Source organism: Rattus norvegicus, chromosome 5 (genome assembly GCF_036323735.1).
Source record: "Rattus norvegicus strain BN/NHsdMcwi chromosome 5, GRCr8, whole genome shotgun sequence".
Lineage (NCBI taxonomy): Eukaryota > Metazoa > Chordata > Mammalia > Rodentia > Muridae > Rattus > Rattus norvegicus.
Window position 1 is genome coordinate 39,993,779 of NC_086023.1, and position 144,179 is coordinate 40,137,957.

General features: G+C 42.0%; 4 protein-coding genes and 2 long non-coding RNA genes across 17 annotated transcripts in view; 2 read left to right on the top strand and 4 right to left on the bottom strand.

Annotated features, from left to right (window-relative positions):
• Positions 1–23,828: 23,828 nt before the first annotated feature.
• Prdm13 (PR/SET domain 13) lies at positions 23,829–35,880 on the bottom strand. Its single transcript, NM_001191098.1, has 4 exons — positions 35,609–35,880; positions 33,939–34,070; positions 33,525–33,645; positions 23,829–30,172 (listed from the first exon to the last, which is right to left on the bottom strand). Exons 1-4 carry the CDS (start codon positions 35,750–35,752, stop codon positions 28,449–28,451), a joined length of 2,121 nt encoding a protein of 706 aa, NP_001178027.1. The 5' UTR covers positions 35,753–35,880; the 3' UTR covers positions 23,829–28,448.
• A 23,921-nt stretch (positions 35,881–59,801) lies between these two features.
• LOC120102842 (uncharacterized) lies at positions 59,802–69,819 on the bottom strand. 2 transcript variants are annotated; one of them, XR_010051725.1, is made up of 4 exons: positions 69,702–69,819; positions 68,594–68,716; positions 67,897–67,983; positions 59,802–61,819 (listed from the first exon to the last, which is right to left on the bottom strand). It is a non-coding gene; the product is annotated as an uncharacterized LOC120102842 (long non-coding RNA). The 2 variants fall into 2 exon arrangements; XR_005504673.2 differs by having other exon boundaries at positions 69,051–69,733.
• Ccnc (cyclin C) lies at positions 69,811–87,953 on the top strand. 5 transcript variants are annotated; one of them, XM_039109128.2, is made up of 13 exons: positions 69,811–70,047; positions 72,529–72,635; positions 73,590–73,674; positions 73,856–73,925; positions 76,904–76,955; positions 78,463–78,518; positions 79,629–79,664; positions 80,285–80,376; positions 80,717–80,784; positions 83,717–83,796; positions 84,024–84,142; positions 84,908–85,001; positions 85,555–87,953. In XM_039109128.2, exons 1-12 carry the CDS (start codon positions 70,016–70,018, stop codon positions 84,957–84,959), a joined length of 849 nt encoding a protein of 282 aa, XP_038965056.1. In that variant the 5' UTR covers positions 69,811–70,015; the 3' UTR covers positions 84,960–85,001; positions 85,555–87,953. The 5 variants fall into 5 exon arrangements, with proteins under 5 accessions (XP_038965056.1, XP_006237999.1, XP_063143131.1 ...); XM_006237937.5 differs by having other exon boundaries at positions 84,908–87,953; NM_001100472.1 differs by lacking the exon at positions 84,908–85,001 and having other exon boundaries at positions 69,905–70,047.
• A 9,706-nt stretch (positions 87,954–97,659) lies between these two features.
• On the bottom strand, positions 97,660–107,731 carry Tstd3 (thiosulfate sulfurtransferase like domain containing 3). 2 transcript variants are annotated; one of them, XM_063288207.1, is made up of 5 exons: positions 107,689–107,731; positions 106,952–107,149; positions 99,786–99,959; positions 99,534–99,693; positions 97,660–98,687 (listed from the first exon to the last, which is right to left on the bottom strand). In XM_063288207.1, the coding sequence occupies exons 2-5, from the start codon at positions 107,019–107,021 to the stop codon at positions 98,618–98,620; spliced, it is 474 nt and encodes a 157-aa protein (XP_063144277.1). In that variant the 5' UTR covers positions 107,022–107,149; positions 107,689–107,731; the 3' UTR covers positions 97,660–98,617. The 2 variants fall into 2 exon arrangements, with proteins under 2 accessions (XP_063144277.1, NP_001094267.1); NM_001100797.1 differs by lacking the exon at positions 107,689–107,731 and having other exon boundaries at positions 106,952–107,100.
• A 13,170-nt stretch (positions 107,732–120,901) lies between these two features.
• LOC134478949 (uncharacterized) lies at positions 120,902–126,050 on the bottom strand. The gene is made up of 2 exons (XR_010051727.1): positions 125,912–126,050; positions 120,902–122,264 (listed from the first exon to the last, which is right to left on the bottom strand). It is a non-coding gene; the product is annotated as an uncharacterized LOC134478949 (long non-coding RNA).
• Usp45 (ubiquitin specific peptidase 45) overlaps positions 121,616–144,179 on the top strand; it is a 73,468-nt gene continuing 50,904 nt past the window's right edge. Inside the window, exons 1-7 of one of the 6 annotated variants that reach the window (XM_006237941.5) lie at positions 121,616–121,687; positions 124,752–124,861; positions 127,561–127,733; positions 128,991–129,094; positions 130,778–130,878; positions 143,512–143,654; positions 144,026–144,121. In XM_006237941.5, coding sequence (XP_006238003.1) covers positions 124,762–124,861; positions 127,561–127,733; positions 128,991–129,094; positions 130,778–130,878; positions 143,512–143,654; positions 144,026–144,121 — 717 coding nt within the window. In that variant the 5' untranslated portion in view covers positions 121,616–121,687; positions 124,752–124,761. Of the gene's footprint in view, positions 121,761–124,751; positions 124,862–127,560; positions 127,734–128,990; positions 129,095–130,777; positions 130,879–143,511; positions 143,655–144,025; positions 144,122–144,179 lie in introns of those variants that run through there. The other 5 variants (XM_006237940.5, NM_001395561.1, XM_006237939.5 and 2 more) reach the window with 5 other exon arrangements.

A 144,179-nucleotide genomic window follows, 5' to 3' on the forward strand; every position in this document is an offset into this window, starting at 1 on the left:
ACCCAAGAAACAATTCACAGGCCATACAAAGCTCAAGAAAAAGGAAGATCAAAATATGAGTGCATCAGTCCTTAGAAAAGGGAACAAAATATTCATGGGAGGAAATACAGGGACAAAGAGTGGAGGAGGGACCTGAAGGAAAGGTCATCCAGAGACTGCCCCACCTGGGAATCCATCCCACATGCAGCCACCAAACCCAGTCACTATTGCTGACACCAAGAAGTACTTGCTGACAGAAGCCTGATATGGATGTCTCCTGAGAGGCTTTGCCAGAGCCCTATTGATACAGATGCTAACCTTCAGACTGAGCAGGGGAACCCCAGTGGAGGAGTTAGAGAAAGGACTGAAGGAGCTGTAGGGGTTTGAATCCCCATAGGAAGAACAACAATATCAACCAACCAGACCCCGCTCCCAGGGACTAAACCACCAACCGAAGAGTACACATGGGGGGACCCATGGCTCCAGCTGCACATGTAGCAGAGGATTGCCTTGTCTGGCATCAATAAGATGAAAAGTTCTTGGTCCTGTGAGGGCTCATTTCCCCAGTGTAGGGTAATGCCAAGGTGTTGAGGTGGGAGTGGGTGGGTGAGAGTGGGAGCATCTTCATAGAAGCAGGGGAAACGGGGTGTGGGAGAGGGGGAAAGGGGGACAACATTTGAAATGTATGTACATAAACTACCCAATAAAAATAATAAATAAATAAATAGAAAAGAAAATATTCCAACTTAATAAAAAATACTACCATGTAAGGTATCGCAATATACTTTTTCTAGTTTGGTTTCTGGTGCTGTGATTAAAAAAAAATGTCCAAAACCAGCTTGGGAGATGAAAGGGTTTATTTGACTTAAAAGTTAAAGACCCCTGTGGAGGAAAGGCAGGACAGGAACTCAAGACAGGAACTGAGACAGAGACCTCAGAGGAATGATACTTACCAGCTTGCTTCCAGGTTCACATTCAGTCACCTTTGTTATATAGGCCAAGCCTACCCCTACCCTAAGAAATGATACCTTCCTACATCAATTAGCCATCCAGAAAAGGCCACACAGTAATGTCCACAAGCCAATTTAATCCAGGCAATTCTTCAGTTGAGGTTTGACTCTTCCCTGCTGTTGTAAGTCCACAACAAAGATTAGCCATCACAATGCCGAATACAAAAGTTAGCTAGTTTGAAACTCTGACTATGAGTCTATGAAATCTATAAGAGGAGAAATAGCTGAAAGGTCTATACATGATCAATTTTTACTCTTGTTGTTGCATGTGTGGACAGCAAACATTCACCCACCTGGTCCCATCACTACGTAGGGAAAGAGGGCTCTGTTCGATTTTGTTATTTTCTGTTTCCTGCCTTGTTTCCAAAAGATGGTTCCTGGCAGGCAGTCTTGGCACACACCTTTAATCCCAGCACTTGGGAAGCAGAAACGGGTGGATCTCTGTGAATCTGAGGCCATCCTGATCTCCAGAGAAAGTCCCAGGACAGCCAGGGCTACACAGAAAGACCCAGTCTCTAAAAGCATACGAAAACAAAAACGAAAACAAAAAAAAATGGTCCCTAAGGATGAAGTAACCAATAAATCCAAAGTGAAAGGAAAAATAAGTATGTTTACACAGCATTTGTTATTATCTAGCAGTCGTTCATTAGAAACTGGTGGCTTAAAGAAGCCATGTTTTCATTAGGTGTTGCCATTCATGAGAAACTGGTGGCTTAAAGAAGCCATGTTTTCACTGAACTGAGAATAGGACCCCCGTTGAAGGAATCAGAGAAAGAACTGGAAGAGCTTGAAGGGGCTCGAGACCCCATATGAACAACAATGCCAAGCAACCAGAGCTTCCAGGGACTAAGCCACTACCTAAAGACTATACATGGACTGACCCTGGACTCTGACCTCATAGGTAGCAATGAATATCCTAGTAAGAGCACCAGTGGAAGGGGAAGCCCTGGGTCCTGCTAAGACTGAACCCCCAGAGAACGTGATTGTTGGGGGGAGGTCAGTAATGGGGGGAGGATGGGGAGGGGAACACCCACATAGAAGGGGAGGGGGGAGGGATTAGGGGGATGTTTGCCCGGAAACTGGGAAAGGGAATAACATTAGAAATGTAAATAAATACTCAAGTTAATAAAAATAAATAAATAAATAAATAAATAAATAAATAAATAAATAAAAAAGAAGCCATGTTTTCATTAGGAGTTGCCGTTCATGAGAAGCTGGTGGCTTAAAGAAGCCATGTTTTCCCATGAAGACCTGCTGCTCCTGGCCTGAGGAAGACCTGGAGACATGTCATAAACACTGCCTGCACCACCACCACCCCCCCGGATCAGCCAGAAATAAGCTGAGCAGAACAAAGCCTCGAATAAAAAATAAAAGATACAAAAATAAAGCCTCGACTTTTTCATGCAGGGACAAAAGGCGGTTATTAGGCATACCAGGAAGGTTCTTTCACAGACAGTAATTACATATAAATTGGGGACATATAATAAGAAACATCATTTCCCTCTTCACTTACTTAAAAATGTGATTTCTTGTAGTCATTATATAATTGCTGGTATTTTTCAGTAACATTATTAGGGATAAATGGGTGACTATTTCTAGAATTACCATAAAGATAAAAATAGTGAGTCCTCTTTATTAGGACTACGTGCTGGGTAGGTGGAAAGGGAAGACGGTCGCTGTCGGCAAAGCAATCTGAACATTCTTCTGTGGCAAAAGGGATCAATCTGTCCTTCTGCTTTTCCCCCCAAAGAGTGATCCTTCCTATTTCCCACATATCTTTACAACAGTCCATCCATCTGCGATAAAAAAAAAAAAAAAAAAAAAAAAAACTCTTCTAGGGATTGGAATGTCACTGTATAACTCACCAGGGCCAGCATACTGGTGAAGGAAATCAAAAGGAAACACACTCCTGTTCTTCTTCTCTATGCTAGTTTCAGGGCTTGTGCAGAGTTATTGTACTAGAAGGTTCTACACTACTGTAATGAAATGCCTGACGCAATTAGCTTACTAAGAAAAGAGGATTCAGCACTGAAAAGATAACTAAGAGGTAGAGCACTTGCTCAGCAAGCCTGAGGAGCTGAGTTTGATCCTTAGCTCCGTGTAAAATTCCAGGCATAACCATGCTCACCTATAAACTCAGCATTGTGGGGAAAGCAGACAGGATTGCTGGAGCTTGTGGGCCACCAACTAAGCTCCAGATTCCATGAGAAATCCTGTCCCAAGGGAATAAGGATGATAGAGCAAGACAGCTGACAGCCTCCCCTGACCTTCAGGTATACACTCACACATGTGCATGTACAAATGCCATCCGTACATTCACACACACATGCACACAAGCATACCATGCATACATTCACACACGTCTGGAGAAGACAATTTAACACATTGTCAGGGTGTTAAGGTGACACGACAAGCTACTTAAACCTCATAAGCCTAGAGTATGTTTGATTCGATTCAGAGTTTCCCTTTAACTAAAACTGAGCGGTTTCATAAGAGGTAATTTTCATGCCCCATTTACTATCTAAAAGTAGGACTTACACTGCTTATTTGCATATGTGTCGTCATTCTCCAGGTGCATCAGGGAGGGGTGTGGTCATGTAAACTTATAATTCCAGTGCTCAGGAGGTTCAAGGCTGTCTCAAGGACAAAAAAATGGAGGAGGATTGAGAAATAATTTTGTCAATGAAAATTAGCATATATATATATATAGAGAGAGAGAGAGAGAAAGATACTCATGATGACTATTCGTGGGTATCAACTTGACTACATCTGAAATGAACTATAATCCAGAAACAGAGGGCACATCTGTGATTCAGATCTTGAGGCTGGAAGGCACAGATTTCTGACCTGGATCTTGGCAAGGAGATCTTGAGACATAATGGCCATGAAAAGCTTGGGTCCAGGCAAGGTAGTACATGCCTTTAATCCCATAAGACTTATTCTTGGATCTACCTTTAGAACCTCAAAAACATTTAGCCAGATAGGGTGGAATTAGAGCAACAACTCTGACCAGGAAGCCTGAATTTCTACTCCAACTCTAATACTTAGGTACTGTGGCAAGTCACGGGTAATAAAGAATCCAGTTTGGAGGTATGAGTGTAATACTTCGCTGTGAAACAATGCAAGTTACATTCTGTTTAGTACTTTAATTAGTTATATTGATATCTCTGCATAAAAAAGAACACAACAAAACTACATTTATGAAGAAAAAAACAATGCTCACAGAGATGGCTCAGGAGGTAAAGTTAGTTCTTGCTGTTTGACATGTGTTTGAATACCCATAAGCCTCGGTGACGTACATCTGTAATCCAGTAATACCTTAGAGAGGTAGGAGATGAACACAGGCTATTCTCTATACATCCTCAAACCGGATTGTCTCACACACTCAGCAGTGAACAAGAGACCCTGTCTCAAGTAAGGTAAGAGTGAGGGCCAACACCTCAGGTTATCCTGACCTCATGCACTCACGCACACACGCACAGACACACACACACACACACACACACACACACACACTCAGGCACACACGCACACACACACACACACACAGGCACACACACAGGCGCACACACACACACACACACACACACACACACAATTACTACATTGAAAATGTAGCTGTCCATGGTCACACCTAACATGTTTGAGAACATGAGTTTCAGTATCTTAACAGTCCCAGGGAAGGGGGGACCTATCCTTGAATTAATTATCTCTGTAATTGAAACATAGTTTTCATCCTCCCTCCCAGGGTGAAATAGGAACTTGTTAGCCTAACTCATAGTTTCCTGTTCCCCAAATGAAACGCTAATCTAAATCATGCTCTAGTTCTAACTACCTACTTACAGAAAGTGTAACAGGCTGAAGAATGTGTTGAACACAGAACAAAACTTACAGAAATGTAGTAGTAGATCTCACTTAAATACCAAATTCAACTGTAAAAAGAATGGTTTATCATAACTGCAAAAATTTCATTCTGGACTGGGGAAGAGAGGCTGTTAGGGAGGATCTGTCACTTCAGCCAGGTCTAAAGCATCAACCCAGTGAACCGACACAAAGCTTGAAGCTTAAAATACTTAAACAGGAATAAATGAAACAAGATTAGTAAGGCATCAAGAGAGAAGTATTTTTACTTTTATTCTGCTCTCTAGTATCAGGGGGAATTCAGATTAAAATATGTTTTGTTTCTTTGTTACTGGTGACTTGCTTTCGTCTGGTTTGCTTTGCTCTTTTGCTTCATAAAGGTTACAGGATAGTCTTGACGATTTAATTAAGTAGTCACATCCTTCCGTGAAGATTTCTTTTTAAACGGCCTGACTTAATTCAAAAGGTCCAGCTAATTAAGAGAGACAGGGCTTTATGCAAACCACGGGGGAAAATGAGTCAGCAGCTCAGGGAGATGGTTAGGAGCCGTCACCAAGCAAGTGGGGAGCCCTGTGAGAAAACACAGGACCTGAACAACTGGGTTGACAAAGAGAACGTGGCAAAGTTCCTCACCCCAAGCACAAACCTACTGGCTGCTTTCCTGCTGCATGCAGCCAGCTGGCACCAAGGGTCTAAGAGCCTGTCCCCCTCCTTTCCTATCTCAGAGCCAGCTGCCCTCCTCCTTGAGCCTCTATAGAGGCCCAGGGGCCTGACGGCGAACCCTACCAAGCCAGCAGCCTGGTGGCTCCAGGGTCCTCCATGGAGCAGTAAACAACCCTGCCGAGCCGGGCAGTTTTATCAAGTTATCCATTGTTGGAAGGAAAACGCAAAATGTAACTGCGGCTTGTGTATTAGATGCTGTTAAGGAATTAAGTGTGTTTACTGGTGTACTACGCACGCCAAAATACTGAGGATTAACTTGCCATGAAAACAGTAACGTACTTTGAAGTCTGTTAGCGGTTACTAAATAAATGGAATAAATAAATAAATTAATTAATTAATAGATAAATAAATAATAAATAAATAATAAATAGTAAATAAATAAATAAAAATAAAATAAATAATAAATAAATAGATGGACAGCCGGAAGGCAGCAAGAACAATGAGAAGTATATACCCAGCAGAAATACTGCCAGTGGCTTGCATGTTATTTTCCCAGCTTCCTTTCTAACAAATATCCTCACGTAATTATAATAATAACGGGCAATCTTTGTGGGGGAAGGTGCATGGTTGTGCCAGTGTTCACCAATGTATCCATGCGTCCACAGGAGTGGATATTCTCACATGCGAGTATTTGTGTGACAGCCTTAGCTTATTTTTAGGTTTCTTACTAAACTGAGTTCGCTCATTCAGTTAGGTTGGCTGACCATGGAACTCTAGAGATCCACCTGTCTCTCCCTCCCCAGCACTGGGATCACAACATCTGGCTTTTGACATCATTGCCTAGAGTCCAAACCCAGGTCCTTGCACTTCCACAGCAAGCACTTTACCCACTGAATCACCTCTTAGCCCACAAGACAGTCTTCCTTAGTCATAGTTTCTCATTTAATGCTGCCCCACTGTTTTAAATGTTGTCAGCATCACATCACACTGCACTACAACGTTTAAATTATCCTAGATTGATTTTCATACTAGTGCTGCCTCTCACTCTTTCCTTTATTCTTTTTTATTCTTTTGTTCTTTTCTTTCACTTTATGATTCCTGCCTGCCTTCCCCAAGGTGCAATGCCTTGTCACTCTGATGCTCAAGTATAAGGCTCCTTGTTGTATCACGTTCTTCCACACAGTTACAAAGTTGCGTCCTAAAGAAAATGAGATCGAAGCCTCCCCCTTCCCATTCTGATCACTGCTGTCTCTGCCCTGAGAACTGCAGACAGAAGCTGCGTCCCAACTCATCTCCCTACCTCCAAATCCATACTCTTGTTGTAAGAACTTTCCCAGGCCAGGTTAAACCGCCCCAGCAACCTCTTTCTTTATGGGCCCTGCATAATTACTCAGATTCTCAGAACCAATCGGCCAAAATGCTTTTAAACATTTTGTAAAAGTGGATTTGATTCATCCTCACAAGAGGCTTCTGAACCAGGTCAACACTGTGTCCATTTTGCAGATGAGAAAAGTGAGGCATATAAATTTCCAATAACTTTTACAGGTTCTCACAACTTTGGAAGTTGCCCAACTAGAATGCAGACTTACTTTTGTCCTAATCTAAAGCACATGCCCACTATACCACACCTCAGTAGGTACCTCAGCTGTGAACAGTACTGCCTGCCTGTCTGCCCTTCCCTGCAAACCACACTGCAATGCTTGCACTTCCTAACATTCATTCATAACAGCTCCCCCACAGTCCCTTGCATGTGATGTCTCTTGAACTAAATATCCTTCCATGACCCTTCATCTTTGACCTAGATAACTTGCCTGTCTTTTAAGACAGATGGGATGTCATTTTATCTGTAAAACTTTTTTACCTGTGAATCCTGCCCTCATCCCCTTCCCTCTGAGTCAGGAGAACCCCTTCCGCAGCTTGACTACTACACTGACCACAGGGTATTTTTCAACTGACATCCCTGGCCCTGCCTCCTGGATTAGAACAGTGGCAGCAGCTCGCAGCGGTCTTAACCACACTAGCCAGTATGGAGATTGGTCAGGCCACCAGCGTTTCATCAACGTTCAGCAAAATGGAAACTTTCAGGAGCATCAGTTAATTCCCAAATACTTGTGGAATACCCCACATGTCTAAGAAACTTTTGTCTTTGTGTGTGCGTGCACATATCCATGTGTGTACCCTCTGTGGAGGGCAAAGGTCAACCTCTGGTGTCTTCCTCTTATTTGACAAGGGGTCTCTCACTGAAGCTTGAGCTCAGGGTGTTTTTGTTCGTACATCAGACAACTCCCCACATGCCTCTCCATACTAGGTGGTGTTTTACACCTACATTATTAATAAATAATTAATAAATAAAATAATCGGCCACATTATTTTGTCAAGTACATGTATTGGGCATAGACTGGCATTAACTTACAAAATACCTTAAGGGTTTGCCTTCTCCCGGGGACTGAGGAGGAATCCAGGGGGATTTAATAGTGGTGTTGAAAGATGGATACAGTTCAGAAAGCAAACTACACATCCATCATTTCAGTGTCTGAACAGACGTGTAGGTTAGGAGCACAGTTAGCAATAAATGGCCAAGCTAAGGAGTTGGTCTCCCTCCTCTTTGCCCTCACTCTATCAGAATGGGTCTTCCCTCAGCTGAGACCAAGGTGCCAGGTTTAAGTTTCATTTCAGGGATATCCAACGAGGAACTTCCCATTATACCTCTCGGGTCATTCCGAGAATAGAAACACCATGAGAAGTCATCTACAGAAATGAAAAACCTGGCGACTGTTTCGTCATGACCTACACGGGTGATGATGGAACTGCAGGAAGCATGAGCAGCCTCGCGCAGCGTGTTCAATTACTGTCCTAAGGTCATGGAGGTCTCCCTACGAAACACACCGAAGACTCATTTACAAGTGAATGTCATTTTCATCTTTGTTCCATGGCCAAGTACATCTCATTTGCATTCGTTTGTTTCCCTACTGGAGTGCTATTCTACAGCTGGTGGGGGTTGTGCACAGTACCTGCTACTTCCCACAGGCCCGTACTGCAGTCGTCCTGTTACAGGCCTGCATAATAATTCCAGTGGCATTTCACACGGTAAGTTCCAGTGGTTACATCAAAGGAAAATAACTCAATAGTAGTATTCGTGAGGTAGAACCTGAAAAGTTTAAATGCATGTGCATGCCAACAACGTTCCTTCTCCATATTAGAGAAGCATTGGAATTCCCATGTTGGCCAGATGAGGTGGCATGAACCCGTAATCCCAGAATTTGGAATTACAAACAGAGGCAGGAAGATCAGGAGTTCAAGGCTATCCTCAGTCACATAGTGAATCTGAGATCAGCCTACATACAACCAACCAGAGCTTCCAGGGACTAAGCTACTACCCAAAGACTATACATGGACTGACCCTGGACTCTGACCTCATAGGTAGCAATGAATAGCCTAGTAAGAGCACCAGTGGAAGGGGAAGCCCTTGGCCCTGCCAAGACTGAACCCCCAGTGAACGGGATTGGGTGGAGGATGGGGAGGGGAACACCCATAGAGAAGGGGAAGGGGAGGGATTGGGGGGATGTTGGTCGGAAACCCGGAAAGGGAATAACAATCAAAATGTAAATAAGAAATACCCAAGTTAATACAGATTAAAAAAAAAGAAACCCTGCATAAATAAATAAATATATATGCATACATACATGGTAAATATGTTTTTTAAAGTTGCCTGATCTAGTGAGGTCCAATTCCATAACCAAGAATTCTCACAGTTTCTTGGCAAATCCTGAAAGGAAAAGAAGAAAGAATGGAGGGGAGACTCCACTGCCTACTGGTAGGTAGGGCACATGTGTGCCCAAGAACTAAAGAGACTGCATCTTCCAATTGAAGAGAGAATGATAGAGTGAAACAGCGATCCCAGCATCCTCCTCCATGACGGGTTCATCTACTTCTGACACTGTCCTGATCAGCAGTATTCTCAGTGAGTCATCCTACTGCGATACTGACAATAATACCTTCTACAACACACCTGCAGCCTTTCTACAAAACTACTTAGCATTCATTATCCATTGAAACATTCCAACAAGCTGAATGTCCACCAATAGGAGAACTAGCTAAATGATCTTCGTACACCTACACAGCAAAAGAAAGAAAGAAAAGAGGACGTTCTCTTTATAACAAGGAGGGAAATGAAAGTATACAGTGTTGGTTGTCTGTACTTCAGAAACGAAGAGTAGGACAGGTACTACGGTCCAGTGAAGAAAGCACTCACCGTGCAAAGCCTGACTAGAGCCTGCTGTGGAAGGAAAGAATCAACTACTGAAATTTGTCATCTAACCTCCATGTGTATACAAGTGCGTGCCAACACTTTCTCACACCACACACACGGGCAAATAATAATAATAATAATAATAATAATAATAATAATAATAATAATAATAGCAGTGATAATAATAAAGTGAAATGAAAGCCTGGCATACATAAGAAATAATAATAAGGGCCAGGGAGATGGCTTGGTCATAATGTACTTGTTGGGCAGCCAAGATGGCTAAGTAGGTAATGATGATTCCTCCCAATAAAACCTGACGACCTGAGTTCAACCCCCAGAACCTATACCATGGAAGTAGAGAAGTGATTCCTTCGTGTTGTCTTCTGACCAACACACATGCACCACGACATACGTGTGCCTACACTCATACAGACACACACACACACACACACACACACACACACACAAATAAATAAAATGTAATAAAATAAAATTTAGAAAAAAAATAAAGTACTGGGGCTGGAGAAAATGTCCAGTGGCTAGGAACAGTGGCAGAGGACCTGAGCTCCTTCCCCAGCACCCACACATAGTGTCTGACAACTGTCTGCAACTCTAATTCCAGGGGATCTGACACCCTATTCTGACCTCCTCCAATACCAGGCACACACAATGTACACGTATGCAGACAAAATGCTCATGCGAATAATAAATCTTTTAAAACACTGATGATAAAGTGTTGATGTGACTCTGAACTCAGGTGCCTCCTCCCTGTCCCCAGAAGAAATGGCACCATCCCTGCTCCTGTACCCGAGAAGCTGCTGCTGATACCCAATGATGACTGCTATACATCAGCCAGTGCAGTACTGCCAGCTGGCCAACTTGGCCAAGACCATCTTTGTGCTCTTGCCAAGACGTACAGTTACCTAACCGTCAATCTCTCAAAGGAGGCTGTGTTCACCAAGTCTCTATCAGGAATTTTACTATCTCATGAAAATCCACACTCAGAGGTCCCAGGCTCCAGTTGTGGCTACCACATAGGATTTTTATATCACAAAAATAAGTCTGCTAATATAATTAATCAATTAATTAAGCTTGCTTTGCAAGCATAATGATCTGCCTTCCATTCCCCAATGTAAACCTGTGAGTACAACAGCCCGTGTCAGCATCAGGAAGACGGAGACAGAAGGATGCTTAGGACTTACTACACAGGCAGCAAAGCCCAGTTGGGTCTCCAGGATGAGTAAGAAATCTTGTTTCAAAAACTAAGATGGAAAGCATTTAAGGGAAACACACGACACCAACTTCCAGCCTCAACACCCATGCACACACATGCATACATACACATGAACATGTACATACATACATGCATGCATGCATACATAATCAAATGATAATAAGTTCTTTCAAAGTAGATATCCACGTGGTGTTAGTTCTGAAACTCGGAGAATTTGGGATTCCACTTTAAAAAATGAACACAGAATAATGTACACGCCTCCTAAAATCTTTTGACAGCAAGATACACAGCATGTGTAATTAGCTGTAGTAGTAAACCGTAGTAAACTGGTAATGGTCGTAAACAGAGTTGGGCAGCACCCCTCGAGCAAACTTGAGCCTCGGGACCACAGGTAAGACCAACTTGTCTGCTGCAAGAGAGCTGCCTGGTGAGATCGGGCAGAGTTCATCTAGGACCAGGCACGTCCGGTGTTTGCCGGAGGTCTCACGCCCGCGGATCCCGGGCCCACAGTACCTCTCTGCTCCCAGACCCTGTGGGAAAGACACCTCACCACCTGATCAGGTGGGCACTCCTGAGGCTGCAGAGCGGAAGAGACCACCAACACTGCCCACCCCTGCCCACATCCCTGGCCCAAGAGGAAACTGTATAAGGCCTCTGGGCTCCCGTGGGGGAGGGCCCAGGAGCGGCAGGACCCCTGCCTGAGACACCGCCAGAACCTGAGGGAAACAGAACGGATAAACAGTTCTCTGCACCCAAATCCCGTGGGAGGGAGAGCTGAACCTTCAGAGCGGCAGACGACAAGCCTGGGAAACCAGAAGAGACTGCTCTCTCTACATACATCTCGGACGCCAGAGGAAAACACCAAAGGCCATCTGGAAACCTGGTGCACTGAAGCTCCCGGAAGGGGCGGCACAGGTCTTCCTGGTTGCTGCCGCCGCAGAGAGCCCTTGGGCAGCACCCCGCGAGCAAACTTGAGCCTCGGGACCACAGGTAAGACCAACTTGTCTGCTGCAAGAAAGCTGCCTGGTGAACTCAAGACACAGGCCCACAGGAACAGCTGAAGACCTGTAGAGAGGAAAAACTACACGCCCGAAAGCAGAACACTCTGTCCCCATAACTGACTGAAAGAGAGGAAAACAGGTCTACAGCACTCCTGACACACAGGCTTATAGGACAGTCTAGCCACTGTCAGAAATAGCAGAACAAAGTAACACTAGAGATAATCTGATGGTGAGAGGCAAGCACAGGAACCCAAGCAACAGAAACCAAGACTACATGGCATCATCGGAGCCCAATTCTCCCACCAAAACAAACATGGAATATCCAAACACACCAGAAAAGCAAGATCTAGTTTCAAAATCATATTTGATCATGATGCTGGAGGACTTCAAGAAAGACATGAACACACTTAGGGAAACACAGGAAAATATTAATAAACAAGTAGAAGCCTACAGAGAGGAATCGCAAAAATCCCTGAAAGAATTCCAGGAAAACACAATCAAACAGTTGAAGGAATTAAAAATGGAAATAGAAGCAATCAAGAAAGAACACATGGAAACAACCCTGGATATAGAAAACCAAAAGAAGAGACAAGGAGCTGTAGATACAAGCCTCACCAACAGAATTCAAGAGATGGAAGAGAGAATCTCAGGAGCAGAAGATTCCATAGAAATCATTGACTCAACTGTCAAAGATAATGTAAAGCGGAAAAAGCTACTGGTCCAAAACATACAGGAAATCCAGGACTCAATGAGAAGATCAAACCTAAGGATAATAGGTATAGAAGAGAGTGAAGACTCCCAGCTCAAAGGACCAGTAAATATCTTCAACAAAATCATAGAAGAAAACTTCCCTAACCTAAAAAAAGAGATACCCATAGGCATACAAGATGCCTACAGAACTCCAAATAGATTGGACCAGAAAAGAAACACCTCCCGTCACATAATAGTCAAAACACCAAATGCACAAAATAAAGAAAGAATATTAAAAGCAGTAAGGGAAAAAGGTCAAGTAACATATAAAGGCAGACCTTTTATCAGAATCACACCAGACTTCTCGCCAGAAACTATGAAGGCCAGAAGATCCTGGACTGATGTCATACAGACCCTAAGAGAACACAAATGCCAGCCCAGGTTACTGTATCCTGCAAAACTCTCAATTAACATAGATGGAGAAACCAAGATATTCCATGACAAAACCAAATTTACACAATATCTTTCTACAAATCCAGCACTACAAAGGATAATAAATGGTAAAGCCCAACATAAGGAGGAAAGCTATACCCTAGAAGAAGCAAGAAACTAATCATCTTGGCAACAAAACAAAGAGAATGAAAGCACACAAACATAACCTCACATCCAAATATGAATATAACGGGAAGCAATAACCACTATTCCTTAATATCTCTCAACATCAATGACCTCAACTCCCCAAAAAAAAAGAAATAGATTAACAAACTGGATACGCAATAAGGACCCTGCATTCTGCTGCCTACAGGAAACACACCTCAGAGACAAAGACAGACACTACCTCAGAGTGAAAGGCTGGAAAACAACTTTCCAAGCAAATGGTCAGAAGAAGCAAGCTGGAGTAGCCATTCTAATATCAAATAAAATCAATTTTCAACTAAAAGTCATCAAAAAAGATAAGGAAGGACACTACATATTCATCAAAGGAAAAATCCACCAAGATGAACTCTCAATCCTAAATATCTATGCCCCAAATACAAGGGCACCTACATATGTAAAAGAAACCTTACTAAAGCTCAAAACACACATTGCACCTCACACAATAATAGTGGGAGATTTCAACACCCCACTCTCATCAATGGACAGATCATGGAAACAGAAATTAAACAGAGATGTAGACAGACTAAGAGAAGTCATGAGCCAAATGGACCTAACGGATATTTATAGAACATTCTATCCTAAAGCAAAAGGATATACCTTCTTCTCAGCTCCTCATGGTACTTTCTCCAAAATTGACCATATAATTGGTCAAAAAACGGGCCTCAACAGGTACAGAAAGATAGAAATAATCCCATGCGTGCTATCGGACCACCACGGCCTAAAACTGGTCTTCAATAACAATCAAGGAAGAATGTCCACATATACTTGGAAATTGAACAATGCTCTACTCAATGATAACCTGGTCAAGGAGGAAATAAAGAAAGAAATTAAAAACTTTTTAGAATTTAATGAAAATGAAGGTACAACATACGCAAACTTATGGGACACAATGAAAGCTGTGCTAAGAGGAAAACTCATAGCGCTGAGTGCCTGCAGAAAGAAACAGGAAAGAGCATATGTCAGCAGCTTGACAGCACACCTAAAAGCTCTAGAACAAAAAGAAGCAAATACACCCAGGAGGAGTAGAAGGCAGGAAATAATCAAACTCAGAGCTGAAATCAACCAAGTAGAAACAAAAAGGACCATAGAAAGAATCAACAGAACCAAAAGTTGGTTCTTTGAGAAAATCAACAAGATAGATAAACCCTTAGCCAGACTAACGAGAGGACACAGAGAGTGCGTCCAAATTAACAAAATCAGATGAAAAGGGAGACATAACAACAGATTTAGAGGAAATTCAAAAAATCATCAGATCTTACTACAAAAACCTATATTCAACAAAACTTGAAAATCTTCAGGAAATGGACAATTTCCTAGACAAATACCAGGTACCGAAGTTAATCAGGAACAGATAAACCAGTTAAACAACCCCATAACTCCTAAGGAAATAGAAGCAGTCATTAAAGATCTCCCAACCAAAAAGAGCCCAGGTCCAGACGGGTTTAGTGCAGAATTCTATCAAACCTTCATAGAAGACCTCATACCAATATTATCCAAACTATTCCACAAAATTGAAACAGATGGAGCACTACCGAATTTCTTCTACGAAGCCACAATTACTCTTATACCTAAACCACACAAAGACCCAACAAAGAAAGAGAACTTCAGACCAATTTCCCTTATGAATATCGACGCAAAAATACTCAACAAAATTCTGGCAAACCGAATCCAAGAGCACATCAAAACAATCATCCACCATGATCAAGTAGGCTTCATCCCAGGCATGCAGGGATGGTTTAATATACGGAAAACCATCAACGTGATCCATTATATAAACAAACTGAAAGAACAAAACCACATGATCATTTCATTAGATGCTGAGAAAGCATTTGACAAAATTCAACACCCCTTCATGATAAAAGTCCTGGAAAGAATAGGAATTCAAGGCCCATACCTGAACATGGTAAAAGCCATATACAGCAAACCAGTTGCTAACATTAAACTAAATGGAGAGAAACTTGAAGCAATCCCACTAAAATCAGGGACTAGACAAGGCTGCCCACTCTCTCCCTACTTATTCAATATAGTTCTTGAAGTTCTAGCCAGAGCAATCAGACAACAAAAGGATGTCAAGGGGATACAGATCGGAAAAGAAGAAGTCAAAATATCACTATTTGCAGATGATATGATAGTATATTTAAGTGATCCCAAAAGTTCCACCAGAGAACTACTAAAGCTGATAAACAACTTCAGCAAAGTGGCTGGGTATAAAATTAACTCAAATAAATAGGTTGCCTTCCTCTATACAAAAGAGAAACAAGCCGAGAAAGAAATTAGGGAAACGACACCCTTCATAATAGACCCAAATAATATAAAGTACCTCGGAGTGACTTTAACAAAGCAAGTAAAAGATCTGTACAATAAGAACTTCAAGACACTGAAGAAGGAAATTGAAGAAGACCTCAGAAGATGGAAAGATCTCCCATGCTCATGGATTGGCAGGATTAATATAGTAAAAATGGCCATTTTACCAAAAGCTATCTACAGATTCAATGCAATCCCCATCAAAATACCAATCCAATTCTTCAAAGAGTTAGACAGAACACTTTGCAAATTCATCTGGAATAACAAAAAACCCAGGATAGCTAAAGCTATCCTCAACAATGAAAGGACTTCAGGGGGAATCACTATCCCTGAACTCAAGCAGTATTACAGAGCAATAGTGATAAAAACTGCATGGTATTGGTACAGAGACAGACAGATAGACCAATGGAATAGAATTGAAGACCCAGAAATGAACCCACACACCTATGGTCACTTGATTTTTGACAAAGGAGCCAAAACCATCAAATGGAAAAAAGATAGCATTTTCAGCAAATGGTGCTGGTTCACCTGGAGGGCAACATGTAGAAGAATGCAGATCGATCCATGCTTATCACCCTGTACAAAGCTTAAGTCCAAGTGAATCAAGGACCTCCACATCAAACCAGACACACTCAAACTAATAGAAGAAAAACTAGGGAAGCATCTGGAACACATGGGCACTGGAAAAAATTTCCTGAACAAAACACCAATGGCTTATGCTCTAAGATCAAGAATTGACAAATGGGATCTCATAAAACTGCAAAGCTTCTGTAAGGCAAAGGACACTGTGGTTAGGACAAAACGGCAACCAACAGATTGGGAAAAGATCTTTACCAATCCTACAACAGATAGAGGCCTTATATCCAAAATATACAAAGAACTCAAGAAGTTAGACCACAGGGAAACAAATAACCCTATTAAAAAATGGGGTTCAGAGCTAAACAAAGAATTCACAGCTGAGGAATGCCGAATGGCGGAGAAACACCTAAAGAAATGTTCAACATCTTTAGTCATAAGGGAAATGCAAATCCAAACAACCCTGAGATTTCACCTCACACCAGTGAGAATGGCTAAGATCAAAAACTCAGGTGACAGCAGATGCTGGCGAGGATGTGGAGAAAGAGGAACACTCCTCCATTGTTGGTGGGATTGCAGACTGGTAAAACCATTCTGGAAATCAGTCTGGAGGTTCCTCAGAAAATTGGACATTGAACTGCCTGAGGATCCTGCTATACCTCTCTTGGGCATATACCCAAAAGATGCCCCAACATATAAAAAAGACACGTGCTCCACTATGTTCATTGCAGCCTTATTTATAATAGCCAGAAGCTGGAAAGAACCCAGATGCCCTTCAACAGAGGAATGGATACAGAAAATGTGGTACATCTACACAATGGAATATTACTCAGCTATCAAAAACAACGACTTTATGAAATTCGTAGGCAAATGGCTGGAACTGGAAAATATCATCCTGAGTGAGCTAACCCAAACACAGAAAGACATACATGGTATGCACTCACTGATAAGTGGCTATTAGCCCAAATGCTTGAATTACCCTAAATGCCTAGAACAAATGAAACTCAAGACAGATGATCAAAATGTGAATGGTTCACTCCTTCTTTAAAAGGGGAACAAGAATACCCTTGGCAGGGAAGAGAGAGGCAAAGATTAAAACAGAGACTGAAGGAACACCCATTCAGAGTCTGCCCCACATGTGGCCCATGCATATACAGCCATCCAATTAGACAAGATGGATGAAGCAAAGAAGTGCAGACCGACAGGAGCTGGATGTAGATCGCTCCTGAGAGACACAGCCAGAATACAGCAAATACAGAGGCGAATGCCAGCAGCAAACCACTGAACTGAGAATAGGTCCCCTATTGAAGGAATCAGAGAAAGAACTGGAAGAGCTTGAAGGGGCTCGAGACCCCAAAAGTACAACAATGTCAAGCAACCAGAGCTTCCAGGGACTAAGCCACTACCTAAAGACTATACATGGACTGACCCTGGACTCTGACCCCATAGGTAGCAATGAATATCCTAGTAAGAGCACCAGTGGAAGGGGAAGCCCTGGGTCCTGCTAAGACTGAACCCCCAGTGAACTAGACTATGGGGGGAGGGCGGCAATGGGGGGAGGGTTGGGAGGGGAACACCCATAAGGAAGGGGAGGTGGGAGGGGGATTTTGCCCGGAAACCGGGAAAGGGAATAACACTTGAAATGTATATAAGAAATACTCAAGTTAATTAAAAAAACAAAAACAAATACAAAAAAACAAAAACAAAAACAAAAAAAATAAAATAAAATAAAATGCTGTCTTTTACCCCCACTAGGTCTGTCACTGCAGTGCCCCAAGATATCTGCTGGATATCTTGCCAGAAGCACCCATTCCAATTCCGTGGCAGCCCAGACTAGCCACCACACACTCCCTTACACTTAAATCTGCACATGAAAGAACACACAACACAATAACCTTAGATCCAATTGATAAGATATAATTGCCCACCTAAACATACAAAGCCCAATACACATCCATCCCTTAAGAACATTCATAACGACCTGTAAAGGTACAGCGTGGATTCTTAACGTCAGCCTCCATATTGTCCTGCCACGACTTCTCTCCTTCCCCTCCTCTTCCAGTCCCGTCTCCTCCTCTTCCTTCAAACTTTTCTCCCGCCCATCCTTCCTTCACATTCAATGACAGGCCTCATTCTTGTACCTGCCTCACCTGTGACATCATCCCACAGGAAGAGATAGGAGAGAAGTCCAGAGGTCTGGGAGAATGAATAGAAATATTTAGCTGTGGGGTATGGGGAATAGGGGAAACCTCTAGAAAGTCCCAGAGACCAGGGATGTGAGAGACTCCCAGGACCCAAAGGGGAAGACATTAACCTAAGTATCCAACAGAGCAAAGATAGAACCTGAAAAGACCACCTCTAGCAGATAGGCATGGCCCTGGTCTCAAAATCTGTAACCCAGAATTGTTCCTGTCTGGAGAAAATGCAGGGACAAAAAAATAAAGCAGAGTGTGAAGGAAAGGCCATCCAGGGACTACCCCACCTTGGAATCCATCCCATCTGCATACACCAAATTCCAACACTACTGCTGATGCTAAGCAGAGCTTGGTGACAGGGGCCTGCTATGGCTGTCTCCTGAGAGGTTCTGCCAGCACCTGACTAATGCAAATGCAGATACTCATAGCCAACCATTGGACCAAGCCTGGGACCTCGATGGAAGAGTGAGAGGAAGGACTGAAAGAGCTGAAGGGGACTGCAACCCCATAGGAAGAACAGTATCAACTAACTGAGCCACTCAGAGTTCCCAGGAACTAAACCACCAACCAAAGAGTATACATGAGTGGGTCCATGGCTCCCACTACATGTGTTGCAGAGGACTGACTTATCTGGCATCAGTGAGAGGGGAGATGCTTTGTCATGCGCAGACTTTTTGCCCCAGAGAAAGGGGATGCTAGAGGGGTGAGGTGGGAGTGAGTGGATGGGTGGGGGAAGCACCCTCTTATAGGCAAAGGGGAGGAGAGATAAGGTGGAAGGTTTGCAGAGAGGAGACCCAGAAGGGGTGACAACGTTTGAAATGTAAATAAAATAATTACTAAAAAAAAAAAAAAAAAGAAATGTATATAAGAAATACTCAAGTTAATAATAAAAAAAAGAAAAAAAACTCCTATGTGTATACTTATTTATAGTTGGACCTCCAAAATATGATTAAACACTAAATTAACTTTTATATAAACCCTCGGAAAGATGGCTCAATGACCAAGAGCACTTGCTATTCCTGCAGAAGGACTAGGTTAAGAATCCAGCACTCACCTGAGGCTCAAAACTGCCTGTGCACCAAGTTCTAGGGAATCCAATACCCTCTTGTGTCTTCCAAAGGTGTCTGATGCATATAATCAGACACACACACATACACTAAAATTTTTTTAAATAATAACAATCCTTCTATCTGGGTCCAGCTATATAAGATCTCTCTCTCTCTCTCTCTCTCTCTCTCTCTCTCTCTCTCTCTCTCTCTCTCTCTCTCTCTCTCTCTCTCTCTCCCCATCACTTCTACCACATATCAATCTTCTGGTTCTAATGTGGCCCCATCCTGCACCGTTATCTACAAAGATTCTGCCTCTGCTGGGTTCTATCTCGATCTTAGTGTTCTATTTTAGTTGTCCCTGAGTTCTCCCCCTAAGGTCACCATCAGCCTTGCCATTAGCAAGGCTACTTCAGACCAACAAGCTCCACAGAGACACCTGCCTGGAACTTGGCTGCTACCTAAAGCATTTCAACGTTAAACCACTTCGCAGGTAAGCCTCAATCACAAAGGTCGGCAGGACAAGAGGAAATGGGCAGCTTTCTGTCCTGAAAATATTCTGAGCAGAAATGAGCTAGCATACATTTGCCAATCTAGACCCAACCCTGGACACATACCTCTGTGTTCAACAAGAGCAAATGAGGCTACACTGGACTGGAGAGAACACTATGGGGATATGCCAGAACTCAAATTCCAGGCCAAAGCTGATCTCTAATTTAAACTCTGCTGTGATGGTTTGCTCATGTGGCCCAGGGGGTGGCACTATTGGAAGGTGTGGCCTTATTGAAGGAACTGTGTCACTGTGGGGGTAGGCAGCTCCTCCTAGCTGCCTGAGGGTGCTCAGTCTGTTCCTGGCTTCCTTTGGGTCAAGATGTAGAACTCAGCTCCTCCTGCACCAGCCCTGCCTGGATGCTGCAATGCTGCCATGCTCCCAACCTTGATGATAATGGACTGAACCTCTGAACCTGTAAGCCAGCCCCAATTAAATGTTGTCCTTTATAAAACTTACATTGGTCATGGTGTCTGCTCACAGCAATAAGACACCTGCGTTCAGCTGTAAAGCCTAAGACCCACTCATCTGTCAGTGTACTTCTTCAGAAGTACTTACTGAGTCTAGACAAATGGAATTTCTGGTCACCTTTATCAGCTCGTAAAGTTTTATGGTATTTTATGTTTTCATTATTTTTACTTACATTCAACAAAGTTCATTTCATTGTGTCATTTTCAACATAAATATTAATATTTTTTGTTCTGAATCAGCCCCTCTTCATTCTCCTCTATGCACCAACTCTCTTTAGATGTCCCTTTTCCTCCCCCAAAAAATCCTCTCTCATGCTTGCATGTCATGAGTATTCAGTTACTCCCTTTTTTCTTCCTGCCATCCCCCTTAAGATTGGTTTCTTCAACTAGAAAATATCATCCTGAGTGAGGTAATCCAAACACAAAAACACACACATGGTATGCACTCACTGATAAGTGGATATTAGCTCAAAAGCTCAAATTACCCAAGATACAATCAATAAACCACATGAAGCTCAAGAAGAAGGACAACCAAAGGGTGGATGCTTCAGTCCTTCTTAGAAGGGGAAACAAAAATATTTACAGGAGGAAATATGGAGACAAAGTTTGGAGCAGAGACTGAAGGAAAGGCCATCCAGACCTGGGGATCCAGCCCATATACATACAGCCACCAAACCCAGACAATAATGCTGATGCCAAGAAGTGCAAGCTGACAGGACCCTGATATAGCTGTCTCCTGAGAGGCTTTGCCAGAGCCTGACAAACACAGAAGCAGACTCTAGCAGCCAACCATTGAACTGAACTCCTCCCAATGGAGGAGTTAGAGAAAGGATTGAAGGAACTGAAGGGGTTTGCAACACCATAAGAACAACAATACCAACCAACCAGAGCTCCCAGGGACTAAACCGCTATCCAAAGAGTACACATGGACAGACCATGGCTCCAGCTGCATATATAGCAAAGGATGTCCTTGTTGGGCATCAATGGGAGTAGAAGTCCTTAGTCCTGCCAAGACTAGATGCCCCAGTGTATAGGAATGTCAGGGTGGAGAGGTGGGAAGGGGTGGTGAGTGGATGGGGGAACACCCTCATAGAAACAGGGGGAGGAGAGATGAAATAGGGGGTTTATGGATGGGAAACCAGGAAAGGGGATAACATTTTGAATGTAGATTTTAAAAAAATCCAATAAAAAAAAAAAGACTTGTTCGTTCTCTTCTTTGGTTGTCTATTTTCAAGAACTACACACATGCATGTGTGTCCACATATACATGTAATTTTGAGTCTATACTCCATATGTGAGAGAAATCATGCAGTCTTTGTCTTTGAGTCTAGTTTATTTCACTCAGTGTAAAGGAGTCTGATTATATTCATTTTCCTGCAACTGTCATGATTTAATTCTTCCTCATTACTGAATAAAAAAAATCTATTCTGTATGAGTACCACACTTTCTTTAATCATCTGTTGATGAATATGTAGGCTGGCTTCATTTCTTAGTTATTATGCAAACAGATTAATAAACAAAGATATGTAAATATATTTCTGATATGTTGACTTAAAAGTTTTTAGGGGTTATATACCCAGAAGGGCTATACCTGGTTCAAATGATGGCTGGCTCTATTTTTAGTTTTCAAGGTACCTTCACACTGACTTCCATAATAATTGCATGAGCTTACATCACATCAGCACTGTGAAAGGCTCCCCCACAATCTCACCACCATTTGATGTCATTTGTTCTATTGATAAGAGTTTGTCTTACTTCAATGAGATTAATTTACAGTTCTCTGAAAGCTAAAGATGTTAAATACTTTTTTCAAATATTTATTGGACATTCATACAGTCAGAAACCATATGCAGTATATTAAGAGTAAGTCTGTGATACAGCAAATACGTAGGCGAATGTCAGCAGCAATCCACTGAACTGAGAACAGGACCCCTGTTGAAGGAATCAGAAAAAGGACTGGAAGAGCTTGAAGGGGCTTGAGACCCAATATGAACAACAATGCCAACCAACCAGAGCTTCCAGGGACTAAGCTACTACCCAAAGACTATACATGGACTGACCCTGGGCTCCAACCTCATAGGTAGCAATGAATAGCCTAGTAAGAGCACCAGTGGAAGGGGAAGCCCTTGGTCCTGCCAAGACTGAACCCCCAGTGAACGTGATTGTTGGGGGGAGGGTGGTAATGGGGAGGAGTTGGGGAGGGGAAGCCCCTATAGAAGGGGAGGGGGAGAGGCTAGGGGGATGTTGGCCCGGAAACCGGGAAGGGGAATAACAATCGAAATGTAAATAAGAAATATTCAAGTTAATAAAGATTAAAAAAAAAGGGGTAAGTCTGTGGATTCAATCAGAAAATGAATGAATCCTGGAACCATATGTCACTGGTTGTGAAACATGATTCATTTCCCTCATTTGAGAAATAAATTATTACAAAGATAAACTGAAATAATAAAGACTTAATAAAATAAATGCTTTCAAGGCAAAGCTAATTCTCTCTCTCTCTCATACACACACACATTTGTATGAAAACATTGGCCAACATAAAAATTATGGGGCCCCAAGTCACCAATTCAAACCTTTAGTACACAAATTGGCTTTCCAAACGGGGGAAATAATATGTATTCAAATAGCTCTAGATGCCAAAGCTATCACCCTAGGACCAGATTTCAGTTCGTTAGCCTTAAATAATTTAGAAAACCCATCCTATCAGCTCCCTGTGTATTTTCTTCTCTCTACATCATCTTGATTGCTGAGACATTTCTTTCTCCTGCTTTCTCAAAATCACAAATGAGCTTATAAAATGCGACAGCCCACATTGACTCACTTCTCATTGGAGTGACTGTTAGCATACCTGAAAGCATTTTATTGCTCACAGATGTGTTTTACTGTGGCCCCCATGCCCCCAAGTTAATTTGAATCTGACCTGGTCATGTCTCCATTTTCCTTATGGTAATAATACAAGAGTGAACTTCTCGGTGTCAAATATAGATTCTTATCTGCTTCTTTTTCAGTGAATTAAAAAATGATTTAAAGAAACCTTTGACCTTCGCTGTCTTATGTAAAGCCATCTGCGTTTGAATCTCTTCTCAATGTGTCTCCTGTCACATAAGTCATCTCCACCCACAGCTTTCTAGTCTATTTTTGAGTGCCTTCCGTTTGGATGCAACTTGTCATAAAACCTTGGATTTTAAACAACCCACTACTTAAGGTAACTTCAGAAACATTATTACCGAGTCTGTATTAAAAATAGGAAGTGTGCATTTGCATTCATGTCCTGTGTTAACGAACTATGAAAAGGTGTGTACGAATTTGGAAAGGGGGAAGACATATTTAGATAGCGAATATATTTCATTTTAGACGAACATTTAAATTTATTCACAGTAGGTGAAACGCTGGCCTTTACTTAACTCAAATAACCAATTTTACCTTTGATGATATGACTTTTACATTTTTCAATAAACTTGTCTTTTAAGTTTTTATCTATTTACGTAAAATGCTTGAATTTAAATAACATATTGTACTGAAAATGAAGTTTTTAAAGGGGCTATCCACCCAGTCTTGGTCCCTTCTGAAGGACCGTTGGTTTCCAAGTCGAAGGCATTAACAAGTCTGTCACACGTTTTCTCTAACTTGAATTAAGCTATAGTTGCAGATGGCAGAAGCTCTCTTTTCATCTTTTATAGGAAGGTCACCTAGTGAGCTAGCCGAGCGCTCCTTCAGGCTTGGGCTGCGCAGTCTTTTGAATCCTCCCTGTGCTGCTCACACCTGGGTGGTCAAGGGTCACATATAACCTCGACAGTGCGGGTGCCTCTGCCTTCTTCTCTTTGGGGAGGCGGCAGATGGCAAGGGCGCAGGGCTCTGGTGCGCAGATCCTTGCTGCAGCCGGGCAGGACACAGACCAGGAACACGCTGGGCTGAGACCCCTCGTCCAGCTGCGAGTCTCTGCGGCTTTTCAAGCACATTTTCTCCTGGGGCTCCAGGGCTGTGCTCCCAAAAGTGGTGAAATTCCCATTCCATTACCCAATTCGGAAACTCCTCTCTGAAACTTAAGCGAAGCTGGGTCGCTAAAGGACTCAGGTTGACAGCCGCTAGCACACGAAGCCCCAAGTCTGACGCCACCCAAGACCCAGGTGCTGCAACCTAATCTCCAGCACACTTTGAGTCTATCACCAATAGCAGCCTGGATGCAAAGGATGAGCCAATGGGGGCTCTAGGAATAACGACAATGACCGGCTCTGTTTGGCTCAGTTCCGGCCGGCCACAGCGCTAACCATTCATTTGTACTGAGCTTAGAGTAACGCCACTTTCCCCAGCACTGCCAGACCTTCCGCACTTCTTGAAGTCTTGTCTAAGACTAAGAGGAGTCTAAAGAAAGGAGGTGTGCACTTATTCGCCTCTCCCCTGTGCTTCTGTTTAAGCTCAACCCTCAGAGTCCAGCAAGCTTTTCAAAACTTAGTAACTGGAAACGAAAACAGCATTCTCTCCATGCCATGAGTCTCTGGAACTGGCTCCGGGACTTACAATGGAAACCGAGCAAGAGGTCTGAAGTTTCTCCAAGTGTCGAAAGCCTCTATTTACTGAAATTGATGTGACTTCACCAGGGGCTGGAAGAACAAAGCTGGTGTCCTGTGCAAGCTGCCAATGCGTATAAAACCCTGCATCAGCCCTTCTCCTTACAGTGGGGTCTTTTAAATGAAAGTAGATTCTTACTAGAGTAGGAGTGAGGGCTTTCAGTGCACCCTGCAGAATGCTTAGCCACTTACTAGTATCACCTCTTATTGTTCAAAACCACCCTGTTGCTTATTTGACCCTGTGTTACAAATGAAGACACTGTAGCAATAGACAGTCTGACCCCGAATGTGACCATTGTAACTCAGAGACAAAACTAAAATCCAGGTGCATCTGATGTACTTAAATTAGCAAAACTTTTCAATATCCAAATTAACTAAAACCAAGCAATCTGGAGGCTTTCGCTTCTAAAAGGCATGACCTGCCCTCCTTTTCTTTTAAGATTGATATTCTGTTAAAATCTTTAAAATATTCAGTGCCTTTGCTCTAAGAATGACCTACCATCTCCAAGGTAAAAGCTGTTGAGTAAATGGGAGTAAAAAGAAAGGGAGACTGAGGCAGGATTTCCCCGAGTTCAAGACCAGTCTAAGGTACATAGCAAAATCCTGTCTCAGGGGGACAGAGTGGGGGGGGGGGCTCATTTAGCTGACTGTGTTTTACTGATTTGACTATGACGTAGAGATAAACAATGACGGTAATTATCTATGTAGTTAGAATTCGAGCATGAACAAATGGGGGGTTGTCTTAGTCAACCTATAGAGAATTACAAACAAGCTGCAATTAAGAGCTTTGTAAATCTATGTTTAATTGTTCTATTTTTAATGTTGCAATCTAGTCTAATAGGAAGAAACAGGTGGCTGTGGTTTTGTTTTATGATATCATTTCAATTCTCCATGTATTTCATTTAACCAAACAATTCTTATCTTGGTTGTTTATTGTCTATTTTCCCACTAAACAAGAATTACAATTACAACTGAACTAGGGAAATAAGGTGCAGGAAATATAGTTCATATAATATTCCCTGTGTTTCATATCTGGGAGCCTGTCTCACTTTCCCTGAGCACTGACAAGATCTGACTTCAGAAGGAAAAAATCTTTTCAACCTTCTACCCAAGGATGAATCTGCTTTCAAGTGACAATTGTTACAAAAGACAAGACTACAAAGTACAAAAATACGATCTCCAAACTGGTAGTGAAAAACTGAATTATGGAAATGTAAGTTTAGCAAGCAAATGATAAATCTTGGGTATCAAGATCATCCTCTACCTGCTTCAAGGAGAGGAAATTTAAATTGGCTAATTTAAATACATTAGATGCACCTGAATTTTAGTTTTGTCTCTGATAGTTACAATTGTCACATTCTGGGTCAGACCCTCTGTTGTTACAGTGTCTTCATTTGTAACACAGGGTCAAATAAACAACAGGGTGGTTCTGAAAATGAAATGCAAAATGCAAGTAGTTCTTCAACAAATGTACATTTACCATTAGGTCCACTAGAGTTGTCTCTGCCTCTCTGTCTCTGTCTTTCTCTGTCTTTGTCTTTCTCTGTCTCTCTTTCTGTGTGTCTGTGTGTCTGTCTCCCCACACCCCTTTATGCTTTCTCTTACACTAGAAAACAATATCTAGCCAGCTTACACTAAAAGCCTATATGTTCCAGCACACATCTTCACATCTTCTCAGAGAAGAAATCTTTTTGAAGATCACCATTAATAGAAACCATATGTTCTTGGTTGTGATATGCCAAAAGAAAGAGTGAAAAGAAAAAGAAAGGAGGAAGAGAAAGAAGAAAAGAGAAAGGGGTGGGGGTGGGGGGGCTTTCCTGGCAACCACCTAGTGGCCACAGCAGTGTTTCCAATCAGGGATAGCAGTGGGGATTTGCAAAGCAGTCAGGATTCAGGACTCAAAGGACATGATTGGATGAACATGGTCATCAGAGTCCAGAGCTTCTAGTAAGCTAGCAAATTCTTTAAATCAACTCTTAAAATTGCTGCACACCTCTGCCCTCAGTGTAACTACCTTTAACTAAAAGCCTAATTCTTCCTTCTAAAAGGAGAGGGGGAAACATTCCTGGGATGTATATCCAGCCACACTTCTTGAACATAGTGAATGCAGTCACTGCTAACAATTTTGTTATTCTAGTTATTGTCCCATACACTGTGATCAAGTGACATTTTTTTCTTCTGTTAAATGGGACCAAAACTGACAGCACAAAGTTGTTGGAAGTACAAATGAGGGAGGGGACTTAAGCATCTTTAATAAAATAGGCCCTCCTTTAGTGTTTGTTGAATGAATACTAATGTGTATGACTTGTGATATGTCTTGAGCAAATTTCCTCTTATGTATCTCCATGGTAAAAATCTGTCAAAATGGCAAACAAGAAATACTGATTCTAGTTCCCCAATCATATGTAAAGGAGTGTGTGTGTGTGTGTGTGTGTGTGTGTGTATCTTGAAGTGAACATAAAAACACTTAGCATGGTTAACAATAGTTTTAGAAAACAGTGAGTTCTTTCCTGTTCTCCATACAACTCTGACTAACATTAATTCTGCAAATAATATAAATCTTCTGTGACTTATGTTGTTGTCAAGTCTCCTCAGAGGTTGTTTTCAAATTAAACTGTGTCTTTAAAGGGTCCTCTGAAGTAGCCAAGTAATAGAATGCTCATTTGCATCTTTATTATTCTTAACGATTGCACAAAACGGAAGCAAGGGCAAAGTACTATATTCACTGTACATCATTCATTATAAAACAACATAAACATTTGGATGCTACCAAATAGGGCATCTTTAAATTTATATATTGCGTGCTCTTATATTCATGCGTTATTTTACATTTATCACTATTCTCTCATAAATAATTGCAGCTTGACCAATTTATACATCCACTACCACAGTACACTCAATGTGGCAAGGAGTGCTCTCTGACAGGAGAACAGATATAAAACGGAAACAGGTGTGCGGGTGTCACATCTACTGTTTTGCTTGCTATGCAGTGAAATACTTAACATAAAATTCACGCAGAACATCTTTTCAAAAGGCACGATTTCCTCCACAGAAAAGAACGTTTTAAAATTGCGTGGCAGTAAAAATCATCACCTTTGACGGCACTGAGATACTTATATTGATGTGATCCTGAACCTCAACACCAGAATGCTTTCAGGATGAGAGACTATGCCAGAGTCTAGGGGCCTGCTTGATGGAGACCCAAGACCTATGTATGGGTTGTTTATTGGCTGTGTTTCTTTAACCCATCCTTAAACTCTGCTCCAGAACTGGAGAGCGGCTCCCTGTTCCTAATCCGACACCATCCCCAGAACTGGGACAATATCAACCAAGTCCTTCTTGTCACCACTTCACTCTACTCTGTCCAAGTCCCTGCTCCTTCCCTGGAAGGCGCATTAGGAGTCGTGCTCGCCACGGCCCCCAGCCTCAGGGTCGCTCTGGTCGTCAGTGAAGCAGACATCCACATCACTGTCCTCGCTCTTGGGATCCCCAGGCTCCAGAGCATAGCCGGGCTCCGCGCCCGAGCCGTCGCCCGCCTTGGCGATCAGGCTCTGGCCTGGGTGGCGGGACTTGACGTGACGTTCCAAGTCTCGGCGGCGCACCAGCACCTTGCCGCAGAACTCGCAGCGGTAGGGCGTATTGCCCTCCGCATGGAGTCGGATGTGCTTGTTGAGATTGCTGGGGTCGCCGAAGGGCCGCAGGCACACCTTGCACTTGAGCGGCTTGTAGCCCGTGTGCGTCCGCATGTGGATCTTGAGCCCGTACTTGCGCGAGTACAGCTTGCCACAGTAGAGGCACAAGTGGCCCGTCTTGGCCTTGCCTGCGGCGCCCCCGCCACCGCCGCCACCGCCGCCACCCCCGGGGCCTGCCGCCGCCACTACGGCTGGAGGCAGCGTCCCGGAGTCCAGGCGGGTACGACCCTTCCCGGCTGCCATCTCGGACAGCTGCTGCGTGTGCATGGCGATCTCGCGGTCGATACTGGCCAGGGAACCCAGCTCAGTCGGGCCGATCGCCGCCGCCGCCGCCGCCGCTGCCGCTGCTGCCGCCGCCGCCGCCGCGGGGCCGCTCAAATAGGAGATGGACTCCGGGTATTTGAGCAGCCCGCCCAAGTGCAGCTTGAGAGGGTAATAGGTGGCGGGCGGGCCGTAGAGCAGGTCTCCGCTGTACACCGTGAAGGCCGGCATGACGGCGGGAAGAGGGCTGCACTCGCCCCCGGGGTACGCCTTGAGGCTGCCGGCGTCGAGGGGCGGCAGCGCGCAGCGCTCCACGGGGAGCCCGGGAGCCGGGAGAGCGGCGTAGCGCGCGGCGGGCAGCGAGGCGGCCGTGGCCGCGGCAGGCGGAGCCCGCTCCACGTGCTTGAAGGCCGACGCCTCTTCCGGGTGGCCGGCGAGCAGGGGGAAGGCCCGCAGGGCCCCAGGACACGGCAGGCCGGCGGGCGGCGGCTCCCCGGCCAGCAGGCACTTGGGGTGGTGGTGGTGGTGGTGGTGAGCGTGGTGGTGATGGTGGTGGTGGCCCGCCGGGCTCTCCCCACTGCCCGGGCGCCCGGCCGCCCGGCCCCCGCCCAGCAGCCGGCCTAGCCCCAGCCCGGGCCCCTTGCCGCCGCCCTCTTCCCGGTAGGGGTCGCTCTGCGCAGCGGCCCGGGCCAGGCCGGCCGGCTTGAATGCGGAGCGCACGCCAGGGTAGAAGGGCAGGCCTGCGCTGCCGGCTGAGGAGCCGCCCACGATCCCCAGGAAGTGACTGTGAGCGCGGTCCGGCTGCTCCTTGCCCTTCTTCGGCGTCCCCCACTTGCCGGGAGGCGGGGAGGAGGCCAGGGGCGCCAGGGAAGCCTCCCGCTTGATGCTCTCCCTCGTCCCGCACGCCTGGGAGAGCTGAGCGGCCTGGGCTTGAGGCCGCAGAGCGGCTGCCTGGACGGGCGCCGTCAAGTCCGGGGCAGTGGGTTTCGGAGGGAGGCCGAGGCCTTCTGCCACCGGGGAAGCGCCCGGCCGGGCCGCGTGCTCCTGAGGCAGGAAGGCGCGGCCCCCGCCGCCGCTGAGCACGCAGTGGAAACGCAGGTGTGCCTTGAGGCTGTTCGGGTATCGAAAGGTCCTCCAGCAGTACCAGCAGATGTAGCGCTCCTCCCCTGAGCAAGAAAGGGGAGAGGAACAAGTGAGAAGCAAGGGAACCAGAAGGAAAGCACCAGCCCAGCAGGGACAGCCCCGGTTTGACCTGAGACGAGGCAGAAGCACGGGGGTGGGGGGTTGAGGGATGAAGGTCTTAAGACCAAGAATAAAGTTCGGCAACCCTATCAAGAACCCCCCAAAGCGTGTAAATGGTCAACCCTTGTCACCTCCATCCTCAGAGGCCTACTCAAAGAGCAAAGCAGGTGACCTGGACCTTTCCAGTGAAGACTTCCACCAAGCCCTCATAGTAAATCTCCTTTGGAAGAGCCCTGCTCAGGAAGGCTAGCCGGGAAGAGCAGAGAGCAGCTGTTGCCTTAAATCAAGTGTTGAGGCTGTGCTGTGCCTGTGCCCATCTGTTGGCGTTTACAGAATAGGTGGCGTATGTCAAGGAGTTTGGATAAACTGAACAAAGGCCAATCTAATAGTCGTGAGCGCCTCATTACCAGGCGAGACAATATCCTGTATGTATGGGCCATATGTAATCATTCCTTTTCATATAACAATGTCTTTTGTGTCCTCTCTCCGCCCTTTTACCCCCTCCCAGACTTAAACACTTGCTTGAGGTTTTCCTGGAGCGTGACCAAATGAATCCCCACATAAGGATGATGCTAGTCTTCAAAATTATTTGCACCCTTATTTTCTGGTTTAACTTTATATGATTGGATTGGAGGGGAAAACTACTACTTGCTGATATTTTAAGGATGGTGAAGCGTTGGCTTAACGGTTGTTTTACCTGGCGGTTAATTAACCCCTAGATAGTAGCACAGATAAAAGCTTAGAAAAGCACTTGAGCAAGATATATTTCACTTAATAAATATATACAAATGAGAAAAGTCCTCAGTTTTTTAAAGTGCAGATTCTCTACCGCAAATGCTGTGCTTGTGTGCCCTTGCAGCATCAATTCTTTGTGTCTCTTACATTATAACTGTTTTTGACTTGTTATGGTCTGTAAACACAATCCAGAGACAGGTATATAAGATAGCTATTAATCGGATGCTAGAAAATAACTTCTACATACTAGTGTGCATACAATGCAGTTTCTTTTTAAAGTGATTGATTGATAATACCAAAGATGTCTGTAAGAAAAGTTGATTGGGCCACGAGGAAATTCCAAAGTACATTGTAGGTCTCTTAAGATTTACTTGAAACATTACATTCTCCCTCTTTAGGTGCACTCTGCTCACACTTCTAAAACATTACTACAGAACCCATTAGGGTGGCACATGCCTTTAATTCTAGCACTTGGGAAGCAAAGGCAGGCAGATCTTTGTGAGTTCAGAGTTCTAGGCCAGCTTGATCTATATAGTGAGTTCCAGACCAGCCAGGACTACATAGCAAAATTGTCTAAAAGGAGGGGAGGAGTTTATTTCACAAGAGGTCAAAGGAGAAGTGGGGAGACAAAAGGATTTACCTATAATAGTCTATCCCAATTGTTTATTGAAGACTTGGACAAGACCATCTCAATATCCCTGCTGCCTGTGTTAAATGTCTGTGTAAAGCAGCTTTTGGAAAGAGGAGTGACCCCTGAGTTTTCTTTGGGTGTCTGAAATTCAGAAGCCCCTTTGCAGCAGCTCTACAGAAGAGTTTTCAGTTTGTTCCAGAATGACTTTGCCAATGCAAAGCCAAGCAAGCTTTGTTCTTACAAATGAAGGGACAGTAGCTTCATCTTTTTATGAAACGAAAACTGACTTACGCTAGCCAGTATTGTTAAAAAGAGGTGCTATTCCTACCTATTTCTTCCTCTTCTCAAAATGTAACACAAGTGTGTGCAGATGTGTGCAGGTGTGTGTACGTGTTGTTCCACACATTACTTTTCCAACTTAACTTCATCAACAGGTTTTGCAGACCCTAAGGTTCAACTCTTGACAAGTGAGTCAAACACTCTTCCTAAATGACTTTGCCCCTCTCCCTCGTGTCAGTTCAAAGATTTTAGGCATGCCCAGTCTAGAAATATCAGGTTCAAAATAGGCTATACCTTCCCTAACAGGGAAATGATAGATTTTTTTATATTATCAGTTGCCTTATGGCATTTATAAAACCAGGTGGCTGAAATAGAATACATGGTTAAACATGTTGCTTTTCTGTTTAGTCATCCCTATGTAAAAGTGTTCTGTGCTGGAACAATTTGTTGGAGAGTTCCGAGTCTGAGGGTTCCCCTGTACGGCAGTACTTATCATTGACAAAAGAATCTGATAATGTGCTTCAAGGGACAAACTATGTCAGTACAATTCTTACAAATATTGGACATACCAATCTATTTTAAAACAAATAGAACTGATTTACAGAAGACAGTGACACTTTGAAGCGAAATGACTCATTGCTCTGAATAATGTGTTCCACTCATGAATGGCATGCTAATTATCACACTTTTATCGAGATATATATATATGTATATATGTATATATATACCTGTTTCTAAATGGGAACAGTGGTGCGGCAGTTCCGGAGGAGAGTGTATTAAAAATACTTAGGAACATTTTTTGTTGTCTATAAATAGCTTCTTTAGAGAAATTGTGAACAAGCTAAAACAATTGTCAAGGGGTTAGGGATGAGGGCCAGGGGAATGCCTTGTGAAGGATGAGAACTGAGTTTCAAGAATTTAACTCTTTTTAGCACTTCCCAGCCTTCTTCCCGAAGGAAGTGTCCTTCAGTGCTGGGGTGGAGGGTTTGAAAATGTTTTTTCTCTTTATTTGCTGCACCTTAATTTGCATGGATTGGCTCTTGGTTTGAAAGGAATCAAATAAGTCTGAGAAGAAACTGGGAGGTATCCCAGAGTCTGCTTAAGTAAACTTAGTAGGGAAATGAATAAACTCCATTTTAGGTATGGACATTAGTACCTGCCAAGGGACCAGCTATAAGCACCACAATACTTCTAAATGCCATCAAATATACTGCTCTCCTGTAAGCCTTACAGAGAAAGAGCACCCTTGTGCCTTTTAAAAAGCATTCTGGGCTTAAGCTTTGGTCTCTAGAATTCAAGATGTCATCGTTGTAGCATATCAAGTCTTCTTTATTGTTTCTTCCCTGAGTAAATACTTGTTGTTCGGAATGAAATACAGAAGGAAGGACCCATGAAGTTCATAAGGAGTGTTCCTCTGTCCTTGGGGACCAGATTATTACTCACCTTTATTACCATTGGCTTGTGGTTTTAGGTTAGCAGTTCCCTCTCTCCCTTGTCAAGGGCATGAACTCGGTTTCCACAGAGCTGAACAGAATTCTTCAGATCTGTGATCACCTTCCCCAACCCGGGAGAACAGGTGGACTCTACTCTGCTCACCCTCAGTGTTGGGGCGACCTTCTCAGAGGCTGTACCTTTCTCATCATGAGTCGGAGTCGCAGTTGTAGGGATGTCAAACCACTGAGCCAAGGAGTTAGAATACCACACAGTTAGCTCTTCGCCTGGCTGGACATCTCGCAATGCCCGATAGAAGATCTAGAATACAAAAAAAAAAAAAAAATTAAAAAAAAATAAGGTTCTGTGTTATTTCCTGGATGGTTGGAAATTAAGATTCAAAGGCCGGCTTTGTGGTCCTGGAGAAGCTTCTGGATAGCTTGGAATCTCATCCTTCATCTTTGAAGTGAGAAAACAAACGTATCTCTCTTACAGGGTCATTAGGATGTTTGAAGAGAGAGTTCTTGCCTTTCAAAGTTCTTTGCTCATGAAGTACTTGGCTGCCTTGATTAGTTTGTAAATGGAACTGGAACAACAAGGGGCTCTCACAGTACCTGTCCTCCTGGTAGGTCTGCAATAGCTTCCAGAGTCTGTTCCTGGGGATTCCTGGCTGCCCGGATTAACCCTATCCACTCCAGGGGAGAGCCCCCTGACTCGTCCACCAGCTCCCCTCTCACCATGCGCACCTGCAACACAAGCAGTGGTCATTACCCAACCTGCTACAGCCAGGCTCACAACCCAGAGGAAAGTTTACCTTGCAGCTCACAGAACTGAGGAAAGTGATTGTGTTCTCTGACCCAATCTCCATGAGCTGCTGGGAGAATGATTCCTCAAGGCCCCAGCTTAAAGGGTGGAAAAATAAAGGACTCTGGGTAGTAGACAGTATCACCACCACCACCACACACAGACACAGACACACACACACACACACACACACACACACACACACACACACACACACACTTTGGAAAACACCAGCTGAAAAAGGCATCCTCTCAGATGCTCCGGGATTCATCTTATTGCAAAACTCACCACCTCCTCCCTAAGTGAGGTTCTGGGATCCTTAACAAGGAAATAGAAGTGGTTTCTAAGTTCAAGTGAGTCCTGAAGCCTGGTGCAGTACTCTTACCCCGTTTCTCAGCTTCCCAATTCTCCAGTACCACACTAGGCGCAAGTGGACTCAGCAGTGAAATGCTCAGAACAAAGCGAGCACGGAGAAATTTTGCCTGCAGCTAGCAAGCCATTTAAAAGCAATTAAATTGCGTTTAAAGAGAGAGGCGTGGTGAGCTTCAAAACCCGGTGTAGCATGGGATTAGAGACAAGGGACTTTCTAGCACCAGCAGAAAGGTGGCAGCCCAAAGATACTTCTTACAAGAAAGCTCTAAGAGGTTATTAAAACCCAAGGTCTTTCCTTTTTTAAACAAGCTTGCCACTTCATTCCCTGGTTGCTGTCTGCCAGTCCTTGGCTACTAAGGCGCCCCCCACCCTCTGTGGTCAAGAGTCTTTACTTTCCCTCTCTGGTAGGGATCACAACGGTGTGTGTTGCGGTTGGGGGGTCAAAGTAAGAGAGCTGTACCTGGCACCTCTCGGCTGGGATCTGTACTCTTAAGAGCAAGGTTTAACTGGGTGTCCCCTCGAGGGTGGGCTCCCCTACTCCTCAACAGGCATCAAAATTAATCACTTGGCTCATTCCCTCTGTTTCCTACCCAAACCTACAAGCAAAAGAGGTTGGGGTTGGGGTTGGGGTTGAGGATATATTCCAAGAACTAAGTCTCCCAAGGACTATCTCTTTGGTTAAATGGAATTAAATTGTTTAAAACAAACACATAACCCTTATATTAGTAAACAGAAGGGGAGAAAAGTACTCCCCACCCAATGACTCCAGCGAAAAGGGTATGTCTGCAAGGAAGGCAAGGACCGAGGTGGGAGTTAGGAGACTCTGTCACCTTGCTGAGGACACCCGAGCGCTGGGGAAACTAGTGGTTCCCAGAGGCCCCGGTACCTACAGACTCTAAGACACTAAGGTCTTTTCCAGCTCAGCTCTGCCCTCTCTTCAGCCTGCTGCAAGTCCATGCTATTACCAGACATGCTAAGGATAATCGGATAATTCTGTCCCGCAGATTTAGCAGGTATCGCTTTTTCCCCTGCTCCTCTCTACCCCTTTTCTGGATCAAGGCAATAGAAGATGAGAGGCAAGGGACGGGGATCCAGAATGGCCTAGTACCTTTTTCTTCGGCCCTGGTTCCCTGCGATCTGACAGGTACTTGCCCAGCTTGAAGGTGCCAGGCACCGGCCCAAGGCGCAAGCCAGCCGGGATGCAGCAGTCAGCGTTCACGCTGGTGGCCGAAGTGCGGGAAGTTCCGTGCATTGTTGCCACCGCCGCCAGGCAGACGCTGGGGCTCACGGGGTCCTCCACCGGGCGCAAGTGACAGAACCAGGAGCAGCCGCCTGCGAGGAGGAATCCGCAGCCCGACGTGCGTCTTCTGTCCGCTGAGTGACGCGGGCGGGCATGCACTGCGCCTTTTCAATCCGGGCGGGCGCCTTTTGGCACCGCGAACGCAAGGGCGCGGAGTTTGGTGAGAGAGTTGCACTGTGAAGCAGCTGCAGAGTCCCACCCGAGAGGGTCACATGGAGTGGTTCCCTCAGCCCCCTGCATAATCGAGGCCTCTGAATGGCTAGCACACAATGGTCCAGGCGACCTTCCCATTCCTAAAAATCCAATTTGTCAAGGGCGAAGAAAAGGCGCTGGTGAATCAAAGGTCCGGCGGGACCATTAATCCTCAGCATGGGGTATTGTCCCTGAGACAGTTACGATATTTTAAGTGACAAATCCACTGTATAATTTCTCCATAAATTTTACTTCCTTTTATTGTTCACCGACAAACCAGTTTTGGGAAATAAGTGACTACTTTAAGTCTACTTGGCTGATTCCTTTGAGCCTTGGTCTACTTCAAAGATTCTTAATTCTCTCCCCTTGGCTTTATTGTAAAGGAGATTAAACAAAGGGACGGGGACTGTTTGGAGGACTTGTTAACTTCTATTGATTTCTGGCGTGTGCCATACAGAAATTAGGCAGGTACTTGATGGGAAAACACCAGAAAATACCTACACTTTTTAAATAACGACCATAGTACCATTTCAGGGATTGGGTTCAGGCCAGTCCACAGTTTAGAACCACTTTAGTTCTTTCCTAGACCCCATCTGCTCCCAAATATGAAACCGCCGGACCTGTTTGCGAGGGTGAAAGCCGGCTGAGCATCGCATCTCCCTGCAGCACCCAGGGTCCACACTTTCTCTAAGGGTAGGAAGGGGCCACAAAGCCAAGAGCTTCGTAGGAGATCTGCTCTGTGGATGGAGCTGCAGCGTTGTTGAAGACGGGGAAGTTCTCCTGCGGGGTTATTAATCAAGTCTTCCCACCGGCAACCCATCAATTCTAACCTTGTTTTGCTTTTAAGTTGAAAACGGGGAGAAAGTCCTGACACTAACTTCTCCAGACCAAAAAAGGATGGATTTTTACTTATTTTTAAAGCAAATCACCACCATCAAAAACATCTCAGTCTCTCAACGGGGAAAGGAGTGCCACAGAGTGTGTTTAGGTCAACCTTGGTCACTTTTCCCCAAATCCCACCCTGCCATTACTGGAACCACCAAGAAACTCCTGCAGATGCTCCAGGGCTGCTGTGTCCTCACTCCCACCTTGTTCCCACCCCGCACCTGATCCGTGCTCACACAATGTAGAATGTCGCTCACTGCTTCCTCCCTGTGGCCTTGACCAAGAAGATGCAGTTATCCGGCTAGAATCTGGAGTGGCTCTGGCTAATGGATGTCGAGAAGCAAAGTAACATCTCTGCCACAGGTTCGAAGAGGGCCCTTAAAGTAGCTTATGAAGCTGCTCTCTGTTGGTAACCTGTGCTCACATCCATAGGCCGGACCAGAAAAAATGAACTCAAGACCCAAGACAGCTTTCATCAATTACCTGGAGCCTCGGTTTCCAGATCTGTAAAGTGCGACTGGTGGATGCAAACAGTCCCTTGCCTCCCTTTCTACTATCCACCCCAATTTGTTGGGAAGTGCAAGTACATAGCAGTGGCATTATGAAAGTCACAAGATTCGTTGTTTACAGCAATGGGAAAGGCAGGCCAGGTCATAGGTCTTAAGTCTAAACAAATCAAGACAAGACCATGCTGGGACTTGAAGAAGAGAGACCCAGTGTCCGCTCCATGTAGATATACCTGCGAAGGACAGGAGAGAACTTCTTGGTGGGCCTTGAATAACCGTGCCTTTGTGACTACACAGGGCCTTGCCCGAAACTAGTTTCTAAGAGAACAACCTTTAAGTTTCACGCTTAACCTTCCAACTGCTTCTCTGAGGGTGAAGAAGGCTATCCTCCACAGATAGAAGACAGCCTTTGATCCCGGGCCTATGAATGGCAAAACCCGGGGAGGGGAGTAGGAGCGGGGGTTGAGGAAGCCTTTCCGATGAGTCCAGGGCAATAAATTTAAGCCATGAACATGTCCCTCTAACCTCTGGCCTGGCAACTCCGGATGACACCTAGTTTAACTATCCCGCACTGAGAGCGAGAAAGGGGAGAGCACAGTGCCTGGGTTCTGGGCACCTCCCTAACCCTTCTTAACCAGTGAAAAAGCGTGAACGACACGCGAACAATTTTATCAATAGGACCATGTAAAGGCCGACTGTGAGGAAAGTTATTTATTAATATAGCCAATTGTGACTGGTTCCCAGCTCCGCGAGAAGAAAGAGACTGCGCCAGAGGCATTCACACCAGCTCGCCGAGTTTTATTCTGTCCTGTGGCTCAGAGTTGCAGTTCCCCAAGTGAAATAAATTGTCCACAAAGGAGAAAAGGAACACATTTTCTTTTATTTTTCCTCCCCTAAAAAGCAAGGGTGAAACCAATCTAATGTGCCCAGTGGAGCAAGATGGGCCGTGAAAGGCTGGGTGTTAAAAGTAAAAGCGGGCTGTGCAGCAAATGGGATGGAAAATTAAATGAAATTAAATAGCTTGAACGGCCGTATTGTCCCTTATTAAAAAGACACATTAATTACATGGTCTCAGCCTTATTCAAAGACAATGTTGAGACTCAATCAAAACATTCCACTCGGCTTTTTTATCGACTTAAAATGGGCGTCTAGAGGCCCTGTTAAAGCGAAATCCCTCCTACACGGGAGGTGCAAGGAGAGCGTGGTTTGGGGCGGGCCCGTAGCCTGCCCAGCGCGGACCGCACTTGGCTCCCGCGGCGGTAACAGGTTGCCCTGAGAAGCTCCAGCTCAGAGAGCAGCCGCGGTCGGGGAAGGCGAGCGGCGGGGGCCGGGGCCCACGCCGCCCTCGGAGCCTCGGCCCAGCCTGCAGCCCCCGCCCAGCCCCGGGCGCGTCCCGCTCCGGTGGCGGCGCGCGCGACCTGCGGGGCTCCGCCCGGGAGGAACGAGCCAGCCTAGGCCTTCCGGACCCAGCGCGGCGCTCAGTCTCCGCGCGCGCCCCTTGGGGCGACCAGTCTGAGCCGGGCCAAGGCCTCGGTCCTCCGGGTCTCCTGGCAAAGCCGAGCCGGCTACCCCGAGTAGGTCCGGGAGACATCGAAGAACGGCCAGGTCGCCTCTCTGGCGCCGCCCAGTCCCCACCCGAGATGGAGAGGCCAGGAGGCCGCGGACTGGAGGCCGGGTTCGGCGGCCGCCTCCGGGCCGGCGCTAGCCCAGGAAGCGCCCCCTGCGGGTGTCGGCGGCGGCCAGGTCAGAGCCGACCAGCTGCTCTGCCCCCGAGGCGCGGGTGGGACATTAAGGCCGGCTCTGAATAGAAAGGCTGAGACCGGGCTCTGGGAACGCCACCAGATGACGCGCCCGCGCCGGGGCCTTTTCCCCCTTAATTGCGTGGACGGTGGGTGCGCGGCGGCCGAGAGTCTTCAAACTTGTAGCCAAGGACGCAGCCCGGACGCCGCTGGTGGGTTTTGTGGTGCCTTTTGTTTTGTTTTTGTTTTGTTGGTTTGCTTTGGTCTTTTTTTTTTTTTTTTAAAGTCTAGCATTGGAAACGACTCAATAAAAGTATTCAGAGTCCCTCTCGAGTTGCCTTTTAACCGGAGTTCCCCAACTTATTTCTTGGTTCTTTCGGTTGACATGGTGCAAAGAAAAGTCAGCGAGCGTGCTGCTGAATTGCAATGTCTTGGGGCACCTCCACATTCACGCTTCTCTGCCGGCCTCTGCCCGAGGAGCCCGCGCTCAATTCGATTTTCCTTGCTATTGGGCACATTTAGGAGCGCCTCTATTTGTGAAGTTCATTTCTAGGCAAATGTATTCAAGAGCTGATGGGAATGAATAGGACCGTGTGTCAGCCGCCCCTAATTGGGATTAAAGCACTTAGGAGCATATGCAGAGACTGACAGAAATTCTCAGGTTGCATTGTCTTCAGACTTCCACCCGCTCGGACGCTCCTCCTCCAAGGGAGATTTATAAAGATTGCGGGGAGAAACTGAGGAAAGAAAGGCAGAGAGCCAGGCTAATAGCTCTGGATGGGGCTGCAGTTCAGCTAGTGAAGGTGGTGGCTTCCCAGAAAAGACGCTTCAGATAATTGAGCGCGGGGTGGGGGTGGTGGGGGGAGCGGATCCGAACTCTGAAAGACTGAGTTAAAAGGCGAAATAAAGATGTTGTTGAGGCTCCCAAACGCCCCCTTCCTTTTTTCTTTCCACTGAAGAACCTGCCTTTCTTTTTTATCTCTACTGCCATTTCTGCACCCCAAGGCACATCGCCTCTCTTAAGAGAAAAATGCACAGGTCGATACGTGAAACCGAGAGCAAGGAGTCACATAGGAAACAAAAATAACTTTTGTGTGTTGAAAGGGCCGTGATGAAATTATCCTGGAAAAGTTTCCCGATGAGCATGTTAAACATATGTATGCACAGTGAGTGGCCATGTGCATACAAATCATAGTTTTGAATAAATCCTCTACCTGGAAATCTCAATCCAGAATTGCCCACTGAGGCTTGGGGCTGCGGTGACAGAACCTTTGAAAAGCTGGGAACTGGCATGGAACAGAAGCTGAGATAGTTTTCTAAACAGAGAGGAATGGCAGCCTCTGAGGAACAGAGAAGCCTAAAAGATAAGGTAAACATTAAAAAGAGTGAAACTTTCCAGAGCTATCAAGATTTTCTTTCTTTCTTTTTTTTTTTTTTTTTTCTGGGTAGTTTGACTCCACCTGGAAGCCCTGCTTTTTGTTTGTTGCTGTTGCTTGTTTGTTTGTTTTTGTTTTTGTTTTTTAGAGGACTCTGAGACGAGACACTGAGGGCTCTGACAAGGTGTCAGAGCACAGAATAAAAGGCTTCTCACCACATCCTTTTGAGTGCAAGAAAAGGCAAGGGTAGGTGAGGCTGTAGAGAAAACAGTAACCAATCGCTTCTGTGATAAAATCCTATTCAAAATTCCCATTCGACCCCATTCCAGGGACCTCATTAACCACACAAAATCCAGGATCCCCGAGCCCTGAAGTGACTGTAGTAGGAAGCTGTGCTACTACTCACAGGAGTGAGTGGACATTTTCCCTTTTAGGATCCTCAGCAGAACTAAAAACCTTCCTTTCTCCCCAGAATCGTCCACCTCATGATTCCAGAACACAAGTTTGTATCCTGTAGAAAGTGGGTCTTTTTGAAATCAGGTTTTCTGTTTTCTTTATTGTTGTGGATGTGACTCCTTATTCCTTTAAAATGTTATTATATTTCACTCCTCCTAACATGGCTTCCCAGGACCAAAGTCAGGTTGTCAGGCTCATGGCATCTCCCAAGCCCCTTTTACATCTTTTAATTGTCATAATTTAATTGTACCGAGTAATGGATTTCATGGTGGAACTTTTATATATTCCTCAGGGCTCACTTTGATCATGTTCATCCTACTTATCACCCGTTTTTGTCTAACTTCTTGGGAAGGTGGTACGTAGTGGGAGGAAGCTGGCTGTACAGACATATTTCTAGGAGCTGAGGCAGACTATGAATTATGGAAGTTCATAATGCTCATTACAATAGAGATAGCAGAGCAACAGAAACCTCCAGCCAGGCCACTGCTGACAGCCCAACTCAGCTGTGTAAGCACCATCCCCAAGTAGCAATTAACAAGCTCGCGGCTAGGATCTAGCACCGGTACCCTGCTGCTCCCATGCTTGCCTCACACACTGCTCCATTCCTTGTGCTGTCTATGCTCGTCCTGAGAGCCAGAAGCAAGCGGCATCTTAGTTCCTGAAGGTGTGCTTGAATGTTATGTATTCATTACCGAGTAGTGGATCCCATCGGGGTTATCTTTCAGGTAGATGGAATCATGACTTAAAACTTAAATGAGATCACAAAAATCAATTTTAGGCAAATACACAGAAACGTGTTTTTCTTTCTAAATAGCTTTATGCAGATACAATGATTGGGGGCAAACTGGAAATCAAGCCTTGGGAGTCACATGTGCTCTACTAAAGAGCTAAACTTCTACCCCCTAAAATATAGTTCCCACATCATAAATTGACCCACTGAGATGAAGATTTTTAGTATGTCCACAGGCTTGTGCAACCATTGCAACTACCTGTTTTTAGAAAGTTTTTCTTTTTACTTCAAATTCCAAGAAAACTTACTCTAGGCAGCAATCTAGTATTTTCTATCACTAACGGTATGCGTTTCACGTATATGCACTTATACAATATGTGCTCTTTTATGATCACATATCATTTTAGCATCATATTCTTAGAGTTTCTTTTAGTCCACTTTCTGTTGCTGTAGCAGACTACTTAAGAGTGGCATCTTTATGAGAGGGAGAGAGGGAGAGAGGGAGAGAGAGAGAGAGAGAGAGAGAGAGAGAGAGAGAGAGAGAGGAGAGAGAGAGAGAGAAGAGAGAGAGAGGGGGGGAGAGGGAGAGAGAGAGAAGAGAGAGAGAGAGAGGGAGAGGGAGAGGGAGAGGGAGAGGGAGAGGGAGAGGGAGAGGGAGAGGGAGAGGGAGAGGGAGAGAGAGAGAGAGATTCTTTGGGGTTCAAAATCTGAAAGCAATGAAGTTCAGGGCTCTAAGTTCCAGTTCACTGTATCTGGCATAATGTGAGGGCTCTGCAGAATCTCAAAGAAGTTCAGGACATCACCTTGTGAAACAAAACAAGCTTGTCAGCCTGGGTCTCTGGGTCTCTTTCCTTCTTGCAAAGTTAGCAATTGTATTGTGAGGATCCTACACTCATGACCTCACCCAATTATTTGTATTGAAAATCCCATGAAGACATAAAATCAGAAGTTATAATATATAAGCAAAAAAATCTGTAAAGGAAAATAAAGTCCATTGAAAGCATTATAGAAAAAGAAAAAGAAAAAAAGCATCCAAAATCACTATCAGGTTTGGTTTTGGTGGAGCATCTACTGCTGGGCATGGGACCTGCCCTTAAGTGTGGTTTAAACAGCCAAGGAGACTACAGTGGAGACAAGTAGTTGTTCGTTTGTGATTGGTTTCTTTTGTGATGGCATCTGGATTAGGGATGGGGGTTTTTGTCATTTCCCTTTCTCAGGGCTGACTTGAACCTGCACAGGTCTTGTGTATGCTGCCATAGCCTCCCTGAGTTTATGTATATATCAGCCTTGCTGTATTGGGAAGACACTGTTTCATAGGAGACATTCATCCCCTGTGGTTCTTATAATCCTACCACTTCTTCTACTTAGATCCCTGAGCTTTGAGTGGATTTGATAGAGACATCCCATTTAATAATGAGCATTCCAAGGTCTCTCCCTCTCTGCACACTGTTCAGTTGTGGGTTTCTCTTTGTGTGTATGTGTTCCCATCTACCACAGAAGGTAGCTTCTCAAATGGTGACTGAGGAATAGCACCTATGAGTATAGCAGAATTTTGTTAGGAGTCATTTTTATTGCTATATTCCTTTAGTAGAACAGTAATGTTTGGTTTTCTCCTAGTCCCTAGCCTATCTAGTCTCACGGTTTGGACCACCTAAGCAGTGTTGGGCCTGGGTTCCATCTCATGGAGTGGGCCTTAAACCTTAAATCCAAACATATATTGGTTGATTACAGCCATAACTTCTGTGCTATTATTGCACTGGCATATCTTACAGGCAGGTCTCTAGTGTAGATCAAAGGGTTTGTAGCTGGTTTAGAGCTTACCTTTCTCCTCTGGTAGGGCCTCACCTAATCTTAAATATGTATGAAAAGCCTCATCTCCAAATATCATTAGCATATAACTTTGAGGATTGTTTCCAATGTGTGAACTTTAGGAGACACATTAAAACTAGAACAGAATCTGCCAAAGTTGCAGTATCATTTTTTTCTTATGCATGAGTAATACAATATTCCATTATGTAGATTCATCACATTTCACTCATCCATTCTTCAATTGACAAGCCTTTGAACTGTTTCTATTTCTTGATTATTTTGAATAATGTTGCCTTTAACATTTTTATACAATCCCGCGTGTGTTTGTGTGTTTTGGTGTGTTGTATGTGCATGTATTTATGTATGTTCATATATAGTTGCATGTGTATAGACCCAAAGTCAACATTGGATGCCTTCCTCAATCTCTCTCTACTTTATTTATTGAGGCAAGATTTCTCACTGAACCAGAACTCACCAATTCCAACTTGTCAGGCTATGTAACTTGGTCCTGGAATGCCCTGTCTCTGCCTCCTGAACGGTGAGATAACAGGAGGCTGCCTTGTCTACCTAGCTGGCTGTGATCTAAACACCAGTCATCACTCTTTCAGGGTGTTTTATTCAATGAGCCACCTCCGTGCATAAGTATTTTCACTTCTTTTGTTTGCATATTTAAGAGTAGAAATGCTGGACCATATAACAACTCTGTTTGTTTGTTTGTTTGTTTGTTTGTTTGTTTTAAGACTGGATTTCTCTATGCAGTCCTCGCTGTGCTGGAGCTTGCTATGTATCTAGCACAGGCTGGCCTCAAACTCACAGAGATTCTCCTGTCTCTGCCTCCCAAGCCATTTTACCTTCACAGCAGCAGCAGATGAAGGATCCAGTTTCTCTCTATCCTTTCTGACATCTTCTGTTGTCTGTCTTTTTCATTGCAGGCATCTAAGTAGGAATGAAGTGGCGTCTCATAGTAGTTTTGATTTCCTTCCCCATATGATTAAATGACCAATGCTCATCCTTTCGTACATTTTTGTATCTTTCTAACTGTGTATACCTTCTGGGTACAAATAAACTGTTCAAGTCCCTCCCCCATGTCTTCACTTGGGTTATTTGCTTTAATTATTATGCAAATACAGATTTTTTAACTTTAAAACTGTTCATTACAAAATAGGCTATTACACTTAATCGTAAAAATATGGTGAAATATATTTTATTCTCTAACCAATGGAAGATGTTCAGAGACGTTAAGCAACTTACTTAGATTCATTCAGTAAATAGAAGTTCCCTTCCATACTGTCCTGAATCCAAAGTCCAGGAAGATAACCCCAAAGTACTTTGCATTTAGGAAGTGTGATTGATGAGCATTGTCTGGGGAAACTGGTATGTCATTTGTGCTGGCTAGTTTTATGTCAACTTGACCATCAGATAGAATGGAGCCTAAGTTGAGAAAATACCTTGATAAGGCTGCAGGCAAGCATGTAGGACATTTTTTTTTTTTACATTAGTGGTTGACGTGGGAGGGACAAGCTTATTGTGGGAGGAGCCAGCCACTCTTGGGCTGATAGTCTTGGGTTCTACAACAAAGCAGGCTGAGCAAGCCATGGGGAGCAAGGTAGCAAACAGCCCTCCTACATGGTCTCTGCATCGACTTCTGCCTCCAGGTTCCTGCCCTGCTGGATTTCTTGCCCCCACTGCCTTTGGTGATGAAGTGCTATATGGAACTGTGAATGAGATAAACCCTTTCCTCTCCAAGTTGCCTTTGGTCATGTTATTTCATTAGAGTAACAGCAACCCTAACTAGGACATCACAGGCTGTTCCAGTGGGTGAGGAAGTGAGCTCTAGAATCTGTCTTGATAACAATAATCATATAGTCTTGATAAAGTCTGTTCTTCCATTTCTTCGTGTAAAATATAAAAAAAAAATAGAGACATACAAATATCTGTTCTGGAACTCAGGACATAGGATGTGCTCAAAAATGTTATTAACATTTTATGATGCTATATGCATTACAATGTCCTGGATCCTATGATAAGGTATCATTCTGTTAGGCTGGGAATTTTATGTGATAAGCTGAATGGAACAGAACTTCTGATGACAGTTGAACAGCCATGAGAGATACAGGAATATGTGTCTCAGGGTGAGAAATAGTTGACAGGTGGAAGATTTTCTTGATACAAGTCACATAGTAAACTAAGAAAGAATCTGAGAATAAGTCAGTTATCATGAATGATGGCTAGTGTCAGAAAGCAAACCAACTATATTATCTGTGTATCTGAGTAGAGGCATATAGCGCTGCCTTTGGGATAGTCTTGTTCAAGTAGGAAAGCAGGCAAACAAAGAAATTAATACAAAGAAGAAACAAACTAGGGAAACAAGTTCACTTGGACATTCAATTAAAAAAAACAAAAAAATTTTAATAAAAATTAAAATAAAATATGACACTATGAGTCTGTCCTGGCTAGGCTAGTATTGTGTCAACTTGACATAGGCTAGAGTCATCAGAGAGGAGGGAATCTCAACTGAGAAAATGCCTCCATAAGATCCAGCTGTAGGGTATTTTCTTAATTAGTAATTGTTGAAGGAGGTCCCAGCCCCTGTGGTTGGGACCATCCCTGGCCTGGTGGTCCCAGGTTCTAGAAGAAACCAGGATGAGAAAGCCATAAGGAGCAAGTCAGTAATCACCACCCTTCCATGGCCTCTGCATCAGTTCCTGCCTTCTTGTTCCTGCCCTGTTTGAGTTCCTTTCCTGGCTTTCTTCATTGTTGTACTACAATATGGAAGTCCAAGCCAAATAAACCTTTTCCTCCTCAACCTGATTTTGGTCAGGGTGTTTCCTCACAGCAATAGAAACTCCAACTAGGACATAGACCATATGCTGTACATGTGACTTGGCTAGTTTTCACAGATAAATTGCAAGGGCAAGGGGAACAGGTTTAGAGAAATCAATGATATAATGGGTTTAAAGTATATTCACTAACAATCCTCCACCTCAAAAGATCTTCCTAGAGGATATAGGGAGTTAAAAGTTAACTGGAAGACGGGGTTCATGATGCAGCCTCCATGAGGCCTTCATTCACACTAGACTAGGACTTTGCAAGAATACAGCTGTTTTGAAGCTCAAGAAGAAGGACGACAAAAATGTGTATGATTCAGTTCTTCTTAAAAGGGGGAATAAAAATATTCATAGGAGGGGATATGGAAGCAAAGTTTGGAGCAGAGACTGAAGGAATGGCCATTCAGAGCCTACCCCACATGGGTATACAGCCCATCTATATACATCCACTAAAACTAGATAAGATTGATGAAGCTAAGAAGTGCATGCTGACAGGAGCCTGATATAGCTGTCTCCTGAGAGACACAGCCAGAGCATGACAAATACAGAGGCAAATGCTAGTAGCCAACCACTGAACTGAGAATGGGGTCCCTATTGGAGGAATTAGAGAAAGAATTGAAAGAGCTGAAGGGGTTTGCAACCCCAGAAGAACAACAATACCAACCAACCAGAGCTCCCAGGGACTAAACCACTACCCAAAGAGTACACATGGACAGACCCACGGCTCCAGCTGCATATGTAGCAGAGGATGGCCTTGTTGGGCACCAATGGGAGGAGAAGCCCTTGGTCCTGCCAAGGCTGGACCCCCAGTGCAGGGGAATGTCAGGGGGTGGGAAGGAGGGTGGTTGGGGAGGGGAACACCCGTATAGAAGAAGGGGAGGAGGATGGGATGGGGGGCTTATGGTCAGGAAACTGGGAAAGAGAATAACATTTGAAATGTAAATAAAAATATCCAATAAAAAATACAGCTGTTTTAGGATCATTCATACCCTTATAAGTAACTCCTCTGCTGTATTCTGTAAGTAAGCCCAACAAACTCATTGGCTCATCCGATCGAACTTTGGTGGAATTGTATTTTAGTTTTTTTGTTAGTGCTTTACCTGGGATCAATAGACACTTCTCATGCCTCCCCCAAGAAAAGTTAACCCAACAGTGTTGGAACTTTTGAAAATTAAAATACTATTTAAAAATATATGTGTTTCCCCTGCATGTATGTTTGTGCTAGGAATCAAACCGGGTTCCTCTAGGAGATTAGTCAGTGCTTTTAACCACTGAGCCATCAGAATATTTCAAAGTAAGATTTAAAAAGGTAAAAACAGTAAAGAACAAGAGAGATGAGGTGTGGTGTGCCTGTGTGTGTGTCTGTGTCTGTGTGTGTTCCTGTGTGTGTCTGTGTCTGTGTGTGTTCCTGTGTGTGTCTGTGTCTGTGTGTGTGTCTGTGTCTGTGTGTGTCTGTGTGTCTGTGTGTGTCTGTGTGTCTGTGTCTGTGTGTCTGTCTCTGTGTGTGTGTGTCTGTGTGTGTCTGTGTCTGTGTGTGTGTCTGTGTCTGTGTGTGTCTGTGTGTCTGTGTCTGTGTGTCTGTGTGTCTGTCTCTGTGTGTGTGTCTGTGTGTGTGTCTGTGTCTGTGTGTCTGTGTCTGTGTGCATCTGTGTGTGTGTCTCTGTGTCTGTGTGTGTGTCTGTGTGTGTATCTGTGCCTGTGTGTGTGTCTGTGTCTGTGTGTGTCTGTGTGTCTGTGTGTGTGTCTGTGTCTGTGTGTGTATCTGTGTCTGTGTGTGTGTGTGTGTGTGTGTGTGTGTTTTGACAATAGCAGGCTCTGGCTCTTTGGTTTCACAGACTTTTAAGAAGCCAAACAAGTGATGAACCAAAAAGAATGTGCTGAGTTATAGAGCCCATAAGCAAAATAGATTATGCCAAATATACACAACCATAAAGGTACTTACCACAGGCATGATGTCCAAAACCAGACAGCTTTCTTCATGACTCTGAATAAAACTCTCCATTCCTTTTGCTGTTGGAATAAGAACCACCAAAGATACTTAAGAAAATTAAGTCAATTTTAAGTAGCCTACATTAATTTTTTTGTATAATAGTGAAAAAGTCTATAACATTATTCTATACATATTAATAATATTTGCATTTTGGAGTCTTGTTTAGAAGCCTACAATTATGTCCCTGAAAGTTCGTATGTTGAAATACTTATTCATTAGTAGCTTAGACTATGGCCTTATTTGAAAATAAGATCATTTTTAAAGATCCAAGCTAGAGTGATGTGATTGGGGAAGGCTGTAATAAAAAAAGACCGGTGTCCTCACAAGAAAGAAAACCCGGTACACAAGTACACTGCAGAGAGAATGAGGTTACGCCTCAGAACAGCTCCACTGGCTACGGACCCTACTAATTTCTAATTTTTCCACTAACTACAAGCATGGATGCCTGAGGAGTTTGTCCTTTTTGTGGCCGCCCTCACCAAAAAAAAAAAAAAAAAAAAAAAAAAAAAAAAAAAAAAAAAAAAAAAAAAAACGGATCCACACACCGCCTGCTTTTTAACACTGCTTCCAAATCAAAGTCAAGACTGGGTTCATCTAGCTTACTGCCTACACCATATTACAGGGTTCTAGATACAAAACAACAACTTATAAAACCCAAACAACAACAAAAAGAAAGCCAGGAGCTCGGTAAGGTTGAAACTGGCCACTTGGAAAAACACAGCTGTTTGTAGTTGTCTACCCTGTAAATAACCACCCATTAAACTCATTTCCCTCATCCAGATAAACTTGTATGTGTTGTTTTTTGGATTGCTGGCACCACCCCTGCTTGGAGAAAAATATTAAGTTTACATCCCCTCAAAAAGATCACCTAAAAGGAGAGCTCTGGGAAACGCTAAATTACCCCAGGGCCCAGTAAGTGAGTCTTGATTACCTTAAGTCAGAAATGACAGTTCTTTTCATCTTGTTCATGAGTACAGTAGTCCCTGTCTGGCCCTAAAACCAGGAGAACAAGCATTTGGGAATAGGTCCAGTGAGTGTTTCCCCTTATTTTTGAAAAGGAGACCCAGGAGATACTCTGTATTTAAAGAAAGATAATCTTCCCAGACAGAGGAGAACCAAATGTTCTCCAAAAGGGTACATAAGTAGCTCTGCTCCCTGCTAGAACCATCAGACAAGCTTTCAAAGAGCTACCCATTATTTTCTTCCTTTGAATGTTCTATGAAAAGATGATTTTGAAATAGCATCAATCATCATAAAGGATGAATATCAACATGTTGAAGTGGCCAAATATTTGTGATTGGACCATTCTGAACCATTGAATTAACCAATCCTACAGCAGATTCACCTTTAAGAAGCAGTATTTCAAATGGTAGCTTTGGTTGTTTGGTTGGATGGTTTTCTTCTTTTGTTGGGGACAGTTTAATACAGGGTCTCACTGTGCTGCGCTGACTGTCCGGAACTCACCATGTCTGGCCTAGAACTCATGGAATTCTGCCTGCCTCTACCTCCTAGTGCTGTTATTAAAGGCATTCACCAACGTGTGTGAGCTCCTTCAAGTAATAAGGCCCTAAGAAGCAGAATAAAGCATGGTCAATACTGAGGAAGGTGGGTTTTATATGGAATAATTTTAAAAGTCCTCTGACATGTGATATACAACTAGAAAGAAGTGAGGGAGACAGTTATATAAAATGGGTTTGTGTACATGAATTGTGCCGGATAGTTTCATGACAAGCTAGTCATTTGAAAAGAGATAGCATCCATTAAGAGAATACCTCTCTAAGAGTGGGTTGTATACATGCCTGTAATATAAGGCATTTTCTTAGTTAGTGATTGATGGAGGAGGGCCCAGCCCATTGTGGGTGGTGCCACCCCCAGGCTAGTGGTCTTGGGTTCTATAAGAAAGCAGGTGGAGTAAGCAATATTCCTTCATGGACTCTGCATCAGCTTTGCCTCCAGATTCCTGCTGTGTTTGATTTCCTGTCCTGACTCCCTCAAAGATGATCAGCAAATAGGAAGTGTAAGCCAAATGAAGTCCTCCCCGACTTGCTTTTGGTCTTGATGTTTTGTCACAGCAACAGAAACCCTAACTGAGGCATGCCCTGAGATAGAAGTACACCAAGGAGGACAAAGTGTGTGAACAGAGAATTGAGGTGGGGGCGAAGGACAAGAGATGATAGCAGAGAGGAAACAATGAGATGTACTTGTGGAGGTTCATTTGAATTATATTAAAGACTCAGATCTTCTTCTGATGGAAATCATCTGGATTTGAACAGAGGTGTGGTAATTTTGTGTGAGAAAGCTTGTGTTGGCTACAGTATAGATAATAAGATAATGAGGACAAGTATGGAGGCACATTTGCTGGAAATCTACAATAATATCCAAAAGGGACACAACATGGTGGTGGTGGTGGTGGTGGTGGTGGTGGTGGTGGTGGTGGTGGTGGTGGTGATGGTGGTGGTGATGGTGGTGGTGATGGTGGTGGTGATGATGGTGGTGAAAAGAGAAAGATTTATGGGCTGGAGAGATGGCTTAGTGGTTAAGAGCACTGGCTGCTCTTCCAGAAGTCCTGAGTTCAATTCCCAGCAACCACATGGTGGCTCACAACCATCTGTAATGGGATGAGGCCCTCTTCTGGTGCGTCTGAAGATAGTTACAGTGTACTCATATACATAAAATAAATAATTCTGGAAAAGAAGAGGAAATAGTTTTTAAAAAAGAAAGATTTATAAAACTGTTTCTAAAATAGACACTCCAAGATGTCCTAGTGGATGGAGCTCAGATGTAAGAGGACTCAAAAATGACAACTGGATTTTTGGCATTAGCAAATTGTTAAACATGACTTTTCAGTAGACGAAGATGAAAAAGGTTGATAAAGCAGAAAATTCTAGATGGAAAGCAAAAGTTCGTATTATATTTGAGAACTATTTAGATATTCAAATGGAGAAAAGGTTAGAAGATTGAAATATACACATTTAAATATTTACATTTGAACGTGCAAATTCAAAATTCTAGAAATTAGGCTAGAAATACAAATTACCAATTCATAATTATAAATTATTATTGAACCCCATTATAGCAAATGATAAAATTAAAGAAATAAGACTATTTGAGATGGATGATCCAAGGCATAATGCCTTGGTGACTTCAAATCTTAGAAATCAAAGAGGTGAGAGGAATCAGGAAAGAGGACGGAAAGAGAACCCAGTAAGGTACAACAACAACTACTATCCTACAATATGTAGATAAATGAAGTTTCTAGAAAGTGTAAGAAAAAAATCTGAAGCACCACTGAAAGGCCATGCATGGATGCTTAGAGGTTGACCTCACAGAAGTAACTTGGTATTCATCTGTCTCGTTGGTCCAGTTTCTCACAGGAGTGTTGGGTATGACAAACAGGAGACAGTGACTCTTGATTATCTTTAATATGAGATTTCTCTGTAAAGGGAACTGAGAAAATAAGGTGATAACTAGAAAGTGACATAAGATCAAAGGATTTCAGGGCTGGAGAGATGGCTTGGTAGTTAAGAGCACTGACTGCTCTCCCAGAGGTCCTGAGTTCAATTCCCAGCAACTACATGGTGGCTCACAACCATCTGCAATGGGATCTAATGCCCTCTTCTGGTGTGTCTGAGGACAGCGACAGTGTACTCATATACATAAAATAAATAAATCTTTAAGAAAAGATCAAAGGATTTCAAATTTGGTGATGGCAGGACGTTTGGTGATAGCTATAATTCACAAAAGGCTAAAGAAATGGGTGCTAAAGATTTCAAACAATCAAACCCTAGTGTATTCTTCCTTATCATCACCAAATCACCAAAGAGGGCCCTAAAGATCAGCCTTGTTCTTGTTGTTTTGTAAGAAATTGAATCACAGAAAAGCTGCACTTGTCCAAAGCCATAAAACAAGCTTCCCCTTTTGTACCTCACCATGTTTTCCTAATGTCATTTTTATTAAATATTTTATTTAATAATTATACATATATATGTTTTTATATACACATACACACACAGTGTTTGGATCAAACCCTTCACTATCCTCTCTTTAATGTAGTCCATTCTCCCGGTTTTTAATTACTTATCACTTCGATCACGGTTAAGTATAGCATTAAATACATTCAGACCATTGTACAAGCAGCACTACATATTCCCCGAGCACAAACTTCGTATTTGTCAAATAACAATTCCATAGCCACCCACTCGCCTTGCATTTTCTGTGATTCTCCACAAATTTTATCATACCACATCACACACACATACAATCATACAAAGGTTGTCCTTTTTTGTCTGGACTATTTCATCTGGCTCAGTGCTTTCAAGATGGGCATCATAAAAAGTACAATCTGTACGATAAAAAGTACAGATTTCACATGTGAAACCCTTAAGATTAAATAACTGTAACCAAGTGGCAGAGGTGTCCCCAGTAATATGCACAAAGCAAGCCCCTTTGGCTGGCATCATTTCTTAGTATAGTCTTTTAGAGGGAAGAGGAGAGAAGCGATGTTAGCTTTTCATCCTGGTACTCTCACGCCTCCTGTTGGAAAGCAGAGGAATTGACTCTCTCCCTAACCACTAGGTAAGAGCAAGAAGTGATTCAATTCAAGCGTCTCAGAACCCAGGATGCACCTCAAGGTGAAACTTTCCATAGTTATCTGAAACTCAAATGGCTTTGGCAAGGGATGTGCACCACTTAGAAGGTGGGCAGGAGCATTACGTGAGACTAGAAAGCTGACACTGTTGTGCTGTATTCACCAGAAATGTCTCCTTGGACATAGGTGTCAGCCAGTAGGAAGTCTTTATTAGCTGGTTGGTGACTGCACGGAGTGTTTAGGATCCCAGTGTTGCCCAGAACTTTTCTCAGGGTGACTTTTTAAGCACAAAATTTATAACCTGAGTCGAAATTATTCCAGAACAATTATTTAAAAGGAGAACTACAGAAGCAGAAAAGCAAGAAGTATATTTAAAGACTTTCCTAGAACGATAGACTATGATGGCTTAGCTCTTTGGTTTAATTTTGGCAGATGGTACTAGCTATATGTTTCATGGCCCAGATGCTATTTCCACCATGGTATCAGTTCTGCTAAGGTCTGGGTGTTTTACATTCCCCACTGGGTCTTTGGGTATGAATCAAATGATGGATTCATCTGGGGGGGGAGGGGTTGTTGTCTTTTTAGCATTAGTAGCTTAACAGAGTTTATTCACTGCGCTACATAGATAAGTAGGCAGTTGAGCAAGCAGAGTCCTATAGTGAGAGCTAGAAATAAGAGGATTGATGGCCCAGTCATGGCCTTACGTGCAGTAGCTAACCAGGGGGGCAGAGTGGTACCAATTTTTAAATTTCTGACATCTCTTTTTTTCTTTTCAGAAGATTATTTTTAATTATGGCTGTTTTTAAAGATTATTCCCTGACTGGTTGGCATAGAAGCAACAAGTTTCCCCAGGGCCATATGAAGAACACCTTGTGTCATAAAGAGGAGAACCAGTCTCTTCAATTCTGAATGACGACCTCAGCTAAGACATCTAACTGGACTTCCAAACGGGAAGCAGAATTTTCTAGATGGCCCCGGTCTACATCTACTTGACTACTGAGGTTCCTCTAGTTTTTAATCCCCCATAACTAGGGCTGAATTTCAACTGTAGCAGAGTCTATAACACCTGCCCTCAATAGAGGAATAAACAGGGTGATGGCTCATCTCACACAGGAAAGCCCAGGATCTAGACCCTGCCTCTTTTTCATTCTTAGATGAACACCTGTGGTACAACATGCATAAACTTACAAAGGACTGGGGTCTCCTGCACAGTAAACTATTCAGAAGATGCACCGTTAGTTAAGCTATTACTGCTTGCAAATAAGTTAGACTTTGGGGCCAGGGAATACATTCTCTTGCCATTTCTGGAATCAACCAGCTGTGCATGGCTACAAGATTATGCATGGAGGAACTGTCTTGGGGTTCTCTTGGTGTCATTAAGCAGGTACACTTCCCTAGGAGGTCCTTGTGCTGGCTAGTCTTATGTCAGCTTGCCACGCAAACTAGATGTCTGAAAAGAGAGAACCCCAGTTGACAAAATGCTTCCATAAGATCTGACTGTAGTGCATTTTCTTAATCAGTGATGGACGGTGGAGGGTGCAGTCCATTGTGCATGGTTTTATCTCTAGGTTAGTGGTCTTGGGTCTATAAGAAAGCAGGCTGGGCAAGCCAGGGAAAGCAAGCCAGTAGGCAGCACCCTTCCATGGCCTCTGCATCACTTCCTGTCTTTAAGCCCCTGCCTTGTTTGAGTTCTTGTCCTGACTTTCTTCGATAATGAACAGCGATGTGGATGTGTAATCTAAATAAACCCTTTCCTCCCCAACTTGCATTTCAGTCATGGTCTTTCATTGCAGCAACAGAAACCCTAACAGTCCTCCAGGGTGAGCTTATGTTGGTCCCATTTACAATTGTGAGGGCTGGGAGTAGAGCTTGTTGTTTGAGTAGTTCCAATCCCAGCATAATGTGGGGGTTTGAGGTCCAGGCACAATCAGCATTCCTGATCTATATGGTTAAGGAACAGATACATTCTTTCTGTCATCCCAGACACTGAGGGGCTGGGTTCCGCTGCCTCCTGAACCCTTATCTGAGGTTGCCAAAGAAATTCCTGGAGAAATTGGAGTTTGGGGACTGTCTTGAAGATCTCTTATTCTGGAGTTATCAAGATGGGTTGTTTTGGGCCAATAACTCTGGTGCAGGTTTCTTTTATGTAGTGAATTAACTGCCTGGATCTGGACCATTTAGGTATAACCTGACTCCTCAGGTTCTACTGGTTGTGTAATAAGGAATGTTGGCTTCCTGCCAGGGCCTAACCTATTGCCATTGCCAGCATTCACAGGCAAATACTAAGAAGGGATCAGTATGCCCCAGTTGGATTAGGTTTGGTAACCCTTTGGAGCCCAATGGTATTTGCCTGATTTCTGGCAGCTCAAGGAGACGTCAGCAGAGAAGGTATAGTACTGGATAGATCAGAGCCTCTTCGCCTGTGAACCCACAGCTCCCAGGGCATGGATCCCCCCCATCCCCCAGGAGTGAACATCCATCCTCCAGTAGTCCCAGAATGAAATATTTTACAGAAATCTAAGTGAAGGGTGGGTGGGGTCTCAGTGAATAGAGTGGCTATGAGCTCCCTGGTTCCCATCCTTCTTAATTCTCATACCCAAGATCCTAGATTATGGAGTCACATAGGCAGACAAAATAAAGAAGGCAAAATCCATAATTATAGAGCATATGCCACTCTTTTCTCTAGGGGGCCGGAGAACCCGTGACAAATCATGTCATTATCTTCTGTTGCCTTCTTCAGCTGAGTGTGGTGGGTGGGTCCACCAAGTGACATCAGTGAGCTTCATTGCTGTTTCAGGTTAGAACTCTCTTTACCCATATAAGGTCACCAGGCTCCAACCGAGGCAACGATGCAGCCCCTCAGACCTTCTGATGAGCAGCCATCTGGGTCTGTTGTGGGCCTGCATGAACTTGAGGAGAGAATGGTTAACGATTTTTCGTCTTATCAAATTTTCAATATATGGTGCATTTGGCCCTTAGGAAGGCGGAAAGCAGAAGGTTGGCTCAATTTTTGCTAGTCTGAAGGACATGTTTTCAGGATGTTTGTGGGCTCCCCACCACCAACCCCCTTCTTACATTCTGTCCTGAGCATCATGGTCTACAGGTACAACGTCCTTGTTATTCATAATTTAGGATCATTGTCAGATTTAGGCAAACTTGGGTTGTTGAAGTCTGGGTCATTGTCAGACCCCAGAGAGAGAAACAACCCAGATCTAGAAATAATATCTGGGTTTGAGTAAGTCAGCAGCTTTATGTGTCCTCAGACGGAGTGCAATAGCCATCGGTCTTCTGATAATGCTAGGATGTCCTCTTGTCTGGCAAGAACGTCACACATGTGTCTCCTGTTTGGCGTCTTTCCTCTCTGTTCACATGGTTTCTTTATGTAGATTGGGATCTGGAACAATTCAGGTCCAGGTAGGGTAACCAAGACCTGGAGAGACCTGGTTCTAGGAATGCCTTCTGGGTAGCCTAGTCTACCCGTTCCATTAGGCCTCTGGGGATTCACATTTTTAATTCCTTTCTGGCTGAGGTGAGGAGCCCTCCCTCTCTCTATAGAGGACCCCATAGGCATGGGCCAGGACAAATGCATACCACGTCTACACTAATGGCTTTCCCTCAGTCGAGCACCTAGGTTAACTCCCTCTGTGTTGAAGGTAACAACTGAGGCCCCAGCATAACTCGTTTAATTTTGAACAAAACTGTCTCCTTTTCCTGTACGTTAGATTAGTTCTGATGGACTGGACCGTGTCGGTTATTTTAAAGCAAAGCAGGGATCTGACGTGCGGACAGAGGCTGGAGGATGCAGGCCCTGAAGCCGAGCAGAGCTAAGGATGCAGCAGCCACAGCTGTAGGGGCGGCAGCAGCCAGGGTGGGGCCCTGTGGGAGCTGAGTCCATCTTCCTAATTTTTTCTAATATCCGAGGCCAGCTGTGTAACAAAAGCAGTACCATTTAAGCAGCTGTTTTAAATCCTTTTTTTAAAGGAATAAAATGTAGCAAAGCTGGTAAAATTGTTTAACATCTCCTTACCTTGGTCAGTATTAGACAAAAGGGGAAATCTGCTCCATGCAGGCTATGCTGTCTGTCAGTGATTCCCCTGCCTGACTCTGGGGGTGATTTCTCTACTATACTCAAAGAATAGTCCTGAGTTTTCCCATTATACAGATCATTAGTTGAAAGGAAGACATATGCTATGAAAAAAAAAGGACAAGGACTGGGGGAACTTTCCCCCTCCCCTAGAATACAACAACAGGCCGCTTAAAGCGGGGCAGGTGGGGGAATTAGGAAGCACACAGCTTAGGGAACTATCTCTCTCTCCTTTACTGCAGTCTGCTTAGGTGGCATGTGGCCTCCAGAGGAAAGCCCAGGTCCCTCCGAGTCTCCACAGGGAACTGACCCTAAGCAGAGAGTCAAGTGACCAAACAATCAAACACTCAGGAAGTGGGGAGGGAGAAGGCCAATTTCCACTAGTCCGACTGAGAGAATAGGTTTTGGATTTCTCTGGGAGACCGGGCAGAGCCAAAAGGATCCTTAACCTCAACAAGAAAACATATGTCTCAAGACAGGGTGGGTCTTGTACCAGAGACAGTCACTACAGGGAACTGGCTGTGTTGGCAGAGGTTTCATGTTCCAGACAGCCTGAACCATCACTGGGCACCGGACTCCAAAAGAGGGCCAATTGATTTCACAGAGGGTCTGGAATTTCCCTGTGTGGAAAAGAGACATCATATTCATCCTCATCAGAAAAACACTGCTCTGGGTCAAGGCAGGTCCCGCTCAACATTACCCTCAACATCATGTCACCATAGCAACAGCAGCAGCCACCAGCTGCAGCCCCAGTTATGCCAGAGGGAGGCACAGTGCCCTGCTGCCTGTGAGTCTAGAGGAAGGAGTCTCAGAGGCAGCAGTGGGTGGCTGCAGTCCCAGGATGGCTCACCCACGTTTCATTCTAGGTTTGTTTCTGCACTCAACTGCGGAACTAACAAAAACAGAAAGGCACTCAGTAAAGACAACCAGCACATATTCATACACCTGAACAGACGAGTCAATGATCTCTCACATAGATCCCCAACACTGGATCAGAGGACAAGACTGACCTCTCCTAAACAAAAGATACCTTAAACAGACTTACCTCCAGAGGTGACAGACCAGAGAACTTTCTAGTTTGTTCCCTTTGGGGGTGGAGGTGTTGGACTACTCCCAAGCAGGAGGCAATAAGGAATTCCTGGGGCCCTGGAACTAACTTTCCAGGTTGCACATCCCCTAGGAGCCCCTTGACCACTGAACGCTTCCTCACCAAAGACTCCAAAACTCCCACTGTCTTGAGGTCCAGCCTCTAGGAATGTCAGTGGAACCTCCAGAAATTTTGTAGGGTATCCAACAGAGGAGACTACTTGGGATACGGGTTTAAGCCAGTAGAAAGTCCTCATTAGCTGGCTGGAAACTATAATGGGATTCTAATGTAGCCTCAAGCCTCTCTCAGGGTGAACTTTAAGTATTTTTGCTCAGATGGAAGGGTATCCTGGGACTCAGAAACCCAGGAGCCATGCAGCTCTGAAGGGAAAAGGTATCCCAATGGAAGGGCATTCTGAGACATGAAAGCCCAGGAACTACACAGCTCTAAGAGGAAGCCTCCTCAGCGGAGACATTGCAGCTCCCTGGGGAAGGAATCCCCAGCTGAGCTGAGGAACTCAGGTGCCTCAGCCTTGCTCCATTTCTCTGTTTTTCTCTTCTTCTCTTCATTGCCTCTTCTCTTTCTGGCCTCTTTTGACAAGAGAGTCACACCAGGCAGCAAATATCACAAAAGAGATTTGTTGGAGGGTTCAAGATGTGGAGGGACGAATCCATGGATGGCTGCCTCTTCTCTCTGAAGCAGACAGCAGGGAATTGGACAAAGGGCAGAGCTTATATAGGATTTCTTAAGGGGGTGGAGTTTTTCAGGGCAGAGATTTCCAGATTGAGGATTGGTGGAATTTCAAGTCCTGAGCTTGAAGAGTTCCGGGATTGATGAGTTTTTCCATTCAGGGATTAGTATGGGGGTTGTGGGAAGCTCTGAGACTGGTAGGTTTTCCCTGCTCAAGGATTAGTGGTTTTTTCACCCCCTTTTCCCTGCATTGGGCTCATGGGTTAGGATAGGAAGTCCTTGCTGGTCACAAGCTTTGGCTGAGGCGCCATCTCTATAGACTGCTCACAGAGGCTGGAGAGGAGGAGATGCCACTGTGGACAACTCCTGTGGGACAACTGTGCAGTGTATTTCACCAAGGCTACAGCTGAGACAGGAAAAAAGTTATGGACAGCTCCTCATGACAGCAGGAAAGATGTTGCCACCGTGGACAGCTCCTGAGGAGCCGCTCGCTCTGAGGAGGTTAAGGAGATGCTCCGGCCACCTTGGACAGCTCCTATGACAGCTGCGGGCTGAGGTGATGTCAAGTGGGGCCATTTTTGACAGATCCTACTAGGAAGTCTCACTGAGGCCCTAGGGCTGAGGTGGAAATGAGAAGCCAGCACCACCTGACTGATTTTGCACGCCAGTTGGGTACTACAGAACTTTTAAGCACAAAAACATATTCTGGGTTGGCGTACTTCAATTAACAAGAATATTAGGAACAATTAGCCAGATGTGGAATCATAGAAGCAAAAAAGCAGGGTTAGTACATTTATACTACGGAGTAGGTCTTTGTTTTTATTTTGGCAAGTGGTGCTGAGTTTTATGGTCTAAGTGGTTCTTTTTTCATGGTGTCAGTTGTGCTAAGGTCTGGAAGCCTGTTTCAAGACCAGTAACGTGAAATACAATGAAATCCTATCTCATGTTAGAGATATAAAAGGAAACCCTAGCTCATGCTGGAGATAAAACTCAGTTGTAGAATGCTTGTCTAGCATGAACAAAATTAGACCTGGAACACCATAAAAATAATATTATTTTATTTAAACAAATATGTGCAATATGTAAAACAAATACAGTCAACAAAACTCTTTACAGCTCCTCAATTAAATCCTGAAGAACATTGTAGTGTAGTGTTAATAACAGAACAGATGAACATTTGAAAACTCTCATTTTTGTTCTCTCTCTCTCTCTCTTTTTTTTTTTTTTTTTGGTTTGTCTAGTTTTATTTAAACTACCTTCTCTATATCTTATAATACCAGACAGGACAAACTTCCCCATTACTATAAAAGAATGTTGTTGAAATGAGGGAAACAACAGACAGTGACTTTAAAGTTCAAAGAACAAGAATGAGCTCAGGGCAGTTTGTTTGTAATAACAGTCTTCTGTAGAAATGACCTGTGGGAAGACTCGAAGAGCAAAGTAATTAATGAACTTTACATGAATGCAAGGAAATGTTCAAAGGGTTCTAAAAGTTAAAAATGTGCAGTTATTAATCAAACAACATATATGGATTACATGTTTTAGTATTTGCTCCATTGTATGAAACCATAGCTTTTTGGCCAAGGACGGATTATCCAGATAACCAATTAAGCAATTTAAATTTTTTGATACTTAAATTCTGGATAGCATTGCCCTCAAAAACCTTAATTTTCATTTTAAATGGTGGCCTTGGAGAATTAATTAGACTCTATGCACTGTTTGTGAAGAAAATATAGTAAATATTATATAGGTTGACCACTGCACTCTTTTCATGCTGTCTGTGACTGGAAAATACATTTTACACTTCCTACTATTAGAATGGAAAGACAAAAAATAATGTAAGAAAAGAAAGCTAAAATTTTTTTATGTTGAGAAAAATTTTATACCCAAGTTGTAAACACTCTATGAACTAACAATGGTTATGATTTACTCAAAGCTCTAGCATTCAGCTTCTTTCTCATTTTAGTGCAACAGGTCATGGAGGTTAAAATTAAGAGTGCTCCAATTTTCATATCACTAAGTGAATGTAAGATTAAAAATCTTTAGATCTGTCGAGTGGATTTCTTTCAGAATAAAGTATTTGCATAAAAATGGTGCTAGTCTGACAGAAAAGGAAGTCCTCTGCTCTCAGCACCATGATATATTCTTTTCTAAACATTCCAAATCAGGCACTACCTCCTGCCTTATTAGAATTGTTTCATCAAAGGTGACCAACATTTAGCTTCAGTATATTCCAGCATTTCAACTGTCCCCATTTCCCGGCCTGTGGAATGTTTCTGTCCTGTTTTTCAAGTCTTGGCAGTCAGATCCTCACCAAGAATAAATAGGTGGTGTGTGTTTTAGTAACTTGACAACAGCTTTTGTAACTGAGAATGTGGGAATTTAAGCAAATTCCTATTGCACAGCGGGGACTAGGCTGAAGGGTGGAAATTGCTAAAAGAGTTTTAACTATTTCAGTGTTGTCTGGTCTTCTAAACACTGTGACAGCAAAAGCTATGTTCTAGGTTTAAATTTGGGTGCATAAGATGTCTATATAATAGACCTCCTCTAACCTCTTAGGTCCCATTTGCCCAAGGACAGATAACTTTGTGGAATGCTGGCCTGTTGTCCATGTGATAATAAGCCATGTATTTTTACTTCTGTAAACAAGTGTGGTTGCCCTAGATGAACAGGAAGTATTTCAGGGTGTATGCTTGCCCCTGTTTGGACTAAGGTGGGAAGTACGTAGCTTTGTGGGTCTTGCCTTTTTTAGCTTCTGTTTCATGTAATTCAGGGTCATATTCTGGGAATTACAGGTATGGACCTGACCAGTGTCCATGATCCTGGCCAGTATTGAATAAAGCTTGCTTCAAATTTGGCTCAAAAACTATGGTAGTGGCTTTATTCTCGCCCAATGGGATTAACAAAACCTGTAACATTACAACTCTACCCCATTTTCAGAAATTAAATGAGAATTTATTCTGGAGATTCAGATGTTACAATGAATTCTGAGGTCTCTAAAAATGTGCCTTCCCGGAACAATACAGTGAATGGTGTTTTCCAGTGAATGAATGGGTCATCTGTGACAAAGAAAAAAAGAGGATCTCTCTGAGCAAGAGCGTTTACTTCCTTCCCGCAAAGTGATGTTCAGTTTTACAGTGCTCCACAGTGCCTTAGAACACCAAAGTGAGAAAGGAAGGACGTGAGACTCCATCCGTTCTTCCATTTGGTTCCTGGTCTCCATTCCAAATTGTCCGACATGGAGAAAATCACTCAGAATTTTGAGGGCCTGATAGATACTGGTATTCTACCCTCAAAGACCTCTTGCCTAGGAGTCAGGTTCCAAAGACATCTGGAACAAGTTTCACTCAGTACCTGTGACTCCTCCTAGTACTTCTGCACCCTTCCCTAAGCCTCTCCAACCCCAGGACTGGGCCTTCCTTCCCCTAGCTTTGGATTCCTATATAACTCAATTATTTGGCTAAACACTTACTTAGTTTCCATGCACTCCCTTGGCCATTTGGCTCCTCATTTGGTTCCTGATCCCCTCTCTTGCCCCTCTTCCCTCTTTCTCACACACTCCCCATCCCCTTCTCTCATGACCAGGTTCAGTCTGGACCCTTCCAGATGCCTCTGTCTATCCTCTTCCTCATATCTACAATAAAACTCTTCTCCTCAACCATATTTAGAAGTGATCATATCCTCACACAATTCTTACAATAGAAATCATTTAATTGGGGCTGGTTTACAGTTTCAGAGGTTTAGTCCATTATTTTCACTGTGGAAACATGGCAGCATACAGGCAAACATGGTTGCTTCTGGAGAAGGAGCTGAGAGTTCTACATCTTGATCTGCAGGCAGCAGAAGGAGACTGCCCCAGTAGGCCTAGGTTGAGTATATAAGACCTCAAAACCCACTTCCTAGTGACACACTTCAAAAAGGCCATACCTCCTAATAGTGCCATTTCCTGTAGGTCAAGCATTCAAACTCATGAGTTCATGAGTCAGGGAGGGGGACATGCCTATTCAAACCACCACAACTAGGTACTTCAGTGGCAGCATGCTGGACCCAGAGTGCCCAGAATGCCCAGAGAGCCCACACGTTGGCTCTGTGGGATGGAACTCAGGTGTAGATATGGCAGGTCTGAGACCCAAGCCAACCCTAGTGGAGGAAGAGTCACAGAGAATCCCAACATCCTACACTGCCTGGTCTGGTTTGAGAAGTCTGGCTTCTGTGACACCATTAATATTGGATCTTTATTTGGACTCCTCTCAGCAAGTTATTCTATAATTGCCCTGTGTCATAAAGATCCACATTCAGAACGGCAGGAGTGGCCCTTTCACATGTCCCAATCATTTGCAGATGATCTAGATCTCGGGGTGGACCATCTCAGGATCTGGACCTGGGTGATAGCAGACCTGGTCAATCTATTGGGTCTCCCTTATCCACACCACTAGGGCTCTCTAGCATTGCTCTGGCTAGAGTGCCCAATGCTACCATCAGCAGGAGGTAGGGTAAGCTCTCCTACTCTCATGCCATCAGAGCTGGCTTATTTGCACCCATGCCTCCAGAGCCAGCTCCACTGGGCTAAAAGTCACGGTGTGGAGGTCCATTCTCCCAAGTGCTGTGAGGGGCTGTGTCAGCTCTCCTCATGCTTGGCTCATCCATGCCTTTGCCATTAGGGCCAGCTCCACTGTGTCGCCCAGGTAAGGTGTAGACCTGGCTCTACTAAGCACTATAGCCAGTGAAGGGTGGGGCTATCTCTCCCGATCTCATGCCCCTAGGGCTAGCTCTCACAGGGGGGTGAGGAATGAAGAGGAAGAGAGCATCACCCTCAAACCCACAAACCCATATATCTTCATGACAGGAGATCCTGGCCCAGCTCTTCATCTTGCTCTCAGTACTGGTCTCTGCATGTTGCATTCTTGGACTTTCTGCATTATAATTCATCTGATTTTTTCCCCAAGAAAATTATGTCTGAGTCTTTTTAGGAAAGTCCTAAACTTACTAGCCCTTCTGCTTTTAGGCCCTATTTGGAAATCTTCCTTATGCCCTGGAGATCGCAATGAGGACGGACAAGCACAAAGATGCTAGGAATTTCTATAAACTCAGCTAGTCTAACTGGAACAGGGTGATTTTAGAGATAGTTGGTAAACTCTGATTAGCCAGGAGGGCTTCTGAGACTCCCAGTGTTTTGCAATGTGTGAATGACATGAGATCATAACTGCTCCAAGTTATGACTGGGGAGAAGATTGTTATTGTATATGAGGAAGAATACATCCAGAGACACCTGGAGTCCAAAGCAGGAAGAGAAAGTAGTTCATTGAAAATGCCCAGCAAATTCAGCTGGGCCATGAGAGAAGAGAGATGGGAAAAGAGTCGATGGAAGAGAAGGAAGAAGAGAAAGAATGCAGAGATCAGCAGAAGCTTAGAAGGTAAGAAAACTAACCAGGGCCTCAGAAATCCCTTTGACCAATTGCTGTCTAATGCTTTGGAGGAGTCTGACAACTCCACCATAAAGGGAAACAAATTGTCACATTTCCTGGTTTGTCACCTTCAGAGGTAAGTCTGGTTAAGATGTGTTGTGGTAAAATTAAAACATGCTTTCTTTTAACCTACACTAGATCCAGCACCGTAGTGCCCCATGACATCTGTTTGATATTTTCAACTCAGTCAGCAAAGCATCTCACCCACTTTGCTCCATCCCATATCACACTGCAGATGGCTACTCTCTGAGCCTGGCAACAATCTCTTTACCCATCTAGTTCCTAAGGCAGGTTGCCACCATGCCAGACATACACATCCCAATTCCGTGGCGGCCCAGTGTCTCCAGCCACCACCCACTCTCTTGTATTCAATTAAGTCACCACATGAAAGAACACAATACAATAACTTCTGGTCCAATTGATAAGATATATTGCCCACTTAAATAAGATATAATTTGCTCATCTAGACATACAAAGCCCTGTACATATCCATCCCTTAAGAATAATCATAACAACCTATAGACGTGCAGAGAGGAATCTTAACATCCGCTGCCATGTTCTCTGGGCTGCTCTCCTCCTTTGCTTCTATCTCCTCTCCATCTCTAAAACTTTTCTCCTGCCCATCCTTCCTTCTCACCTAATGACAGGCCTCATTCTATCCTATACCTTCCCTCACCTGCATAATGACATCATCTTACAAAGATGCCGTGTTAATTTGCATGCGCTTGGCACATGGAAAGTGGCACTATGATATGTGGTCTTATGGGAAGAGGTGTGGCCATTTCAGAGGAAGTGTGTCTGTCAGTTTGGAGGTGGGACTTTGAGGTCTCATATATATGCTCAAGTCTTGCCAGTGTGACAAAGTCTTCTCCTGGATACATTTGGATCAAGATGTAGAACTCTTGGCTTCTCCAGCACCAAGTCTGCCTGCATGATGCCGTGGTTCTCACCATGATAACGGACTGAACTTCTGAAGCTGTGAGCCAGCCCCAATTACATGCTTTCCTTTAGAAGAGTTGCCTTGATCATGTTGTACCCTCACAACAATGGAAAACCTAACTAAGACAGGAGCCTTCTGTTTAGGACACAAAAGAGAGGCTGTACGTGGCCACCGATCCAATGTATAGGTTCATGTGAGACTTCACCAACCCCAGTTCCCCACCAGATTTTTCTTTCAAGAACACAATTATATGATAGACACCCCTAGTTGTCTTCACTGTGTGTCTGTTTGTCCTTCTTTGTGTTTCTGTCAGTTTTGAATCTCTATATTGAATGCTGGCTTTATCTAGTATGAGACAACCCCCATGCACCCCTCACCTCAGCTTAACAACTATGGCTTCTTGCTGGGGACCCAAAATCTTTTGGCTCTACGAGGTCACCCAAAAAAAATTCTCTGACTGTCCTATGCATGTCTCTTTACTACCATTCAAGATCTCAATAGGTTCCAGTTTCTATGTGGAGGTGGGAAGGGGATGGGCCTCTCATCCAAGGCCCACTACCATCTCAGAGAAATGCATGAGACAGAGAGAAATAGTTCCCCAAGATAGTGAGCATTCTCTCTCTCCGCTCCCCTACCTGATCTAAGTAACCTCAGGAAGGGAAAGGAGGAAATCCTACCACATCCTCTTTCATTGATTTATGTCTTCTTTTCAACCCTGTTTCATATAGCTGGAAAACTGGAAACCTACCACTGTCAGAAAAAAGTACAAAAAGCATTCCACAGATATAGGTGCTTCTCCCAGGGTGGGGTAGGGTGTTTCCTGGATTCTTTCCCTCTACCTGCCTACTGAGAGTATCTCTTGTGGTTCCTATTATAAATTGAACTCTATCTAAACCATGAGCTAGGGATGATGGGATGTTGTATGAGTGCTCAGATTACAGATGAGCACCATTAATTATATATGTATATATATACACATATTACATATATATACATGTATATATACATAATTATATATACATAATTATATATGTGTATGTATATACATATATATAAATGATCATATGTACATTTTACATATACATGTACAAACATATTAGATTATCAGGCTTAACCAAAAATGCTTTTACACACTGAGGCATCTTGCAGATCAAAACTGCATTCTTACTTTGTTTTGTTCTTTTGAGACAGAGTTTCACTATGTAGCTATGAGTGTTCTGACTCATCTATGACTTTGTAGGTATCTACTATGTATATGTGTACTATCTACGTTTTTGACTATGCAGATTAGGCTGGCCTTGAACACACAGCAATCTGACACTTCATTCTCCTGCAAGCTGGGCTTAAAGGAGTGTGCCACCCTGCCTGGCAAGGCTGAGGCTTGTTGGTTTGGTTTTTTTATACAGTGTTTCTCTGTGTTAGTTACCTTGGCTATCTGAGAACTCAATCTATTGACCAAGCTTGTCTCAAACTCAGAGATCTGCCTGCCTCAGCCTACCAAATGCTGGGATAAAAGCATGCACCACCATCCGCAGCTAAAACTGAATTCTTTCTTTCTTTTTTTTTTTTTAATATATATATGTGAGTACTCTGTCACTATTTTCAGACACACCAGAAGAGGGCATCAGATCCCTATTACAGATGGCTGCGAGCCACCATGTGGTTGTTGGGAATTCAACTCAGGACCTCTGGAAGAGCAGTCAGTGTTCTTAACCACTGAGCCATCTCTCCAGCCCTAAAACTGAATTCTTAACTACTACACTTTACAATAACTTTGATTAAAAAAAAGAATTAATGATTAGGTATAGGGAAGGATACACACACACACACACACACACACACACACACACACACATATATCAAATGCTATCAGTTTCAAAGCAGAATAGTGAAGATAATACTTTAATTAAATTATAATATGACCCCTAATAATAGAAGTTGAGATGGCAAGAGGACAAAGTTGCACACCACACATAAAATGATGTGTCTAGAAAAATTTAGTCACTGTCCTGGTTAGTTTTTTGTCAACTTGACACAAACTAGGGTCATTTGGAAAGAGGGCACCTGTTTGCAATGTTTGCCATGCTTGGGCCTACTAGATCTCATCCAAAGCACAAGATCAGGGGGTACAAAGTCATTATTGTCTATACAGCCTGTTCAAAGCCAACCTGGGCTACATGAAACTTTGTTTAAAACAAAACAAAACAAACAGCAACAAAAAAAACCTGACAGAGAACGTAAACTAAAAGACAGTATTGGCTTATTTCCTGAAACTTCTGTAAGTTTTAATGTGTCCCCCAAGGACTGAAATAAACAAATTACAAATAAGAAGGAAAGGAAATGATATGACTGTTCCAAGGTGGAGGAGAGAATTTATTGTAGATAAAAGGGAGAGCACAGTCAAAGGCAGACACGTCACGGGGAGTCCAGAGTGGTCCCGGTCCTGAGTCATATGAGGAGAGGGAGAATGGGAGGGGAGCGAGTACAAGGGAATTGGGTGCAGCAGGCAGGAAGCCAGTGGTAGAAAAGAGGTGGGGGTGGGGAAAAATGCCTGGACTTCATAGTTAAGAGCCTGTGGGGGAAGGGCAGCCCAGCCCCTCAGCTTGAGAGTTCAGGATGGAGGGTGGAGTATATCAGCCAAATCGTGTAACAGGTAGGGGCTAAGGGAGGCTGAGAACCTGGTAAATAGGCACCTTGGCCATTTGTCTGAGGTTTGAGACTTAACACCTACCTACATGCTTTTGGTGGTCTGTCTTTCTCTTCTCTTCTCTTCTCTTCTCTTCTCTTCTCTTCTCTTCTCTTCTCTTCTCTATCTAGGCTTTTAAAAGGCCTTTGTAAATCACTCTGTTCCAACATAGGTGTCCTTAACTAAAATTTGCTTAACTGGGCATGTTGTTCCCACTCAAACCACATTCTAAATACTTATGTTCACACCTGTAGATCAGTGCTGCTCTCAGCACTGGCCCATTATGCAGTGGACAGAGGTTACCACAGAGACATAATTAAATGGCCGAAGTTCAGAGAAGGTGTTGTTGAATACTCAGCCTTAAATACGACATCTACGACATCTACAGTTCCCCTTCCTGAATGAGAAAATGAAAGGAGGACATGACACTCCTCACTATGGTCCAGGGAAGGTTCATTGTAGCTGTGAGGGAGAGCATAAGTAGAGGCATCTGGGAAAATCCAGAGTGAACATGGCTGGCAGGCTGAATGGAGTATGTGGGAGAGGAGAGAGAAGAGCCAGAAGCCAAGAGGCCAGGAGATTGGGAACCAAGAGACCACAGTAGCCAAAACCTGGCTGAGTTACAAAGAGATCAGAGGCTAGGGGGAGGGACTCTCAGTCCAATCTCTGGGCTGGAGAGTTAAGGACAGGAGTCAGGGCACACCAGCCAGGATGATCCCAAAACTGAGGCTGAAATTCTCACCTAGTCTAGGCTTGCCGGAAACAATGTAGCTGTACTGGCTGGTTTTGTGTGTCAACTTGACACAAGCTGAAGTTATCACAGAGAAAGGAGCCTCCCTTGAGGAAATGCCTCCATGAGATCCACCTGTAAGGCATTTTCTCAATTAGTGATCAAGGGGTGGGGGAGGACCCAGCCCCTTGTAGAACCCTGGCTGATAGTCTTGGGTTCTATGAAAGAGCAAGCTGAGCAAACCAGGGGAAGCAAGCCCGTAAATAGCGTCCCTCTATGGCCTCTGCATCAACTCCTGCTTCCTGACCTGCTTGAGTTCCAGTCCCGACTTTCTTTGGTGATGAACAGCAATGTGGAAAGTATAAGCTGAATAAACCCTTTCCTCCCCAACTTGCTTTTTGGTCATGATGTTTTATGCAGGAACAGAAACACTGACTAAGATAGTAGCTGAGGGTGTGAATACTCTTACCTTGCAGGTGTATATAGTGCTGAGTATCACCCAGAGCTTCTGGGGCACTTTACCGATTGTGCTTTACCCCTTCCCCCTCATCCCATAGACAGGGTCTCAGCAGGAAGCAAGGACTGGCCGGAAACTCATAATGTTCCAGTCTCAGCCACCAAAGTACAGTACTAAATGCAATGTTACAATGATAACAGAAACATTTAAGTATTATTTCATTTTATAAAATCAAATTATTGCATTTCTGCAGCATATCAATTTGCTGAGCGTAAGTGTAGCTAGATTATGTTCATATGCTCATGTTTTTAGATATACAAGTAGCAGGCTCTAACATAAAAAAGATTGCTACTCTAAAAAGGCTACACTTGTCACACTAAAATTCGCTAACTCGTTAGACTTAACACCAACAAGAACTTCACTAAGAGTACTTAGATCTTAAAGCCAAAATGCCTTTCATTTATTTCTTCTTTCAATCCTAGGAAAAGAGCAGTTATATAATGCCATGCTTTCTTTCAACGCCGGTGTGCTATTTTGGAAGGCCTTCAAGGTGGATTAACAAGATCCCTAAATGGACCCAAAAGAAAACCGCACTAAACCAGAAAACCATACTGAGGATGCTCTAGAAATTAACTAGCAGGAAACCTCCTCAGAGCCTCTCACCACCACGAGCCTCTGTCCGTGTTTACTCAACTTCCGGGGACCCGCCTCAACACGCCCATTGGCAGTCTGGTGTTTGCTTGCTTCCTCCGCTACTAGGGCGGGCCGGAACTTTTGTCGGCCGGAACCGGTGTATGCTGCTCAGTGTTGTCGGCCGGCGTCAAGGCGACGGTGTTGTTCTCTTCCTCTGACTGCGGTTGCTGTTCAGTTCAATCCAGCCGGTCTGGTTGAGTAACACAGTCCAGGGACTGTGTCTATGGTTGCTCCGCGGGCCGCTTTGCCGGCTGGTGCTTTTGTATCAGGGCAAGCAGTATTCCATGGCAGGGAACTTCTGGCAGAGCTCCCACTAGTAAGTGAGCTTCCATTTTCTCGCGTGGGACCGGGTCTGGGGCACGGGAGGATTGGGCCTGCTATTCCCTCGGGACTTCCATCCTGGCTGCTGGGGGTGAGTCCCCACCCCCACCTCCCCCGTAGAAGCCGGGGGTCCGAAAAGCAGCACCATTTTGCGGATTTCCCCTCTTCGCCCAGCGGGATTTCGGGGGCTGAGGGGAAGTGAACTCGAAGGATAGGTAAGGGGTCCGGTCTCCGGGAAGGGAGACAGAGGCGGTTTCATTTAAAATTTGGGGGTTTGGTTGGTGGGATGATGTGGGCAAGGGGAAGTGACCCATTGTAGCTCTGTGAGATCGCCTGTTTCGGACAGACATGGTTTGCTTTATTTACTTAGAGGAGAGGAGTGAGTCGTGCTTGTTTCTACCTTCTGCTTCGTGGCTCAGTTTTATGCCTAGATTGGTTAGACGCGCGCGCGCGCGCGCACACACACACACACACACACACACACACACACACACACACCCTCACCTTTATCCCCCCACCCTCACCTTTATCCGCCACCCCCGGAGGCAGGGTTTCCCTGGGTTAAGCGGTGGCTGTTCTAGAACTCACGCTATAAGCCAGGTTGGACTCGAGTTTACTGAGACCCGCCTGCCTCTGCCTCTGAGTGCTGTAATTAAAGATATGAGCCACTTACTGGCTCCTAGGTTGACTTTTATGCCCCTAGAATTTGAGAGCACAGGGGCTCTTAAAATATATCTATTTCTTTTTTTTTTTTTTTTCCGGAGCTGAGGACCGAACCCAGGGCCGTGCGCTTGCTAGGCAAGCAGTCTACCACTGAGCTAAATCCCCAACCCCGAATATATCTATTTTCATTCATTAGCCGGTGTCTTATATTTTGCTTTAAAGGTGTGTATTTTCCAGATTTTTGTCCTCTTCCTTTAACCATTTAAATGACTAAATTTTAGTGTCTTTCGGTGACCATATGACCATAGAAGGGCTAAAGTAATGTTAAAGACATTTGTCTCTAAATACATTTGGTTAAACATACAGGACCCGTTGTGCGATTGGGCTAAGCATTGAGCAGGCTTTCCATTAAGTACATTAAAAACTGAGCAGGATTGAATTTTAGTCTGAAGACAACAACAAATTCTATGAATTGGGTTGGATGTTTTTTCCTCTTTGCCTGAGAACAAAGAAGAAGGAGAAAAGGAGAAGGAGAAGGAGGAGAAGAAGAAAGGAAACTGAATTTGGAGACTTGTTTCTGGAAAGCATGTCTTCTCTTGCTACAAAGTGTTTCTGGGATGATGAAATGCTAGTGAAGGGTTACTGTGGGATTTTACTCACTGAGGTGTTTCAGTTAAAAAAAAAAATGAAATACAGAAGGGGATGACCCAAAAAGGTGGTATTAAGCTTGGACCTGTACTTAATCTTGGTACTCAGATAATGCCTTGATTGTCTGCCTCAGTGATGTAATCCTAAAACAGGCAGTAGCAAGTCTTTGCATATAGCAAGAGTTTATCTTTGAGAATGGGCCTTATTCTAGAGGGTCTGAGAACCTGTGTGCTGGTGCTTTGTCCACAGGACACTATGAAGGAAATGGAGAAAAAGAGGTAGAGAATCTTTGAAACCATCAAGAGTTTCTTTAGCTTCAAGTTTCCCTGTTTCTTCATCAAATGGTCTTGCTGAGGCTGCCAGTGAACTGCTGAAAAGCTAGAGAAATCTGATGAATAACTTACCTGAGAGTTTAGAATGGCATCCACAGCATCCTTGTTTATTGACCAGACAGAATGGGAATCAAACTGATTGGCATAGAATTATTTGAAGATAGTCAGCAAAGCAGTCACAAATAGCATCCAAAAACCAAAGGGATTCCATTGGTCCAACAAAACTGAGAAACATTGGGGTGATAGTGAAAACACTGATTGGAAAAGATTAAATTAGAAAAATGTAAAATTTGCTCCAAGGCTGAATTTACTTGAAATGGGTGAGCATGTATTGAAGAACTCAAGTATTTCATTGTTGAACATAATTTACTCAGTATTTTAGAGACCCGTTTTGAAGAGTTAATTAAGTTTCAGAAGTAGACTGGCGCTCTGTCTAGCCAGACACTGTCCTTTATCAATGTTCTAAAGATATACCCAAAACAAAAAAAGCTGGATGCAGTGCTGCATGAAGCTTGGTGGTGATGGGATCTCTGCCAGACTGAGGCTAGTCGGCTCTACAGAAGGAGTTCCAGGATAACCAGGGCTAAACAGAAAGAAAGAGAGGGGGGAGAAGGGAAGGAGGGAAGGAAAAGAGATATACCACTTAGAATATGACCAGCTTATTAAATCTTAGTGTTTTAGGTGCTTTTGATTGTTGGCCTTTTAAAATTAGTTTATTCACTTTACATCCCAATATCAGCCCTCTCTTCTCCCAGTACCCCAGCTCAAGCAACCCCCCCCACCTCCACTTGTTGGCTTTTTATACCACTTTTTGACATCTTTACTTTTTCTAGTTTGCAGTGGATTTTGGATAAACAAGATCTGTTGAAAGAGCGCCAGAAGGACCTAAAGTTTCTCTCAGAAGAGGAGTATTGGAAATTACAAATATTTTTTACAAATGGTAAACTTTTACATTGGTTGAAGTAGTATAGTATAGCTGGTCACTATTTTGTATGGTAATTTCAATGAATTGTTACATTACAGTCTATAGTTAATGAATGCTTTTATTTATACATTTATCATTTCAGTGTTCAGGGCAACTCTTTTTTGCACCTTATGTATCATAAGCACAGTGTTGTATAATTTCAGGCATTTCTAGTGACACCCATTTTTAAGGTTGGCCTAAGCAAAATACTTTAATAAATGATCCTTTAAATTAGCATCCTATTGTTGTCATTTTGCCTTATAACTTTGCATTAGCAAGAAGGAGATTTAATCAAGAGCCCTTTACTGTGTCTGGGATAGCTTTGCTGCCTGTTCTTTTGTTTGTTTGTGTTGTTTGTTTATTGTATTTATCTTATGTGATTTGCACTTTGCCGGTATCTGGGCAGTTATCTGCTGTGCCTGATGCTGAGGAAGTTAGGATCTCCTGACGGAGTTACAGAGGACTATGAGCCACCATGTAGGTGTTAAGAATGGAACCCAGGTCTTATGCTCTTGACTCCTGAGCCATCTCCCCATCCTGTCACCTAGCTTTAATTCCGTTATTCTCTGCAATCCTACCTTGTCCTTATATCAAAGATTAACTATGGATTTCTTGGTAAATAACAATATCTGTCTTAATTTTTAAGCTACTCTATAGCTATTATGAAAAGCATTAAAATATGTAGTAAAGAAAGAATATTTGATACTCAGCCTGCTTATATTGCAAGGATAAATTGCAGGCAGTTTCTCTTATTGTTTATGAATATTGCTGCATTTGTAAGTCTTAGACTACTGGAGTTCAGAGGGTGTCAGAGTGTGCCTAGATGTGAAATGGTCATGATTGCAACGTAGAAATCACTAATAAAACTTAAGGTTATTAGTGTTGGTATACTGATGACAGATGGTACATTTAAACGTATTCTTTTTTTAGTTATCCAAGCATTAGGGGAACATCTTAAATTAAGACAACAAGTTATTGCTACTGCTACAGTCTATTTCAAGAGATTCTATGCCAGGTATGGTTGTTTTATTTATTATTTTTAATGCCTGGTTGGAATTCTTTTCTAATTTCCATGTACAATATATAAAATAAGTAAATCACTTGTTTACTGTAGAATTATGATTCCCAAAGTCCACCCCCACCCCAGTGTGTTTTCTAAATAGTCATCATTTAACTCTTGTCTAATCATATTTTAGGTATTCTCTGAAAAGTATAGATCCTGTATTAATGGCTCCTACATGTGTGTTTCTGGCATCCAAAGTAGAGGTATAAAACAATTTTCTGTTCTTCATGAAAATATTGATATGTCTGGTTTATCATAGATAGATAGATAGATAGATAGATAGATAAATAGATAGATAAATAGATAGATAGATAGATATTGCTTTTGTATGGTTAATCATAGTTATCCTATGATAGTTTATAGGAACTAATATGCACATCTTGAAAATGTTTTTATTTTTTTAATAAATATTTTATGTATCAGATGATTTAATGAGCCCTTTGCAAGTTCTTTTTTTTTCTTTTTTTTTTCATCTTTATTAACTTGGGTATTTCTTATTTACATCTCTATTCCTTTGCAAGTTCTAATTCAATCCTGTAACTCTGGAGTATATGGCAGTAGTATCCATGTGGGGTCAAAGGACCAAAGACCCTGACCCTGGTTTGACCCTGAGATCAGGGCCAGGGAAAGAACACCTTGACTTGAGCCCAAGCAAGAAACCAAGGCCAAGAAAAAGAATCCTTCCAGTCCCTGAGTTTGCCCCAAGATCAGGCCCATGCTACCCTGGAAAACAATCCTGCCCCCCACCCTCAAATACAGCCTACCTTCTTAGGTTTCTGCTGCTTCTCCTCCTTACCCAAGCAGGGTTGCAAACACCTTCTCTTGTCATTCCCAATAAGTCTTTATGTGAACTTTGTTGTGCAGTGTGACTTTGTGGTATTCCTTGGCTCCTGACTGGGAAGATGCCTTTCCTTCAGAGATGCAACACTGGGGAAAGGAATCCCCTCAGAACTGTAGCATTTACAATTGTCATTTTAGAAATGAGGAAACTAGGGCATAGAGAGAGCAGTGTTCGTATACTGGGTCAGTGGTTCCAATAGTCTAGATCTTCATCCTGTAACTTAATTGCTTGCTGTCTTTAAAAGACTATTTATCTGAGTGTGGTGGTGCATGCCTTTAATCCCAGCACCTGGGAGGCAGAGGCAGGTGGATCTCTATGTATTCAAGGCCAGCTTGAACCACAGTGAATTCTAAGTTCCAAGATAGCCAGAGGTTTGTAGTAAGACCCAGTCTTAAAACAACCAAAAAAAAAAAAAAAAAAAAAAAAAAAAAAGAAAAGAAAAAAGAAAAAGAAAGAAAGAAAACAAAGGAGGTAGCACAGCTTATCTACTATGGCCTGAGAATGTCTCTGCTCCTCACCCACATGCTTTTTGTTTACACCTGACTTCTCTGGTAACAAGCCACTGTGGGAGAGCAAAAAGGTAGAAAAGACTTTATAGACTCCAGCAAGGAAGTGTGGATAGTGAGAGCAGAAAAGGTAAGTAAGAGAAGACAGAGAAGGACTTGGACTGGGAACTGCATTTCTGCTCAACTTACTGTTTGCAATATTATTGAGAAAGTGTAACTACCCCCTAAAGCCCAAATAGTAGCAGATTCTGAGAACTGGCTTTTTTCTTAGCTAATCCACACAATTCCTAGTCTATTGTTTCTGTTCTTAGGTAATGTCTTTAGGATAATTGTATCCATGTGAATTGAATGACTTTAACCAGTAAGTTTGTTTCTTTTGTGTTCATTTTATCTTAGAAACATTCATGACATCTTGATTATCTCTTAAGTATGCAGAATTGAATATATTAGAATACTAAAACCCTTTCTAGGAACCTAAGTTAACTCTGTCCATGAGAGAGATAAAGTTTGAATAAATCTAGTTATAAGTCAGTCTATAAACAAGTCAGTTATAGTGTTTACCTAGTTCCCATGAGGCCTGGTTTCAGTCCTGAGGACCAGATGTGTATCGAATGTCTTTTTGAATAAAGAGGTCTTGTAGATGAGGTGTATTTTTAGTTGTGGTTGTTGAGTTACTTTTTCTTAAAGTTTTTTTTTATACAATGTATTTTGACCATGTTTTCTCCCCTACCCTAGCTTCTCGCAGATCCTTTTCCCTACTCACCCAGCTTAGTGTTCATTTTCTGTGTCTCAAACAAAGCAAAAACTAAAACAAAAAACATAAGACAAATATCGAAACAAAGCCAGTAAGAAACAAAAAAGCCTTCAAAAAAAAAAAAAAATCAAGCAACCAAGGACAAAAGCCATGTAGTTAATTTTGTGTTGTCCAACTATTCCTGGGCCTGGGGACTGCTTTAGAGTGTGTTGATTTGACTAGGGTCACTCCATTGGACCTTTGCCAGTAGGTATCAATTCCAGGTAGCATTTTCATTTACCCTCTCAGTATGTTGCATTACATTTTAACTCTAACCAAATCTTTCTGTTTTGTCTAATTGATTAGAAATTGTGGGCAAAATCATGTTTAACATACTATCTTCAGTTTTGAGTTTTTAGTTTTAATTATTGGGTTTTGAAGGTTAAATATAAATATATGTGCGCACATAAAGTTATAGATTACGTTTTTGTTTTTTTTTTTTTTTTTTTTTGGTTCTTTTTTTCAGAGCTGGGGACCGAACCCAGGGCCTTGCGCTTCCTAGGCAAGCGCTCTACCACTGAGCTAAATCCCCAACCCCAGATTACATATTTTTAATAGAAGATATTTGGATAGTTTTAATTTGCTAAATAAGAGACCAGTTCTTGCTTGTTCTACTTTGAAAGGAAGTAAAATGGTTTAGAAAGCTTAAGTGATTTATCTGAAATTAAATGAGAGTATATTTAAATTACATTATATGATACATTCCAGTAGTAGGTTGAAAGGAAAGTGATAACTTACCTAAGGAGCCTTATATTCTGTTATAACTGTTTCATTCTTTCAGGAAGGTTGGTGTCTATGTGGTCTTTGAGTAATATGAGTGTTTGTTTATTGATTGATTGGTTGGCTGATTGATTGTGCTAAGGATTGAACATGGGGCCTTGTACATTCATTGAGCAATATTGCCAACCCAAATTGAAAATTTAAGATGAGGTAATAGACTGTAGACATGAGAAGAACTTGGAAATATGTTTGGAATAGATCTCAGATATCGTTAATGTTTTTTGGATTACTAAGTACTTGATCTCATTCACTTTTCTCTAGGAATTTGGTGTCGTCTCAAATACAAGATTGATTGCTGCTACTACTTCTGTATGTAAGTGCAAAAAGTTTTTTCTACTTTAAGGATGAAATCTAAGGAGAGCTGTGTAATGTACAGATTTGTTGTTTTGTTTTTAATGAACCACATATAGGTGAATTTATTACAGCTCCAAAGGATACTCTTATCATTAGCATATTTCACAGGAAAAAAATGTTTGAGAAGAAGTTGTTTTTACTGATGTAGTGGCTCCTATAATGTCAGTGTTTGGGAAGTGGAGGTAAAGGAATAGGAGTTCCAGGCAAGCCATACCTACATTGTAAGTTATTATGAAACAGCTGTTGGAGCTAGCAGTTGATATCCTGGTTGACTTAAGTATTGTGACCTAATGACCTAAATACGGTTTTCTCAGTAGTACTTACTGTATGTAACTATGTAACTTATGACTTCTTGAGATAGAAAACAATGGCTTCTCACTTGTACTTTATTAGTGAGTACAAATAGTAACTATGTAGTATAAGAAAATCACATAAAGACTTTGACACTTTTATTAAAATGTTTTGGTAAGATGTGGTTCTGCACACCTTTAATACCAGCACAAGGCAGAGGCCAGCAGTTCTCTATGAGATCAGCCTGGCCTGTATAGTAGGTTCCCAGCCAGCCAAGGCTAATAATGAGACCTTGTCTCCAAAAACTAAAAATAAGTAAATAAATTTATTTTGTTTGTTTGTTTATGTCTTTTGGAAAAGAAATACTGATAAGTTCTGAAAGTATTGTTAGTTAAAACAAACTTTCTTGAGTCTCAGATGAATACTGCCAACATTTTAGTATATCAACTTTTCTCCCCCACCCTTTTCGTTATAAGTTGATGTGCATGTGTTTTGTATTCATTCTAACCTAAATTACATTCAAACAGAAAAATACTAGAGTTGAAAATATTTTAGGAATGATAGAATCTAGTAATTTTTTTTCAGTGTTTTAATTTTTTAAAAAGCAGCAGAAGCCTTTTCCTTCTTTTCCCTCCTCAACCTTACCTCTTCATTTCCTTCATCTCCAAATTCTTGCCTATACTCACAGGTGCTGGGTGTGCTGGTACGTGGCACCATTCTAACATGAACAAGCCCCTCCTCCTCCCCCCCTCCTCCTCATCCTCCTTCCCTCTTCCTCCATTAACGTTGTTGTTGTTGTTGTTGTTGTTGTTGTTGTTGTTGTTGTTGTTGTTTTTAGATAGGGTTTCTCTGTGAAGCTCAAACTCACAGAGATCCACCTGCCTCTGCCTCCTGAGTGCTGGAATTAAAGGCATATGCCACCACACCTGACCAACATGAACCTTTTTGTTTGAGGGGTGGGGTATAAAATGTATGCTGTTCAATTGTATAGGCAAGGATGCTTCCCACCACTCAATTTCTGTCCTCCCTAGAAACAACGCTTTAAATATTTCTGAGAGCACCTACTGAGGATAGCATAGCACACCTTCTAATATTTGGAGCTATGTTACAGGAATTTTGGATAAATTCATGCTGGCATTTTCATAGTTTTAATTGTTTTGTTTTGTTTCTTATAGTAAAAACTAGATTTTCATATGCCTTTCCAAAGGAATTTCCTTACAGGATGAATCATGTAAGTATATTATATAAAACTCTGTATTAACTAACTCCATTTTATACTAGAATAAGCTTCAGAATCTCTTAGAAATGGGAGTTTCAAGTAATATATATATAGATAGATAGATATAGATAGATATATGTACATATATGTATAATTTTTTATCAAGTCTCAGCAGCTTCTCTATAGTTTTCTGGCAATATTTAACAGTAGTCATTATTAATCTTGGATCCCAGTTAAAGCACCTTAGGAAGCTTTTTAATAATATTGAAGTTGGGACTTCTACAAATTAAAGCAGAATTTTCAGCCTTGGAGTGGCAGTGGTCTTGCATCAGTGTTTCCAGGTTACACCAATGTGTCTCCTTTGGAACAATTTGAAAACTGTTCTTGAAAAATTACCTGTTAGGCTTCTGTTAATATTTTAATAGATCACCTTTTCTCACCTTACAAGGAATTTGTTTATTCCATTAAGTATAGATAGTTGCATTGTACATTTGTCAAATAAAAAGTAAATAGAAAAATTTGAAGTTTCTTTTTGGTTTGGTTTGTTTTTTTCAAGAAAAGAATTCTCTGTTTAGCTCTAATTGTCATGGAACTCTCAAACTTGCTCTGTAGACCAGGCTGACCTCACACTCAGACATAAAAAATCATGTGCCACCGTGCCTGCCTTAAATTTGAAGTTTCTAACATAACTTTTTACATATTTTTTAAGGAATTCTGGTTATAGCTCAATAGCAAAATAAGTGCTTAGCATATTTGAGACTTTGGGTTTAATTCCACCTAAAAAAAGATATGATACTGTCTTTTCCTTATAAGAATTTAAAATGTATTATCTAATAGTGAAAAGCAATTTTTCCAGGCATAATGGCACAAGCCTTTACTCCCAATCCTCAGGAGGCAGAGGTGGGAGGAGCTCTGTGACTATAGGCAGGCCTGGTCTCATCAGACCCTGTCTCAAAAAACAAACAAAATTAGCGATTTTTATTGTAAATGTAATGTTAAATAGACTGTTTATTTTTTGATTTAGAAATTTTATATAATATTGATTAATTTATCTGTATCTATAAGTTGTTATTTAGAGTATGTAATTATGCTTACTTTTACTGTGATTTTTTTTTAAAACAGATACTAGAATGTGAATTTTACCTCTTAGAATTAATGGTATGTATATTTTTCAATAATACAGCAAAAATTTAATGGGTGGTACAGAAAGAAGGTTAAAATGTAATATATCCAAATGATATACTATGGCAACGTCATAGAAATATGTGAGCATCATCACCTATTTCCTTTCTGAAGGCTGTAAAATAATTTATCTTCCTTTGCAAAAAATTTTTTTTTAATTTTCTTGAAACTTTAGTAAGGATTACAAGCAAATAATCCAGGGCCATTGTAAATTCTACGCACAATTTATGCATGTGTGTAGAGTTAAAGATAGATTATGTCTTTGGCAGAATCCTGCTCCTTCGGATCAGAATTAAGGATTTATAGGCTAATAAGAGACTCTAGTGTGTTGCAGATGCGACACTTTGAGTCTCTAAGGAAAAAATGGATGCTGACTGGGTACCATCTGATTTACTAAGGTATATTCCAGAGAGAGCACTGCCTTCGCTGTCACAGCATAGCTTAGAGTCATATTTGAGTAGAGAAGAAAAAGAAAAAGAAAGCAAATGTGAGGTAGAGAAATTAATTTGAAACACAGAACAAGTTGTTGGAAAATGGTATTTATGTTGTAATAAATCTGTTTTTACACATACATATTTTTAAACTGTTTTTTTTAGGACTGTTGCTTGATAGTGTATCATCCTTATAGACCTTTGCTCCAGTATGTGCAGGACATGGGCCAAGAAGACGTGTTGCTTCCCCTTGCATGGTAACTAGAACAGAGGTTACTCATATGTTACTAGACAGGAGGATTGACGACTAACTAAATACATGGCTTACTATATTAAAATGTACCAAGACATTTGATATTTAGCAAGATATCTGCTTGTTAAATTTGAAATACTATAGTGATATAAGTTATAAAAGTCATACTTACCTTGAATTACCTATTTGATAAGGATATCTGTTAATGTTTTATATGAAAAACAGACTTAATACTTTTTGATTCAATACAAACCCATTTTAAATCTGGTTCTCTTTGGAATAAAGATAAATAAAGTTCATGAAGTAGTTGTGCTTCTAATAATGATAAGATTTGCGTTCTACAGGAGGATAGTGAATGACACCTACAGGACGGATCTTTGTCTTCTGTATCCTCCTTTCATGATAGCTTTAGGTATGTAAATTTGGTGTGCCTTTATTGGTTAACTGGTTTTGCCTATTTAGGTCATTCTAGAATAAATCTCACCTGATTTTATGTTTTTGTAGTAGTAAACTAATCTTGAATGTGAGCTTTCAATAATAGACACTACAATTATCCCAGATTAGCATTATTTTCCCCTTTCCACTTTTGTTAGTAAGGTCCCCCCACCCCTAATTCATTTAAAATAATTTTAACTAGTATCTAAGCAAAGTTTTTATTAGTTTGGGGGGGGGAAATTCAGGAGTAAATCTGCTAATACTAGTTGTCTTATAAATAACTGGTTCTCTTTTCCATTTCTGGATCCAGTTAAATGCTCAAGACCTTAAGGAAAGAAGCATCCTTGCTTCTGTTGCTAAGGAGAACTTAACTGGCATCCCTCAGTGTGTAGGAAGCGTACAGTGATGGGCTAGCCTTGTCTTGGGAGTTAAGTAGACCAGATTTAAACATTGCTTCCTTTACAGTTGTAAAAACAATTATCTATTTTTCTGAGTTTGTAACAATTGTGAGAGGGACAATAACTTTATAAATAGTTGTTTCAATAGGTAAGTGATATATCCTGTGGAACAACAGGTGTCTATGATGTCCAGAGACTTAATAGGTTCTGCACCTTTTTCTCTCCTCCTGTTGATTTTTATGACCTTTCTAAAAACCCTTCTCTTTCTTCTTCGTTGTCATTTTCCTGCTCCTCTTCCTCTTCCCTCTCCTCCTCTTCTTTTTCTTCCTCTTCTCCTTCGTTCTCTCTTTTTTTAATAATGTATTTTTAAATTTTTCTTTTAGATTATTTTGTTTTATATGTCTGCATATTTTTACCTGCATGTACATATATGTGACACACACATGCCGGGAGCCCATGGAGGCCAGAAGAGGGTACTAGATCCCCTGGAATTAGAGGTAGTTGTAAGCCACCATGTGGGTGCTAGGAATTGAACCCAGGTCTTCTGCGAGAGCAATAAGTACTCCAAATAGCTGAGCCATCTCTCTACCCCTTCTCAGTTACATCATAAACATTGCTGGTTTTCAACCTTATTCTAGAGGTATACTCGATATAAGTTAAACTTAACACTTCTGCAGCATTGGTACCTTTTTTAAAAATGATTTGTTTATTTGTATTTCAAATCTTTGGGTTTTTTTGCCTGCCTGCATGTATGTATGAATGAGGGAGATGGATCTCCTGGAAGTGGAATTACAGGTAGTTGTGATCTGCCATGTGTGTGCTGGGAATTGAATCCAGGTCCTCTGGAAGAACAGCTAATGCTCTTAACCTCTGAGCTATCTCTCTAGCCCCTCACTGGTGACTCTGGTAAATTGCTGGACTTGGTGGGACTCTAAAGTAAAATCTATGTTCAGTGAGAAAAGATGCTGGGTTTTTATAGATATGAGGAAATAGCAGGGTGTATGGCATGGTTTTGTGTGTGGTCTGTGCTCCTCTCAGGTAGTCTTACTGAGATCAGTTGCTTTTATATATAGTCTTTTATGTGTTGAAACATTAGTGTGTATGTGTGTGTGTGTGTGTGTGTGTGTGTGTGTGTGTGTGTGTGTGTGTGTCGTATGAATATTAGCAAGTTCATATGAAGGCAGGGTACACATGATAGAGGCTAGAGGTCAACCCTTGTCATTTTGCAGGAGCCATCTACCTTTCTGAAAGAGAAAGGTCTACATACTGAGACCTCATTTATTAGACAAGGCTGACTGACCAGCGAATCCCAGAGATTACCAGTGTGTACTATCATGCCCAAGATTTTTCTCTTACATGTATGAATATTTTGCTTGTGTGTATGTCTGTGCACTATGTGCATGTATTGCTGTAGAAGCCAGAAGAGTGCATTGGATAACCATTACTGCAGTACCAGTTGGTTCAGTCATCATATGGGTGCTGAGAATTGAACCTGAATACTAGAAGACAACCATTACTCTTAGCCTATTAAACCATCTCTCGCTCTTCTCTTGTTCCTTGCTCCCTTGCTCTTGCCTTCTTCCCCTCTTCCCCTTTGTCCCTTCTCTCCCCATTCCCCTCCCCCTTCCCTCCATGTGCTCATGGCTGGCCTTTACTCTTCTCTTCTACTCTTCTCTCATTAAACCTTTCCACGTGGGGGAAAAAAAAATCTCTCCAGCCCTCTTCCCAGCTTTGTTTTGGTTTTTTAATGTGGGTGGGAATTGAACCCAGACCACACCGGACAGTCTTAAAAACTTGTCTAACTAAATGTAACTATAGTACATAAACACCTAAGTGAAAATTAACTTTTAAAATTTAGATTATATCCCCTAAGGATGGGTTCTGTTAACTGGGAGCTAAAGATAAAGATCCAGGGAGGGAGAACCTGGGATGGACATTCTGGGGGATCTGCCTGAATGAGGTCTTCCTCTACGGTTAGCAAAAAGTCATTAAGTCATTAAGAATATCCACTCCCAGCTTTCTAGATGGAATGCAAGAATTTTATTTCCTCCTTTGAGGAGACATCCTGTATGATTAACATTCCTGGTTGCCCTGGTGATCTGCGAATGCAAGGACTTTTGTGCCCTCAACAAACATTTTAAGATTTAGCAGTGCATTGGTTAGGTAGGACTTTGTTTTCTGTCACTGACTTCTGACTGTGATTTGACTACTTTGCACCCATATGCATAGGTGATTTTTCCTGTCCTAATTTCTTGGTTGGAGTTGTTTCTCTTGTCACAAATTTGCCATCAAGGCACCCTCACTATGACCAATACACAGTGAAGACAGGGTGTCAAGACCATTCTGTAGCTAGAGGGGTTTTGTTTATAATATAGTCTGTGTCTGTGTTTGTATGTCTGTGAATATTGTTGCTACACTTTTTAAAAATAGTATTGGAAAATAAGACAATCTTTATGAAAATCTTTAGTTCTAAGACTATGTTTAAACAGTTGTCTCTAATTTTCTTTCTAGCTTGCCTACATGTAGCCTGTGTTGTACAACAGAAAGACGCTAGACAATGGTTTGCAGAACTTTCTGTGGATATGGAGAAGGTACTCTTTTCTTTTTTGGAAGACATGGTCTCCCTGTATAGCCCTCTCTTGCCTGAAGCTTGCCGTGTAGAACATGATGGTCTCCAATGCATAGAAATCCACCTGCCTCTTCCTCCCAAGTGCTGGGATTGCAGCCTGTGCCCCTCACCCTACATGATGTGTGTTCTTTACGTACTATTATGTTGCTAGTTTTTGCTACTGAGAACTTTTCAAATATTTTCTTCTAGATTTTGGAAATAATCAGGGTTATTTTAAAACTGTATGAGCAGTGGAAGAATTTTGATGAGAGAAAAGAGATGGCGACTATTCTTAGTAAGATGCCGAAACCAAAACCACCTCCGAACAGGTACATTTCACACTTAGCTGCTGATTTAATTTTACTGTATAATGATTATCAGATTTTCTTTAGATTGTGGTATATTTTACCTTTTTCTAAATCTTATACTAAAGTTGCTTTATTTCTGTTTAATTTCTGTCTTGATAAATTGCTAATGTCTCAGTTTTAAGATAAGTTCTTCTGTCTAGTAACTTTCTAATGCAATGGAGGTCTATTACAGGTATCCCTCAACATATAGCCATGTTCTGTACCTAAGCTGAACTGAATGAGACAAACATTTGAAATTCAGAGATAAAAACTTGAAATAGTTTCCATTTGCCTCCCTGTCAATTCCTCTCCCTGAAGGAATAATTGTTCTCCTATTTCATACATTTCAGTAAGCATTTTGAAAATTTTTGGTGACCTGATGTGCTAAAGATTATAAATGTTGGCTTCTGAGTGATCCTCTGACCCCATAGCACACAGTTCACAACTTCACCAGAGAGGAACCTCCTGCGCGAAGGTGTTTTTGTTGTTGTAAATGAATCTGCACTCAGTTGAGTGGCTCTCTGCCCTCTCTGTGTATCAGATCATTCAAAGCAAGAACGCTGAGAAGGGGAGTAAATGCTTTATGCTTAGTTGTTACTTAGAGAGGTTATATAGCAATAAGATACATTTTTAGACTGCTGCTGGTTACAGTGACGTTACAGTTGAGAAGAAAATGATGATTAACTGTTACTAGGAGCTGCTTAAGGCAGTCATTGAAACAGCTACCTTTGGATGCATTTTTTACAGAAGCTCCCTGAGTGATTCTCCACTAATGGCAGGGCCTGAAGCTGCAAGATGATGGTGGACAAGATAATGCAATCTCCTATTGTCACAGTTACTGGTATTTTCAGCTTTAGTTATTTTTATTTTAATATTCGGCATTTTTCCAAGAAATCACCATATTTTTGATGTATAAAGATTTGTTATCATTTCCATATGATTTTATGCCATTGGACAACAGTTTTTTTTCTTTTTTCTTTCTTTTTTTTTTTTGAAAGACATTTTGGATTTTCCTAAAGAGTAGAAATAGAATTTTATATGTCAGATTTAATTTTGTAGGAAATTCGTTCAGAAGAAGTTGTAATCTCTATGTTGAGTGATACCTGTAATAATGTGAAACCCTAAACTCTAACTTAAATCTTTGAATGTATATGGACACTAACTTCTGGACTGCTTGTTATGTATGAGGGCCTCAAGTTACAGAAGAATAAAAACATAAAACCAACTCTTAGTTTTCTGTATTTTAATTTTTCTGCATTTGTGTTTTATAATCAGAATGTCTGTCTTATAGAATTGCTCCACAGAATAATGAACTTCAGAAATTAATAGTACTATCAGTATTGAAAATGAATCTTTTAATTGGCATAAAATTTCTTTCTTCCCCATTTGAACAGTGAAGGAGAGCAGGGTCCAAATGGAAGTCAGAACTCTAGCTACAGCCAATCTTAAAACACCCTGAAGAATCCCGTAGTGGACCACTTGGAAGGAAAGCATTGGAGAGTTTGAGTAATGTCTTCATTGGAAAGCAGATGCAAATGAATAGCTTGTTTCTGTCGAGCATATTGGGAATTGACTTAATTTCCACAAAATAAGTTTCATTTCCTAACTTGATTCTAGTGTATAATTTATTAAATCTTAATTACAAAATTTAGTGAGACTCTTAAGGAACCTATAGCCATATACAAACATTTCAGGGTTAACTTCTCTTTTACATACTCATGCACATAGACACATACTAGTACTGGTTTTTTATTAGGAAATTGAAGGGTTTATTATCTTTTTTGTATTAAGTCAGGAAGCATGAAATGTCATTTGTTCACATTTTTCTTTGGGCATTGAGGGACCAAAAAGGACATAAAAAGTCAATAAAACTCCCCCCGACCCAATTAAATTTTAAAACTAGATTTAAGAAGTTAAATCTTAGAAAATCCTAGGTTTTAGAAATGATAATTACAATTTGAAGGAGATTAATCAAGAGCTTACTGATTTTAAAATATATTGTATTCAATACTTTTTGTATCATCACAGAAGATACTGGCCCAGCCTATCAAAAAAGTGCAATATATATATATATATATATAGCATACCTTGACAATGTAAAGGTTGTATTGACTTACTAGCTGTATTGAAATGCTGGGAAACCTGAAAGAAAAGGCTATTTACAACTAATTTATAGTTATTAAGCATTTTAAAAGTTTAATTTGATTAAATGCTTAAGTTAAAATTTGGTGAAATTTTAATGTTTAATTTGTCCTGAAATTTTTTATGAGACATATATACCCGATTTAATTTTAGTGTTTTAGTGTAAGCTAACAGATGTACAGAAGGCATTCTGAGTTGGGAAGGAACCTGGTCAGGTTTTAGGCCAGTAAGATTCTTAATTCTCATGGGTATAGACTTCAGGATAAATGTTACATTTGTGAGACTTCATAAATTAACTCATTTTCTTCAGACTCAAAGGAAGAAGTATAAATAAAACTTGGAGTAATGAGATATTATTGTGTAGTTTTGCACTTTTTAAAAAATCATGAAAAAATTACTCAGTGTTGACTTCCTGGTTAAAATTGGAAGAATAAAAGTTAAGTTTTTCAGCTATATTCACTAATGTCTTGAATTCCTGTTGCTAAGTTTGACTTAGGGTTTCTGAGACTCTTTGTGCATGTTAAATTAGAACCCTAAACTTTGTAAAGGGGTGATTTTGCCTGGTTTATGAATAGAGGAATATGAGGAAAGTTCTGCTTCTGTGTGGAGAGTATCAGATGCAGATGCACTGGAAAGGGAACAAATATGGGCTCTGCTAAGGTCGTACAGGGATAAGAAACCAACCAACAGGCTCTCCCAGGCCTGAAGGGTTAATCCAAGCTTAGCTTGGATGTTAGTGATTGCTTCTCACAGCCATTAACTGCAGTTTTATATTTAGGCTTTTTTAAATCCAGTTTCTTTTTTCAGATTTATCTTTGTGCTTCATAGTTTTTTTGCAAATGCTATTGTGGAAAATTAAGATTTTGCAAGAGCAGACAAAGCAGTGAAGTAAACCTCCATGTGTGTATGATGTAGCCTCAGCTATTACTGATTCGTAGCCAGTTTCACCTTATTTAAACTTCCACACCAGTCTCCAGTTTGTATATTATTTTGAAGAAAATTCTAGATATATCATTTTATCCATAAATATTTCATACTCATAATAGGTAAAATAATTATTTAATATTATATTAAAATTCTCAATTCCCTGAGCGTTGCAGAGCATTCTTTGAATTCATTTATAAATCCTTTTAGTTTTAGATTCATGGATTCTTCCTCCATTCTATAACATGCCCTGCTTTCATTTGTTCATATATTAAGCTCCCGTAGCCTATGTGTTACTGTGAGCATTTTTAGCATGCCATTTAGTGAGGGTTTTTCTCCTTTGTATTTCCGTAAACTGATAATTGCCTTTGAAGGCTGACCACATTGAGATTCTTTTTGGTTTGGCTAGACTACTGTAGGGTGGTGTCTCTTGCATTAGTCAACACATAGTGGCTGTTGCTGAATTGTCCTCACTTATGACAAGTACTGTTTCAGATTCAGTCATAGGCACACTGTCCAGTCTCAGCCACCAGCCACTTACAGATGAACAGTTACTATGTGGCTTGTCTGAATGCAGATATGCGTAAATGTGCAAACATGTTGGAATTCAGGTACTTACTAATACAACACAAAATAATGTTAAAAATCTCAATTTGTTTATAACCATTATGTGTTTTAAATGATAATATTTTGGATACATAGAATTAAATAAAACATTGTTAAAATATTTCTTGTTTCTTTTTAATTTTTTAAATATAGGAACATTTAAAATCACAGAGTGGCTTGCATTGGACAGTGCTGCTGCCAGATAATAATGAAAATATTAGATTTCTGTCTCACTCATCTACCTGCATTTGCATTTCCTGCTTTTCCTTTTTTAACTGTCATTTGTCTGCTATTTACTTCAACATTTCCAGTTAGCACACTCTTAATATTACTATTAATTAATTAATTAATTACTGTATGCCAGATGTGTGCCGTGTGCTGTCGGAATTTGAGCTAGGCTTACTGAAGAGATGAGAACTCATCTCTCAGATGATGTAAGTGACAGCTTAGATGCATGCTCTAACTGATAAAACCAGGGCATCTGAACTCCAAACACTACAAATATTGCCTCTTCTGCTCACCCCTCCCCTTTTTATGTTCAGCTATAAATATTACCCTACTTTGGAAGATGGGAGATCTTGCTTTCTCACACATCTTCTCCTTCAGCCCCACAATGGGACTTCTATCATTTAATTACACAGTTTGAGCAGGCCTACAGTTATGTAGCCTCACAATACGGACAGTTTGAGGCCAGCCTGAACTACATTAGACAGTTTCTCTAAATAGCAACAAATTGTACACAGTGTTTTTAAAATTCATATTTAGTATATATAGATAATAGGCTATAGCCCAATAACTTCTTTAAAATATTTTGTCTTTATAATTGACAGTTAACCTTAGTTATAATTTGCTTAAATTGCTTTGTGTTTTTTTGTTAAGTCATCTAAGAATTGTTATTTGTTTTCTAAAAGTCAGACTTAGGGAGACTTAGCTGAGTCCACCCTACTGGCTGGAAGGCCAAGTATCACTGCTGTTCTAGAACAGAGTAGATTGGTGTTCCCTTTCAGCTTCTCTTACGTAGTTAACTAAAGAAGGGGGTTCAAGCCTTTTAAGTGCCACCTTACTCTTTTGAGAGTCCAGGTTATTTCTTTCTTAGGGTATTAGGCTTGTTGGTTGTTTTAAAGTGATTTTGTTTCTTGTTGTTGGGTTTTGATTTTGTTTTTTAATTGAAGATGTGAGCCACCACCTCTGGCTCTTCCATTTTAACAGTTTCCTTCGTGTCCTTTTCCATTTGGCTTGGTCATACTGTTTCAGGTTAGGGTCTTGCCATAATTTAGAGGATTCTATATATTTGAGAAGACAGAGAACACTAATTTGAAAGACTGTTAAAATAAGCATAGCATAGACTCAAAGATTAAACAGCTGCCAACAGGGTTAACAGCATTTGTTCTTGAAAAGGACCCAGGTCCAATCCCAGCACACACAGGCTTACCACTTCCTCAGGCACAGGCATGCTTGTGGTGCACAGACATACATGCAGAGCACTCAGATGGATAAAATGAGTCCAAAAAGTTTAAAATAACAATCATCAAATGTAGTCTTCAAAGAAAATGTGAAATAGGAATTTATGAGCACACTTAGATACACTCAGTGGGATTCTACCAAGTGGACACCTGGAAGTTTCTCTTTCCCCTCTCTCCATACTGAAATCTCTTTCCTTTTCTCTTTCCCCCTTTCCTTGGTGCTGGAATTTTTGCTGGAGGTGTAGGAATTGTTCAGTCTTTCATTTGAATTGATTGGTTGAATTAGAGCCTCCTTACACTGCCCAGTCTGACCTCAAACCACTGATGCTTTGGCCCGAGTCTCTATAAAGTTAGGATTGAAGGTATGAGCCACCAAGCTTGGCTGCTTTAAGAATATGTCATTTGGGCTGAAGAGAACTCAGCAGTTAAGAGCACTAGCTGCTAGGTTGAATTCTCAGCACCTACATGATCGCTGTGTTATTCCAGTTCCAGGTGACCTTAGCCCTTCTGATCTCTGTAGGGATTAGTCACACAAGTGACGCACAGATGTACATGCATCCATGCAGGCAAAATACCCACACACATAGAAATAATAACTAAAAGGTATTTTAAAGCTGGGTGTGGTAGCACGGGTCTTTAAACCCAGCACTTGGGAGGCAGAGACAGGTGGATCTCTGAATTCCGCGCCAGTCTGGTCTACAAATCGAGTTCCAGGACATCCAGGGCTGTCTCACAAAAACAACAGCAACAAGAAATAATAATAATAAAAACATAATTTTTTTTCAAAAATACGATATTTAGGGTTAGAGTGATGGCTAGGGAATTTAAGAGTATTTGTGACTCTTACAGAGGACCTGGGGTTTAGTTGGCAGCACCCACATGGCAGCTGACAACCATCTAACAAAAATTACAGGATATTTAACTCCTTTTTCTGTTATCTATGGGTCCTACATGCATGTGGTGAACTACCAAGTGCAGAAGAAACAGGCTCAAAAATATACAAATATTTTTTAAAAACTACAAAACCTCCAATAGATTAGGTACTGAATCTATCTGTATTAAGTGTTACAATACATAGTAAAAAATCAAGATACATCCTCACAGAATTGAAGAGGCCTCGTGGAGATCATGAGGTAGGTGGAGAAGCCGAGAATGAAGGTAAGCTGAGATGTTTGATTTGGAATTTTGCCTACTGTTGGCACATTTTTCTTCTACCTCTGTTCCCTGCAATCTACTCTATCAAAGTGATCTTCTCCCACAATAGGGACAAAACAGCTGCCCTAAAAATAAGGTGTTTTATGTCACTTTGAGGCCTCTGACACTGTGTTGGAAATGTATTTAATATCAGGATGATTTACATTTTGAGGCCTCTGACTATGTTAGCAATGTTTTTAATATCTGGATGAAAATGGTAGGCCTTTTAGCACTTTGGGGGGGTGGGGGGGACTGGGGTAAAAGGATCTTGATTTCAAGGGCACCTAAGACCATGGGTGGAGAAACATGTAGGGACTGCATCATAGAAAACAAGAGTATCAGACTCTCAAAGGTTAGGAAGACGGGAGGGAAGGAGGGAGGGAAGGGGGGGCATGACTGCTTCTAAGTGTGTGTAGGGGATGGGGGACGTTTATTATAGATATGTGGGAGACCACAATCACAAGTAGCAGACACATTTGGTAAAGTCTGGAGTGGTCGTGACCCTGGAAGTAGATGGAGGGGACACACACCTAGTACAGTGGCCAAAAGGCTAAAAGTACAAAAGAAGAGCAGATAACCAAAATGTCTGGACTATATAGGGAAGAGCCTCTAAGGGAAGGTCCTGGACCCTGGGCTGGAGAGTTCAGGGTAGGGTGGGGTGTGCCAGCCTTGTCCTGTGACAGGTAGGGATTGAGGGGTGCTGGGAGAACCAGGTCTACTTTGATATGTTACATAGGCACCTCAGCTGTACTGCTGACTGTAGTGGGCCAGTTTCAGGTGTTGCCAAAGATAAAAGCTGAACCTTGTCCTGAATAGAAATGGACACTGGGTGAAAAGAGAAGAAGGGTTATTCCAACTGCCAGGGCTATCTCCTGGGAATGCAAGGAGAAGAAACGGGTAAGATTTGCAGGATTAAATGGAAAAAGAAGAAAGAGGGCTTGTGAGCTGGGGTTGAGCTTCTGAGCAGAGACCCCGAGGGCCTTGACTAGTCCACTGCAAGGCACCACAGTCCTGGCAGTGGAGAGCCTTGTTTCCCTTGCCAGAGATATGGAAAATGGCTTCCTTGTTAGCATGTGGGAACTTGTCTTCAAGTCTCCTAGGGAATGGGACTTTTGTTTAAATGGCAGTCCTTGGGGAAAGGACTTCTTGGGAGACCAGATAAGGACCACCCCTGCTCCCCCCCCATAACTGGCCTATAATTAAAAGATAATATAATTGAGGGTCCCTGAGGCAGGTTTTTTCATTCAGGTTGCTGAGAAATGAACTCAGGACCTCGAAGAGCAGACAGTGCTGGTAACTGCTGAGCCCTTGCTCCAGCCCAAAGTAGGTTTTGTTTGTTTACTTGTATTGCCATGACCCAGGGGATATGAGAGCAATGCCACCTAATAAAAGAAAACCAGTTTTTGTTTGAGTCTCTGACGGTCTAATTCTACTCTATTTAAGAAGGCAGCTGAGTAGAGAAGTCAGAAAACCTTGGCATCTGACCCATCTGCAATGAGGAGAAAGACCTCAGAGAAGTCTCAGACTAGGGTTGCCACTTCCCTACCTTCCCTAGGCCACTGGGGATGGGTCCTATTTCCAACCTGCTAACAGTGTGGCATTATCTGTCCCACCTAACATGGCTTAGTTCCCTGCCATTTCTCATTTTCCTCCTTTTGACAGAGCCATGTCAGCCGTGTGGCTACCTTCCCAGATCTGTTTGTATGTAAGATAACTTGGTGCTACCATTTCTCAACACACTTGATTTGCCGTCTGTTTCCTTGCAAGAAAGGGTTTACAAAAACCTATCAGTAATGGAGTGGATCCTCAGTGGGGAGAGACCATGCCTGGTGGGGTGGGGGAGTTATCTGGGAGAAAAAAGAAAGTGACCATAGTCCCAAGGACCATCAGGATAGAAGAGTCCTTGGTGAGCCAGGTGTGGTTGTCTGGTCTACAGAGTGAGTTCCAGGACAGCCTAAGCTATACAGAGAGACCCTGTCCCAAAAAGCAAGCAAACAAACAAAAAAAGCAGACAAGATTAGAAGGGCCCATAGTACAATCCATGGACATCTGCAAGAATACAACGGCCACTAAGATGACGGGCAGCATCTTCTAACCTCTAGATATTCTTTGGCAGTAGCAACCAAGGCAAGGGCAGACTATGAAGAATTAGCTTTGGAAAGTATTGGTAAGTAGTCCTGCCACCCTCTACACACAGTGGAAAAAGAATGGGTTAAGGACAGAATATTATGAACTTGTTACTGATGGATTTTTTTTTTTAAAGATTGATGTTTGTCCCTTTCTCCTCAAGGAGTACCTACACTCCCACTCTTCCTAAGATGCCAGACACAGGCCAGCCGAAGGGTATTGAGAAGAGTATGCCTTAGGACCATGAAGGACTTCACTGCTATCCTTTTTCATTTTAAAGGCTGCTGCTTTGTTGCTGTGAAAAACCGCTGACTAGAGAGACGAAAGGGTTTATTTTGGTTTACACTTATACTTCACAGTGCATCATTGAGGAAAATTAGAACAGGAGCTCAAAGCAGGAACCTGGAGACAAGAACTGGAGCAGTCTGGAGGAACACCACTTACTGACTTGCTCCCTAGGGCTTGCCTAGCCTGCTTTTTAAAAAAAGATTTATTATTTTATGTATATGAGTACACTGTAGCTGGCCTCAGATGCAACAAAAGAGGGCATTGGATCCCATTACAGATGGTTGTGAGCCACCATGTAGTTGCTGGAAATTGAACCCAGGACCTCTAGGAGAGCAGTTAGTGCTCAACCTCTGAGCCACCTCTCCAGCCCAAGCCTGCTTTCTTACATTATGCAGGACCACCTGTTCAGGTGTGGGGCTGCCCACAGAAAGGGGAGCGCTCCTACATCAATGAAGAAAATGCCTCACAGACGTCTCCAGAGGACAGTCTGATGGAGGCAGTTCGTCAGTTGAGATTTCCTTTTCCCAGACATGTCTAGGTTTTTGTCAATATGGTAAAAAGCAGCACAGTACCCTACCACAGATGTTTTCCATTGACCTGGCATCTTCTAAAAACATGACACAAGAAGCTAGTCTTGTAAGGCTTCCCTTGAAGGACCAACCCCATGTAACTATAGGAAGGGTATCAGAGTATACTAGTGTGGGGTGAGGAAATGTTAGAGCAGAGGCATGATCTTCCCCATAGTCCTTCCCCAGGATAGCCCCCATATGCTCATATATTTGAATGCTTAATCAGGGAGTGCTACATTTGGAAAGCATTAGATGTGGCCTTGTTGGAGGAAATGTGTCACTGAAGTGGATTTTTTGAGGTTACAAAAGCCCAAGCCCATCAGTCATTCTCTCTCTCTCTCTGTCATTCTCTCTGTCTCTGTCTCTCTCTCTCTCTGTGTCTCTGTCTCTCTCTCTCTCTTTCCCTCTCCTCCCTCCCTTCATCCCTCCCTCTTCCTCTCTCCTTTCTCCCCCCTCTCTTATCTCTCCTCTCTCATCCCTTTCCTGTCTCCTCCTTCCTGATGCCTGCAGATCCAGATGTAAAATCAAGCTCCTCCTCCAGCACCATGTCTGCCTGTATGCCACCATACTCCTGCCGTTCTGATAATGGACTACATACCTCTAAACTGTAAGCAAGCCCCAGTGCTTTCTCTATAAGATTTGCTGTGGTCAAGCTGACTCCACGGCAATGGATACCCTAACTAAGACACAGGCATACAGCCAGCCCAACCAGTACTGGGACAAAGAGTAACACCAGATGTGGTAAACAAGAAACCTGCCCTCTTTTACCTTACCTCCACAGCAAGATGGCTGCCACATCTCTACTCAAGCAAACAAACAGCTCCCTTTGGGATGGGAGGTACCCAAGTGCTGGGAGTTTGCTGAATGAACTCTGGATTGGGCATTTCATAGGCCCTCTAGAGCATCTCCTTTCCCCTGTTGGTCCTATTTAGATACCCAGCCCCATGCCTTCCTGGCCATTTCCTACAATGTTTTCTGGGAACAAGAAACCTTCCTAAGGAGCCCATTCCCACTTTTCTTCTCTGTATGTACCTCTAACTCAACAATAGTCCCTATTCCCCACACAGAGAAGGTGGCTATAAGTAACAGTCACTAAATACACTGTAAGCAATGGTGTTAATACCTGTGTCTTTCTCTTCTCTCAATGGAAATCATTCTGAAATTGACATCACTTCCATAGCTATGTTAAAATGATTAATAAATGATGTTATTTCATGGTTTAAACTAGACTACTGAGCTGGAGAGGTGGTTCAGTGGTTAAGGACACCCATTGCTTTTCCAGAGGTCCTGAGTTCAATTCCCAGCAATCACATGGTGGCTCACAACCATCTGTAATGGGATCTGATACCTTCTTCTGGAGTGTTTGAAGATATCAACAATGTACTCACATACATAAATAAAACTTTAAAAGAAAGACCTAGACTAAATAGTATGTTTCTGTAATTTGAATATGTAAACCTCTAATTTTTCATTGATATTAATCTTATCTGAGTCTAATCTGTGTTAAAACTGTTTAACATCTGTTGGGTGTTTGCTATTTTTTGTTATATTTGGTGACCAGGAATCAAACCCGGACCTTGTTTGTCCTAGCTAAATGTGCTATCACTAAGCTACATACCTACCCATTTTTAGTTTTTGAGACAGGTTCTCATTAATTTGCCTAGGTTGCCTTTGAACTCAATTTTTCTGCCCCAGCCTCATTACAGGCATGCTCCAATGAGCCTGGCCTAGTTACTAGAATCTCTCTCTTTTTTTAAGATTTTATTTATTTTATATAAGTGAGTACCCTGTCACTCTCTTCAGACACACCAGAAGAGGGAATCAGATTGTGTTGCAGATGGTTATGAACCACCATTTGGTTGCTGGGAATTGAACTCAGAATCTCTGGAAGAGCAGTCAGTGCTCTTAACCGCTGAGCCATCTCTCCAGCCCCCAGAATCTCTTTTTGATACTTTCTGTCTTTTGATATAGTTCGCCTTCCTTAAGTCATCAAATTATTGAATGTATTTTAGTTACTTCTTTTAGTTAAAGTTACTAAGGTGATTCGAATAGGAGTGGCCTTCATAGACTCATGTGTTTGAAAACTTGACCCATAGGGAGTGGCACTATTAGGAGGTGTGACCTTGTTGGGGTAGGTGTAGCCTTGTTGGAGGAAGTGTGTCACTGTGGAGATAGGCTTTAAGGTCTCAGAAGCTAGTGCACAGGCTCTGTGGCTCACAGTCTTTTCCTGTTGGGATCAAGATGTAGAACTCCCATGGCAATATCCAGGCAGATGTGGGGCTGAAAGAGCTGAGAGTTCCACCTTTTGTTCCAAAGGGAGCTAGGAGAAGACTGTCTTCCAGGCAGCTAGGATGAGGGTGTTAAAGCCCATGACCACGATGGCATACTTCCTCCAACAAAGCCACACCCACTCCAACAAGACCACACCTCCAAAATCCCACTCCCTGAGACAAGCATATTCAAACTATTGTCTTCAGATCAAGTTGTAGAACTCTCAGCTTTTTATCCAGCACCATGTCTGCCTGCCTGCCACCATGTTTCCTGCCATGACAATAATGGACTGACCCTCTGAACCCTAAGCCAGCCCCAGTTAAATGTTTTCCTTTATAAGAATTGTGGGGGCTAAAGAGATGGCTTAGCAGTTAAGAGCCCTGACTGCTCTTCCAGGGTCCTGAGTTCAATTCCCAGCAACTATATGGTGGCTCACAACCATCTGTGATAGGCATCCAATGTCCTCTTCTGAAGACAGTAGCAGTGTACCCACATATGTGAAATGAATCTTTAAAAAAAAAAAAAAGCAAAGTCATGTTCAAAAACAACAAAAAAAGAATTGTTGTAGTCATGGTGTCCTTCACAGCAATAGAAAACCAAAGGAAGACAGTTACTTTAATCCTTGTGTCTGAAAGTCCAATATGTAAATCCCCTATGGTTTCATTTCTATTCTTTTTTTTCCCCCTCTGAGGCAGGGCCTCATTCAGCTCAAGCTGGCCTTGTACTCTCTGTGTGGCTGAGGACTTTTAATCCTGCTGCCTCCACCTCTTAAGTATTGGGGATATAAGCATATACCACCACACCCAGATCTTTTATTTCCTGATACTTTTCAACTATAAGATAGTATTTACTGCTGGTAGCCCACATCCTGGATCCCACCATTTGGAAAGTGAGGCAGGCAATCTCTACAAGTTCAAGGTGAGCCTGGTCTTCATATTGAGTTCCAGGACAGCTAGACATACACAGTGAGGCAGTGTCTCAAAACAAAAACAAACCAAAAAAAAAAAAATCCTGACTACTGCTGTGCCTAGCAAGTTTTGATAAAAGTCTGAACATTATATATGAAAACTTGAGATAGCCTTTGGTTTTCATTCAGACAACCACAGACGGTGTCCTATGGGCAAAATCTGGTTTGTTACTTGGTCTGGCCTTAAGGTAAGAATGTTTGCTGTATTTCTAATTACCCGAAAGAACATTGGCTGACACATGAAACATAAAATTCATACTTTGGTGTCCATATGAAACTTTACTGGAATGTAGTCAAATTTATATATTCATCTATCAGAGGATCAGGAAGACACCTGCATTTGGGGTTTAGTTGACATTTAGTTCTTGAGGGGACTGGTCAATTTGTGGTTTATCTGTGCTATTAGTTATAACTAAAAGTACTATTGCCCAAGCTGTTAGTTGTTGGGCCCAGCACTACAAGTTGGGTTCATCCTCTCTACATCTTTCTGCTTAAGAGCATAGATCTTCCAAAGCCGCCTTGCTGCTTCAGTAATGCCTTTAAGTGGACTAACCTGTGCCTATGCCTCTCTCTCTCTCTCTCTCTCTCTCTCTCTCTCTGTGTGTGTGTGTGTGTGTGTGTGTGTGTGTGTGTGTGTGTGTGTTGTAGCATTCCTAGTCCTAGTAGGAGGAACAATCAAGAAATCAGACTGCCATTGAGGAGATAGGTGTTCAAGTGTTTGTATTTCCACATTTTTCAATGGCTTCCCCTTATTTTGGACAAGGAAGTACCTGGAGAGCTTTGCTAGGTAGGTGCTACATGATCTAAATAACTACACAAATGAGAGTAAAACAAAATGGTCAGAAGACCCTGGTAGGAAAATGCAAGTTTACCTTGTTACTTCTATGCCAGCACAGTAACAAGGCTACAACTTAACATTTTAAAGAAATAAATGCATGCTAGAGGGAGTCACACTGGGACAATATTTTATTAGTTTTGAAATGAGGTCTATGACTTGTAAAGACACATTTTTATGTTTGCCTTGATAAGTTTTTGACACACACTCTTGACACTTCTGTCATGCCACAGAACATCTCTAGTATCCCACAAAATTTCCTGGCCTCTTCCAGGTTACTTTGCTCTCTACAATCAAAACCTGTTGGGATATTTATTCTCACATTAGTTATACTTTTTAAAATGAGTTACATTGTTACTATTCTGGCCACACATTGCCATGAGTTTTCAGATGCTGTGAATGGGTTTCCTGAGTAGAGTTGACTTCTCCAGACCCCAGATTCTTTTCTTTTGAAACAGGGTCTCTCTAGCCCCAGCTGGACTCAAACTCACGGAAGTCTTCTTGCCTCCATCTTTCAAGTATTGGACCTACAAGTATGAGGCTAAAACTGGAAGCTAAGTTATTGTTTAAAATTGGGACTGCTTGTTAACACACTGTTTTTGCTCACAACCATGATCACACATGATTAGGTAATACAAGCTATCTGATCTTTTTGGAATGCCAAACTACTTAAAAATTAACTGTAGAGGGAGGGAAAACTGAGGTGTGGGATGTAATGTATAAGAGAAGAATTTTAAAAAATGAACAGAGGGGTTGGGGATTTAGCTCAGTGGTAGAGCGCTTGCCTAGCAAGTGCAAGGCCCTGGGTTCGGTCCCCAGCTCCAAAAAAAAAAAGAAAGAAAAGGAAAAAAAATGAACAGTAGAATCTATTTCAATGGTGATTCATATTATCTTAGTGTGCAGTAGTCTTTGAAAATGTTCAGGGGAACAGTACCCTCAGTTCTCAGATGAGAAAAACAGTCACCAAGTAGTTATACAGAATCTATTAGCCTTTGGTACCAAGGTTGGGTTTTTCTTTTGCTTAATCCACCATCCTTGTCTATATGAACACAGAGTCTGTTATTCCAAAAGTCAACTTTGTTTCTTCTCTGAAATTTCATAGGTTACCCATTCCGTCCATCCTCCAATATAATGTTGAGCACTGAAAAGACACATCAATTAGTGTTACTTCATAACAGAAGAGCTTTGCAATAGCCACCCATCATATTATTTAGGTTCTACATCTGCTAAATAAAATTTTAAGTAGGCTGGAAAGACACATGCCCTTGGTCCCCACATTACATTTGTTTGTTTGTTTGTTTGTTTAGCTTTTCAAGACAGGGTTTCTCAGTATAGTCCTGGCTGTCCTGGAACTCTGTTGACCAGACTGGTCTCAAACTCACAGAGATCTGCCTATCTCTGCTTCCCGAGCATTGGGATTACAGCCATACACCACCACTGCCTGGTTATACTGCTTGTATTAACAGTAATTTTTTTTTCTTTTGCCCCTGTAGTGGTAGAGCTTAAATCCAGGAACATGGTTTACCACTGAATTATATCACCAGCCCCAAGAAACTTTTTTTGAGACAAAATATCGATGTAGTACTGACTGTTAATTTTTGTTATATATGTGTATAGGTGTTTTGTTTGTATGTGTGCACCACATGCATACATGCCCAAAAAGGCCAGAAGAGGGCATCAGATCTCCTGGAAGTGGAGTTACAGACACCTATGAGGTGCCACATAGGTGCTGGGGATTGGGTTCTCTAGAGTTGCAGACAGTGCTCTTAACCATTGTGCAATTTCTCCAATCCTGCCCCTTCCTCAAGACACTCAATAAATAAAATAAGACATTTTTATTTTTATTTTTGACATGCTGGGGACTGAATCCAGGGCTTTTCACATATTAAGCAATTACACTACCATCGAGCTAGAGCCCCAGCCTCCCAAATGTCGTTATCATATTGCAATACCCAGTGCTCAATCTAGTTTTTTGTCATCCACGCACCTGTTAAAGCCCAGTGATATTGCTGTGTCCATAGCCTTCTTACTTCTCACTCCAGCTAGACAAGAAAACACTAGACGGTCGGACTTGGATGGCTTCTCTTCACCATACTTCTCCTTGAACTCCCTTGGGTTCATCTGTAGTGCTTCACCTACCTCATCCACTGGGACAAAATGTTAAAGCATTCAATTAGGTTTTGGAGATAATCAGTTATTAGGCATACAAATGAATAATTTAAAAACACACATCGCTTACATGGTATGTTGACTGATCCAGGTATTTTTCCATGCTCAAGAATTTCCCATGTATTTCTAACATCAATTAACATAATGTCTTTGGAGTTCAATAGGTTTTTAAGTTCCCTATAAGTCACATCCTTAGAGAGAGTAGAACAAAAATGTTGGCTGCTTCCCCATCTTGACTTCAAACCTGAAAGAAATGAGTTTAGACAACTTTAGACACTGGTATTCACAGCTATAAGTGGGTTACAGTTAGATGATATAGCTGAGTTTACCTTTTTATTTTAATAAAGTCTGGATACATACTCTGCTCCTGGTTCCTGACTCCTGACAGAAGTACATAGAGTTTCTGAGGGTGATACATGACTTCTGTGTCTGAATGAGATTGACTTTGACCTAGACAACTTGAGGGTTGCACTGACTGCCTGGAAAACTAAGCTGTTTGCGGTTTATTTGATCACACTCTGAGACCGTATACTGGAAAAACCTCTCTTTAGTTGGGGGTGTGTCTCAGCCCCAGCACACACCTTTAATCTGAGAGCTTTCAGTTTATTGTAAAAAATATGTCAAGAGGCAGAGCAACCAACCAATTGACAGGGGAATGAACATAGAGAAAAAAAATCAGAGAAAGTGAGAGGAAGTGAGGACGACAGATAAAGAGATGCACAGGAAGTAGAAGGGAGGGGCATTCAGTTGGAAGGGTTTTTAAGACAGTGTGGAGAACTATTTTGGTGGTGTTGTTTGGGATCTTTCCCCCCCTTTTGGGGTTGAAGGGGAAGGTCAGCTGGGTGTTTTCTTTGCCTTTCTGAACTAGCAGGCTTTCACCACAGCATCTGGCTCCTGGGTCTTCATTTGGTGAAATCCAATGTCTGGGCTTTTGTTTAAAAAAAACAAAACAAAACGAAACAAAACACCAAGCCAAGAATAGAAAGTGGAACTTTCAGGCTTGATCTTCTGTGTAGTGGAACAAGGCTGGAAGGTTGGATTAGCAATAAACAGCGCTTATATTATGACGCTTCCATTAAACTCTTTTATCTATGGAATTGGAGATCTGCTGGGTAAACGCATCCATGTGTCAGGAACATGGCACACCCCAGCTCCAGGCATGTAAGGCTCCTCTAGATCCCATACCATGACTTCCTCTACAGAACATACCATGACTTCTTCTGCAGGTTATTCACTTGTATTCCTTAATAATTTAAAATAACCTAATCAAGATGCTTACCCGAGTTGTTAGCAAATTAATGAACCTGAGGAAGGAGCCATGGCATCTTTAATTTATAGTCAGCTGGTCAGAAGTAAGAGAATTCTGGGCTTGGGTTTGGTGTCTATAGTAGGAGCCATCTTGTTAGAAAGTCTTTGGGTGTTTTAAGTAACTCTGGTTAGTTGGCTCAGAATTAAAATTTAAGACTCAAATTATTAGAGAAATTAGCTTGGTGTAGGAAAACTACACATCTGGTGTCAGAAGCTATATGGGGAGATAGGTCAGCAGTGAAGTGCTTCCTTTTAATATGTGAGGCCCCTGACTCCATCCTATATAACTGAAAAGAAAAAAAGTGGCATGAGCAGATCACAAAGTCTTTCCCAATATGCACACATTCTGACTGAACAACAGGATGCAGCCTGTCATTTAAATGCTTGACAGCTGGCTTTCCTCCAGCTCCATATCCTCTCCAGACTCTTTAGTTAGCAAGAGATTAGAAACATATCAAACATTTAATAATTTAGCTATATGCATAATTCATTAAGACCACCCTAACTCAAGTGACAGTATGAGGAAAATTTTAACTTCATTTCCCTTTGCAATTAAAGATAGTACCTGTACGTCTTAGAGCATCTGTTGCTGTGATGCACATGACCAAAAGTGGATTGGTAAGAAAGGGTTTATTTTGCTTCATAGCTCATAAGTCCGTCAGTGATGGAAGCAAGAGACAGGAATTCAGCATAGAAACTGATGCAGAGAACAGGGACAATTGCTGCATATTTGCTAGTTCTCCATGGCTTCTCACACATCCCAGGATCACTTGTGCAGGGGTCACACACCTACAGTGGGTTGACCCCTCTCGCGTAAGTCTTTAGTCAAGGAAATGCCCCCAGACACGCCCACTGGCCAGTCTGCTGTGATTCGCTGAGAAGAGCACACATGTTTGTTAGTACCCATGCCAAAGGTGCATCTAGACTCTGTCAAAAAGAAGCCTGCATACAGCAATGTCTCAAATTAGTTGGGAAAGATGTTCAATAAAATGTTTAGTCAACTAATTAGAAGAATGTGAGCAGGCTCTTGATTCCTGATTCTTAAACAAATTCTAAATACAAAGCTAATATCTTAAGGATATTAACATAATAATTGAAATTTGGTGCCATGGTTTGTATATGCATGGCCCAGGGAGTAGGATTATTTGGAAATGTGGCCTTGTTGGAGTAGGTGTGGCCTTGTTGGAGTAGGTGTGGCCTTGTTGGAGTAGGTGTGGCCTTGTTGGAGTAGGTGTGTCACTGTGGGCGTGGGCTTTAAGACCCTCATTCTAGTTGCCTGGAAATCAGTATTCTGCTGGCAGCCTTCAGATGAAGAGGTAAAACTCAGCTCCTCCTGCACCATGTCTGTCTGGATGCTGCCATGCTCCTACTTTGATGATAATGGACTGAACTTCTGAACCTGTAAGCCAGCCCCAATTAAATGTTGTCCTTATAAGAGTTGCCTTGGTCATGTCTGTTCACACCAGTAAAATCCTAAGACATTTGGGGACAAAAGTCATAAAAGGTTTGTTCTTAAAGTTTAATAAGTTCGGGGTTGGGGATTTAGCTCAGTGGTAGAGTGCTTGCCTAGCAAGCGCAAGGTCCTGGGTTCGGTCCCCAGCTCCGAAAAACAAAAACAGAAACAAAGTTTAATAAGTTCTTAAATATGAGAAATGCACCATGAACAATTTGACACTGAGTGGCAGGCAAGAAGGCATATGTAGATGAAGATTGGAGGTAACATTACAAAAACAGAGCTCATAGGAATACCAGGATAAGGCCAAGATCCCACGTGAACAGTGGTGAAAATACACAAACAGAAAGCTGACAGGCAAAATGAAAATGAGCAATAAAATGAGAAAAGTGGCCCAATCTCACTACAATTAAAAAATATGAGTGTTAGCCCTGTCTCAAAAACAAAACAAAACAAAAAAAACAAGAAACAAAACACAAGAAGAGATACAAGAGTTAAAACTTTGTTTCAGACCTGTAAAGCTTAAAATTATTGATAATGCTTGTGGTGGTTTAAATATGCTCGGCCCAGGGAATGGCACTATTAGGAGGTGTGGCCTTGGTGGGGTAGGTGTGGCCTTGTTGGAGGAAGTGGGAGTGGCTTTGAAGCCCCGCCCAGTGCAGAATAATCAGTTTTCTCCTGGATTCAGTCAATGCAGAACTCTCAACTCATCCTGCACCATGCCTTCCTGGATATTGCCATGCTCCCGCATTGATAGTAATGGATTGAAATTCTTAACCTGTAAGCAAGCACTAATTAAATGTCTTTTATAAGAGCTGCCTTGGTCATGGTGTCTGTTCACAGCAGTAAAACCCAAATTAAGACAATGCCAAATTAGTGAAAGCATGGGGAGGCATGGGGAAATGGATTCTCTCAGACATTGTCATTAAGAACTCTTAAAGAGGGACTAGAAAGATAGCTTGGTGGTTAAAGCTACTTACTGCCCTTCCAGTGGACCTGGGTTTGATTACATTTTGTGATCATTCACCAAAAAAAAAAAAGAAAAAAAAAAAAAGAAAAATCTATTCAAATTAAAGACTGGGGGTTGGGGATTTAGCTCAGTGGTAGAGCGCTTGCCCAGCAAGCTCAAGGCCCTGGGTTCGGTCCCCAGCTCCGAAAAAAAGAAAAAAAGAAAAAAAAAAAAAAAGACTGCAGGCTGAATTCCCACTTTTTCTATGTGGCATGGTTAGAAACTGGAAAACTATATAATTTCATAAATTTTGTTAAGCCTGATTCTAGTGCTGTTTACCAATCCTGGAAAATATAACCACAACACCAACTCTTGAAACTGGATCCAAGACTCTTTCTTCTCCTTGCAGTCGTCAGACTGACTTTTAATAATTCAGCTTTACTTGCGTGTGAGATAGTAGGTGTGAAGATGGGTTTTCTTGCCTTTTCCACTCAGTGATCAAAGCCTGAGGCAACCATGTATTTCCTTTGGTCTTCCCCTTACCCAAGATTCTCAATCTGGAGCCATATACATATTTAGCTTTTTTTAATTGCATATATTCCATAGTATGGATGTACTATAGTTTACTAACCAGTCACTTATAGAAAATTTCAGTTTTTTTTTTTTCTTTTTTTCTTTTTTTCTTTTTTTTTTTTTCGGAGCTGGGGACCGAACCCAGGGCCTTGCGCTTCCTAGGCAAGCGCTCTACCACTGAGCTAAATCCCCAACCAAAATTTCAGTTTTTTTGAAAAATTCTTTGAGTTCATTTTTAAATATTGCCTCTTCTTTCAAAGAAGTGACTGCAGTGGCCTAGCAAGCTAACCTCCCTCACTTGCTCCCTTTTAAACACCTTATGTTACTGAAGATGGGCTTTTCCTGTGCACTATTTATTTATTTGCACCAAGCTATAACCGTTCTGTATACTATATCCTTCTTGTAAATTGACCACTTGGGTCTGGTGTTCAACCAAAGAAACACTCATCAGTTCTTACACTGAAGAATAAAATGGCTAAGTATTATAGAATATATGTGTGAATAGACAGACACATATCAGGTATTATGTTATATGTAGGATGATGTCACAGGTGAGGCAGGTACAGGATAGAAGGAGGCCTGTCATTGGAGGAGAAGGAAGGATGGGCGGGAGAGCAGTTTGAAGGAAGAGGAGGAGACTGGAATGGAAAGGAAGAGACAGGAAGGAGAGAGAGAGAGAGAGAGAGAGAGAGAGAGAGAGAGAGGGAGAGAGAGAGAGAGAGAGAGAGAGAGAGAGAGAGAGGAGAAACCATGACAGGACGATGGAGGCTGACGTAAAGATCTCGTTCTGTATATTTACAGGTTGTTATTAATGTTCTCAAGGGATGGATGGTATTGGGCTTTGTATGTTTAAGTGGGCAATTATATCTTACCAATTGGGTCAAAGGTTATTATATTGTGTGTTCTTTTATGTGATGGTTTGAGTGTAGGAAAGTGTGTGGTGGCAAAAGACACTGGGCTGCCAAGGAGTTGGGATGTGTATCTAGCAGATATCTTGGGGCACCATGGTGCTAAACCTAGGGGGATAAAAGAACTAATACTTTTTTATTTTTTATATTTTTACAACAGTTATAGCACCAAGAAAACTAGTGAATGCATGTTTGGGTTAAAATAAAATTAATATGTATACAGTAGAATCAATAATTATTCCTGTTGTCATGAATTATAGCATACTGCCCCTTCTGAGGGAAATCTCTCTTCATTTCCACACAGGACACTGAACTCTCCTTTCGTATCTAATATTGCTTGCTACTTCTCTAACAATTCTAGCTCTAGGTATTCATTCTAACAAAAATAGTTGTTTATGGGCACAGGGTAGATTAGACGATGATTATCAAATAATTTTATAATAAAAACCTGGACTAAAATTTTCTATAAGTGACTGGTTAATAAACCATAGTACATTCTCAATATGGATTATATGCAATTTAAAAACAGCTAAATATGTATGTGACTCAAATATAGACATATATACATGATTCACACATATATAAGAACTTATTTATGGATAATGATAGAAAAGTTTAAGTGGTTTTTTTTCTTTTATAAAAATTGTTTATCAATTCTATTTTTGTATAAAACACAAAGGAGAGACCTGGCCAATCAACACATGACTGACCACAGGGAAAGGAATTTATCAAACTTCCAGTCTAAAAGCATACAAATGTGTCTTTTGTCTACAGTAATTATCTATGCTTTCCCACACACCGACTGGTACCCTCTGCCCAGTTACACACAGTGAGGAGAGCAGGTGGTTTAAGAGTCTTTACCATGGCTATCTGAGAAGAGTGGGGTGTAAGTTATTTAACAGAGATCTGGGGCTGTTTTTTGGTTTGTTTGGTTGGTTGGTTGGTTTTTGCTTTATTTCAGTGAAAATATAACCATGCAGTATCTGTGTAATTTTAAAAATACACAAAGGCACCTTCCTCTGGCATTTTGATCAATTCAAGATCTTTGGGTTTTCCATTGCGGTCATCCTGGATAGAGCTATGGACTTGTATCTGTCTCCTTCCCACCCATCCAGGCACAAATGGTGAACTAAATCTTTAGCAGCTGGTTGGGGATTTAGCTCAGTGGTAGAACGCTTGCCTAGGAAGCGCAAGGCCCTGGGTTCGGTCCCCAGCTCCGAAAAAAAAAAAAGAACCAAAAAAAAAAAAAAAAAAAAAAAAACCTTTAAAAAAAAAAAATCTTTAGCAGCAAGAGTTGTATCCCCTGCAGAAGGCCTGGAAGGCTGGTTGTCTAATAAACAATTGCTTCCGAAAGGTGAAAGAAAACAATTTGCCCAGAAAAAGTCCATCTTGAGTAACTTAAGGTGTTAAGAACGGAGCAAGGGAGGCTAGCTTGCTGGGCCCTGCAGCTGCTTCTTTGGAAGAAAATAGACGCGAAAGAAGAGACAATATTTAAAAATAAAACATAAGGAAGGCACTGATGACCGGGTTTGAGCTTTAGACCTAGCTAAATCCATAGCTTTTCACTTCTCTGCCTTCTGCTTCCGAACTTGCGAAACAAATGGGGGTGGGGGGTGATTTCCTAGTTCTAACGCGTTTTAATTCCGGTGGGTGGGGGTGGGGTGAGCTCTGTCCCTGGTGGATCCCAACAGTAAGTTTAAAAGGGCAGGTTTGTAGTTTAGCTTCTCCGGAGCCTTCTTGCTAGCTCCGGAGGGATGAATTGACCTTCATCACTCAAACTTGCACAATTCATTCCCATCATAAATAACCTTGGTGCCATATTTACTCTGTCGCAGTGTTCATTAGCGGATCTCCAGTCTACAAGAGCATGGAGTCCGGAGGAGCAAAAGGAGCAAAAACTGCAGGTGGGCACTACATACCTACGTGCGGATCCCAGCAGGATTCACTTTATTAATAACTAAAAGTCTAAAGAAGAGAGTATGGTCATCCCCTCCCCGGCACCCGAAATCAAGCGCCTTTCCCTCCCCAGGGGTTGCCAAGCTCACCGCCAAGCGCAGGCTCCACTGATCCTAGGACCGCCCTGCATGAGGTCCCAAGCACCAGCCTGGCCAGCATCACAATGGGCTCTCTGAGACCCCGGGGCTGCTGACCACTTCCTTTCCTCCGCTCCTTCCTGCTCGTCTTCCCACAGGCGCTGTCCAGGCTCTTGAGCGCCCCACAGCCAGCACCGGCAGAAAGGGGTACTGCCACACAGTTACAATTTTACTTTATTGGACAAGGTTCTTGGCAGGGTTAAACTTTAGAGTGTTAGCCTCCCATTGCTACATTAACAAATCACCACATATTTACTGGATTAAAACAACAGAAATTATTTACAATTTTGAAGTTATCACACTTAACCAAAATAAATGTGTCTGGAAAATAGGTGGGGTTTTTTTTGTTTGTTTTTGTTTTGTTTTGTTTTAAATTTCTGGGAAGATTTTATTTTTACTTGCCACATTCCTTGGCTCCTGGTCTTTATCTTCAAAGCCACTATCTAAGCATCTTCGAATCTCTCTGGCTGACCCTGGCATCTACCGTAAGCCCTTTCATTTGCCCTTCTCGCTTTTTCCTTTAAGGACCTTTATAAGATCACTGAAATAATCCAAGTCAATCTCCCCGCTTCCAGATATTTTATATGTGATTATATCTGCAAAGTCCCTTTGTGGTGGTTTGAATAAGAATGGTCGCCACAGTTGAAGGGGTTTGCAACCCCATAGGAAGAAAAACAATATCAACCAACCAGATCTCCAAGAGCTCCCAGGGACTAAACCACCAACCAGTGAGTACACGGGGAGTGACCCATGGCTCCAGCTGCATATGTAGCAGAGGATGGCATTGTTGGGCAACAATGGGAGGAAAACCCTTGGTCCTATGAAGACTTGATACCTCAGTGTAGGGGAATGCCAGGGCAGGGAGGCAGGAGAGAGTGTGTGGTTAGGTGGGTGGGGGAGTTCCCTCATAGAAGCAGGGGCAAGGGGCTGGGATGGGGGTTTCCGGAGGGAAAACCAGGAAAGGGGATAGCATTTGAAATGCAAATAAAGAAAATATACAATAAAAAATATCACATTGTCGATAAACAAGAATGATACTACTATTTTTTTGTTAATAATAACAAAAGTGTTGTGTCCCCTAAATTTAAGTTGAAAATGATATTAATAAAATGGAAAAAAGTCACTTATATTAACATTAAAAAACGAATGGTCCCCACATGCTCATATATTTGAATATGTAGGGAGAGGCAATAGGACTTGTGGCCTTGTTCAGAAAAGTGTGTAATAGAGCAGGCTTTGATGTTTCAAATTCTTAAGCCAGGTTCAGTGAGTCTCCCTTCTCCTGCTGCCTGCAGGATCTGATGTAGAACTCTACCTCTCCAATACCAGGTCTCCCTGCACACCACCATGCTTTCTGTCATAATAATGGACCAAACCTGAAACGGAAAGCCAGCGCCAACTAAATGTTTTCCTTCAGACGAGTTGCTGTGCTCATGGTGTCTCTTCATGGCAATAGAACATTGCTTAAGATACCAGATAAGAGAACACATTTCAGGTTTCAGGGATTTGGGCGTGTGTGGGGTTGAGAGTGTTGGGGCTCTCCCCTTCCATACAAAAAGTCTTTCATTCCCTTAACTTTCTCCTGAGTTTACTTCTCCAAACCTCATAAAAGTTGCATTGAACTGGACTTTAGTCCGTTAAAAACTAACATATTATGACCAAGGAATAATTCCATTAAATACACACTTTGAAATCAGGCTATTTTAATAAATGAGTATTTTTAATAGAAGTCAGGTGTGTGTAGTATGTTGTCTGTATGTGTATGTAGTATAAGTACTGGTTAGAGAGGTACATACGTGTGTATGGAGTCAGAAGTTGATACTGGGTGTCTTTTCTCAATCATACAACCTTTATTTTTTGAGACAGGGTCTCTTACTGGACCCGAATATGATCAAGTCAATAGAGAGATAACTTCATGGTTAAGAGTAAATATTGCTCCTGCAGGGGACGCAGGTTCAATCTCCAACATTATCTGGTGGTTCACAACAATCTATAGTTCCATACACAGGAAATCCAATTCTCTCTTCTGATCTTTGAGGGTACCAGACAAGCATGTGGTGCACAGGCACATATGAAAACAAAACACTCATATACATAAACTAAATAAATATAATTAAAAAAATAAGATGAAGAGCTCAGATAGGCTGTCTGGCCCCTGAGCTTCAAGGATCAGTCTGTCTCTGCACTCCCACCCAGGTCTCCCTCAGCACTGGAGTTATGGCACATCTTGTTCTGAGATTCTGAGTTCAAGTCCTCATGCTCGAGTAGCAAACACTTCAACTGAGTCATCTCCCTAAATCCAATAGCTCAGTATTTATTAAACCACATCAGATTTCTGTGCCAATGACATTATCAACTACTATGTTTTTCCTAATCGTTTATAATTTACTATTTAAATGTTGGTGTGTGTAGGAGGCACATGTATGCCACAGCATGTGTGCTGGAGCTCAATAGACAACTTTGCAGAGTCAGTTGTCCTCTTGTCTTAGAGTTTTACTGATGTGAAGAGACACCATGAACAAGGCAACTCGTATAAGGACAACATTTAATTGGGGCTGGCTTACAGGTTCAGAAGTTTAGTCCATTATCATCATGATAGGAAGCATGGCGGTGCCCAAATAAAGCTGGAGAAGGAGGTAAGAGCTCTGCATCTTGATCTGAAGAAAGCCAGAGAAGACTGCCTCACACTAAGCAGAGCTTGAACATAAATATTACCTCAAAGTCCTGTCTCCACAATGACACACCTTCCCTAGCAAGGCCACACCTCCTTGAATAAGTTCCACTTCCTATGGGCCAGGCATATTCAAACTACCACATTCTGTAATCCCCACATTCTACTCTGTAATCCCCATAGGCTTGTTCAAACATATGAGCCTATAAGGGCCATACTTAACCATAGCATAATACACAATATATCGAGTACAACTTCAAAAGTCCTATAGTCCACCGTTGTCTCAACAATATTTAAAAGTTCAAAGTCTCTTCTGAGACTCATGTAATCACTTAATTGTAATCTTCTATAGTATTAAAATCAAAGAGCAGATCACATACTTTCAACATATCATGGCACAGGATATAAATTACCACTCCAAAATTGTCACAGTGAGGAAATACTGAACTGAAGCAAGATTAAAAGCCAGCTGGGAAAACTCCAAACTCCGTATCTCCATGTCCAACGTCAAAGCAAGCACTCTTCAGATCTCCGACTACTTTCATTCTTGTTGACTGTGAAAAACGTCATTCTTTTGGGCTGGTTCTACTCCTTGTTAGCAGCTTTCCTCGGTAGGTATCCCACAGCTCTGGAATCTCTAACATCTTGGGGTATCCAAAGCAACTTCGGCTTCACAGTTTCTTGTTCCAAAGTTTGGTATTCACACATGATCTTCTGGGCTCCTCCAAGGGGCTTGGGTTACTTCTCTAGCTCTGCCCTCCATAGCACTCTAGGCTCTGGTTGACTTCACTCCATTGCTGCTGCTATTTTTGGTGGTCATCCCATGGTTCTGGCATTTGCAACTAGGTTTCACTGTCAAGTCTCACTTGTGTGCATGACTCCTTCAGTCCAAAGCCATTAATTCAACTGAGGCTACACCTTCATCAATGGCCTTTCGTGGCCTCTCACAGCACCAAGCCTCAGTTGCTCTCCATAACCCTGTCACATCTTTAAAACTAGTATGACCTAGGTGACTTTTAACATAATACCAAGTTCAGCTGCCAGCATAATATCTATCTCTGGAACACCGCTCCTTTGTGCTCTCAGAAAACACTTGCCAGAAAATTTCACCTCAATGATGATGGTCTCTTCTAATCCCCATTAATTTCTTAGTTCCAACTAGTAACTCTTTCTAGTCTTGACCCCAAAGCTAGAGCCACTGGGGCTGAAGATGTTGAGTTCTGTTATGTGCTGTAGCTGGAATATTCCCACCTTGTTCTATTAAATTATCACCAGCTTTCTATTCTCAGTGAATTCATTCTCTGTCTAAGCTTGTGTCTTAGGGTTTTACTACTGTGAACAGACAACATGACCAAGGTAACTCTTATAAGGACATCATTTAGTTGGGGCTGACTTACAGGTTCAGAGGTTCAGTCCATTATCGCCAAGGCAGGACCACTGCAGGTCCAGACAGGTATGGTGCAAGAATAGCTGAGAATTCTAAATCTTTATCTTATGGCTAATCTTACCTTTAGCTAAATACTGGCTTCCAGGCAGCTAGGATAAGGGTCCTAAAGACCACACCCACAATGACACACCTACTTCAACAAGGCCACACCTTCTAATAGTGCCATTCCCTAGGCCGAGCTTATACAAACCATCACACTTGGCTATCCTAAAATTTGCTCTGTAGATTGACTGTGAACTCAAAGATCTACAGACCTGTCTCCAGAGTACTGCTGAGTACTGGATTGGAGGCATGGTCCACTATGCCTGTACTTAAATTTTTCTCTACCAGGCTGACTGAATTTGAATTTTTTCCTTTCTAAGCTTGCTACACTTGATCGAAATGATCTTCATGAGTGTACACCAGAGGACAAAGTCTGTGCTGGGCTGTATTGAGACTTCCAAGGTCAATGCTATTACTCTGAATCTTTTCACCTTAGCCTCAGGCAAACCCTTCAGACAAGAGCTAAAAGCTTTCACATTCTCAACCAAAACATGATAATAATAATCTCCAGGCAACATATTAAAATTCCACTTCGGACCTGCGGATCCCGGCCCGCAGCAGCTCTCTGCTCCCAGACCCCGTGAGAGAGAGACCCAACCGCCTGGTCAGGTGGGCACTCCTGAGGCTGCAGAGCGGAAGAGACCACCAACACTGCCCACCCCTGCCCACATCCCTGGCCCAAGAGGAAACTGTATAAGGCCTCTGGGCTCCCGTGGGGGAGGGCCCAGGAGCGGCAGGACCCCTGCCTGAGACATCGCCGGAACCTGAAGGAAACAGACCGGATAAACAGTTCTCTGCACCCAAATCCCGTGGGAGGGAGAGCTAAACCTTCAGAGAGGCAGACAAGCCTGGGAAACCAGAAGAGACTGCTCTCTGTACATACATCTCGGACGCCAGAGGAAAACACCAAAGTCCATCTGGAACCCTGATGCACTGAAGCTCCCGGAAGGGGCAGCACAGGTCTTCCTGGTTGCTGCCGCCGCAGAGAGCCCGTGGGCAGCACCCCTCGAGCGAACTTGAGCCTCGGGACCACAGGTAAGACCAACTTTTCTGCTGCAAGAAAGCTGCCTGGTGAACTCAAGACACAGGCCCACAGGAACAGCTGAAGACCTGTAGAGAAGAAAAACTACATGCCCGAAAGCAGAACACTCTGTCCCCATAACTGACTGAAAGAGAGGAAATCAGATCTACAGCACTCCTGTCACACAGGCTTATAGGACACTCTAGCCACTGTCAGAAATAGCAGAACAAAGTAACACTAGAGATAATCTGATGGCGAGAGGCAAGCGCAGGAACCCAAGCAACAGAAACCAAGACTACATGGCACCATCGGAGCCCAATTCTCCCACCAAAACAAACATGGAATATCCAAACACACCAGAGAAGCAAGATCTAGTTTCAAAATCATATTTGATCATGATGCTGGAGGACTTCAAGAAAGACGTGAAGAACTCCCTTAGGGAAACACAGGAAAACATTAATAAACAAGTAGAAGCCTACAGAGAGGAATCGCAAAAATCCCTGAAAGAATCACAAAAATCCCTGAAAGAATTCCAGGAAAACACAATCAAACAGTTGAAGGAATTAAAAATGTAAATAGAAGCAATCAAGAAAGAACACATGGAAACAACCCTGGATATAGAAAAGCAAAAGAAGAGACAAGGAGCTGTAGATACAAGCTTCACCAACAGAATACAAAAGATGGAAGAGAGAATCTCAGGAGCAGAAGATTCCATAGAAATCATTGACTCAACTGTCAAAGATAATGTAAAGCAGATAAAGCTACTGGTCCAAAACATACAGGAAATCCAGGACTCAATGAGAAGATCAAACCTAAGGATAATAGGTATAGAAGAGAGTGAAGACTCCCAGCTCAAAGGAACAGTAAATATCTTCAACAAAATCATAGAAGAAAACTTCCCTAACCTAAAAAAAGAGATACCCATAGACATACAAGAAGCCTACAGACTCCAAATAGATTGGACCAGAAAAGAAACACCTCCCGTCACATAATTGTCAAAACACCAAACGCACAAAATAAAGAAAGAATATTAAAAGCAGTAAGGGAAAAAGGTCAAGTAACATATAAAGGCAGACCTATCAGAATCACACCAGACTTCTCGACAGAAACTATGAAGGCCAGAAGATCCTGGACTGATGTCATACAGACCCTAAGAGAACACAAATGCCAGCCCAGGTTACTGTATCCTGCAAAATTCTCAATTAACATAGATGGAGAAACCAAGATATTCCATGACAAAACCAAATTTACACAATATCTTTCTACAAATCCAGCACTACAAAGGATAATAAATGGTAAAGCCCAACAGAAGGAGGCAAGCTATACCCTAGAAGAAGCAAGAAACTAATCATCTTGGCAACAAAACAAAGAGAGTGAAAGCACACAAACATAACATCACATCCAAATATGAATATAACGGGAAGCAATAATCACTATTCCTTAATATCTCTCAACATCAATGGCCTCAACTCCCCAATAAAAAGAAATAGATTAACAAACTGGATACGCAACGAGGACCCTGCATTCTGCTGCCTACAGGAAACACACCTCAGAGACAAAGACAGACACTACCTCAGAGTGAAAGGCTGGAAAACAACTTCCCAAGCAAATGGTCAGAAGAAGCAAGCTGGAGTAGCCATTCTAATATCACATAAAATCAATTTTCAACTAAAAGTCATCAAAAAAGATAAGGAAAGACACTTCATATTCATCAAAGGAAAAATCCACCAAGATGAACTCTCAATCCTAAATATCTATGCCCCAAATACAAGGGCACCTACATACGTAAAAGAAACCTTACTAAAGCTCAAAACACACATTGCACCTCACACAATAATAGTGGGAGATTTCTTTTTTTTTTTTTTTCTTGTTCTTTTTTTCGGAGCTGGGGACCGAACCCAAATAGTGGGAGATTTCAACACCGCACTCTCATCAATGGACAGATCATGGAAACAGAAATTAAACAGTGATGTCGACAGACTAAGAGAAGTCATGAGCCAAATGGACTTAACGGATATTTATAGAACATTCTATCCTAAAGCAAAAGAATATACCTTCTTCTCAGCTCCTCATGGTACTTTCTCCAAAATTGACCATATAATTGGTCAAAAAAACGGGCCTCAACAGGTACAGAAAGATAGAAATAATCCCATGCGTGCTATCGGACCACCACGGCCTAAAACTGGTCTTCAATAACAATAAGGGAAGAATGCCCACATATACGTGGAAATTGAACAATGCTCTCCTCAATGATAACCTGGTCAAGGAAGAAATAAAGAAATTAAAAACTTTTTAGAATTTAATGAAAATGAAGGTACAACATACCCAAACTTATGGGACACAATGAAAGCTGTGCTAAGAGGAAAACTCATAGCGCTGAGTGCCTGCAGAAAGAAACAGGAAAGAGCATATGTCAGCAGCTTGACAGCACACCTAAAAGCTCTAGAACAAAAAGAAGCAAATACACCCAGGAGGAGTAGAAGGCAGGAAATAATCAAACTGAGAGCTGAAATCAACCAAGTAGAAACAAAAAGGACCATAGAAAGAATCAACAGAACCAAAAGTTGGTTCTTTGAGAAAATCAACAAGATAGATAAACCCTTAGCCAGACTAATGAGAGGACACAGAGAGTGTGTCCAAATTAACAAAATCAGAAATGAAAAGGGAGACATAACTACAGATTCAGAGGAAATTCAAAAAATCATCAGATCTTACTATAAAAACCTATATTCAACAAAACTTGAAAATCTTCAGGAAATGGACAATTTCCTAGACAGATACCAGGTACCGAAGTTAAATCAGGAACAGATAAACCAGTTAAACAACCCCATAACTCCTAAGCAAATAGAAGCAGTCATTAAAGGTCTCCCAGCCAAAAAGAGCCCAGGTCCAGACGGGTTTAGTGCAGAATTCTATCAAACCTTCATAGAAGACCTCATACCAATATTATCCAAACTATTCCACAAAATTGAAACAGATGGAGCCCTACCGAATTCCTTCTACGAAGCCACAATTACTCTTATACCTAAACCACACAAAGACACAACAAAGAAAGAGAACTTCAGACCAATTTCCCTTATGAATATCGATGCAAAAATACTCAATAAAATTATGGCAAACCAAATCCAAGAGCACATCAAAACAATCATCCACCATGATCAAGTAGGCTTCATCCCAGGCATGCAGGGATGGTTTAATATACGGAAAACCATCAACGTGATCCATTATATAAACAAACTGAAAGAACAGAACCACATGATCATTTCATTAGATGCTGAGAAAGCATTTGACAAAATTCAACACCCCTTCATGATAAAAGTCCTGGAAAGAATAGGAATTCAAGGCCCATACCTGAACATAGTAAAAGCCATATACAGCAAACCAGTTGCTAACATTAAACTAAATGGAGAGAAACTTGAAGCAATCCCACTAAAATCAGGGACTAGACAAGGCTGCCCACTCTCTCCCTACTTATTCAATATAGTTCTTGAAGTTCTAGCCAGAGCAATCAGACAACAAAAGGAGATCAAGGGGATACAGATCGGAAAAGAAGAGGTCAAAATATCACTATTTGCAGATGATATGATAGTATATTTAAGTGATCCCTAATGTTCCACCAGAGAACTACTAAAGCTGATAAACAACTTCAGCAAAGTAGCTGGGTATAAAATTAACTCAAATAAATCAGTTGCCTTCCTCTATACAAAAGAGAAACAAGCCGAGAAAGAAATTAGGGAAACGACACCCTTCATAATAGACCCAAATAATATAAAGTACCTCGGTGTGACTTTAACCAAGCAAGTAAAAGATCTGTACAATAAGAACTTCAAGACACTGAGGAAAGAAATTGAAGAAGACCTCAGAAGATGGAAAGATCTCCCATGCTCATGGATTGGCAGGATTAATATAGTAAAAATGGCCATTTTACCAAAAGCAATCTACAGATTCAATGCAATCCCCATCAAAATACCAATCCAATTCTTCAAAGAGTTAGACAGAACAATTTGCAAATTCATCTGGAATAACAAAAAACCCAGGATAGCTAAAGCTATCCTCAACAATAAAAGGACTTCAGGGGGAATCACTATCCCTGAACTCAAGCAGTATTACAGAGCAATAGTGATAAAAACTGCATGGTATTGGTACAGAGACAGACAGACCAATGGAATAGAATTGAAGACCCAGAAATGAACCCACACACCTATGGTCACTTGATTTTTGACAAAGGAGCCAAAACCATCCAATGGAAAAAAGATAGCATTTTCGGCAAATGTTGCTGGTTCAACTGGAGGTCAACATGTAGAAGAATGCAGATCGATCCATCCTTATCACCCTGTACAAAGCTTAAGTCCAAGTGGATCAAGGACCTCCACATCAAACCAGACACACTCAAACTAATAGAAGAAAAGCTAGGGAAGCATCTGGAACACATGGGCACTGGAAAAAATTTCCTGAACAAAACACCAATGGCTTACGCTCTAAGATCAAGAATCGACAAATGGGATCTCATAAAACTGCAAAGCTTCTGTAAGGCAAAGGACACGGTGGTTAGGACAAAATGGCAACCAACAGATTGGGAAAAGATCTTTACCAATCCTACAACAGATAGAGGCCTTATATCCAAAATATACAAAGAACTCAAGAAGTTAGACCGCAGGGAAACAAATAACCCTATTAACAAATGGGGTTCAGAGCTAAACAAAGAATTCACAGCTGAGGAATGCCGAATGGCTGAGAAACACCTAAAGAAATGTTCAACATCTTTAGTCATAAGGGAAATGCAAATCAAAACAACCCTGAGATTTCACCTCACACCAGTGAGAATGGCTAAGATCAAAAACTCAGGTGACAGCAGATGCTCGCGAGGATGTGGAGAAAGAGGAACACTCCTCCATTGTTGGTGGGATTGCAGACTGGTAAAACCATTCTGGAAATCAGTCTGGAGGTTCCTCAGAAAATTGGACATTGAACTGCCTGAGGATCCAGCTATACCTCTCTTGGGCATATACCCAAAAGATGCCTCAACATATAAAAGAGACACGTGCTCCACTATGTTCATCGCAGCCTTATTTATAATAGCCAGAAACTGGAAAGAACCCAGATGCCCTTCAACAGAGGAATGGATACAGAAAATGTGGTACATCTACACAATGGAATATTACTCAGCTATCAAAAACAACGAGTTTATGAAATTCGTAGGCAAATGGTTGGAATTGGAAAATATCATCCTGAGTGAGCTAACCCAATCACAGAAAGACATACATGGTATGCACTCATTGATAAGTGGCTATTAGCCCAAATGCTTGAATTACCCTAGATCCCTAGAACAAACGAAACTCAAGACGGATGATCAAAATGTGAATGCTTCACTCCTTCTTTAAATGAGGAAAAAGAATACCCTTGGCAGGGAAGGGAGAGGCAAAGATTAAAACAGAGACTGAAGGAACACCCATTCAGAGCCTGCCCCACATGTGGCCCATACATATACAGCCACCCAATTAGACAAGATGGATGAAGCAAAGAAGTGCAGACCGACAGGAGCCGGATGTAGATTGCTCCTGAGAGACACAGCCAGAATACAGCAAATACAGAGGCGAATGCCAGCAGCAAACCACTGAACTGAGAATAGGACCCCCATTGAAGGAATCAGAGAAAGAACTGGAAGAGCTTGAAGGGGCTCGAGACCCCATATGTACAACAATGTCAAGCAACCAGAGCTTCCAGGGACTAAGCCACTACCTAAAGACTATACATGGACTGACCCTGGACTCTGACCCCATAGGTAGCAATGAATATCCTAGTAAGAGCACCAGTGGAAGGGGAAGCCCTGGGTCCTGCTAAGACTGAACCCCCAGTGAACTAGACTATGGGGGAGAGGGTGGCAATGGGGGGAGGGTTGGGAGGGGAGCACCCATAAGGATGGGGAGGGGGATGTTTGCCCGGAAACTGGGAAAGGGAATAACACTCGAAATGTATATAAGAAATACTCAAGTTAATTAAAAAAAATAAAATTAAAAAAAAATTCCACTTCACCCGGAACCTCTAGAGCAAGGGCTACATTACTTCAAATCACCCTTAGCACCACTGTCTTTCATATTCCTACTAGGATGGTCCATTAAATCCCACTTAAAGCACTCCACTATTTTGCAAATTCCCAAAATATACATTCTTCTAAACAAAAGTATGATCAAGTCTATTACAGCAATATCCCAGTCCCTGGTACTAAAGTGTGTCTTAGTTAGGGTTTTATCTATGGAGAGACATCATGACCAAGGCAACTCTTATAAGCAAAAACATTTAATTTGGGCTGGCTTACAGTCTTACAGATTCAGACTTTCAGCCCATTATCATCATAATAGGAAGCACGGCAGTATACAGGCAGAAGTGATGCTTGAGAAGGCAGCCAAAGAGAAACCGTCTCACACTGAACAGAGTTTGAACATATTTATTAGGACAAAACCCTACCTCTACAGTGACACACTTCCTCTAACAAGGCCACACCTCATAACCACTTCCTGTGGGTTAAGCATATTCAGAACATCATAACCCTTAAACATTTATTTGGGTTCTGGGGATTGGACTCAGGTTGAACTTAGGTTGTCATGCTTAATGACAGGCTAAGCTACCCTGCTAGGCTAACTTGCTAGCCCTTTGTTTACACACACACACACACACACACACACACACACACACACACACACACGTATATATGTGCAGGCGTGTATTTGTAGCTTCCCATATGGAAGAAAAACTGTGTGGATGTTAGGTTTAATTGTCAATTTAATGCAATTTAGAATCTTCCGGGGAAAATCTCAGTTCTTGGGGAAAATCTCCAAGCTGACTGAATCAATTTGGCTTCTCTCTTTTGGCCTCTGACTTTTTGCTTTGCTTTGCCTCATAGTAACTCTGGCAATATGTTCTAACCTTCTGACTCTTCCTCATATCCGGCTCATTCTGTCTTCACCCATGTCTAGTTTGTTCTTTCTCTGAAGCCCATCTCTTAAGTAGCCTCCTTTTCTCTCCGTTTCCGTGAGAGCTGGGCACATTCTGTTCTGTCAGATCTTTCTCTGCGTCATCACTTTGTCTGCCTGTCACTTGGCCATTGCTTTCAAACATGGCTGTTTCCTTCTTTTTTTTTTTTTTTTTTTTTTTTTTTTTTTTTTTTTTTGCAAACCTGGTATGTAAAGATTCTACTTTTTTTCTTTTTTTAAGATTTTGTTTATTTTATGTATATGAATACACTGTAGCTGTCTTCAGACACACCAGAAGAGGGCATCGGATCCCTGTTACAGATGGTTGTGAGCCACCATGTGGTTGCTGGGAATTGAACTCAGGACCTCTAGAAGAGCAGTCAGTGCTCTTATCCGCTGAGCCATCTCTCCAGCCCGGCTGTTTCCTTCTACAAACTAACTTTACCTTCATGGTTGGGATTGAAGGTGTGCACTAAGGGAGCGTCTGTATTCTAACCAGAGGGATTAAAGGAGTGTGCTAAGCACTGAACCATACCACACCTAGAAGCAGATTTTTAAAAGATTTGCATAAACTCTTTCAAGGGGCAGGGGTGTAAGAAGGTGTGAATTCCTTGTCCTAAACATGAGTTTTATAGTATTTGATACAAAAGATTTATATTTGCTATTTCACATAGTATAATTATAGTCTTGAGTTCCTGCTTCTTTGACTTCCCAACATAATGGACTTCCTTTCTTCTAGATTGCTTGTTTTTGTATATTTTCTCACAGTAACAAAAATGAAATGAGAACAACGTGTGACATTTGTCTGATGTCAAGTGTCTGATGATGACAAAAGTCTGATGATCTCTAGTTCCATTCATTTTTCAGCAAATACCCAAGCCAACTTTGAATGGGAGTTGCAGTCTCCAAAGATTTTGATCAGACTAAGGGCATATCTGTTAGATATCAATGTAGCCAAGGGACTCTTTAAGAGAAATTTAAATATCAAGTCATTAATTGCAGAATTCTTTTTTGTTGTTGTTGTTTGTGTCCCCCCCCCCCCCCCCCCCCCCCGGAGCTGAGGACCGAACCCAGGGCCTTGCGCTTCCTAGGCAAGCGCTCTACCACTGAGCTAAATCCCCAACCCCTAATTGCAGAATTCTTAAATTTCTTATTATTAAGAGAATCTAAATTTTAATTTTAAAATTCAGCCTTTTTTCCTCTAAATTGACTCTTAATACATACTTTTTGAAAGATCTATTCCTGATACAATTTAGGATGCAACTATTTTCCTCTTTTGCATCTTTTACATATTTCAAATCCAATATTAACATATGGAACTTTATATTTATACAGACAAATTTGAAATTTGTATGTAGACTTTGAAATTCCACCCTAACCCAAATTTTCTTTTTTTCCTTGGAAGAAAATGATCTTCTAAAAGGTATGTACCCCATACCTAGTATCCTGACCAACATGTTTGTATTCCTCTGTATTTGTCTAATGAATGGTTTTATAAACAACATAAATGAATCATTCTCTCCTTTGCCAAGTTTCCCCATGGAAACAAATTAGATTTTTAAGTAAACAAACAAACAAACAAACAAACAAACAAACAAATAAAACACCACCACCAAAAAAAAAAAAAAAAAACCAACAAAAAACCAGTCACCTTTTGGTTCTTACTTGGAATCTTTTAACTTCTAACCCTAGCATCCTATCCATCAGGCAACAACTTGTCCTATGTGAAAGATTGAGGCCCATCAACCAGTACTTGCAACAAAAATACAATTTTTATTTATTAAATTCTTTATTTTTTAAACAGGAAGAGGGAATTGAATCCCATTACAGATGTTTGTGAGACACCATGCAGTTGCTGGAAATTGAACTCAGGACCTCTGGAAGAGCAGTGTGTGTTCTTAACCACTAAACCATCTCTCTAGCCCCACAACAAAATTTCAAACCAATATTTTTACTCAAAAGCAAGGTGTACATTGTTGTAACAGATGATCGGACTCTGCAGAATTAGAGGTGTTGATGCATCACCTAGTTCAGAAGTGAGAATCACATAAAAAAACAAAAACAAAAACAAAAAAACAAAAACAACTAAAACCACCACCACCACCACCACCACCAACAACAACAAAAAACACGTTAAAATCATATAGAGTGAATCTCAGATGTGATTTTAGAGTTCCAAGGTGGGTGTTGGAACAAGGGAAGCCGTCTCAAAAGGCATCCAGCAAGTGGGACTCAACTCAGGACCAGAACAGCTCACTAAAGCCAGCACCTGAGTCCAGGCCCTGTGGCTGGCCATGTAGCAGCTGGCCGCAGGGAGCCATCCCCTCATCCTGCCTACACACCACCTTGCTCCAACCTCCACTCTGTCAATGGAAAAGCGGAACCAGCTCCGGACTCAAAGTCCCGCCCCCCGGCCCACCCAGAACACCAGACCCCGTCCTCGCCCCGCCCAGGACGCCAGGCCCCGCCTTCTCCGGTTCCCCTCTGCACAGGCGCAGAAGCTCCTGCGTGTGGAAGCTGCGGCCCGGCGGGCGGGGTGAGTTGGGGCCCAGGCTTTGGGGTCACTGCAACCCCTGTGTCTTCGCTTAGGCGGTGAGGCCTTTTTGTAGGTGAGCCAGCCTAGAAAGAGAGGTTTTCTCGCGTACTCTCGCGTCCAGATTCACAGAGGCACCCGGCGGCCTCCGGGGCCGAGTGCTGGCGGCAGCCGAAAGAGCCGGGGTCGGGGAGGGAGCCGGGCCGAGTCCGATCTTCTTGGTGACCGGGGCGTGCACCGTCCGCCTGTCCTCTCGGGATCTCTCCTGGCAGCACATTCCACTCTGCTCACTTGGGGTGCATCGGTGGCCTGAGGAAGAGAGCTTAACCACAGCTTTCTGGCAACATCAAATGTTACGTTAGGGGTCGATCCTACTACCTGAGTCCACGTCCGGCTCCCGGACTTCTGCAAGTCACTTTACCTCTATGTAGTTCCAAGTGTAAAATGAGGATGATGATAGTGACGTATCTCAAAGTGCTTGCGAAAAGAAGGTTCCTAGAATTGAGTCTTTGGAGCCCGGGTATCTAAAAGGAAGATGTTTGCATTTCCTCTTCTCACGCTGGAGAATAGCAGCCCAAAACTTAAAAAAAAAAAAAAAAATCAAAACAAAAAACATTTTGACACGGGATGCTTGTAGCCAGTTGAAAAACGTAACATTAATTACGTTAGCTGTACATCCGGTGTTAGAAAAAACACAGGTGCTAGATAATATTTAAATTAAAAGCTAAGTTGATGCCTCAGCAGGTTGTCAAGCCTGACCCACGCGGTTACTCTGACCTCTCTAAACGTGCGCACAGTCATACACGTAAAATACATAAACATACATATATATATATATATAAATTTTTTTAAAGAAAGCTGCAACGTTTGATGTTTGGAAAACCTCACCCCCCCCCAAAAAAAAGAACGTATTTGTGGTGAAGTTAACATATCAGGCCTGAACTTCTGTCCTTTGATGACTCTGCCTGCGATTTTGCGCCCCCATCCCACCCCACCCCCACCCCCACCCCCGGTTTGGCATCTGGAAACTTGAGTTTGGGAGTGTTCTGATGTAGTAGTGAATATTCTATACCCAACATTATATTTCATGCCAAAATGACCAGTTACCGTACAGATTCCGTGCTCCAAGTCTCTAATGGTTTCCCCTGAACTCGATTCACGTTGCTGCTTATTCCTTACCCATCTGAGAGGGAGAGAGCTTATGGAAGTTATGCGAAAGTACCCTTTTCCATTCTAATCAGGTGGTGTGTTCATAGGATGTTCCGTGAAATGTACAACCATGTGCTGAGTCCTGTGGATCTTGTTGCTTCCTCAGTGCCAGGAGAGTCTTGGAGATTTCCAGACACAGTTTTGATAATGGAAAGCACTTGAAAGTTCAATCCTTGGATTTAATGTTGATTGTTTGTTAGTTCTGCCTTAAGTGGAATTTGTCAAAGAAGGTTACATGAAATTGCCACATTGTGGGCTGGTGTATGTAAGATATGTTACATCTGCTAGGAAGGTGATTTGAAATTGCCCCTCTGTTACCAGGATAAGTTTGAGACAATGTTTTTGAAAAGGGTAACAGTTTGTTTACAAAGTCTAAATCAAATGCCTGGATGAGTATTCTTCCAGATGTCGTCATTATCTGTACAATAAATCTTCATAAAGGGAAATATATCGTTTCTCGTGAGCTATTTCTTTCTTTTTTCTTTTATTGGATTTTCTTTTATTTACATTTCTTTCAAAGATTCTGTTAATTCCTCTCTCTGTCCAGGATGCAGCTTTGTAAATTTAGAGGTGGAAAGCCAGAATTGGCCATCTCACTGTGGGAGGGGTGGGTAGGGCAGGTCATTGTGGGGCAGTAGAGCCGGTGGAGGTTAAGTAGACTGAAAAGGGTTTGAAGTGGCTGAGTATGTGCACAGTTGTCGTACAGGGATGGGTGTGGGGGAATAAGGGTAGGTCCAGTATATTTTCTTAGAAGACTTTCTGAATAGATGAGAAAATGATGACTTGGGTTCATCTAGATTTGGCTTCGGCTAAATAAAGTTAAATGTGACCACATGATTTTCTTTAGCCAGCTAATAGGAGCTTCCAGGTAAAGCTTTACAAAGTAGCTCTATATTAGAATCTTTCTCCTTTCTACTCTAGGAAGCATTTGCTGAGATGTGTTAGCAAGGATACTTGTCTCCCCCTATACACATACTTAAAAAAATAATATGGGATTATTAAAAAAAGAAAAGAATGAAAAACAGGTGAAGTAAAAACAATATCTGAATCTCCATCCAAAGAAAAATCCCTATAGAGTACACAAATCAGATGTGAAAATTAGAATATGTTAGGATATAAGATAATCAAGGCATACTCTTCTTAGGTATGATAGTGACGTTATATAGGATAATTACTCAATTTTTGAAAAAGCACTATGCCTACATATTTAGGGATAAAATTACACTATTTCTTTTTTTTTTTTTTTTTTTTTTTGGAGCTGGGGACCGAACTCAGGGCCTTGAGCTTGCTAGGCAAGTGCTCTACCACTGAGCTAAATCCCCAACCCAAATTGCACTGTTTCTACAACATATTTTCAGGGGCTAGAAAGAGAATCATATACACTGGGCTGAAGGCATGGCATAGTGCCTAAGAGCCTGCACTGCTCTTGAGGAGGAAGAACAAGCTTGGCCCCCAGCACCCACACTGGGCAGTGCATGGGCCTGTAATGCCATCTGCAGGGATCTGATGCCCTCTTCTGTTCTCCACAAGCACCTGTATTGACATGCACATACCCAAAGGCCACATACTTAAGAATTTTTTAAAATTGTATGTTTCTACCTGGACATGGTGGCACATGCCTTTAATCTCTGCGCTTTGGGAGCAGAGGCAGGCAGTCCTGGGGGTAGGTCCCAGGGTCTTATGTCTGTTCTACCACTTCATGCTTAGTCCTATATATCCACATCATGGTTTATTTTAGCTGATTTGTCTTCCTCGTCCTCATTTTTCCTCTATGGATTTGACCTGTCTAGTTCGAATATGCATTAAACCGTTTAGTTTTAAAGATTAAAGCATTATTATTTCTCTTGAAACTTTTCAGGAAATAACAGATGCGGGTAAAAGATCCATCCAAAGATCTACCTGAGAAAGGCAAAAGAAGTAAAAGACCACTGCTACCTCACGATGAAGATTCTTCAGATGACATTGCTGGTAAATGGGTTAAAGAAGTAACAATAGACGCTTTTCAATTCATGGATTCAGTTCTTTACAATTCACCATTTTCTGCATAAGTCTGAGAACCAGCTCATCTAGTTCCACCTACAAAGCCATTGTTGGTGTTCTTAAGTTTTAGTTATGAGTATATTAAGGCTGTCATATTGTTCTTGTTTGTCTTTCTCATGGCTCATTAGAATTAAGTCTCAGCTGCCAGAGGTGTACAGATGGTGAACTTTGGGTTTGGGGCTTGCGAAGCTCACCCTGCTCTCCCTGTCCCCACTTTCTTCTCTCCGCTTCTTTTTCTTCTTCATCTCTGAAGTGGTGGGTTTGATCCCCGTTCCCCAGGGCTTTGCATGTGTTAGCTGAACACTCTCACTAAGCCACATGCCCACAACCCCCCTCCCTCTTTGAGATAGTCTCGCTATGTAGCCTTTGCTGGCCTAGAACTCACTCTGGCCGAGGATGGCCTTGAACTCAGGAGATTGCCCTGCCCCTGCCTCCTGAGTGCCGGGTCTAAAGGTGTGCATCACTACAGCTGACAGGACTTGTGTTTTAACAGTGAATTTTGAATCTTTGTTTTCTGTTCTTGTTGTCATTTCATAATTGGGAGGAAAGAGAGGAAGTGTTGGCTTTATATCACCAACCGCAAATTAGAAGGTTTCCACGTAGAATCTTATTAACATTTGAAGTATTAATATACCAGGCCGAGTATGGTGGTGCACACCCTTAGTTCCAACATTCAGGAGGGAAATGCAGAGGGATCTTTGGATTTGAGGTGGCCAGAGCTGTGTTACTGGTTTTTATTTACTTAGCGGAAACTGCGGCTTATAACAATTGTTTATTTAGGAATATCCATATAATCTTATCATATGAAATTTAGATAATTATATAGTTTATAGAAAACCAGAAATTTACTCTATAACATACAATAAGTTGTTTGCATCCTCCCATAAAATATATGTGATCTTGAGTGCACCTACATATTTTTAAGGTTAGCAATGATTTCATTTTTAGAAGTCTGAGTGATAGCATCAGAGTACTTACCTTGTCCTTCAGAACCCATCCCGTGGACTATGGAGAAGATAATAGCATAGAATGACTTTTCAGTTCAGAATTATAAAGTTCATACAAAGTAATGACAGTTTGTAAACTGTTGCTCCGGACTGGCTGGTCATTTCATCAGCTTTCTCTGAATGTCCCTTTCTTTAATGACACGGTCCCTGATATGGGACTGTGCAGCTGATAGATAAAGTCGGTGCTTAGCATACCCCAGGCCCTGTGCTCTCATATGATTCTCATATACATAAGAATTACTGTTTTTGTTTTGTTTTGCCTTTGCTTTTTGAGTCCTGATCTCTAGGCCTGGCTAGGCTCCAACTCACGTGTAGGTGAGGATAAGAATTCTGAAAGTTCTGGTTTCTGTAAGATATACTTTTTGTTTTTCTTTATCCTGACAATGGTGAAAATTGCGATATAGCAAAGCCAGCATAGGTAAAAAGATTTTATGTATCTTTTTATTTTACTTACCTACTTGCTGGTGCTAGCAAATGAGCACAGGGCCTGGGGTATGCTAAGCACCAACCTTATCTATGAGCCGCACTCCTACTCTAGTATTTCCTGCTATCTCCTCAGCGCAGAGTGAGGAGGGGCCGTGTGGATATCTCTGGCTATCCTAGAATTCACTATGTAGACCAGGTTGGCCTGGAAGTCACAGAGATCTCCCTGCTTCTGTCTCCCAAGTGCTAGGATTAAAAGCATGTACTACTATACCCAGTTTAGTAAATAAATAATTTTAATTCTGTTTTTATTTTGAACCAATTTTAGATGAATATGAGTGTATAAGGAAATACAGATGTCTCATAGCTGCCACTTGTCCTTTCCTGATGTTAGCATCCTGCATCGCTGTAGGACAGCATCAGATCTGATGGAGCCATCCTTAGCTTATTGAGAGATCACCAGAGTTACTGCGCCTTGTATGTGGTCGGTGTGTGTGTGCAATTGCAGTATTGTTTTGTTTGTAGTTCTCTATGCCTCAGGGAACCATGCCTTTGGCCATCTTGCAAGTTACCTATTTATATCCATACTTTGTCCTCAGCCATAGCTCCTAGCAACCACTAATCTCTTCTGTAATTATTTCAAGAATGTTATGTGGTACATTCATATAATTAATTATATATCCTTACAAGTTACTTTGGTTTTGAATGTGTACTTTTTGGTTAGTATCAATTTAATGATACGAACTTTTCATACTGTGCCAGTCGACTTTCTATACTGTGATAAACACTATAACCAAAATAAACTTGGGGAGAAGTGGGCTTATTTCACTTATAGTTTATAATCTGTCATGAAGAAAGTCAGGGCAGGAACAGAGAGGCAGGAACTAACACAGAGGCCATGGTGGAACACTGCACACTGGCTTGTTACCTGTGACTTGCTCAGCTTGCTTCCTTATACACCCCAAGGCCACCTGCCCAGAGGTGGCCCTGCCCATGTGGGCTGAGCCCTCACATCAATCATTAATCAAGAAAATGCCTGCAGACTTGCCTACAGGCCAGTCTGATGGAAGCCATCCTCAGTTGAGGTTCCACTTTCCAGATGACCCCAGCTTGTGTCAAGTTGGTTAACCAGAACTTGCTAATGGTAGTTCTTTCATCCAGAGAGAAAATGTTTTCATTTTGTCTCTCATCATTCAGTAGGTTTAACATGCCAGCACATCAGTTATGCTGTCAGTGTGAACCATGTGAAGAAGGCAGTAGCTGAGACTCTCTGGTCAGTTTGTTCAGAGTGTTTGAAAGAGAGAAGACTCTGTGATGGACAGCCGGTACTTCCTTCCGATGTTTGGTTGTGCCTCAAGTGCGGTTTTCAGGTAAGAAGGATGTTCTTTATATGTTTGTATTCTGTTATCTTTAAAATGCCTTGTGTGACATGGGCTTTGGGTTAGGTATAGACCTTAAAATAGATTCATTTCACATTTAGACTGGTACTGCAAGATGGACTTAGGAATGTTTAGGAGTAAATAAATATATGTGATGTTTAGAAAGCAATCCTGTGTGGTTAAATAGTTTGCAAGGGATCTAACACTCTTGTTCTCATATCTGGGCCTGTTTGTGCCTTTTTTAATTTAGGAAGTGAATCTAACCTTTTAGAGCCCTTTATTCCTGTTTTAACCTTTTTTTAAAAAAACTAATTTTGTGTGTGTGCGTGCCACAACACATTTGTGGATATCAGCTTCTTCCTGGAGTTGGTTCTCTATTTGTATGTCCTAGGGATCTAACAGGTTGGATTGGCAGCAGGTACCTTTACTCACTGAGCCATCTCACCAGCCGTAACAAATAAAAAGCTGTGGCACACATCTTTACTCCCTGTACTCTGGAGGCATAGGCAGGTGGATCTCTGAGTTCAAGGCCAGCCTGGTCAACAGAACAAGTTCCAGAGTAGCCAGGGCTACACAGAAAAAAATGGTCTCAAAAACCAAAAAAATTGTTAATTAACTGATTGATTGATTGATTAAAATGCAGGAATTGAGCACTTCAGAGCTTGTAATTAATTCAAGAGAAAGAAACTCTCAAAATCAATACTTTTTATTTTAAACTGTCATAACCAGCTTCACGTTTCAGAGACCGGAGATGCTTCAGGCATTATGTATCACACAGCGACTTCCAAAACCATAAGGAAGGAAAAGTACTTCTGTTCCTTTTTACAGATCTGTGACACTGTCCTAGACTTTTCCTCCCATGAAGTACTCCTTCTCTTACTTATCTTGTGAGGTAAATTCCTTGGCTGGAATTGTTTCCATCCCCAGTGAGGTTGGAAGGTGGAGGACTGGGAGAATGTGTTTGAGGAGGGCTCCTCTGGCCCAGCACTGCTCAGTGTCCCCCGGTATATAATACACAGGACAGTGAGTGTGTGCATTGCTGACAGGGAAACCAATCAGCTGTGGTTATTAGACGTACATATACAATGGACAGCAGGTTATCTACTTTACAAATGATTAAATTTGGTAAGAACCAAACTGTTCCTTCTTGCTTGAAGTGAAAACGGAGCTTACGTGTGATTTAAGGTTCGATGGATTTGAAGGAAACTTGTGTGTGACTCATACAGATGGTTCTCTGTTCATCTTTAGGGATGCGGTAAGAACTCAGAAAGCCAGCATTCACTGAGACACTTCAAGAGCTCTGGGGCGGAGTCCCATTGTGTTGTCATTAGCCTGAGCACATGGGTCATATGGTAAGTTGACTTTTGTTAGTATTGTATCTGCCTAAAAACAAAAAAACAAACAAAACCCTTTGAGCATTACAAGTAAAATGAAGATATAATATCACTGTATAAACTTCTCTCTTAAACACAATCTGGGATACTTTAAGAAAAATAATTTTACTCATGAGCATAAAGCTTAAAATAAAAAAAAAAACGATTTATCTCTGACTTTTTTTTTAAATGATAAAGAAAAATTCTGTCTACTTGAATTCTTAGTGAACTAATGCCGAATCCCAGTGTTCTAAGAGGAGGATGATGCTTTAAGCACTTAGGTATTTCAGAGATGCTCTAATCCACATAGTAGTATTTAAAAATATTATCGGAGTCAAGTATGGTATAGTTCTTGTAATTACAGTGCTGGGAAGAAACAGGCAGGCGATTGTGATTTCTAGGTCAGACTGGGCTATATACCTTGTCTCAGAAAGACCAAAAACTTGGGCTAAAGAAATAGTTCAGAGGTCAAGAGTATACTGCGGTGGTTGGAGTGATGGTTCACCAGTTAGAAGCTCTGGCTGCTTTTCCAGAGGACCTAGGTTCAATTCCTAGCACCCACAGTGGTCTGTAACTCCAGTTTCAGGGGACCTGATGCCCACTTCTGGCATCTCTGGGTGCAGCAAGCACATGGTGCACAGACGTATCCAGGCAATACTCAGTCCCATAAAATAAAGCAATAAGATTTAAACAGCAATAACAGCAACGAAAATAGGCATGATGATGCACACATTTAATTCCAGCATTTGTGAGGCAGAGGCAGGTGACTTGTAGGCTAGCCTAGTCTACATTGCAAGTTCTAGGACAGCCAGAGCTATATAGGGAGACCCTGACTTTCTTTTGTTGTTGGGCTTGTTCTCTCTTATTTTTTGAAAGAGGGTGATCTACATAGCCCTGGCTGTTGTGGAGCTCAACCAGAGGGCCCTGAACTTACACAAAGCTGCCTGCCTCCTCCTCCTATGCACTGGATATGCCAAGAAAGGAAGTGTCTTAGTTAGGGTTTTACTGCTGTGAACAGACACCGTGACCAAGGCAGCCCTCATAAGGACAACATTTAACTGGGGCTGGCTTACCGGTTTAGAGATTCAGTCCATTATCATCAAGGGGGGAGCATAGCAGCGTCCAGGCAGGCATGGTGCGGGCAGAGCTGAGAGTTCTACGTCTTCATCTGAAGGCTGCTAGCAGAATACTCGCTTCCTGGCAGCTAGGATGAGGGTCTTCAAACCCACATCCACAGTGACACACCCACTCCAACAAGGCCACATCCCCAAATAGTGCCACTCCCTGGTCAAGCATATTCAAAAGGAAGGAAGGAAGGAAGGAAGGAAGGAAGGAAGGAAGGAAGGAAGGAAGAAAGAAAGGAAAGAAGACAACCCCCCGCCCCGCCCCATGAATTTGGTACGTGTATAAGTTGAACCATATTATTGCTCTGCTGAGCCTATGTAACATTTTATTACATTTAAGACAAACTGCAAAATTTGATTTGAATGGTGAGGATCTGTATGAACGGTCCCTTGCTCATTTGTCCAGGCCTAGCTAATACCTTCCCCTTTGAGTTCCTGGTTCCTATGCAGTTTAAATACAGAAGTTGTCAAGTGCACACCTTATATGTACTTACTGAAGCCGCTTTCATGACCTCTGCTTGTATTCCCTATTTTTCAGGTGTTATGAATGTAATGAAAAATTATCGACACATTGCAACAAGAAAGTTTTGGCTCAGATAGTTGATTTTCTCCAGAAACATGTTTTTAAAACACAAACAGGTAACTTAAGCATTTCGCTAAAGCAATTAGTATTAAAATACAACGTTCATATTTTACCTGATAATCTTCACTTCAATTCCTGGAACCCATGTGGTAGAAGGAGAGTCAGTGTGTGTGGCCACATTCCAGGGCACCCGTGTAGAGGCCAGAGAACAAACTGAGAACTGGCTCTTTCTTTGCACCGTGGGGATCCTGCGGATCAGACTTAGGTTATCAGGTTTGGCAGTGTCTTCTCTCACCCCTGAGCTACCTAGTTGGCCCTTAAAATGCCTTTGAAGAGATAAAGTGCTTGGAATGTAGCACCAGCAACTGAAAGGTTTTATAAAAATATAGTTGTGATAAAAGGGTTTGTCTTACTTATTTGCTTTTTTAACAGTACTTGGGTTGACCCCAGGGCCTTGTGTAAGATGGGCACATATTCTACCACTGAGCTACAGCTCAGTCTTTTAGTTGTCATGAACGACAAAAACAAACAAACAGAAAACATGGTTCAAATTCTATTTCTGTAGTCCAGGATGTAGCTGTCTTTGTTAGCTACCTGTCACTCCGAAGAGGCAGTCATGAGAAGTCTAAGGAGGAAGGGATATAAGCCCAGACTTCTGGAGGGCAAAAGGAATCATTAATCTGCTAAGTGTATATTAAACTCCTTCAGGCATTTGCAGGACTCTGGCTTTGTCTCAGGTATACCATTCGTGGCTCACGTTCTGCTGAAACAAGGAACTGGGGCGAGTGCAAGACCTTGAGTGCTTCAGCAACCGAATGTAGTGTGAATGCTGTCTCTTGAGAACTGTGCATTGCATTCACTTTCTTGGCCACAAGGACACACAAAGCCATTTGATGTCAGCAGCGATAGGGATGTCTACATTTCTTACCTTAGGATCCTTAAAGTTGAGAATAAAGCCAGTGAGTGTGGTAGCCTTTCAGACTTTCAGATTTGATTTCTCGAATACTGAATTGTAGGGAGACTATTAGGAAAGGAGTGTGTTAGTTTTTCATTGCTGTGACAAAAAACCTGAAAGAAACTTGTAAGCAGAGTCTATTTTGCTCCCTTATGTCTTCATGGCATCAGCAGTTGCTGCCTACGGTCATCTTAGTCTATCACAATGGACTTAGGACGAGTCAGAACACCAGTGTAGGACATCGCTGTAGCAACGGGAAGGTTGCCTGCCTTGTGATGGCTAGGAAGCAGAGAGGATTAGGAAGGAAGAGGGAGCAGATTAGGAAGGGATCAGGTCAGGATGCAACCCCAAGGACACGCTCACAGTGACCTACTCCCTCCCCTACTAAACTACAGTTTCTGTTACTGTCATGTCCAGGCCGAGTACATGAGCTGTTGGTGAGAATGTCGCATTGTATTGCCTACTTTTCTAATGCTGTGGTAGAATACCGTGACCAAAAGCAGCTTAGGGAAGAGTTTATTTTGACTAATAGTTTCAGAGAGCTAAGAGTCCATCACAGAGGGAGCAAGAGACAAGATCAGGAAACAGAGGTCACACCTTCAACGACAGACACAAATCAGAGAGTGAACTGGAACTAGGGCTGGACTGTGAACTCTCAAAACCTCCCCCATTGACGTACTTCAGCAAGGGAGGCTGTATCACTTTCACAAACAGTGCCATAAACAGAAGACAAACAAGTGATCAAATACGTGAGCTTATGAGGAACATTCTCATTCAAACCATTGAGGTATTCAGGTCATGACAGAACACAGGTTTGAGCCACAGGTCTGCTCTTCTGACTTGTCAGCCACTGCTGTGTGACCTCCAGTGCTTCTTTTGCTTCTTTTTCTTTTCTTTTCTTTTCTTTTCTTTTCTTTTCTTTTCTCTTAGCACATTGTTTTTCTCCATGGGGTACTACTGGGTAGTGAGTATAATCCTTAGGGTCTGGAGAACCCACTACTTTTACAGAGGACCTGGTTTAGTTCCCAGCACCCATATGGCAGCTCACAACTGTCTTGTTACTGTAGTTCCAGGATGTCTGATGCCTTCTTTTGGCCACTGTAGGCACTGCACGTGTGTGGTGACATATATGAAGCAAGGCACTCGTATATATTAAAACATTAATACATTCTTTTTGAAAGAAGGTAACTAATTGGTGTGCAGAGTCCTCGGGATACTCATAAGCAGGCGAGTTCCTTTCATCCTAGTAGTGGATGATCTTGGTGGTTTTTAGTTGGTCTCTCAAAGGATGAAGTAGTGAGATGGAAGTAAAAGAAACCTCTTCGAGTGGTAGGAATGCTGGGTAGTTTTGAGTTTACCGTTTCCAAAAGTCCCAGCTGCTGTGCTTCTCAAATTTGGTTTTGAATAAGATCCCATGACACGTTGAAAGTAAGTCTGGGGGATGGTAATTTGTCATACTTTCAATATATCCTAAAAAAGTACTTTGGAAATGAAATATTAGTATTACTTTCAAGGAGGAATTGGGAGAATGGTTAAGGATAAGAGATTTTTTTCTTTGTTTACTTTTGGGATTGTATTTAAAAAAATTTTATGATTTATTTTTATTTTATGTGCATTGGTGTTTTGCCTACATGACCTCTGTGTGAGGGCGTTGGGTCTCCTAGAACTGTAGCTATGGACAACTGTAAGCTGCCATGTGGGCAGTAGGGATTGAACCCTGGTCCTCTGAGAGAGTAGCCAATGCTCTTAAACAGAGTCCTCTCTCCCGTCCACAAGATTGTAATTTCTCCCTTCCCTTTCCTCCTTCCAACCTACTCCCTTCTCTCCTTCAAAATCATGTTTTTTTTTCATGAGTTGTTATTGAATGTATATGTATTTGTATATGAATATATTTTTCCAGATATAACTTATTGAGTCCATATAATGTTACTTACATATGTGTTCAGGGCTGATCTTTTGTGGCTGGCAGCCGGTTGGTGTATTCCTCCCTAGGGAGGGCTCCTCTCCCACTCCCAAATTTCCTCAGATGCCCCATAGTACTTTGTGTAGGGAAGAATGATACTAAAAATTCTTTTTATGATTTTGCACTAAGTAAAAACCATTGAGAAGGAAGCCAGTACCTGTTCCCTAGGCATACTTCAAATTATCCAAGGCCTCCTTTCTAGCACTTTTAATGTTGCTTATAAAGGATCTAGGCTAGTTCCCCATGTACCTCTTACAACAAGGAGCTCTTTGAGTCTCAAGATTTTGATGTCACTAGCTTCATTGCACTTTAAGAAAGTATTTGAGATCCAAGGAGCTTTGGTTATGTGGCTATATCTGTCTTTGTTAGAAGTGAAATCTAAAAAGTTTGATGTTCACTAGAAATATCAATAATTCTATGACATGTTAACATAGACACTATTTTTTAGGAATGACAAATACTTTTTTCAAGAAAAGGTTGAATGAGTAGTATTGTTTTACATTTTTATAAATGTCTTTACTCATTGGCGGAGCAGAAAATAGGTGTAGTCTTTCTCTGTCTCCTCTTTTCTTTCTTTCTTTTTTTTTGTTTTTTGTTTTTGTTTTTTTGGTTCTTTTTTTTTTTCGGAGCTGGGGATCGAACCCAGGGCCTTGCGCTTCCTAGGCAAGCGCTCTGCCACTGAGCCAAATCCCCAACCCCTTTTGTTTTTTTTTTTTTTTTTTGAGACAAGGTTTCTCTCAGGTTTCTCAGTCCTGGCTGTCCCAGAACTCACTTTGTAGACCACACTGGCTTCAAGCTCACAAATCTGCTTGCCTCTGCCTAGAACGCGCTGGCATTAAAGGTGTGCTCCAATGCTGTCTAGCAAAAATAGCTGTATTCTTGATCTGCAGAAGCAAATACAAGCTATATCATTTGCCCTGTGATACTCTGAAGACCTGTGTTATACTGCAGCATCCAGCATGGCCCCAGGCATTAGGCTGCCCCCTGACTGGAGCAGCAAGGGAATAAAGAAAAGACAAACGCACAGGCCCATGACACAGAGCAACTCGGATCGGGTGGTCCAGGGTCTACTATTTGTAGGATTTGTCGTAAGGACAGAGAAGAACCACTGTTAGGTTTTCAGTCAAGAGAATGGTCAGTGTTGTATTTTAGATTGGTTGACTCATAATGTAAGACATATAGAAATGGATAGATAGTAGCTATTATCACAGTGACATTTATCATATGACTAAGTAGGTCAGTGTTTCTAAGGCTGATGATTAACTAGGAATTAGACTTTGAGAATAAGTAGGTGCATTGATTATTATTCATTTTCTAACTAGAGGAATTGTGGTGAAATAGTTTTTCTTAAAACTTCTTTCAGCTGTGGAAATGGGCAAATTAGCATTAATGCTACATGACTGGTTTAGGTAATTGCATTAAGCAATTGAGATGAATCCAGTGCAGGTTCCCAGAAGAATGCTTACAACTGTGTAGAGTTCCCATCTGATGTTAGAATTTGTGGCGGGGGTAGGGGGGACACTTACCCGTGTCATGTGTAATGTAAAGGTCATATATAACACAAGACAGAAAAAGGCAGCCTTGCAAGACCCAGCCAGAAAGCTGTCTAATTAAGAAGCAGAGCAACGACCTGGAGCCAGTGCAAGAGTGAATGAGGCTGGCAGAGCTTGTGTCAAGGGAAAAACAAGCAAAGTGCAGAGGGCTTTTAGGGCCATGAGACTATCCCATGTAAGGGTGGATACCTGCCATTCTGTATTTGTCCATTTGAAAGGAGCATACACCACGGAGGGGAAAGCTAATGTAAACTGTGGATGCTGGGTGATAACCAAGTGTCAGTGTAGGTTCATCACTTCTAACAAACCAACCCTCTGGTGGTGGACGTGTGGGGGGACAAGGGCGTGGGGCTCAGATTTGCTTTGAACCTAACATCTGCTTACAGCTTGTTGTTAACTGACTCATGTACTGTGAAAAGGTCATTAAGTTAAGTTTCTTTAGTTATACAAATACCAAATGCAGCAATTCCTGATAGAATATCTATGAATATTGGTTTGCTTTTTGTGAGCCACATAGGAAGTTGAAAATTCCATGCTCTTTCTAGAGCATCTGTTTAGCTCAAACTGTCAGTGCTGGCAGGATGTTATTTTTGTCAGGACTAAAGAAAATGGAGTATGTACTGTTGAGTTCACTATGTTAATGCTTCTTAGGTGGGAACCGAGGACCCGAAGAGTGTGTGTTTTTAGAAAGTATGTTTTTATGTACTGCTCCTCCATATATATAAAGTAATACAGTATTAAATGGTTTAATTAGGCTCTGAAGCTGAGGATAAAACTGTGACCTTATTTAGTAAAACTTAGACAGTGGTTTAATACCTTTTACAAAGGAAAATGCAGTTTCTTCTGCCATAGTGAAAGTCCTGCTCTTACTTCACAAGATGACCATGCTCTTTCCCTGTCCCTGCCCAGTTCTGTGAGGCCGAGGCTTGGGTGCATCCCAGGTTTGACTTTAGCTGTAAGCTGTGACAGAGGCTACCGGATAGCAGTACTGCTTTTCAGGATGTGCTGCAGACTGCCCTTACTCAGGAAGGCCCAGCACTAGGCTTTGTGAAACTGTCACGCCCATCTGTGTACTTGTTGGGATTTTGTTGACCCTGCGTGTACCAGGTTGATGGAGGCCCTATGTGATGAGCATCAAATCAACGTAATTAAATGTCTTAGGGTTGCTGTGGTGAAACACCATGATCAAAAGCCACTTGGGGAAGAAAAGGGTTTATTTCCCTCACAGTTCCATATCAATAGCAGTGAGGGTAGGAACTCAGGTAGTGTAGGAACCTTGAGACAAGAACTGATGGTAGACACCATGCAGGGGTGCTGCATTCTTCTAGAAGCCGGGACTGTAAGAAGCTTCTGTGTGCCTTTCAACACTCTAAGTGCCTACAGAACAGCCCCAGGACCTCTCAATACCAACTGACTTTTCTAGCCAAAGTTCCAAAGTCCTTCCATAATCTTTGACAAAACAACATGGTCAGTTCTGTTACAGCCATACCCTGTATCCTGTACCAGTTTGTCTCAGGGTTACTATTGTTGTGATAAAACACCATGCCTACATACAACTTGGGGAAGAAAGGGTTTACTTCATCCACAGTTCCACATAACAACAGTTCATCATCAAAAATATCGATGGCACAAACTCAAGCAGGACAGGATCCTGGAGGCAGGAGCTGACGCAGAGGCCATGAAGGGATGGTGCTTACTGGTTTGCTCCTCATGGCTTTGCTCAGCCTGCTTTCTTGTAGAACCCAGAGCCTCCAGCCCAGATGCAGCCATACCTAAAGAGGCTGGGCCCTCCCACATCGATCACTAATTAAGAAAATGCTCTATAGGCCCTGCCTGCAGCCAGATCTTAAGGATGTATTTTTTTATTAAGACTAATTTATTATATATAAGTGCACTGTAGCTGTCTTCAGCCACCAGAAGAGGGCATCAGATCTCATTACAGATGGTTGTGAGCCACCATGTAGTTGCTGGGATTTGAACTCAGGACCTCTGGAAGAGCAGTCAGTGCTCTTAACCACTGCGCCATCTCTCCAGCCCAAGGATGTATTTCTTAATTAAGAAAATAAGAGTCATCTTGCTGATGACTCTAGCTTGTGGCAAGTTGACATAAAACTAGCCGGCACCTTAAGATTGTTAGAGCAAGAAACTAGGGGAGTGGTTTGACTTGATTCCTCCAAGAGTATGCCAGATATAAGAAAATATTTGGATTATTCTAAAATATTTAGTAAATTTCCATGTATAACAAGGAATTGGGAGGAAAAGATACCAGGTTTTAAAAAACAAGAAACTGATGTGGTGAACACATCTGTAAGCCAGGTGTTTGGGAGGAAGAAACAGGGCAAACACCCACACCTATAAACAAACAAACAAACAAAAAACAATCAAACAAAAGCCAACTCTATTATCTGAGTAGGTTTAAGTTCAGTTTTTATATGAACCACAGATCACAGAAAATTACTTGAAGTTTTTTTTTTTTTTTTCTTTTTCTCTTTTTTGGAGCTGGGGACCGAACCCAGGGCCTTGCACTTGCTAGGCAAGCGCTCTACCACTGAGCTAAATCCCCAACCCCTTGAAGTTTTATTTAATCAATTCTCCCAAACCTGGCCTAAAACTAAACACATGAGAGAAGTTAGTTGTATACAGTGGGTGATTAAGGCATTATGATATGATTTTTTTTAAAGTATTTTTAGTTTTTTAAAGTTCCACCCAAGGAGGCTATAAAAAAATCCCCAGATTCCATGTACTGAAGTTACAAATGATAAGAATTGAACCTGGGACATCTAGAAGTGCTCTTAACCCATTTTTCTAGCCCAAGGACTTTTTCCCCTCCAAGGCATCGTTTCTTTGTGTAGCCTTGGCTGTCTTAGAACTCTGTTTAACAGGCTGGCTTTGAACTCACAGAGATCTCCTGAGTGCTGGGATTAAGGGTCTGCATCACCACCATCATGCAAGGACTTACTTCTTTTGAGGAACCATTTGAGCAGGGCCATTGTAAACTGTAACAGTAAAGGTGTTAAGTCCAACACCAAAGATATTTAGAAGTTGCATTCGGCAATTGCCTGGGAGGAATGGCTTCGCTTCTCTATCAGCATGTAGAGTTGTTGGAGTCTTAGAAGCCTTACTTACCTTTATCGTGCAGATAGGCAGGAGTCGTGATGTTATAAAGCTGACTCCTTGGCTTCAAATTTTCTCTCTAACACTAATCACCTTATGTCAGTTTTATCATCATTTCTAAGTGTTTTATTGCTGTTGTTTTGCTTTGTTTTGGTTGTAAATAACATTCAGTTTATTTTGTATATTTTGCCTGCATGTATATATCTATGTACCACACACTGCCTGGTGTCTTTGGAGGTCAGAAGACGGGATCAGATCCCCTGGAACTGAAGATACAAATGGTTGTGAATCACCTTGTGGGTACTGGGAACTGAACTTCGCAAGAGCAACAAGTGCTCTTAGCCACCAAGCCATACCTTTAGCCCTTATTATCATCTCTAAAATGAGAAGTTATAAGTGGTGATTATCTCAAACTATTAATTTTTGCTCCTTTTTGAGATAGGGGCTCCTATAGCCCAGGCATGCGTCAAACCTGGCCCTACTTCCCAAATGCTGGTTTGCAGGTGTGTGCTGACATGCTTTGCTCAAACCTACACAGTAAGTAAGAAAAACTCAAAACAGGCTTTGCTCCCTCTTGTAAGAAAAGTAAAAAGATCCAGTGTTTTCCTCTGGCTTAATTGAGGTAATTCACCAATACTGATATTAAATTCCAATTTAATATTACTTGATAGCTAATCTTCATCGTTATATAGTTATTAGCCTTTTGTTTTGTAGGTTGCTTTGGAATTTCTTTAGACAAATTAAACTCAGGTTAGATTCTAATGACTCTTTCAAACTGCACTTTGAAAATATTATACAGAGTAGACAGTTGACAACAGTGCCACTATTCCTCTTTTTTTTTTTTTTTTTTCGGAGCTGGGGACCGAACCCAGGGCCTTGTGCTTGCTAGGCAAGCACTCTACCACTGAGCTAAATCCCCAACCCACTATTCCTCATTTAACTGTTGTAATTTTCTCATAATGAAGTTTTTCATACCATTCTTGCTAGATCCACAAATCTGTTCTGTAATGTGTTTTAGCCTTCCAGGTTGTTCTCTGAGTCTTTTGGCGCTCTAAAATTACCACTCTTATACAGCTACTCACTAAACTTTTCTGGTGCGTTGAGTGCATGTGTTATGTGGTGCAGGGAATTGAGACAGGCTAAGCAAGCATTTTACCATCAAGCCATATTTCCAAGAATGGGACTAGGTGCTGGGAACCAAACTCAGATCCTCCATAAGAACAGTGCATACTCTTTAATGCTGAGCCATCTCTCCAGCCTCCAAGTCTTGTCTGTCTGTCTGTCTGTCTGACTTCTTTCTTTTAAGTTATGAGTAAAACTTGATGTAAAAGTTGAATGGCAATAGAAATATTTTTATGTTCCTTTTGACATGTTTTATTGTAGCAGCTTTGCTCTTTTCATTATAACATCAAAAAATTCTTGAAGTTCAGCCTTTAGGATGTATGATCTGTGTTTTTGGAGGCTGTGATGCAGCTCATTTTCTAGCACACTTCCTTAGCTTTGCCTGGGGGTTCAAACCTGGGGCTCAAGACTCATTGGCACATAAGCTGGACAGAGTAGCAAAACCTTTAGGTATAAAATAATTGACTAGTTCATACACCCCTCCCCCCTTTTTAAATAGAATCTTGGCTTTCAGCAGATAATTCTCTAGTGAATAAATGTACAAAATATATACTTAGTTTTGCTAAGATAATACCATAAATTCAAGGCTTTGTGTACCAACTGTATACTTTCTGATCATCAATCATAAGTCTTCTATACAAATTACAAATAAGTGGTGCATGGCATGCTGGCACACTGTGGGCATTCCGTAAGCCAATTGAGTTTAAATTGTTACATAGTCTCAAACTTCCCCTAGTTCTTTAAATAAAAAAGGAGCTTTTAGAAAACGTTACTGTGTTTTCTTGTTAAAATACTGATCTATTTAATCAGCCTAATACCATTGTTGATCTTGGGTATTTTCTCATAGACTTGTAAAAGTGCACAAACAGAGCCTTGCCACTTGTGTGAAGTGGCTATTTAACCATGAAATCAACTGTGTTTATTGCTGCTGCCCTGCGGGCATGTTCTTTCTGGCAGTGCTGTCCATATTTGGTGGCTGTGCATGGAGAGCCAGGTGGTGCTGCAAAGCATCGCACAGTGAAGCGTGGTTATCTCCAGCTTTGACATTTGTCGTTCCTTGCTGCTGAAGGGAAGGGGGAAAATCTGTTTCTCCATATGTTTATGCTTTTTTTTTTTGCCTGCAGTTTTGTCCAGATGGTCTTATGAACATTGTTTACTTAGGGATGTCATCCCAGATGTTTTAAAAAGTGATGGGTTAATGAGGTACACAGATACATAAATTGTATAAATTTAAATTTAAAAATTTTAAATGTTATTTATTTCTAGGAATTTTTTTAAATTTGTTTTGTTTTATTTCTTTGTACTTACTTTTATTAATTTGTACTTTCTGTATTTTATTTCTTCCAACAGTTGTTTTTGTGTAAAAAGTTAAAAGAACAAGACTGGTAGTTTCAATTAATAGAATGCTTGACTAGGATGTAGTAGTCCTGTGTTCAGTCCCCAGCACTGCATAAAACCGGGCCTGTTGATAATTGTCTGTGGAGTGGGAAGCAGGAAGATCACCCCTGGGTAAGGCTAGGTGAACCCTTGAGGCAGATATGTTACATATCAGAACAGCACTGACTAAGGATGTTAAAGACAGGAAAGTCTTTTCAGGATTCATTTGTTCAGAGCTGCACATATCCAAATCATAGCCTACTGTGTTTTTTTTTTTTTCTTCTTTTTTTTTTCTCTTTTTTTCGGAGCTGGGGACCGAACCCAGGGCCTTGTGGTTGCTAGGCAAGTGCTCTACCACTGAGCTAAATCCCCAACCCCCCTACTGTGTTTTGTAATTGTTTTATAATCATTGAACATAAATAATTGATGGGATTTAGGTGGTAAAGTGATGGGTTTATAATTAGAATATTACTGTTATGACCTTAAGTAAATCACTTAAGTTGTCTGAGACAGTGCTGGGATTAAAGGCCTGTGCCACCATACCTGACACAGACATTGTTTTTTAGTGGCACAGCCACTAGTAAGGAGCCATTGTTCTTGTACATGGTTCCTCACCTGTGATCTTGGAAGAAACACTAAAAATGCATCACCAAAACAGCAGCAGCAGCACCAGCACCAAAACAAGCATGGGACATGGAAATGGGATTAGCTGGGAAGCAGGGATCAGTAAGTGTAGGAGGAGACCAAGAGTATAACTGTGGGTGACTATGTCAAACACAATGAAAGCTATTATTATTCTATAAAATTGTATATGTGAATGAAAGATATGAGAGTCCAGTATCAGAGACAGCCACAAGATCAGGTAATAACCCTGGTGGAAATTCAGCCTTTTTGCACCTGATAGAGTCCTAAGGTGGGCCTGGAGGACTTGAGATTCTGTGATTTGTAAGTCCTGGAATCAGAGTCTGCTGTGGGTACATCAGGGGTGACTGTAAATGTTTGTTTGTTTGTTTGTTTGTTTGTTTAAGGCAGGGTTTTAAGTATACCAGGTTAGCCTCAAACTCTGTTGTTGAGGATGACCCTGAATTTCTGATTTTCCTGCTTCCGTCATCTACAGAAATGAATGAATGAATGAATGAATGAATGAATGAATGAATGTTGGGAGTTGTCACAGAAAAACTGAAAAACTAATAAAGCAGTGTTCAACTGGGCATAGTGTTACATGTCTTTAAGCCCAGGCAAGTTCAAAACCAACCTCATCTACATGGCAAGTTTTAGGTCAACCAAAGTTTATAAACCCTGTTTCAGAAACAAATACAAAATAATGATGATGTAATTTTCAGATCTTTACTAGTTATATAAATTGTCTAGTACAAAGTGTGGCATGCAAGTTTATTACTTAGTTTACTTTTTTAATAGTAAGCTATGATCCCATTAACTGTTTTAGCTTTTAAATTTCAGGGTCACAGGAAAGGCAGACTTACAAAAGGGCATCATCACTGCTAGATGGAAGGTTTCCTCATCCTGTCCTTTCTCCTGTTTGCTAGCTGTCATCTTTTCATCAAAAGTTTCACCTCTGAGCCTGACGTGGTGATGCTCAACTTGAATCTCAACACTTAGGAGGCAGAGGCAGCAGCAGGTGGATCTTTGTGGAGTTTGAGGACAGCCTTGTCTACATAATGAGTTCTGGTACAGCCTGAGCTACACAATGAGACCCTGTCTCAAAGAAAGAGACAGAGACAGAGAAAGTTTTCCCTTTTGGGGCTGAAGAGATGGCTCAGTGGTTAAGAGCACTGGCTGCATTTTCAGAGGGTCTGGGTTTGATTCCTAGCACTCACATGGTGACTCACAAGCATCTATAACTGTTCCCAGGGGACCCAGTGCCCTCTTTGGCCTTTGTGGGCATTAGGCCTGCTAAATAGTACATAGGCAGGCATGTAGTCAAAAATACCTACATACATTCAAATGTTTTTACATTAGAAAAAGACAACAGAATTTCCCCTCACCACTTAATCTCTTAAAAAAATCAATTTGCATTCATCCTGTAATCATCTATTTTGATACCTTTGGTGTTCAAATCTTAACGCCAGTGGTTTGCTTGTTCTGATCAAGATCTCATGTAGCCCAGGCTGACTTCAAACTCTCTTTGTAGCTGAAAATGACCTTGACTTTCTGGTCATTCTGCTTCCTCCTTCCAAGTGCTGTAATTATCAGAGTCCCACCAAGTGCAAGTGTCCCTTGCTCTGTTGAGCCCTTCTGTATTGTGTGCGTAACAGCAGTTTCACACTCATTTGCTGTCTTTGCTCGGGAGGCAGGCGGAGAACCAACTTCTCTTCAGCACTTTCTCCTTCGGTTTTGGGGAATGGCATTTAGAAGGAAGGTCTTTTTACCTTCTTCTCTTTAAACTTCTATGTTCACCAAGAAATATGATATCGGGTCCAAATACCTATATGAGAGTGAGTTCTGTCCAACAGCAGTAAAGTGTAAAACAAAGATACTTTTGCTTGTGGTCTTCTTGTTTGGTTTTAAATGATAAATTTAAATTGTCAAGTGACTCAAAGCTAGTCTTCTATTTCATGCCATTTATGTTTTCTGTAACTCCTAGATGCATTTTCTAGAATCATAAAACTTTGTGAAGAAAAACGTGAAGCAGGGGAAATAAAGAAGGGGAAGAAAGGCTGTGCTGTGCCATCTGTCAAAGGAATTACAAACTTAGGAAATACTTGCTTTTTTAATGCCGTCATCCAGGTAAGAGCCATCAGAATGATCTGTCAGCTGTAAGCAGTTATTTGAACTAGTTGACGTGAGCACACACACGCCTGTAGTATAGACTGTCCAGGCACTGTCCGTTGTTACTCTACCAAGTTCTTCCTGTTGTTCTCGGCGCGGTGTGCTCGTGACCGTGTGTGCATTCAGCAGTGGAAGTCCGTTGTCTTCCATTGCTTCCTTAGTCACACGGACAGACGGACAGACGTAAAGTGCCTTCAGCTAAGCCTTGCATTTTAAATGGATGTGTTTTGCTTCGCTGCATGGGATTTGAAACCTTTAGAGTGTTCATTTCATCGGATCAGAGACATACCATAACTGAATCAGGAGGCTTGACCTTTTCTGTTGTTTAGAACTTGGCTCAGACTTACATTCTTTTTGAACTGATGAACGAGATAAAAGAAGATGGCACCAAATTCAAGATTTCTCTTTCGTCAGCTCCACAGCTGGTGAGTAACAAGTACAAGAGCCACATGGTACCTGTTATCCAAACACTTAATTCTGTTT

What these genes read in the sequence shown, in the direction of transcription:
- Prdm13 (NM_001191098.1), bottom strand. Translation starts at nt 35,752, where the DNA reads ATGCACGGAACTTCCCGCACTTCGGCCACCAGCGTGAACGCTGACTGC. An exon ending in AACCAGGGCCGAAGAAAAAG is followed by an intron (nt 34,071 to 35,608) that starts GTACTAGGCCAT and finishes CTTGTGTTGCAG; the next exon opens with GTGCGCATGGTGAGAGGGGA. An exon ending in TCCGACTCATGATGAGAAAG is followed by an intron (nt 30,173 to 33,524) that starts GTACAGCCTCTG and finishes TTTCTTGCTCAG; the next exon opens with GGGAGGAGCGCTACATCTGC.
- Ccnc (XM_063287061.1), top strand. Translation starts at nt 70,016, where the DNA reads ATGGCAGGGAACTTCTGGCAGAGCTCCCACTA. An exon ending in TTCTGGCATCCAAAGTAGAG is followed by an intron (nt 73,926 to 76,903) that starts GTATAAAACAAT and finishes ACTTTTCTCTAG; the next exon opens with GAATTTGGTGTCGTCTCAAA. An exon ending in TGCTGCTACTACTTCTGTAT is followed by an intron (nt 76,956 to 78,462) that starts GTAAGTGCAAAA and finishes TGTTTCTTATAG; the next exon opens with TAAAAACTAGATTTTCATAT.
- Tstd3 (XM_063288207.1), bottom strand. Translation starts at nt 107,021, where the DNA reads ATGCTGGCCAGGCTGGTGCTTGGGACCTCATGCAGGGCGGTCCTAGGA. An exon ending in TGGATCAGTCAACATACCAT is followed by an intron (nt 99,694 to 99,785) that starts GTAAGCGATGTG and finishes ATTTTGTCCCAG; the next exon opens with TGGATGAGGTAGGTGAAGCA. An exon ending in ATATCACTGGGCTTTAACAG is followed by an intron (nt 98,688 to 99,533) that starts GTGCGTGGATGA and finishes GTGTCTTTTCAG; the next exon opens with TGCTCAACATTATATTGGAG.